The 144,179-nt window shown below is 41.5% G+C and overlaps 1 protein-coding gene across 3 annotated transcripts; it reads left to right on the top strand.

The window, feature by feature from the left end:
- Window positions 1-18,828: 18,828 nt before the first annotated feature.
- Window positions 18,829-81,365, top strand: xpnpep1 (X-prolyl aminopeptidase 1). Of its 3 annotated transcripts, none has more exons than XM_062976272.1 (20): window positions 18,829-18,975; window positions 30,438-30,558; window positions 37,183-37,246; window positions 46,034-46,138; window positions 50,254-50,346; window positions 52,071-52,214; window positions 52,431-52,526; window positions 55,206-55,287; window positions 56,756-56,966; window positions 60,170-60,259; window positions 60,531-60,581; window positions 62,565-62,623; window positions 65,111-65,188; window positions 65,938-66,009; window positions 71,935-71,995; window positions 73,610-73,679; window positions 74,019-74,192; window positions 75,257-75,333; window positions 76,910-77,008; window positions 78,895-81,365. In XM_062976272.1, the coding sequence occupies exons 2-20, from the start codon at window positions 30,442-30,444 to the stop codon at window positions 79,021-79,023; spliced, it is 1,872 nt and encodes a 623-aa protein (XP_062832342.1). In that variant the 5' UTR covers window positions 18,829-18,975; window positions 30,438-30,441; the 3' UTR covers window positions 79,024-81,365. The 3 variants fall into 3 exon arrangements, with proteins under 3 accessions (XP_062832342.1, XP_062832343.1, XP_062832344.1); XM_062976273.1 differs by lacking the exon at window positions 18,829-18,975 and adding an exon at window positions 24,236-24,304; XM_062976274.1 differs by lacking the exons at window positions 18,829-18,975; window positions 37,183-37,246.
- The last annotated feature ends 62,814 nt before the right edge of the window (window positions 81,366-144,179 follow it).

Raw genomic sequence — 144,179 nt, forward strand, 5'->3', positions numbered from 1 at the left:
TGACTGTTCTGATCCAAAACGAGATGGTTGCAGGGCTGAAAGTCTATAAACGCCATTCAGCTACTCCAGATTGTTACATAGATGACAGACTAAATAACGTACCACCTATAAAGGCTTATTGGCTTACAGTTATGTGGATCACTTACAACCTTTCTTCTCTGTGACCACATGAAAATAGCTGACTATAATTCAACTATAAAACAAACCTATTTGAAAAAGGCTGCTAAGAGTTAGAACTACCAAGTCAAAATAAAATGAAATTATTTTTATTGATCAGCCTTATCAAAACACACAATATAAACTCAATATGTAGTATACATCTAGTCTGAGGAAAATATAAATATACAACTACCAAGTGATAAAAGGAGTGAAACGCTAATTTTGTTACTTGTCTTTTGACTTCTTCGAACAAAAATTGGGGCCATTTTAAATTTTGTTCTGAAAATCTAGCTTCCAAGTCACTGAAAACCTGATGTGGCTGATTGTTAAAACAATTCTCCCAAATGCATTCTCTGACTTTCCCCTTTTCATGCCCTTGAGAACTGTTGAAAATGAATGAGGCTTACAAGTCACAAAATTGTAGGGCAGGTGTGAAACCAGTCATAAAATGGAGGCAGATGGAGTTGGAGTTTGGCAGCTGCTAATATTATTTGAAATTGACATGTAATCCATCTTTGGAAGCAGCTAAATTCATTGTCAGAGCAATTTTCTTGGGATAGAGAGTTTCATTGTTCAGCCTCCTTCAAATGAAGCATATAGTACTTTGCCTCTGGATACAACATAATAAGCCAGAATTTGATTACCTGGAGCCTCAAAATCAGTAATTCCCAACCTTTGGAATTCCACATGTTTTTGATATCAACTACCAGAATACCTGACTGGGAATTTTGTGAGTTGAAGCCTAAAACATTTGGGGAATGAAAGGTTCAGAATCATACTTTTAAGTAAAATATTTTTCTTCCTCCACTTCACATATTTTTCAAAGCATCCTCTGCCTCCCATTGCTTTTTTTTTCTCTTTGTCCACACATTTAACTTCTGTGCTACCTCTTACAGCCAGCTTCTTTTATTCTTCTGCCCTGCTGCTTTTATTATAACATTAAAAAAAGGATGGAAGTCCCCCGTCCTCCACAATTCTCTGTTTCCAGGCAACCTTTTTTTCAGTTCCACCTTTCTTCCCAGTTCCCAGCATTTGTACACATATCATACACGTATTGCTTGTAGCAGGCCTGTAGCCAGGATTTTGATTCGGGAGGGGCTGGGATTTTGATTCGGGGGGGGGGGGGCTGAGTCTGGGTGAGGGAGGATCTACCCTAGCAAATCTTTTGTATAGTTATTCCAATACCCTCATGCATATGGGATATATTGAGCATGGTGATCAGATCATGATATGAATAAGCATAATAGTTTAAATAATAAATGTAAGGCCTTCTCGCGGACCACCCTGAGAATTCTTGGGGGGGGGCTGAAGCCCCTCAAGCCCCCCCCCCCCCAGGCTACATGCCTGGCTTGTAGTGCAACTTGGGTAGAGGAGATGGTCAATACTGCAACCAGAAAGTGCAGCAGCAACCAGGTTGCTTCTGTTTTAACTCTGCTTCACTTAGTCCTTTCCTTTTATTTATTTTAAAGTTGCTTCTGGTTTAAATCAAGAAATAGTTTTCTAAGATCTATAGAGATACTCGCAGGAACATCTAAGCAAGCAAGAGTCCAAAAGCGGCAGGCTAAAACCCGGAACCTCAACTCATGGCTGATACCGAATGAGAGACTCCCTCCTGGGCACACAGAAGACTGAGTGACTTGGAAGGCACAGAACAGACTGAGCCCTGGCACTACGAGATGTAGAGCCAACCTTAAGAAATGGGGCTACAAAGTGGAGTCCACGACATGCGAGTGTGGAGAAGAGCAAACCACAGACCACCTACCACAATGCAGTCTGAGCCCTGCCACATGGACAATGGGAGGACCTTCTTATAGCAACACCAGAGGCACTCAAAGTGGCCAGCTACTGGTCAAAGGACATGTAGTATAATGCCAAATTTTAATTTTCATTTGTCTTTTCAAATACGTTACAACTGTACCCTCGGTTCACTTCTGACACAACAAAAGTTTTTATTTTAAACATTTTATATTGTCTTTTGAGATAAACCCATATTGAATTGGTTTGTAATAAAATGTACAGTATATGAACTATACAATACAATGAATTCAGTGTTTCAACTTACTTCTGTTTGTTCTTTCTCTTCCTTTTTGGGGCTGTTCAGGGATCAGTGTGAAATGGGGGGATTATTCCTTCTCACTTACTTGTGGAAATGAGATCTAGAGGATTTAATCTAGTCTACATGCTTCTAACTAGAAGATGAGCGCAGAGCTGGAAGGGAAGGAGGGGGCTAACAAGGTAAATACATAAACTCTTTCCTTCAGGATATTTTCAAATTGTGGCAATAAATCAGCTAAGCCTTGGAAATTGTAGCATTCTTCTGTTCTCCTATTGAAGATTCAGGTTTGCACTTAACAAACTGCCAAAACTGGAGGCTCCTCTCTGTCCTTTGGAGATGAACACTGAAAGCTGGAGATCTGAAATCTGGCAACCCATCATCATTAATTTTCCAAGGGAGCATGAAGTCTGTTGTATTTTGCTCTGTTTGAGAAAGTTTTGAAGAACAAGTTGATTATCCTTATCCAAAATGATTTGGGAACATAATCGTTTTGGGTTTTGAATTTTGTTTTTATTTTGGAATACCTGTATTTGCATATACATACACAATGAGTTAAGGAGCCTCTGGTGGCGCAGTGGGATAAACCGCTGAACTGCTGAACTTGCTGACCGAAAGCTTGTCGGTTTGAATCTGGGGAGGTGGGGGAGCTCCCACTGTTAGCCCCAGCTTCTCCCAACCTAGCAGTTTGAAAACATGCAAATGTGAGTAGATTGATAGGTACCACTCTGGTGGGAAGGTAACAGCGTCCATGCAGTCGTGCCAGCCACATGACCTTGACAACGCTGGCTCTTTGACTTAGAAATGGAGATGAGCACCAATCCCCAGAGTTAGATATGACTAGACTTAATGTCAGGGGAAAATTGTTACCTTTACCTTTTACACAATGAGTTATCTTGAAGAGGAGGCCTATGTCTAAACATGAAATTCATTCTGTTTCATATGCATCTTATAAACAAAACCAGAGGTTAATTTTATGCACAACATTTGTAATAAGTTTGTGTACACTGAACCATAGGAAAGCAAAGGTGTCACTATCCCATCCACCCACATGGACCATTTTGGATTTTGGAATTTCAGATCAGAAATGCTCAACCTGTAATGAATAGAGATGTCTTTTATATTCTTTGGATTCTCTGTCCTCTTAGATTAATTTATTATTTCTATGATGCAGTTAGCCCTCCTATCCATGAGTTCTGCATCCATGGATTCAACCAAGGTGGTTTTAAAATATTTGGGGCAGAGAGGGATCCAATAAGAACCTCTGATTTTGCCCTGCTCTAAGCCACTATGCTGACGTGTAGGCATACTCTGCTGTTACTTCTCATGATTACACAGATCCTTAGGCTATCTCAAACACTTGTTTGAGTTGTTCCCCATTTTATAAAAGGGATGTCATTTTATTACGCCGTTGTATTTAATGAGTCTTGGAACCAAACCCCAGAGGATATTCAGAGCCCACTGTATCTGTAAAATTTTGTTCCATTTTTAAAGAGAATGCACATTTGTATACTGACTGGTATCCCATTAATTCCACCAAAAGCATGTTTCATGAATCTTCCTGCTGTTGTTCTGCATTATTCTAGCTAGTCGAGCCCCCAGCGGCGTGATTGATTAAACCCTTGTGCCAGCTGAATTGCTGATCGAAAGGTCGGTGGGTCAAATTCAGGGAGCAGGGTGAGCTCCTGTCTGTCAGCTCTAGCTCCTCATGTGGGGACATGAGAGAAGCCTCCCACAGGATGGTAAAACATCCAACAATTGGGCATCCCCATGGCAACGTCCTTGCAGATGGCCAATTCTCTCATGCTAGAAGTGACTTGCAGACATGAAAAAAAAATCTAGCTATTCTACCTAACTGGTACTGTCATCAGTAACGTTTTAAAACTGTAACAATAAAAACTCATGTGGATATAATTCCACAGCCCTATAATTTCCCCCCTTTCTTAATATCAAGAAAGTTTGTTTTATTTTTTCTCTTGCTACTTAAATATCAGAAGCAATATTTTCTCGATGTCTGGTCAGTTTCACAATAAGACAGAGATAATGAGGCACTCCGATGTACTTTATTGGCACGAAGGAAGAATCCCAGAAGGAGATTAGAAATGAGCATATATGAAACTGAGTTTATATTAAAAGTTATTTGACTGCAAAAACCAATTTTCTCTTCATCTCTTGTATTTTAATATCCTTACTTTTGCTATGGGACCATGACTGAACGAAATCACCACCTTACTAGTATCTAATTCTCCACCCCAATCCATTCAGCCTTTCTCCCCTACATATCAACAGGTTTTGCCCTTTTTATTTTATTAATTTTGCAATATGATATGGTTTTGCCTCCATAACAGCAATGTATTGGTAGATTGCCCTGTTATTCCCTCCAGTGGTTACCACAGAGATCTGCTACTGTTTTGCACTATAAAGGTACATGTTGCCTGTTGACACTGGAACTAGACATGTGCTTTCAGGGAAAACCTTGTCCCGTTTCATGCATCCGCACTCTCTTTCCAATGCAAGGAGGCAAGTTCGGATGCACATGAGAACAGGCTTCCGTGTCAAGCAGATTTTTGTGTGCGAGGGGGCTTCCTATTTTGTGCTTTCGAAAAAAATGGAAAACATGAAAGAAATGGTAGAAATGGTAGGAACGAATTTCGTACACGTCTAACCCGAGCTAATGTCCATTGAGAGGGGGGGGGGGCTATCCAGATATGCCTATATATATTCGTCACTCATTTGGATATCATAGATTGCTGATGTTTCCTCCTCTGATTTTCACATCTTTGTCTTCTACGTCTAACCCTGCTTTCCATATTATACATTCTACTTATAAATTAAACAGGTGTGTGCATGTGTGTGTGTGTGTGAGGTGTGTGTGTGATAAATTGCAGTTATATGACCTTTTGCTAACTGAAAACATTTTTTTCCCTCTATTATAACATGACAGTGGCCTCTTGTCCAGTGTATAGGTTATGCGGCAGGACAATCAGGTGTTCTAGTACACTTTTCTTTGAATGTGAACTAGTTTTTCATGACCTACATAGTCAAAGGCATTGCAGAAATTTATAAAACCCAGATGGATTTTTTTCTGAAACACTCTAGTATGCTACATACTAGAGGAGGAGGGAGAGATAATCCTTAATTGCAAGGGTGTTAGCAATTAAGACTAGTCAGTTTGGGCTTTCACCTGTTTTTCATAACAAAAGCATTTATACCGGGCAACCTCAAAGTATTAAAGCAGTGGGCTGGTTCTCAGTCCCTCAGATTGTCAAGGCACCAGAATATAGTTTGAAAAAAAATGAATGTGTTCCTATGTACACTGCATATATCTTATTTGCAGAACAAAAAACAAATTGTAAGAACAATACAATACAATACAATGAAGAACAATTTTAACCAACATAAACTCATCAGTATTTCAATGGGAAGTGTGGGCCTGCTTTTGGCTGATGAGAGAGTCAAGTTAATGAGGAGTGTTGTTGTTGTGTGCCTTCAAGTCAGACTTAGGGTGGCAGTAACTCTAGGGCTGGGGCTGGGTAAATGACATTGGAAGGCCACATATGACTCACAGGCTTTAGTTTGGGGACCCCTGATTTATATAAAGGCTCTTACCACACAGCTGATTAAAATCCCACATTATCTGCTTTGAACTGGAATATATGGCAGTGTGGACTCAGCTAACCCAGTTCAAAGCAGATATTATGGTATTTTCTGCCTTGATATTCTGAGTTATATGGCTGTGTGGATGGGTACTAAGAGTGGAAAACATGCAATTTTCCAGATGTTTGACTATCAATCCCAACATTCCTTGCTACTGGCCATGCTGGTGTGCTGGGACTTGTAGGCCAGCAACATCTCGTGGGCTGTGTGATTCCAACTTTTTTCTTAGGTCCCATCTACACTGCCATATAAAATCCATATTATCTACTTTGACCTGGATTATCCAGTTCAAAACAGATAATCTGGATTTTATATGGCAGTGTAGATGGGGCCTTAGATTATTTGCAGGCAAAAACATGGCGTTAAAAGGCAGCAGTTTATGTCCAGAACCACAGTTCCACAGACTCCAACTAGCAGCCAGGAGATAAGGCTCATTTATAAGGTATTGAAGAAGTTTTGCACCTACATGACAAGAAAGGCAGATACCATTAAGGTTCAACTGTAATTCCAACCCATACAAAAGAAGGGTGGTGAGTTTTCCTTCACAATAATGTGGCGTCCAGTTAACTAATGTTTGGAACCCATTTCAAATTCCTATGCACAGTATAGAATTTCTTGGGTGGGAGATCACAGGCCTTTCCAGCCTGCAAGTCCCATCAGCCATAGCCAGCATAGCCAATGGAAAGGAATGTTGGGAGTGATAGTTGAACAACATCTGGAGAACCACACAGGTGCCTCTCCTGCCCAAACTGTTTGTTAAACTGTGTTTTTATTTTAATCATGCAAAGATTCAGTTGAAAAAGGAAAAACTAAAACTAATTTTTTCCTTTTTTGCTGGCATCAGTGAACAAGAAACGTGCAAAACACACAGAAAAGACATATGAATCACATCACCGAGTATCAGTTTATAATTTGAAACTGCCTTGGCGAGAGGAAAACAAATTATTTCATTTTAGAACATTGGATGCACCAGAAACACCCCAGTTTTCCAAACCATGTTGAAGAAGTTACGTAACTTAAAGGAATATATGTAGCTATTTGCTCATTGGCCTGGTTTGCTACAATCATACAACAATTCTGAGGCTTTGATAAAATCTCATTCTTGATTTGCCCAGCTGCTCCTAATATTTTCCTGGAATATGGAGATCCAGAATTTCTCTCACTAAGTCAGGGCCAGGAGCAAAATGTCAAAAGAAGACCAGGAATAATGATGAGCCATAAAGCTGAAGTGTGTGTGAATGTGGGGGTAGGTTGAATTTATTTTAAGTGACAGTCTTAATGCAATGTTGTTATAAAAGGCGGAACTGTACGTCACTTGCATATGCATATAACAAAATCCAGATGGCTGCTTTTCCCAGGATAAAGAAGATTTAGGAGGGAGACAGACAGAGAGGGAAATGGTAGGAGGTAATGGTTTTACTTTCTCCCACTTCCTCTCCATACCACCCCCACCCCCACCCCCATTTGCTTTTTCCTAGACTGTTGTTTATTTGCCTTTTGTTAGGTACATTTGTTTGCAGTATAATAGAAGATGCCAAATGGGAACAAAACCACTCTTGATCTAGGACCTGATGTTCCAGGACGAGCATGCTGACATGGCTTGAATTATAGAAATCTAGCAGGATGAAGTTTGAGGTGTCCTGTCCCGCTGTCTGCTGGGTTTGAACATGTATATAATATGAAAGAGGGTGCCAAAACAGAACAGGGATTCTGTTAGTGTATCCCACCCTTCTTCGTTTAATCCTCTGCTCAACAGTTTTCCTTCCCAAGCTGGCTCGCTTGGCTTTGGCAGTAGTTTTTGAATTCCTGACCTCTCCCAATGTCTTGCACTGAGGAACTTCAACAACTCCAGTGAAATCATTCTTTTGGCTCAGGACTTTATCTACAAGGTCTTTCACCTTTTCCACCAGAGGGTTCTGGTGCCTCCCCAAACTACAGATCCCAGGGGTCCATAGCATCGATCCATGGCAGTTAAAGTGGTGTCAATCTGCAGCGTAGAGCCAGTCTGGGTGTGGTGGAACTTTTCATAGGTCCATTGGTGGAGTTTAGACTCTTTGTTACATGGAGCCTTTGCAGGACTGGTAAGTTCATTAAGATGGTGCACCCTAGTAATCTTATGGATCTAGGTGTATTTCTGATTTATCTCAGGGAGTTTCTTGTTGACTTGGCAGGCGATCCTATTGCTATCCTGTCTGATCTCTGGAATGGAGAAGTAACAGTAGTGGACATGATCACTCCAAAGTATCCTCTCCCTTGGAGTGAAGCCAGTGAGCCCCCGGTTTGCTAGAGATCTGGCAATGATGAAACAATGTATCAGATTAGAGCATCAATAGGAGAAAATTCAAAGTTAGTCTGATTGAACATGGACTAAACTCATTGGGAAGCCTATGCAGTTGTGATGGTAACCGTAAAAGATTATACCTCTTTGCCACCACTGTGTCTGCACAGTAGAGTCCAGAAGCCTTGTCCCAAATCACCAAAGGCCTTCTGTGCTCAGATCCACTTCAAGAGACTGTAGACCATTTAACAGCCCACTATGAAAAATTTACACAACACTTAGCCATTTTTTTAAAAGATCTGTACTAGCTTGGATGCTGTTGTTGATACAGGTCCAGTGGGTGTCACCTTGGCTCCTGTTTGTCCTGCATTTTTGGATATATTTCAGTTTCCACAGCTTGAGGATATGATCAGGATTCTTAGAGATGTGAGAGACACCATGTGGATACTGGACTCATGCATGAAGGCATCCAAAGGGAGGTTGGCCAAGTGGATAAAGGGAGTAGTGGAAAGACTGCATATAAGACACGTTGGTGAGGTCACTACTGAAACAAAAAAAAAACTCTCTGGACCTCACCATACTGGGAAATTGCTATCCTGCATTAATTTCTTGAGCCAAGATAGAAAGCATGCACATTTCCAGCTCTATATGTTCTTCAATGAGATTGATTATTTACATCTACAGTGTTCCCTCACTACTTCGCGGTTCATTTTTCATGGATTTGCTGTTTCGCGGTTTTTCAATAAACTCTAAAAGAATATTATAAATAATAAAAAATTACAATTTATAGCCTAAGGAAGGGAGGAGGGAGAAGCCGTAGGGCGAGAAAAGGAGCCCAAGAAGCAACAGGAGGAGGAGGCAATTTATCAACACATGATTGGTTGATAAAGACTTAAAATAGTGTATAACTACTAAAATAATGTATAAATATTAAAATAAATATAGTGTCCCTACTTCACGGATTTTCACTTATTGTGGGTGGTCCTGGAATATAACCCCTGCGATAAGTGAGGGAACACTGTATTTCAATCTGTTTTTAGGCTTGGTTATGGGATGGAAACAGCCTTGGTCACCATGGTAGATGACCTATGCAGGGAACTGGACAGGGGAAATATAGTCATGGTTATCCTGGACCGTTCAGTGACTTTTAGTACCATTGGCTGTGATATCTTTCTTGCCTAGGGCTGCTCTGCAGTGATTTGAGTCTTGCTTGAAGATGATGCTGGGTGGATTTCTGTTTGATTCCTTGGCCACTGGGATCAACTCAAGACTCTGTTTTGGCCCCCACAGTGTTTAATATCTACATGTATCCATTGGGATAGATTATCCTGCGTTTGAGGGTTCAGTGTCACTAGTATGTTGATGATACCTGACTCTGTCTCTTCTTTCCAACCAACTCCAAGAAAGTTGTTTTAGTGCTAAACCAGTATCTATTTTCAGTAATGGTAATGGACTGGATGAAGCTGAACAAATTGAATTTTAATCCAAATAAAACAGATATATTTCTGGTCAGTCAGAAAGCAGATCAAGGAATAGGGATTCAGCATGTGCTGGAAAAGATGCATATGCTCCTGATATTTCAGTTTTACAGCTGAGACATACTCTTGGACTCAGATCCATGTTTGAATTCTGACAGAAGCTGGTTACAGGACACATGTAATACAATTATGGTAGTTACCAGCCCATTTCTAGATGGAATTCAAAAGGCAAGTGATGACCTTACCTATGTAGCTTGGGATTATATGAAAGACCCCATCTTCTTCTGTAAGCCTATGTGACTTTTAAGATCTTTGGAGAGAAACTTTATCTTTGTCCCACAACTATTGCAGGTGCATTTGGTAAGGACATGGGAAAAAACCCTTCTAAACAGCCAGTAAGACTCAGTTGGTCACTTGCTTACTTTTTATCTGCTGGAAGAAAAAGATCTTTTTATTTTGGCAGGCTTTTGGCAGAGGAATCTTTTTGATGTGGTATATTATGTTTTTATTTTTTTACAATGTCGTCATTTAGTGGTTTTTAATGGAGTTGATTTTTTTAATTAAATCGGCTTTAATATACTTTGTTCTTAACTTGAGGGGAATTGCCTTGGGTCCTGTCCATAGATAAAGGCAGAGTTTTTTAAAAAACAAAGGAATAACAAAGTAATTACTGCTAGTGTTGTTTTATAACACTGTTCTTCTGTGCTGGGCAATTTTTTTTCTTAACATGGTCAGTCAACCCCCTTCGCCAATGTTTTTATTTATTGCAAGAGATAGAAAGAATACTCAAAGTTATCCATTTGCAGATTGAAAAACAGGTTTCTTGACAGTTGGGTTATCCTGCTGAAAAATAATACAGCAGCAAGACCCTTGTGTCATTTTCTCCCAGCATTTGAATGCTCTAGAACAATTAATGTGTAGAGAAAGGGATATGGCTTTTCTGTGGAAAAAAAATCATGTTCTCTGTGAAAAAAGCTGCACAGTAATTCCTGCAGAACAGTTCAAGACATTGGGATATGTGGAAAAGACATGATAAGTATTAATGTCCCTGTATTAGGAACAAAACTACAACAAGGATTTCTTTTTGTACTCAAGAACACAATACAGTAGTAGAGGATTTAAATCTCCACTCTTTGCTGCCTTATTTGTATTCATCTGGAGATATGGTAAAAGTTTTTCCCTGACATTAACTCTAGTCATGTCCGATTCTGGGAGACGGTGCTCATCTCCATTTCTATGCCGAAGAGCCTGTGTTGTCCGTAGACACCTCCAAGGTCATGTGGCTGGCATGACGGCATGGAGCGCCATTACCTTCCCGCCAGAGGACCTATTGATCTACTCACATTTGCATGTTTTCGAACTGTTAGGTTGGCAGAAGCTGAGGCTAATAGCGAGAGCTCACCTCGCTCACCGGATTCGAACCGCCGACCTTTTGGTTAGCAAGTTCAGCAGCTCACCAGTTTAACCCACTGCACCACAGGGGCATCCTCCTTCAATATACATCATGTTTAGTTAGATTCTAAACTTAGAGTAGGCTTTAAATAATGCAAAGTATCTTTTGTATCTTTACATGGTTTTATTGTATGTATGCGTAAGTGTGTACGTATTGTATGTTTTACATGTTTTGATATGGTGAAAAGTGACTAATCAATAAAGAATTGTTGTTGTTGTATAATGCAAAGCAGAGCAAACTTTCCAAGGCTTAATGGAGGATAACTTTCTATTAGAGACCTTAGAGAATGATCACAAGAAAGTGCTTTCATATCTGTCATGCCAGGTCAGTCAGGGAAGAGGTCAAAGCCAAATAAAGATTGTTTGAGCCCCGAAGCAGTTTCAGAACAAACTCTCTTTTGTGCATGTGGATGATTGTGAATTCAAATGGATGGTTGGTTATTAGATCTATAAGAGGTCTCTTTGGAGTTGGATCTAGCTCTTTACAGGACCGGGGAGTGTCCCCCATATGCCTGTATTCTAGCAAAGAGCACATCTAAACTGACCATATAATCCAGTGGCCAAAAAAATACATGCTACCAACTTTGCAACACAAATTAAGGCCTTTAAAGTGTATTAGGCAAAGTCAGGAAAAGGTTTGAGGAATGCTGTTTAATATGTATCAGTGAGTTCCAGGGTGCATCCAGACAGCACTAAACCACAGTTTTAAACAGGGGCAAAAAATCCCAGGACTTCAGAAGAGGTCCACATATAGACCTGCTAGTCCTGGGATTTCTGCCTCCATTATCAAGACTTGCTGTTTTATTCTGAGATTTAGAGGCTCCCAAGATGGTCGCTGCGGGACTTCTGCCAGAAACTTTGGCAGCTTTTTTTTTTTAAACCCAGGAATTGGATATAACGATATGTGAATATACGGATATGTGGATCTTGGCAAAAGTTCCATTCTTTGTCCTGGCCAGAAAAAACTCTGCCATCCAGATGTTTCATGAAGTATCTGCCACACAAACAAACCTAATGGGAAAGGGCCACTTCTGCCCAAGTCAGAACTGCACAAAAACACCCAAAAACGAACACACACTTTCAAGCCAGGAACAGAACTTTGTCATTATTGACACTTTTTAGAGCCTGGCTGCTTGGTCATCTGTCCAGACAGATTTGGTTGTGTACTTGTGGCATAGAACAACAGGGTGTTGTTCCTGGTTTATACATGGCTGTTTCTATTAGCCACCTGCATGACATTGGCTCTCATTATTTACATTTCTCTCCACCACATCCATGTCTCAACAGCCAGTAGTAAGTTTTTTGCCATTTACTAAACTATAGCCATGTTGTCAGCATATACCCAATGAGGAACCAATATGTATACCCTAGCAACACCATCCTGTTGTTCCCTGGCACACGTACACCATGAAACCTGTCTGCACAGATGGCCATACAACAAGGTCTGACTAATTGCAGTAATGATTACATTCTGTTCCTGGTTTAAAAGTACAGTATCTGTTCTTGTATCATTGTGTGCTACATGTTACACCCCAGGAACATCATTTTTCTGCCACAAACTTCATTAAACAGGTGAAGGACAAAGTTCCTCTTCCCAGGATAAAGTTTTTGCCTTCTACTCAAGTGTCACCTTTTTAGGGACTGACCAATCAGGAACATGCATCTAAAACCCAGGAACAAACCCAGATAAAAAATCCCATGATTTCCAATTGCAGGGACATACAGACCTGCGAAGATCCGGATATTCAGCTAAAAACCATGATATTCCCACACCTGGAAATCTCACATTTTTTGTCTTTTGTAGCGATTGCTTCCGGGTTTACAGAGAACAGCATCTGGCCACCCTCCTGATTGCTGCGGGAGCTCCTGGGATAAAGGTACTGTTTGGACGGGTCCCCAGATATGAACCACATTGCATGGTGAAATCAGGTCCAGAGAATGTGAAGTACTTTATAGACACCCACCTGCGCTGGAGTGCTTTGTAAAAGTTGGGATGCAGAGGTAGAAGGTTGCTGAAAAACACCCCAAGAGCACAGATGGGCAGAAAGGGGCTAACTGACCCCCTGGGAGGGATAATTGATTACTGTCACTGTCCCTTCCTTTTTCCCATCTCGTATGCCTCTAGAGCACTGGTGCAAAACTCTCCTGGAAATGGAAAAAAAAAATCCTGCACAGCAGTTTGTGGTCACCTTCCATAGCAAATGTAATCACCAATCTGGCTTCAAATCTGTCCCCACATGTCAGTCTAATCAAGTGCACAGTGAAACCGGTTTCTGCTAAACTAGTTCCAAACTGACCTAAGTAGTCACTCTCATCTCAGTACAGTATATTTCACATGGTGATTCTTTTCACCATTCAAGAATATCTACAGATGCCCAGCTTCCATTGATGCTGCTCTGCCTGAGAGTGTAATTGTAGCCTTGTGTAAATAGCATTTTCATTCATTTAAGCAATTACTTCAGAGCATCCCCAAATGTACTGGATGCCAAACTGGTCATTAGAAAAAAAAGTCCTGTTTGCATTATTTATGGTAATTACATTTCTGCTCGGATCAGGGAGGAATCGGATGCAAGATGTGAACACCATGTTCTCTTTTTTTGGCCTTCAACTGAGAGCCAAATTCCCTAGGTAGACCAAGGAAATGGCTTTCCGTGCTCTCATATTTCCTACACAGGAGCGTTGTTCATGTAGAAAACTAATCATTTTAATCAATCTAGAGATGCTCGAAATGTATTTCTTCACATACACACACAGCACCCTTTTAAAACAGAAGTTAAAATGCAGTCACTGCAAGTAGAGCAATGTCAGAACATAAGTAGTGCCTGTGAGGCCCAGCTCGTGTTTCTCACTTCCAGTTACCATACTTCCTCTGAGAGTAAACATTATTTACTTCCTGATACTGGTCTGGGGCTGTTAAAATTTTTCTCTAACTTTTATCTGGGAGTTTCTGTGATCAGAAAGTATCTTGGCCTGATGCTATTGTGGAGCGTATGACTTTGTCCTTTCTATCCAACACAACCTGCAGCAGACCAATACCTGTATATGCAGTCTAGATTACTTGGGCCCACATTACATGGACTTTGCTTAACTTCCTTGGTCAGCATTGGCTATGACTTTTAGCAGGACACAGATGAGAGATTGGGGAAAGCCCTGCTTTATGCTAGTCTGACCTTAGACTTACCTTGGACTCTTTCTACCTATTCTTCAAATCCTAGTTTAGCTTGAACACAAAACAGGGTATGATTCTGCTTTCCTGGATCTCTACAGTACCAGCTTATGTTCTGGTAACAATGCAGTGGATAGTCCTGCATTAATAAGCATTTACCATAGACATTTCTATTGCAGTAGTCTAGACCTTGTCCGTTTCCTGAGAAATCTGTATAATGACCTAGTAGCAATCGTAACAACAGACGACGGAACAACAGACTGGTTCAAGATTGGGAAAGGAGTATGGCAGGGTCGTATACTCTCACCCTACCTATTCAACTTGTATGTAGAACACATCACGTGACGTGTGGGTCTTGATGAATCCAAGGCTGGAGTTAAAGTTGCTGGAAGGAGCATTAACAACCTCAGATATGCAGATGATACCACTTTAATGGCTGAAAGCAAGGAGGAGCTGAGGAGTCTTATAATAAAGTTGAAAGAAGAAAGTGCAAAAGTTGGGTTGCAATTAAACATCAAAAAGGCCTCACGATTATGGCAACCAGACTGATTAATAACTGGTAAATAGAAGGAGAAAATGCGGAGGTAGTGACAGACTTTATATTTCTAGGCGTGAAGATTACTCCAGATGCACACTGCAGCCAGGAAATCAAAAGATGTTTACTTCTTGGGAGGAGAGCAATGACCAATGTCAATAAAACAGTGAAGAGTAGAGACCTCACACTGGCAACGAAGACCCGCATAGTGAAAGAAATTGTATCCCCTATAGTAACCTATAGATGTGAGAACTGGATCATAAGGAAGGCTGAGCGAAGGAAGACAGATGCTTTTCAACTGTGGTGTTGGAGGAAAATTCTGAGAGCCTTGGACCACAAAAAGATCCAACCAGTCCATACTCCAGGAAATAATGCCTAACTGCTCACTGGAGGGAAGGATATTAGAGGCAAAGATGAAGTACTTTGGCCACACAATGAGAAGACAGGAAAGCTTGGAGATGATAATGATGCTGGGAAATGGAAGGAAAAAGGAAGAGGGGCCGACCAAGGACAAGATGGATGGATGGTATTCTTGAAATGACCAGTTTGACCTTGAAGGAGCTGGGGGTGGCCATGGCTGACAGGAAGCTCTGGCATGGGCTGGTCCATGAAGTCACAAAGAGTTGGAAGCAACTGTACGAATAAACAACAAAGTCTAGAAAAGTATGGTCCATATACTTACATGTATTTGACTTCCTTCTGTAATAATATTTAGTTGTGACTTTAGCGAAAGTCCACATTTAAACGAAAATCCTAGGCAACAATGGATGAAGCATTCCTATCACAGAACTGTGAAATGCACTTGCACTTGCTGCTTACTTGATGGATGAAGGGAAATTCCTCCCAGATTTAGCCTGTTAGCAATAAATGCAGCAGATGCCTTTCCTTGGCAGTTGTAAATGGGGGCTGCTGCATGCCACATGATTGGATTTCTCTACAAACCACATTGCACATCCTGTGGGTAACCCCAAATCCCAGCAAACTTGCTGTAACCTCGAAGTATCTTTATGTTACCCTCCACCCCAACGAAATCTTTTTGCCTTCTCTTTGCAGTTATATAGCTGTGGTCAATCCCCTCTTCCTAAATTGGGGTGGGGTGGGGGAGGAGAGGGTGTAAGTGAAAAGCCACCTGTGAAAATTTGCTCAAGGCTAAATAAACTGACAAGCCGCTATACTTTAGGGAGCAATCAGAGAAAGTATCAGATTCTTCTGTAATTGCCCCTGTCATTTTGAAGCTATGCGGATTTGAGAGGGGGAGAAAAGTGTGTACGTGTGTGGGAGGGATGACAGTGAAAACTATATCTATTTATTTCGAAGAGTTGATTATTATATCTGCTGAGATATAAAGAAAACCAATTTGATTTGGATGGAATATTATTTAAAAAATATTTTAATTGACACCCATACATTTTAATACACATAACATATACAACTACAACAAACAATTAACAATCCAATTAAACTAACATAATAAATTAGACAAAATCATACTTATCTTTAACATACCTAACAAAAGGAAAAATTTGGGACTTCCAGCTTTCTAGCCAATGATTATAAGTGTTGACTGCCTTACTTTGCCTACATCAGTGGTTCCCAAACTGTGGTCCGTGGACCACCAATGTTCCCCAAGAACCAAAATATGGCCCACAGCCTCATCGTTCCTACACCGTTGTAATGAGAGTGACTGGTCTCGCAAAACCCTCTTATAGTGCTGAGGCAATGGGGATGTTGGGAGGGGAGAGGCTGACTACCCACAAAAATGTGTCAACAAGCCTCCTGACTGCTGCTTCTACTCCTCCTCCCTCCCACTGAGCAGAGCCATTCCATGTGGCACTGGAAGTGGGGCACCTTGGTTTCTTTGTTTTTAGGCCTGTTCCTGGGGTTATTTGGGGTGCTGATTCAGAAAATTGAATTGGCTAGACCACATCAACTTTAAATTATTTAATATGCTTTTCTGTGGGTGAGCAGATGGTGACTACTGGATGGCATATCTTTTGTATCAGAAACTAGAGCTGATGTGGTCTATCTAATGAGTTTTCTGAATCATCACCCCAAGTAACCAAACCGAATCCAAAGTTGACCAAAAACTCATTCATAACCCTTTTGGTACTAACGTTGTAGAGTAGTCCCTGATCAAAGTGGTTCCTGGTCAAAAAAAGGTTGGGAACCACTGGTCTACATTAAATGTAAGCTAAACCCTCACATATTATTTACTTGTAGTTTTCTTCAAATCCAAAAGCCAATTTCTTTCCTTTTGTTATATGCAATTCTTCTGTATGGAATTGTACAACAATAAAATCAGGTAGCGTGGTTCAATCCTTGCTAGATATGATAGACATGGAGTCCCTTTTGTTGTTTTGAACTACTGTACCAGCATCATGTTTCAGATACTCTTCCATGCAAATACATTTGTGTTGCTGCGCTAAAGATACGTAAGGTGAAGAACTGCCAAGAGCAACACAGCAAGAAACTATTGATTGGCTTTGGCTTCCTACTGTGTGTTCTGTTGTTTGTATGTTTACCTTCAAGATTTGGCTGGGGTACACAATGATGCTTCTGTCTGGGAGTACCTAATGGTTCACTTCCCTTGTGAAAAGAAATCCACATTTGTATCGTAGTTGGTTTTTGAAACTGGTTTCATGTCTAGCAGAGCAAGCTGAGAAATCAAGTGGGAAACAAGTCTAGGTGTGGGGGCCTAGAATCCGCTTTTATAAACATTTACCACTTTGGTAGGAGACCCTGGTGGAGCAATGGGTTAAACCCTTGTGCTGGCAGGACTGATGACTTGAAGGTTGGGCTGCTGACCCCAAGGCTGTCCGTTCAAATCCAACCCGGGGAGAACGTGGATGAACTGTCAGCTCCAGCTCTATGCAGGGACATCCTCCAAGGATGGTAAAACATCAAATATTCAGGCATCCCCTGAGCAATGTCCTTGTGGATGGCCAATTTTCTCACACCAGAAGCGACTTGCAATTTCTCAAGTTGCTCCTGACATGAAAAAAAAAAAACTTTGGTAGAGTCTCACTTATCCAATGTTCTGTATTATCCAATGCAGTTTGCCTTTTAGTAGTCAATGTTTTGGTAGCCAATGTTTTCAATACATTGTGATGTTTTGGTGCTAAATTAGTAAATACAGTAATTACTACATAACGTTATCGTGTATTGAACTGCTTTTTCTGTTGATTTGTTGTAAAACATGATGCTTTGGTGCTTAATTTGTAAAATCACAACTATAATGTCAGATTACACAGAGAAGTCCACAAACATGTGGACAATTTCAACAGAAAGGGGGAAACCATGAAAATGAACAAAATCTGGCTACTAGTATTAAAAACTCTAAAATAATGAACAACACTCTGAAAACCGAGGAATTCCAGACATGAATCAATTAGGGGCAGCTAACACCTCTGAACCAAAGATTCCCCCAGGCAGGAAGAAGCCAGGAAATGAATCTGGCAAGGCCATTAATGCTAATCAAGGTGATTAATTACAACATTCACACTGGTCTCTAACAGACAAGAGTTCCTTCTCCCACCCTGGACCTTCCACAGATATATAAACCTTTCTTGCTTAGTTTTTCCAATATAACTCACAACCTCTGAGGATGCCTGCCACAGATGTGGGTGAAACGTCAGGAGATAATGCCTCTGGAACATGGCCATACAGCCAGGAAACGCACACAACAACCCTGTGATTCTGGCCATGAAAGCCTTCGGCAACACATAGTGACTGTTGGCGTGGACCAGCAGTTCTGTGTTCTCAGATAATATGCGGTTTCCAGGTTGGTTCATCCAGTGCTCTTCAATGGCTGACTTCTCAGGTTGTTAGTCTGCAGTGCCTTTCATGTTCCTTGATTTGTGTTTGGGCAATGCTGTGTTTGGTGGTTCCTATGTAGACCTGTCCATAGCTGCATGGTGTACGGTAGACTCCTGCAGAGGTGAGAGGATCCCACTTTTCCTTTTCTGGGGATTGTCTACACACGGGCTTCAGTGAGGTGGAGTTAGAAAGGCTGCAAAGAAGCGAGCCGAGTCAGCTTGCTTGCTTGCATGCTTTCTTTCTTTCTGGAGGCTCCTCCTCTCCTCCAGCCTCGGAGGCTCATGGGGACTGCAGACGTCAGCTTTGCATGGCAGCCTCCAGGAAGCAGTGAAGTGGATGCTTTAGGAAAAGGAGCCGGGCAGGAAGCAGGGAAACGACCAGGTGAGCCGCGCAAAAGGTTTGATGGCTGCCCAAAAAAGGGGTGCAAATGAGGGCAACCTCATTTCCCGGGAGGAAGGGGAGGGAGTCAGGAGGCATGGAGGCTTCCCAGGAACAATGGGGCCACATGCTGCACTGAGCAGATCTGTCAAAAAAAGCCTGTCTGCTTTAGAGATCCATTCTGTCAGACATTGCAACGTTTGCATCTCCTTTCTTAAGTGTTCAGGTGCATCTGTATTGTAAGAGTGTCGTTTGACACCACTTTAAGCTGCCAAGGCTCATTGCTAGGGAATCAAACTACAACTCCCGTGATTCCATTGCATACACCTTTGGCCATTAAATTTGTGTCAAACTGAATTAATTCTGCAGTGACTGTAGATGCACTCCTACAATAGGAGAATCCAGGACATTGGCAGCAATTTTATGTATAGTCATAAAATCATAGAGCTGGAAGAGACCTCATGGGCCATCCAGTCCAAGCCCCTGCCAAGAAGCAGGGAAATCACATTCAAAACACCCCGACAGATGGCCATCCAGCCTCCAAAGATGTAGTCTACACTGCTGAACATCTCTCACAGTGAGGAAGTTCTTCCTGATGTTCATGTGGAATCTCCTTTGCTGTAGTTTGAAGCCATTGTTCCTCGGCCTAGTCTCCAGGGCAGCAGAAAACAAGCTTGCTCCCTCTTCCCTATGACTTCCCCTCACATGTTTATACGTGGTCATCATGTCTCCTCTCAGCCTTCTCTTCTGCAGGCTAAGCATGCCCAGCTCTTTAAGCCGCTCCTCATAGGACTTGTTCTCCAGACCCATGTTAATTTTAGTCTCCCTCCTCTGGACACTTTCCAGTTTGCCAACATCTCCTTTCAATTGCGGTGCCCAGAATTGGACACAGTGTGATTCCAGGTGTGGTCTGACCAAGGCAGAGTAGAGGGGTAGCATGACTTCCCTGGATTCAGACACTATACTCCTATTTATGCAGACCAAAATCCCATTGGCTTTTTTAGCTGCTGCATCACATTGTTGGTTCATGTTTAACTTGTTGTCCGCAAGGACTCCAAGATCTTTTTCACACGTACTGCTGTCAAGCCAGGCATCCCCCATTCTGTATCTTTGCATTTCATTTTTTCTGCCTAAGTGGAGTATCTTGCATTAGTCCCTGTTGAACTTCATTTTGTTAGTTTCGGCCCATCTCTCTAATCTGTTAAAATCATTTTGAATTCTGTTGCTGTCTTCTGGAGTATTGGCTATTGCTCCAAATTTGGGGTTGTCTGCAAACTTGATGATCATGCCTTCTAACCCTTCATCTAAATCAGTGATTGTCATCCTGTGGGTCCCCAGATGTTTTGGCCTTCAACTCCCAGTAAAGCGGTTGGTATCTTTGGAAGTTGTGGGCCAAAGCACCTGGGGGTCCCCGGGTTGTGAACCACTGATCCAAGTCATTAGTAAAGATGTTGAACAGAACCGGGCCCAGGACGGAACCCTGCAGCACTCCACTCGTCACTTCTTTCCAGGATGAAGAAGACACATTGGTCAGCACCCTTTGGGTTCGTTCACGTAACCAATTACAGGTCCAGAAACATACACAGTCTGCAGGAATCACCTATGAGAGAGCGATGTATGTGTGAATGTGTAAGGATGCCTCTACACCAGGCATGGGCAAACCTCGGCCCTCCGGGTGTTCTGGACTTCAACTCCCACAATTCCTAACAACCAGTGGGAGTTGAAGTCCAAAACACTTGGAGGGCCGAAGTTTGCCTGCACCTACTCTACACTATAGAATGAATGCAGTTCGGCACCACTTTAATGCCCGTGGCTCAATGCTGTGGAATCATCGGAGTTGTCGTTTGGTGACTGACAATCGCTCTTTAGTGGAAAAAAGCAAAAGACCCTGTGAAACTACAACTCCCAAGTTTCCATGACACTGATTCATAGCAGTTAAAGTAGTGTCAAACTGCACTCATGTTGCTTTACCAGAAGTGTCTAGTAGTCTGATGTGTGCCTGACCCTATAAATCTTAATAAGTGCATGAAAACTATACAGCAAATTCACCTCCTTAATCTCATGGATGGTGTTATTTAGGGGTGCATCTACACTGTAGAATTAATGCAGTTTGACCCTGCTTTAACTGTTGTGGCTCAATTCTATGGAATCATGGCAGCTGTAATTTGTTGAGGCTCCAGTCCTTTTTGGCAGATGAGTATATGGATCTTGTAAAACGAGAATTCCCGAGATTCCATTGCAATTGAGCCATGGCAGTTAAAATGGTGTCAAACTGCATTAATTTTGCAGTAGAGGTGCACCCTAGGAGAACATTATCTAATGACCCTTTCATTTTCACTTAGGAAAAGCTTTAGAAATATATGATGGGCTGAGCAAGAAACAAATATGAGATCATTTTGAAAAGTATGCCTACTAATGAAAGTGAAACCACTTTGTAGGAACTTTTTGAGAACTGAAATAATCAAATATAAAAAGTGAGCAGGTTGAGTATCCCTTATCCGAAATGGTTGGGTTCAGAAGTGTTTTGGATTTTGAAATACTTGTATTTGCATGTATGTGCATAATGAAATGTGAGGGAGACAGGATCCAAGCCTAAGCACAAGATCCATTGATATCCCATATACCTTATATACCATGCACCTTACCCAGTCTACTTTTACAATCTCTCCGTTTTAATCCATGTTTTTATTAGTTCTTGTTTTTTATTGGCTAATGTTTAAATTTTTTTAATTGTGCATGTTTTTATCTATTGCTGTGTTTTATACTGCTACTGTTTTTATTCGGGCTTGGCCCCATGTAAGCCGCCCTGAGTCCCCTTTGGGGAGATAGAGGCGGGGTAGAAAAATAAAGTTATTATTATTATTATTATTATTATTATTATTATTATTATTATTATTATTGTATACACTTTATACAGTTAGCCTGATGGTAATTTTATAAAGTATTTTTAATAATTTTGTTCATAAAATGGTATTTGTGTACATTAAACCATCAAAAAGCAAAGGTGTCAAACCATTTTGTAAGAGTAATACAGTTCAAATAATTAAATAGGCTAAATTAGCTTAGATGCATGCTTTGAACGGAGAAGATTTGAGTTTAATTTATATTTTGGGGAAATTATTTTGCTGAGAGTGACTGTCCTGGATTTCAGTGTGGCCACCACTGAGCTACATAAGGACAAAAAGTTTGAGTAAAGCTTATAAGATGCTTAGATCTCTTTGGAGGAAGGGCATGATAAAAGTGTAACAAGGAAAGGGATGGAGATAGTTGTGTGGCTTTGAGTCAGTTTTGCCTTTCAGCAGTGTTTCTCAACCTGGCGGGGGTCGCAAGTGGTTGTCAGAGAGGTTGCCAAAGACTACTAAAAACACATTTTTCAGAGAAGTTTGGCCCAATTCTATTGTTGGTGGGGTTCAAGGGGCTCTTTGATTGTAAGTGAACTATAAATCCCAGCAACTATAACTCTCAAATGTCAAGGTCTATTTTCCTTAAACTCCACCAGTGTTCAAATTTGGGCATATTGTGTATTCATGCTAAGTTTGGTCCTGATCCATCATTGTTTGGAATCCACAGTGCTCTCTGGATATAGGTGAACTACAACTCTAAAACTCAATGTCAATGCCAGCATACCTTTCCAGTATTTTCTTTTGTTCATGGGAGTTCTGTGTGCCAAAATTGGTTCAATTCCATCGTTGTTGGAGTTCAGAATGCTCTTTGATTGTAGGTTAACCATAAATACCAGCAACTACAACTCCCAAATGACAAAATCAATCCCCCTCAACCCGACCAGGTATCGGGTATTTGCTCTAAATTTGGTCCAGTGAATGAAAATGCATCCTGCATATCAGAGATTTACATTATGATTCATAATACTGTAGTAGCAAAATTACAGTTATGAAGGAGCAATGAAAATAATTTTATGGAAAATAATTTTATGGTTGAGCAGTAGTCACCAAACAACAACTCCCATGATTCCAGAGCGCTGAGCTGCGGGTATTAAAGTGGTGCCGAACCTCATTCATTCTATAGTGTAGAGCAGGTACAGGCAAACTTCAGACCTCCCGGCGTCTTGGACCTCAACTCCCACAATTCACCACAACATGAGGAACTGTCTTCAGGGGTTGTGACATTAGGAAGGTTGAGAACCACTGCTCTATAGTGATCTTATCATCTGGTTTATGTGGCAAGGTTTGTCCAAAGGCTGTTTGCCATTGGTGCCTTCTTAGGCTAAGAGAATGTGACTTGCCCAGGGTCACCCAGTTGGTTTTCATGGCAGAGCAGGGATTTCAACCCTCACCTGCTCGAATCCTAACCCTACACTCAAATCACTACACCATCCTGGATCAATATAGCACAGGAAACAAGAGAATTAAATGACCAAATAGACACATCTTCCTGCAGTTTCTGAACAAATTATGGAGTCTTCTGTGTTTCCCTTTTCAAGCCCCACATAAGTATGTTTTCCAGTTTGTAGGCTTTGGCTCAGCACTGAGGCCCCTTCCACACAGTGGAATAAAATCCCACATTATCTGCTTTGAACTGGGATATATGACAGTGTGGACTGATATTCCAGCTCAAAGCAGATATTGTGGGTTATTCTGCCTTGATATTCTGGGTTATATGGCTGTGTGGAAGGGCCCTAAGATTACTATATTTCATAAATCTAATGCACACCTTGGAGCCCCGGTGGCGAAGTGTGTTAAAGCATTGAGCTGCTGAACGTGCAGACCGAAAAGTCCCAGGTTCAAATCCCGGGAGCGGAGTGAGCACCCGCTGTTAGCTCCAGCTTCTGCCAAGCTAGCAGTTCGAAAACATGCCAATGTGAGTATATCAATAGGTACCGCTCCGGCGGGAAGGTAACGGCGCTCCATGCAGTCATGCCGGCCACATGACCTTGGAGGTGTCTACGGACAATGCCGACTCTTTGGCTTAGAAATGGAGGTGAGCACCAACCCCCAGAGTCAGACATGACTGGACTTAACGTCAGGGGAATCCTTTACCTTTACCTTAATGCACACCCTAATTTTGGGAAGGTAATTTACCCAAGAAAGAAAAAGGTGAGCATTAGATTTGAGTAAATACGGTATGTCACGCTACCTTTGGTTCTGCTATAGTGAATTGGAACAATTCTATCACTGCAACCATCTTTGCTCACAATTAACCATTGTGGAAAGGGAGAGGTTATTGTGGCCAAAGTCTCTGTACCTTTGAAGTTTTGCCCTTTGGTTTGTCAGGCACTAAGTTAATGAAAAGCAAAGAAAAAGAGAGAGGAACAAAAGTTTTGCTATCATAGACTTAGGAAGCTGAGATCGGACGAGAAGACTATTCAAGAAAGGTAATGGGAGAGATATAAATTGCAGTTTTGAAGGCAGTGAGGATCTGTTTGTTACACTGTGGATATACAGCCGGCTTTTGACATTGAGGAACATGTTTTATTTCAGCTTGTTTAACTTTAAATCCTAAGAGAACAAGGCAGATATAAACCATAATGTTTGGTTATATTTAGTATTGCTGAAGTGCAGGGAATAATCTGTACCCTTCAATCTACAGTGAAAATGGAATAAATACCTATCCAAGGAACATAAGAGGGAGAAAAAGAACAGTCCTTTTGTCTGAGGTTGAGGGTCAAAGTCCTTAGAAATATACCATTTGAAGTTCTTGCTGCTCTGATCCTTTCAAGGTAGGAGTCTGGTTTTGTGTGCGTGAATCAGAGAGAAAGACACACAATAAAGAAAGGTGGGGAAAAGTGAAGATTTTTCTCTCTCTCCAAATGAAATACTAACATGAGAAAGATATATGAGAAAAGTGAATCTGTTCTAGCTCAGTTCTTCACATGTTGATTGTGAAATAAGTCCTATCAAACTCACTGAGACATATTTTCTCGTGGAAGGATTCAGGTTTGAAGTGGCAGATGGAAAATATCAGTGAGTACTTGTTGCCTGAAGGGAAAGAAAAGAAAATAATAAGTTGTAGACTTCATAGTATCTGGAACTCTAGCAGAGGCCCATGGATTTAGGTTTTTTTAAATGAAGAAACATCCTTCTGGGTTGCTGTGAGTTTTTTGGGCTGTATGGCTATGTTCCAGAAGCATTCTCTCCTGACATTTCGCTGACATCTATGGCAGGCATCCGTAGATTGGGAGGTCTACTGGAAACTAGGCAAGTGGGATTTATATATCTGTGGAAGGTCCAGGGTGGGAGAAAGAACTCTTGTCCGCTTGAGGCAAGTGTGAATGGTGCAGTTGGCCACCTTGATTAGCATTGAAGGGGATTGCAGCTTCAAAGTCTGGCTCCTTTCTTCCTGGGGGAATTCTTTGTTGGGAGGCATTAGCTGGCCCTGATTGTTTCATGTCTGGACTTCCTCTCTTTTCTGTCCTGATTTTAGAGTTTTTTTAAAAATACTGGTAGCCAGATCTTGTTCATTTTCATTGTTTCCTCCTTTCTGCTGAAATTGTCCATATACTTGTGGATTTCAGTGGCTTCTCTGTGTAGCCTGACATAGTGGCTGTTGGAGTGGTCCAGCTATCAGTATGAAAAAACTCTAAAATGAGGACAGTAAATAAAGAACACCACTCAGAAAACAGAGGAAGTCCAGACATGAAACAATCAGGTCTAGCTAATGCCTCCCAACAAAGAATTCCCCCAGGCAGGAAGAAGTCAGACTTTGAAGCTACAAGGCCATTCAATGGTAATTTTTTGTGTGTGTCAGGAGTGACTTGAGAAATTGCAAGTTGCTTATGTGTGGGAGAATTAGCCATCTGCAAGGACGTTGCCTAAAGGACACCCAGATGTTTTGATGTTTTTACCATCCTTGTGGGAGGCTTCTCTCATGTCCCTTCATGGAGCTGGAGCTGATAGAAGGAGCTCATCTGCGCTCTCCCCGGGTTGAATTCAAACCGGCAACTTTCAGGTCAGCAACCCAACCTCCTGCTGGCACAAGGGTTTAACTCACTGCACCACTGGGGGGCTCCTAATGCTAATCTAGGTGGCCAGTTGAAACATTCACACTTTCCTCAAGCCGACAAGGGTTTTTTCTCCCACCCTGGACTTTCCACAGATATATAAACCCTACTTGCATAGTTTTCCAACAGACCTCACAATCTCTGAGGTTGCCTGCCATAGATATGGACGAAATGTCAGGCATCCATACCTATCTAGAAATGTACAAATTTTAATCAAAACATCAACTCAAAAAACCTTGGGTCAACTTTTCCACGCGTCAATATGAACACTGTACTTTTATCCACAAAGGAACCGTCCCAATCTCTGAGTAGAGTGGCATAAAGCAAAATCTTAATCTGTCCTGGGATAACCTAAAACAGTGGTTCCCAACCTTTGGGCCTCCAGGTGTTTTGGACTGCAGCTCTCACAGTCGTTCATAACACCTGGTAAGCTGGCTGGGGTTTCTGGGATTTGAAGTCCCAAACACGCGGAAGCCCAAAAGTTGGGAACCACTGACCTAAAACTTTCTCTACCATGGCATGCTTCTGGCCTTTTTGAATGTCTGGGTGAGGAAATAGGGTTTTTGAAAGGAAGATTCGTTTTTGCCTCTCTTCCTAACGCAGAGGAAGTGAGTCTTGCCCAAGGTCACCCAGTGGATGTTCATCAAACTGCTACATCATGCTGACTTTTTATCATTTTGAAATCTCTGCTTTATGTTTTAGCCTGGTGCACGACTGGATTGAAGGAAAGTCACGTTACACCATTTTATACTTGCTAAATATGCTAAAAACAGTCCTTTTGGGGTTTTTTTGCCCTCAACAGCAATGTAGTAGATTAAAATATAATATAGTAAATCACTCATTTATTTCATTTATTTATTGTCTGTCTTTATTATTCATTAACAAGGTGAGGATTCTCCATGTTACAATATTTATGATTTCTCTGTGTGGTTCTGATAGCTGGACAGTGGATAGAGCTGGTAGGAAGAGGGTCAACTCATCTGAAATGTGCTGAAGAGGACTTCTATAGATACCATGGACTGCCAAAAAAGACGAATGAGTTCAAGATCAATCAAGTCTGAACTCTCCCTAGATACTGAAATGATTAAACTGGAATCCATTGTAGATTAGGCATGCTATAGAGGATTGACTTTCAAAATATATATATTATAGAGGATTTTTCAAATTGCCAAAACTGCAATTTTGGAGGGTTCAAACTCGCCACCTCTACTAACGCTGCCACCAATGTTATATTCAGGAGTCTCTTCTATGTTAGGATATTGAGAGAGTCACATGAGACACTTTATGTGAGGAAAATAAGTTGTTGTTTATTTGTATTTGACCAGTAAAGAAGTGTAGCAATTGGGTTCTGTGTAAATATGTCCCTTCACCAAGGAAACAGAGACAGGACAATTTAAACTTTTAAATCCACTTCTTCTGGGATTTAACAGCAACACTCTAGACCAGGGGTCCCCAAACTAAGGCCCGGGGGCCGGATGCGGCCCTCCAAGGTCATTTACCTGGCCCCCGCCCTCAGTTTTATAATATAATATTTTACATCAGTTTTAATAATATAATATATTGTATATACATATAATATTGATAAAAATATTATAATGTTATACAATATAATAATAATAATACCATATAATAATATTAATTATATATTATATATTACATATAATATTACAGTATAGTGCGGACCAAAAGGTCCCAGGTTCAAATCCCGGGAGCGGAGTGAGCACCCACTGTTAGCCCCAGCTCCTGCCAACCTAGCAGTTCGAAAACATGCAAATGTGAGTAAATCAATAGGTACTGCTCCGGTGGGAAGGTAACGGTGCTCCATGCAGTCATGCCGGCCACATGACCTTGGAGATGTCTATGGACAACGCCGGCTCTTCGGCTTAGAAATGGAGATGAGCACCAACCCCCAGAGTCAGACATGACTGGACTTAGCTTCAGGGGTCAGTGGTATAGTTCAATATAGTAATATATAATGCTAATATTGTGCTATGCTAATAATATATTGTATTGTTTGTACATACAGCTGCTCTGAGTCCCCTTTGGGCTGAGAAGGGTGGGATATAACTGTAGTAAATAAAGGTAGTAAATAAATAAATAAATAAATAATTTTAGACTTAGGCTCGCCCAAAGTCTGAAATGACTTGAAGGCACACAACAAAAACAATCATAATTAACTTGACTATCTCATTGGCCAATAGCAGGCCCACACTTTCCATTGAAATCCTAATAGGTTTATGTTGGTTAAAATTGTTTTCATTTTTAAATATTGTATTGTTCTTTAATTGTTATTGTTGTATTGCACTATAAATAAGACATATGCAGTGTGCATAGGAATTTGTTCGTTTTTTTTTTTCAAATGATAATTTGGCCCCTGAACAGTCTGAAGGATTGTGGACTGGCCCTCTGCTTTAAAAGTTTGAGGACCCCTGCTCTAGACTATAGAGTCACAGTATAGTCCTCAGCCCTTCCTTTTCTGAAGGCGTTTAATTATATTCTTCAAAGAGGCTTCCTTTTCAAAACACAGTTCCCTAAACTATATCTCTGTCTTCACATTTCAAATTCCAACCCCCTACTGAAAAAGAATTCTTTGGCTGCCTGGCTCTAACTGTCACTTTGGCTCCGCCTATCTCCAGTTGCTAAGCAACCTCATTTGCATCAGCCAATCAGAGTGCACTCACTGTAATGGCTGCCTGATTGCTCCTCCCCCTTGCTCTGCTGAGCTTTTGCAAGCAAGTCCTGCAAATGGCCGCACACTAGCCCTATAAGGTAGAACACTCAACAACCCTGTAAGATAGGCAAGATCCGTTACACATGCCATGATAAAACCTGACTCATTAGAAAATACAATAAAGTTTGGTAAAGTAGAGGGCACTGTGAAAAGACAGAGACCACATTATGAGTGGATAGCCTCAATAAATCAAGCCATGGGCCTGGATGTGCAAGACTTGAGCAGGACTGTTGACTTTCAAAGAATCGCCATAAAAGGAAATCAATTTGATGGCAATTAACAACAAATCCTGCCTTTCCTCTAAAGTGTTCAAAATAGTCTTCTCCATTTTGGCCCCACAACACCACTTTGAGGTAGATTTGGCTGAGATGCAAATAACTGGGAAAGACTGAATGAAGACTTGAGCACAGTTTACTTAGCTTATCACCATACTGTGTTTCCTTGGATCAATACGAAATGGCTAGGAGTTCTCATCCAAACTTTAAATATAAACATGCTCCTGTTCCTTGGGAAACAATAACTCAGAAATCAGGTTTTGTAGGACCAACTGGTTGTTCCTCACAAGTGACTATAATAAGAAAGAAGATAGGAAGTAGTGACTGGCTCTGGGAACATTCTTCATGATGGAAAGCAGCAGCGGCAGCTTGTGAATTGTTTCCTTCCTGTCCTATGCCCTTATCCTTCTTCTCAAATGCCTCAAAGCATCTGTTGCTCCCAGTGCTTCCCATACACAGTGCTTCTTCCAATCTGTCATCTATCAGCCACCTCCTGCCAAACAATCCAAACATACAAACGTCAAGTTGGTAAGGTCCTGTTGCGTAAGCCAGAGTGCTGGCAGCAAAGAACAGATGGAACCAAGAGGCATTATATTAAGATATCTCTGCCCCCATCTATGTAGTTTAAGGGGTAATGACATAGATCAGTGGTTCTCAACCTTCCTAATGCTGCAACCCCTTAATATAGTTCCTCATGTTGTGGTTACCCCAACCATAAAATTATTTTTGTTGCTACTTCATAATTCTAATTTTGCTACTGTTATAAATTGTAATGTAAATATCTGATATGCAGGTTGTATTTTCATTCACTGGAACAAATTTGGCATAAATACCCGATATGCCCAAATTTGAATACTGGTGAGGTTGGGGGGGGGGGGGGGAGAGATTTTTTTGTCATTTGGGAGTTGTAGTTGCTGGGATTCATAGTTCACCTACAATCAAAGAGCATTTTGAACTCAACCAGTGATGGAACTGAGCCAAACTTGGCACACAGAACTCCCGTGACCAACAGAAAATGCTGGAAGGGTTTGGGTTTTGGAGTTGTAGTTCACCTACATCTAGAGAGCACTGTGGACTCAAACAATGATAGATCTGGACCAAATTTGGCACAAATATTCAATATGCCCAAATTTGAACACTGGTGGAATTTGTGGAAAATAGACCTTGACATTTGGGAATTGTTGTTTCTGGGATTTATTGTTCACCTACAATCAAAGATCCCCTTGAACCCCCACCAACGGTAGAATTGGGCAAAACTTCCCACACAGAACCCCCATGACCAGCAGAAAATGCTGTTCTTTGGCGACCCCTCTGTCACCCCCCCTTGCGACCCTCCCAGGGGTCCTGACCCCCAAGTTAAGAAATACTGACATAGATCAAGCAGGGGAATTTTGCTTGCAAAGTCTGTCTGAAGACTTTGGGATTTCATACTGGGTTTTGAAATATTTGGGTTCAAAACCCACAGGATTGTAATCGCATGTTTGTTCTTTTGTGTGTGCAGAAACATGGCTCCAAAGATTACTACAGATCTGCTTCGACAGCTTCGGCAAGCAATGAAAAACTCCAGATATGTCCCAGAGCCGATCCAAGCCTACATTGTACCTTCAGGAGATGCACATCAGGTGTGGGTCTTGGTAGAAATGTCTTCCAGAAATTGAATGAATGTCCCTTTTGAAATGAACTGTGTGAAGATTCTAACCAGAAATGCCCCTTGCGACAGTAGGATCACCTAAAAGAGAATCCAATTCTTTCTTTCCCATGCCAAGCTTTATTGTATTGTTTACTTCTGATACACTGCTGCAACCAAACACCTGAAGCCCATCCTTATCCAATTTTCTTCACTATCCTCCTAATCCAGTCCTGCAAAAAATAAAACTTCAGACTAAACAGAGGACGAGAAAAAATGAGGCTGGGTTGGGCTCTTGCAAAAAGCAGTTTCTTTGTCAGAGGCTTTGTTAACTAATATATACCTGATATCCCTGGGGCAAAACACACAAGACAATCAGTTAGCAAGTACTGTACATGATCTTTTAAAATGATGATATTATTTCATAAACAATACACACTCTGAAAAGAGTGTATGTAGAAAGGAGATCAGAAATACAAAAGTGGAATGGGAATGGGAAAGAAGGCAAAAGACATAGAAAAGTGCATTTACAGTACCACCCTGTATCCATGGGACCACTATCTGTTTTTTTTATCCATGTCTAACAAGTTGACATTTTCTATTTTCCTCCAGTGTTGTTTCTTGACCAGAAGTCCTTCATTTTAATAGGGTTTTCTATTATTTGTGGTTTTACATATCCACATGAAGTCCAAGGACATATCCCCACAGATAAAGTGGTGTGAACGATTTAATTTGTACTTGTAAAATCTTAATAACAGGAAAAAATATAAAAGCCTATGGCCCTCAAGATTTTAATGAATTTCCCATCCTCTTTTCCTTTCAGTTGTCCATACTGGCATGGAAGTCTTGCAACTTCTGGAAGAATTTAGACTGTCCTATATCCTAGCATCTGATCCCAGATTATTTGCTTTGAACTGGATTATTTGAGTCTACACTGCCAGATAATCTGGGTTAAGCAGAAAATCTGGGATTAGATCCCAGGATATAATAATAATAAATAATAAAACTTTATTTATATTCTGCCCTATCTCCCAGAAGGGACTCAAGGCAGATTCCAACAACAAAAGGTAAACATTTGATGCCTGAAATAACAATAAATACAAATACAACAATAAACCTACCAGAACCCAAAATAAAGCAACATATATATACCAGAATAAACCCACATTAAAATTAAAATAAATTTAACTTTAATTATATCAACATAAAAACATGAACCTCAATTCACAGATATAAGGCAGTGTAGATCCAGCAGTTTGGACCAGGGTTTGGCTCATAACTCTTGCATTGGCCTTTACTCACTAAAATTGAATGTAAGGCAGGCCATGTCACGAAAAACTACATCCTGGATGATGGATATGAGGTAGATATATTGAGATACTTACAGCCTTTAGTCTCAATACTCTCCTCCGTTAGGCCACTGAGCGACTGCTGAGCAGCACCAACAAACGAAACTTCATAGCTGTTTTATCTGCCGATCCTGGCGGTTAAATATCTTTATTTACACAGCTATTTACAAAGAAAACAACCAGAGCTGCTGGCACACATCTCGCTCTGGCAGAAAGATTAATGGCGACTCTCTAAAGTCCTTATCAGAGAACTAAGACACATCCCACATTCCAATGTCTGTGACATGCCTTCCTTCTACCTAAACAAAACGGAAGTCTTGATGCTTTGCTCTTCTAGCAGTAAATCAGGTCTCTATGCAATTAACCACCTAACCACTGGAATGCCTACATACATACACTGTAACAATGAGTGAACATTTCACACACTACAAAAACACTGACAGGCCAGGGACTCAACATGAGATGGAGCTGTTTGGCCATGTGAACTACAAGGAATGGTTGTTCGCCAATTTATATGCTTTCTCTGTTTTCAAAGCTGCATCTTGATGTCCCTTAATGCAGTAATGAAGAATACAATAGCAGTGATCTGGGGAAAATGACAGTTTTGAGCTATGATTCTCAGAATCTCAAAACCAGAATCTTTCTAGTTGCAGAGGAAGCTGTAAATTTATATGCTCCCCTCTTTAGCTTCTTCAGAGAGGAGGACTTTGCTAGTTTTCCTTCTACTCTAAACTAACCAGTGTTCTTCACACAACACATAGTTAAGTTGAAATTTGCAACTACGGGATGTAATGATGGCTATCAACATTTACATTCACAAAGGATGAGGCCCCGGTATCTTTCCCAGTAGATATATATTCTGTAGAGTACCAGAGACACTGTTACTGCTGTACTGTATTCTACATATGGGCTTTTGCTAGATGCCCATGCTTTATTAAGATTTCTGATCACATAGAGCTTTCTAACTACATCAGCATAGTTTACCAGCTGTTAGGATTCCTGGGAGCTGAAGGCCAAAACATCTGGGGACCCACAGGTTGAGAACCACTGCTCCAAAGGTTTGGAGGCACGAACATTTAGAGATTGCCCATGTCTGATTATGAAAAGTGGAGTTGGACCTAAATGCTGTAGTGATCCCCTCCCCCAATTAATTTATTTATAATCTCCTTGTCTAGACACCTGTGTGTGTGTGTAAGTATAGAACTGGTTTCCTTAGCATCTCTGTCTATGCAAAGAACATTGCTCCCCTTTGTTGCTACAGTGCATTTATTATCTTAAATATGTATAGCTGCTAATTCCACTCTCAGGTGCTAGAGAGCAGGGTATTTTTTTTTCTTTGATTGTTTTTGCAGCTGATACATGTTGTTCTTCCCCTTGCCTGAGGCATCTGTTTCTCTGCAGCTCTGGTTACACTTGGCAAAGCTTTTTACATGTTTCTGTTAACTCTGGAATAGCACCTGCGAGATTCTTTACTTTATTTAAGGAATGCAGTAATGCAGACACATTACGCTATGCTTTTCCTGCTGGTACAGTTCATCAGGTTATTTTTTAATGTGTAGAGAGCTGAATTAACTTAATAATGGCTTGTGTATCTGCTAAATAACTTCTGGGATTCCATCACATTGAGCCATGGCAGTTAAAGTGGTGTCACACTGCATTAGTTCTACAGTGTAGATGCAGCCTTGATCATGCAGTTCAAGTGGAGGCATCCAGCCAGTCATTACGTCTCAGTTATTTTGGAGACAACCCCCTAAATTCCTTGGATAAAAATGTAATGATGAATAAATTAAATGCATCAATGGTGCGTTTTCTTTACCATTACTTTATCTCCCCGGAGGAACTCAGAGCGGATTACAGTTTACTTATTTATTTATTTTTTAAATTTTATTTTTATTGAAACTTTTTTGTGAGTTACATTGGTGGCCCTATGGGAAGGTTGGGGAGGGGTTGTCCAAGGGAAAGATACTGAGGGGCGGGATATAGATTGGGGGGGGGGAGGGGTGAGGGGATGTAATAGTTCTATAGCAAATGGTGAGGGGGGGGGAAGGAAAGGGGGTTAGGGAAGGGTAATTTCTAATGGGAGAGGGGGGGGGGGGGGAATGGATGACTTCCGATCTTCTTTCTTCCAGTTTTCTGCTTGTCCTTTAAACATAGTTGTCTTTGAGGTAATCTTCTAGGTCTGTCCAGTCCGTTTCTTTCATTTTGTTATCCATATTATTTTTAAGTAGAAAAGTTAATCTGTCCATATCTCTTATCTCAATGATTTTATCTATCCACAGTTCTTTTGTAGGTGGTGTTTCTGATTTCCAATGCTTAGCTATTATAATCCTCGCCGCAGTAATGAAATAAGTGAAGAGTTTATCTTTGTTTGCATCTAAATTTTCTTTTGGATCTGAGAGGCCTAATAAAAAGATTTCTGGTTTCAACTCGAATTTTGATTTTAATATTTTATTACATTCTGTTTGTACTACTTTCCAATAGCTAGTTAGCTTTTTACATTTCCACCACATATGGAAGTAGGACCCTACTTGTTCCTTACACCTCCAACAGTGGTTGTTTACATTTTTCCACATTAATCCTATTTTTTTTGGTGTCAAGTACCACCTGTGAATTACTTTTAACCAATTTTCTTTAAGTTCTATCGCATATGTGTACTTCATTTTTTTTGTCCAAATTGCTTCCCATTCTTCTAATTTTATTGGTCTGCCTATGTTTTGTGCCCATACTTATATAAGGCAAACATTCAATGTCTTTTTACACAGTGAATAATGACAGAGGTGAAGGTCTTCCTGAAGAGGCTCAGATGCGATACCCCTTTTTAAGAAGGCCAACCTTGTAGAACCTCCCAGTCCCGGTTTTCCAATAAAGGAACTAGGAGGCAGAGGAGACAGAAATACATAGATTTATTTGCAAATATTGCTGCGGGTGACCATACTGGAAGGGAGGTAGCACACTGACTGAGATTTCACATAGGGTTTATATAATATTTTTGTAGAGACAATTCACTTCACAAACATTCTTGTTCTCATGCCCCCACCTTCTTTCATCTTGTTTCATCCTGCACATTGCACCATTTGGTCAGACATTTATCAAAACAACAAATGTCCATCTATCAAAATGAAACAAAACACCATCACTGACCCTCACATCTAAGACTGTTATTCCTGAGGTTTTATTGCCCTGTCTGTATGTGTGAGTTCCCATTGTGTCCCTTCATTCCCCTTTCCATTGTCTGGAGGCAATGCTCAACTTCGGCCATGGGGAGGTCCTCTTGTTCCATGCCGAGGAGCCTGTTGTCCATAGACTTTCTCAGATCGTTGCTGGCATGTCTGCATAGGGCACTCTTTTATCTCCCCACCGAGGTGGTCCCTATTGATCTACTCGGATTTCATGCCTTCATACTGCTAGCTAGGGCTGACACCAAGAGCTCACCCTGACTTGCGGCTTCAAACTGCTAAAACTCCGGTCAGCAGATTTCCTGCAGCTTGTGGTTTTAACTGCTGTGCTACTGTGACCTCTATGGACTCACCTCCAGCAAACCCAAATTTTCTTTTACAGCCTCTCTCAAAATGGCAAAGGAATATGGCAAAGCATAATTTCCCATTGCCATTTTGAGAAGGGCTGCACCGGAAAATTCCTAGTGTGCTTGTGGATGTGGAGTATGGGCTATTTTTGCTTGTTTTCGCATGTTTCTGAATGGGTTTTGGGCAGTACTTGCCTGAAATTCTTGCTGAAAGTTTAAGTAATAAATTTTAGAGGTTGGGGGCTTTGAGAGACTAGTGGTGAGCTTTCGTGACCATAACAATGGAATCTCAGGGTCACATGTAGCTGAAAGTATGCTATCCTGTCCAAAGTAAGCATATTTCTCTGTCTCCTTAACTTGCCTAAGTTTTTTATGATGCTGATGATATAATTTTGCTTTACATATCTAAAATTGGTTATGCACAAATACTAACCATGATTAGGTAAAGGTTAATGTTTTCCCCTGACATTAAGTCTAGTCATGTCCAACTCTGGGCATTGGTTCTCATCTCCATTTCTAAGCCAAAGAATCGGCATTGTCTGTAGACACTTCCAAGGTCTTGTGGCTGGCATGACTGCATGGAGTGTCGTTACCTTTCCGCTGGTGCAGTACCTATTTATCTACTCCCATTTGCATGTTTTCGAATTGCTAGGTTGGCGGAAGCTGGGGCTAACATCGGGAGCTCACATTGCTCTCTAGATTCAAATTGCTGACCTTTCAGTCAGCAAGTTCAGCAGATCAGCAGTTTAACCCTCTGTGCCACAAGGGGCTCAAACCATGATTACTGTATAACCATAACCATAATTGATCGTAACCAGGGGTCTTTTCACACTAAATAATTACAGCACTATGATTCTACTTCAGCCAACAAGGCATAATCTTATGGACTTTTGGTGTTTGAAGTTTGATGATGCACAAGACTTCTCTGGCTGAGAATTCTTGACCCTTAAAACGAAAATTCCAGGATTTATTAGGATGTTGCCATGGTAGTTATAGTGGAATCAGAGTGCTATAGTGTCAGTGCGAAAGAACTTTAGAACTCCCACCTGAAATAAGAATTCAGTCTGATTTTTAGGCATTAATTATGAATGAGTTTTCTTGTAATATTCACACAACACACCTATATGCTGTAGCCCACACACTGTGTTGCGATACACGGTTTGGAAAGCTCTGGTTTTGAGCAATGATGATTTCTAGATATGTGTATACATTTTTAGAGTGTAGATGAAAGACTAGAACAGGTAATAAACAGTAACAGAAATGTCTGACTGGGAATCTTTTTGGGTGAGGCATGTTTTTAAATGTTCATGTAAAATCCAGTTAGAGGATGTTGGTAAACCAAGCAAAGTTCACAGATCTAAGGCTCCCATTTTACAACAAGATCAGAGGATAGGAGAGGATTTCTTCCGCTCATGTTGCCACATCAAAGGCTTGACTTGTTTATCCAGCCAGTGGTGTAACCAAAAGTGAAATAAACATGGGAAATGTTGGAGTAAAAGTTAGTGCAGATATGAAATGCATAAATGAAAAATTTATGTGGAAACTTCGAAGTGGAAGAACTCAATTCCTAATGATATTCTGATGAAGAATATGTCAAGATTCTAAAAAAAAATTGTCCCTTAAACAGTCTGAAATAACACAAGTAGAAAAGAACTAATTTTGGTCTGTATGATTTCACTCCCTTTGTTGCTTCTCTGCTGTGGTTCCTCATTATTCTCACTTCTTGCTTCTTTTCAACGTTCCCCAGAGTGAATACATTGCACCTTGTGACTGCAGAAGAGAGTTCATTTGCGGGTTTGACGGCTCAGCAGGTATGTTTCCAGAACTGTATTTGACCCATCAAATTTGGCAGTTCCTTCAGCTGTGAATGCCAAGCCACTCTTCAGGCTGTTTTTTTGCTGTGCCTTATTTTTATTTTTAAATCCATTCTAGATGTTTTAACCATTTTAATGCACTTTTTTTGTGAGAAGGAATTTGCCCAAGTTTATTTCTGTAGAGACAGAAGTTTGTAGATCACTGCTCACAAAACACAATTTAAAGCAGATATACCAGTTTCTCTAGATTACTCCCATTACAGAATTGCAGGTGGAAGATCAAATGTGTGCAGACTCCCCACAGAAAATGCTCCCCACATGCAAGCTATTTGTGTTGCTAGGCATTCAGATATTTGATCCCCTGCCTTCTGTCTGAAATGGCAGAGTCCAACAATAGATACAGCAGGAAAGCTTACTGCTCATCTCGAGACGAGCAACTTCAGGTACTGATTGTAAAATAAATCCCCTGAACTGTATTTCACAAATGTTAACGTGCATACTTTGTTATATATGTATGTGTCAACATGTCATGGAAGTAGCAGCTCTATATTGGTAGATCTGCTCATCACCCTGAATCCTCTTAAGCTGTCACTCTGGTGCTGCTTCCAAAAGAATTCAGTGCTATGTTACATTCCACAGCCCATATTTTCATTGTATCTTGCTTTGTTATGCTGCTACATCTTCTCATATGTCTTAAAAATATGAAAGCCTACATGGATCTTGGCATCTCCAAGCCACTTGGACCTTTTCATATGTGCTCATAGTTCTAATGTCGACATTCCCCACCCCACCCTTACAGTGCAGTTGTTTCACATATTTGTTTATAATTATGTTCAGTGGAACCTAAGATACTGTATATACTTGAGTATAAACTGACCCGAATATAAGCCGAGGTACCTAATTTTACCACAAAAAACTGGGAAAACTTTTTGACTCGAGTATGATGAGAGTGGGAAATGCGGCAGCTACTGGTAAATTTCAAAAGTAAAAATAAAAATAGATACCAATAACTTTACATTAATTGAGGCTTCAGTAGGTTAAATATTAAATATTTACATAAAACTGTAATTTAAGATAATAAGAAGACTTTAATAAGATAAGACTGTCCAATTATAATTACCTATATTGTCGAGACGCAGAGGCCTTAAAGGGCCACACACGCTTTTAGTCCAACAAAAGGTTTATTATAAAGCAACAATAATATGCTCAGAGACACTTAACTTCAGTGTCTTTAGCCAAAAGTCAAAGGGTTGCCCAGCTGGCCTGCAAAAGGTAACCAGAAAATAACCCGGATTAAACAAAGAAAATCCGGATTAAACGGAAAGAAAACCCGGATTTAAACTCAGTCAAAATAAACAGCAAGCGAACAGCGCTGTAACAGAAGGGTTCCACCAGACAGCGCTGCACCCAAAGAGTCAGTTGCAAATAGGAGTTGCCAAATCCAGCAGAAGTCCCAGAGTCTCCGTAAAAGGAGTCCAAACAAACGTTGTTTCCCAGGTGGTCAAACAGAGCCATAGTTGAGATAATCCAAGGGTCCAGGAAGGGAGAGAGCCACACTCACGATAAACCAGTCCAAATGGTTGGTCCAACAGAGCCATAGTCAAATCAATCCAAGAGTCCAGAAAGGGAGAAAGCCACACTCACGATAAGCCAGTTCAAACGTTGAGAATTCTCAGGAACTGAACTCCAAGCTGCAGAACCCAAACCCAGAACCCAACACGAGAACAGGCAGCGACAGAATAGACACGATACGAAACCGACACTTTGCCTTCTGCAAAGATTCCCAATTTCAGAGCCTACTTTTCACTTACACATCATTATCCGATGATGAGCTGGCCTCCACCCCATCATCATCTCTAGCAGCTGTCCTTGTCTCCACACCCGAACCCCTGTTTCCATCTCTCCAGTTCCTCCATCTCCTGTCAAGACTTAGATTTCCCCATGATTTGGATGTTCCTCCCGTTTACCAATCCTCTCATCCTGAAAACCCCACCAACGTGTTGCTAGAAGTTGGCTCTGCACGTATGTTCCCAATCTCTTGTACCCTAGTCCAATCCATTGTGTTCTCCCCATCCTCATCACTCCCAGACCCATCACTACCAGAGAAACCCATAAACAATTCATCATCTGTGGGAGCAGTAAATATATCCCGGATCTTCTTCCTCTCCTGTTCTTCATCTGATTCCTGCTCCCGAGTAACCCTCTTTGTGCCTCTATTCCCATCCACCACATTTCCTTCCCCACTCATCGACTCCCCGCCACTTGAAAACTTTTCGAATGTGTCTTCCTCAGTAGGTGCCATAAGTATATCCCGGATCCGTTCCCTTTGCTGATCTTCATCTGACACCTTCTCGCGGTTATCCCTTCTTCCCCTACCGGTACTGCTACTGCTGCTTGCAACATTACCTACTGACTCAACTACAACATATATGCTCGAGTATAAGCCAACCTGAATATAAGATGGCCAGGACTCTCGCTCGAGTATAAGCCGAGGGGGGCTTTTCAGCCCTAAAAAAGGGCTGAAAAACTTGGCTTATACTTGAGTATATACAGTAAGTGTTCATGGGATTTTGCCTTGTAGGGAAATTCTATACATGTCTCCTTAGGAGTCAACCCAATTAAATTCACTGGCACTTACTTGGGGATTAATGTCAGTACAGATGCATAATTAGACATAATTTCATAGTTTTGTCTCTGTGAATTTGTTTTTCATCTTTGGGATAGATGCTGAAAGTCTGGTTCCTTGTATTTTTATATACTAGGAGCAGGAATTGCTAGTCCAAACAACCTGGTTGCTACTGACTATAATTTTTAAGGGTGTGAAACCAGTCCCTTTTTGTAGAATAGGTAATTTGCTCAGATGCATTTGTTTAATTGTGTGCCCTCGAGTTGTTTCTGACCTATGCTGATCCTAAGATGAAGCCATCGTGGTGTTTTCTTGGCAAGATTTGTTCAGGAAGGGTTTGCTTTTTCATTCCCAGTGTGTTTCCATGGCCAAATGGGAATTTGAATTTTAGTTTCAAGAGTCTGGTTCCAGATTTAGAATTGAGGCTAAATCCAAATCCAACATTACAGTGGTCCTTCCAGTCTGGCGAGTTTCACACTTGCAGTTTTGGTTATTTACAAGATAGTGCCACTGCCACCTCCTGAAGTTAGGACTGACATGCCAACATTCCTCAGGAGTGTTTAGAATTTGGGCATACCATATGTTTTTGTTTCTTCCTTTGCCGGGGCAAAACAGAAACCTGTGGCGCACACTTACCCTATGGGTCCATCTCATCTTCCTCTTCTGTGTTCTGAAATTGTTTGTTTTGCCTGGGAAAAAGGAGGGAGGTAAACAAACACAATATAGTCTATACAAAAGGAGAACTGTAATGACCACATAGCACAGGGTCCCCAAACTTTTTCAACAGGGGGCCCAGTTTACTGTCCTTCAGACCTTGGAGGACCAGACTTCCTCAGCGACAGCAGCAGGAAAGGTGCGTGCGAGGAGAGGGATGTACGCGTCTTCCTTGGCGGTGGCAGTGGCAGGAAAGATACGCGCAGAATGAGGGAGGAGTGAAAGGCGTGTGCCTTTCCCTCTTCTTTCGCATTGCATGTGCTTTCCTCGGAGGAGGAGGAGGGAGCTGCGGTCGCGGGGGCTGGAGCTGTCAAGGACAGAACGCCACAAGGTTCAAGATAACAGAGTTTATTGGATTACAGAACTCAAAAATGCCCGTAAAATACAAGGGCCAGGCAGTATTAGCCTTTAGGAACAAAAAGGGGCAAGGAAAAACGTTCAAAAGATAAACCGGATTAAACCGGAGTTTAATCCGGGTAAAAACAAACTGCTTGCTTCAGCCTGGGGATAAACAATACAAAAGCCGAGGAACAAAAGATACAAAAGAATGCAACTAATTGGCAGCAGATTCCTCTCTGCTGCCAACACTGTGCTTAGAGTAACTTGCGTCGCTCCCACACACACAGCAGACAGGATTTCCAACACGAACAGATCAGCCAAGGATTGTAGCAGTAGAGTAGACCCAGTTCCTTTCCGTAGATCAAAGCCAGAAGCAGACGTTTGTAGATTCCAAGTCCAAGAAGGGGGGAAGACAAGCCGTGGTCAGTTCAGTCCGAGTTTTCAAAACAGGAGATGGCGTCCGTCAAGAAGACGACGGAAGGTCAAGCTAATAAGAGTAAGCACAGGTTTGCACAAACAAATGCCCACACAATTCCTCCCGCCGTCTGACCCTGAATTCCAAAACAACTTACGTCTCAGCACAGGAAAACACACCAGTCTTCAGGAAAGCGTCCCACACAGATCCCAAGCGTTCGTCCAGATTACCTTGCCCAACGCAATTTGCAATTGCTCCCAAGCCCCATTTTATGCCAGTTACAAATCCTCATCACTGTCAGCTGTCCTCCTTAACCCGGGCGTTTCCTCATCACTTTCCTCATCAGAGCTGGAACACCTCTGACTACGCCCCACAGCATCTCCAGCTGTGGATCCCGTCCCATCCCTCCAGCTAAGCCATGGGTCTAATCCTGAAGGTCCCCATTCATCTTCTATCCCATCATGACCAGTGGCACCCAATTCCTCCCTTACCCGAGTCCAATCCATCTCATCCTCCTCCGAGCTAACCAGCCCCTCCTCCATTCTCTCCGTAAACCCCTCAAAAGACTCTTCGTCAGATGGTGCTGCAAAAATGTCTCGCAGTCTTTTTCTTTCTCGCTCCTCGAGAGTATCTGACTCTCGAGGAGTCTTACGCCCACGTCTGTCAGTAACAGAGCCATGAGGCTCAATCATAACAGGAGCTGCTGTCACAAGCACTTCGATGGGCTGTATGTGGCCTGCAGGCCATAGTTTGGGGACCCCTGATATAGCATATAGTGACACCAAAATCCCCAATACAAAGCTCAATATAGTAACATGAAAAATACAATGAAAAAGGAGCAACTGTTCTCATACAGAAAGTATCTCAGTCTGTAAGCTTCAGGGGTCCAAGTTCGATGAGAAGTTCTTCCAAATGAAGTAAAAGTGAACCGACGGTTGATCACGTAGCTATTATGCCAGATAAAGAAGATAATGGAGCACAGCAGAGGTGTCTGGGTTTTTTACCTTGTTTCGAGAAAAACTCCCCTTCTTCAGTTGATAAGGTGGTCAGCAACTAATGATTCACATCTAAAACAAGATATAAAATAACAAGCAATTTACCAGCAATACTACAATAAGTAAACATAGGTAGGATGACCCATATAACTAACAGTACTCACACTGTGCCTGATGGCATCAAGGGAAAATGCCTCTGCTCATAGGGATTCTAACAGCGAGTCATTCTAAAGGTTCAGTGAGTGGTTTAAAGGGATACTTGGTGGCTTAATTTGTGGGGGAGCTGTGCCTGTAACTCTTGTGAAAGTAGAGGGACAACTCTAGTCTTGTTTTGAATAGACCCATTGAAATGAGTGGGATTAGTTGTTAGTCACAACTAACTCAGTGTGTGAGTAAGGTTAGGCTTTGCCTTGGCGCGTTTCATAATATCTTCTCTCCACTCAAGTGTATGGCAGTGTTGCTAAGGATTTTCACTCTGTGTTCTGGGGTTTCTCCGTGAGCATGAGTGTGTGGGTGGCAGCTCACGTCTAACAAATTGCTGGGTAGAAAAAGCAAGGTTTGATTGTCCTTTCCCTTTTGTGCAATCTACACCAGCTGGAATAGTGATGTAATGTCAGTAGAGTAATGAGCTTTTCTCGACCCTCAGATGACCCTCCAGTACAGTAAAAATCTTAACCATTTCATCCAGTGATTACAGCTTTCCTTTCTCCCTCTCTACGAGGCCAATCAAAACAGATTGCTTGCAGCCCTGGCATATCTGGAATTAGCAGTGAACACTGTTGGTTATCCAAAGGCAATCTTCTTTCGAAAGAAAACCCCCAACAGTATTTTATTTTGGCATCTAAAATCTGTTAGATGTCGAATCTCAATTAATAGCGTATGGTAGAAACCTTTGTTTATCTTGTATAGGGACAAGATGTTCTCTTTAGCAACCACACGTCCTATGGTTTCAAGCATAAAACTGCAGCTACAAGATGCAGGCTTCATTTTAAGCTGTGCCACCGATTAATAGAGGCATTGTCAGGTTACCTACTGTGTGAAGTCCTGTTTGTCCCATATGGTAAAATGGAAATTAACAAGTTGTTAAGACCAGGTGTAAACGTGCCTAACTATGAATACAATTATTTGTTAATGGCCTAAAAAACAAGGAGCCAAGCTGATCTATTAGGCCACCTGGCTTAATCATGTGCACCTTTTATGCTGTCCAAACAAATAGCATTTGCTTTGCGTGGTACTTGTGTTTTGATCTTAGTTGACTGTCTTGACCCTTTTGATCAGATCTTCTGCTTTCTGGCTTGTGTACAATGTCAGTTGCTGCTGATGTACGAGATCAGATTTTTATCTCATGTCAGTATATTTTCCATATATCCTGGATCAATTAAGATTCAATAATTTTAAATTCATGTCTTACTTTGAAAAAAAAAATCAGGACTTTTAAATACTTTTTTAAAAAAAGTTTTTTTTGAATGAGGGCAAATTATTTTAAAAACCATTTCGCTGTTGACAACTGTTATCTTACTTTTAATTTCAGGAGTGAAAGAGTTTTTATCCCTGGCCTTTACTGAAATGTAATGTAACTTTTGACACTGTAACAACAAAGTTAGGAAGTTAGTTTTTAGATTATAACTCCCAAAGTCTTCCAGACGGCAAGATTTGTGGCAATTTTCACTGGGAGATAGTGGAAATTGTAGCTCAAAAATTGTAGCAATGCTTGATATTGGTAGTTTGTCTTAGGTTCTCTGTTAATGAGAAACAACTTCAATGCACACAATATCAAGCAGAATGCATCAAAGTCAGTGCAATATGAGCTTGTGGTAAGAACAGGAGAAATTTCTCAGGATGCTCTTGTATGGTGAAAAGGAAAAACATACATTTGTTATTTTCAAAAAGTCCTTCTTGGGATAGGAATGGAGATACACAAAGGAAGATTACATACACTTCAGTATGAAAACCTCTAAGGCTGGTTGTGATTGCGTAAGATGTTGACTAGTGCTCATCCTGAAGTGGGAGCTTCATGGATGTTCCCATCCCAGGCAAAGCGAGACAAAGGATTAACTATGGGCCCTTTCACACAGCCATATAACCCAGAATATCAAGGCAGAAAATCCAACAATATCTGCTTTGAACTGGGTTAGCTGAGTCCACACTGCCATTATTTCCTGGAGGATGGACTGGTTGGATCTTTTTGCAGTCCAAGGCACTCTCAGGATTTTCCTCCAGCACCAAAGTTCAAAAGCATCTATCTTCTTTCGCTCAGCCTTCCTTATGGTCCAGCTCTCGCATCCATAGGTTACTATGGGGAATACCATTGCTTTCACTATGCGGACCTTCATTGCCAGTGTGATGTCTCTGCTCTTCACTATTTTGTCAAGGTTGGCCATTGCTCTCCTCCCAAGAAGTAGACGTCTTCTGATTTCCTGGCTGCAGTCTGCATCTGCAGTGATCTTTGCACCTAGAAATATAAAGTCTGTCACTGCCTCCACGTTTTCTCCCTCTATTTGCCAGTTGTCAATCGGTCTGGTTGCCATGATTTTGGTTTTCTTGATGTTTAACTGCAGTCCGTCTTTTGCACTTTCTTCTTTCACCTTGGCGATAAGGCTCCTCAGCTCATATTCACTTTCAGCCATCAGAGTGGTATCATCTGCATACCTAAGGTTGTTAATGTTTCTTACAGAAATTTTAACTCCAGCCTTGGATTTGTCAAGACCCACACGTCGCATGATGTGTTCTGCATACAAGTTGAATAGGGAGGGTGAAAGTATGCAGCACTGTCGCACTCCTTTCCCAATCTTGAACCAGTCTGTTGTTCCGTGGTCTGTTCTTGCTGTGGCTACTTGGTCTTTATACAGATTCCTCAGGAGACAGACAAGGTGACTTGGTATCCCCATACCATCAAGCACATGCCACAGTTTGTTATGGTCCACACAGTCAAAGGCTTTAGAGTAGTCAATAAAGCAGAAGTAGATGTTTTTCTGAAACTCCCTGGCTTCCTCCATTATTCAGCGGATATTGGCAATTTGGTCTCTTGTTCCTCTGCCTTTTCTAAACCCAGCTTGGACATTTGGCAGCTCTCGCTCCATGTATTGCTGAAGTCTGCTTTGCAGGATCTTGAGCATAACCTTACTGGCATGGGAAATAAGTATACATGTATGTTATCCTGGAGGACATCATACCTAAGCATGGTTCAATACTATTAATGTGGGCTGATGTTCAGGAGGTTGAAAAATGGAATGCTGTGATGTATTTGCTAAAAGATAAGTATATTTTCAGCAGTGTTACATGTGCATGAAATTATATGCTTAATTGGCATTATGTATTTATCATACTTCCAAACCAACTGATAACCTGAGTTCTCTGGGCAGTATAAAAAACATTAAAAATATAAGCTACAAGTAGTTACTAGAGTTGGCACAATAATGGTGTTTTGCCAAGGGAAAAGTGAAGAGTTACCAAAAAGCCTGATAAGAATTATTTTCCTGCATTATGTAATAGTTGATGAGTGACTAAGGGAGAGGGAAGGTCTTTGCAAGGGGAACTCCAGTGGTTTATCCTGAGTTCAACATGTTCTGGAGGAATCTTATTACAATTCGGTTAATCTTTTCTTGATCAGCAATTTATGACAATGACAATAATGACCATTTCTATATATTTTTGTTATGATTTAAATCTCCCGTTTTACTTGTGCTTCTTGACAGGAACTGCCATTATTACAGAGCAACATGCAGCCATGTGGACTGATGGACGCTACTTTCTGCAAGGTGCCCAGCAAATGGATAGTAATTGGACGCTCATGAAGATGGGTGCGTGGCAAGTCCATACTAGTGGTTTACTTTACCTCACTCATATAGTGACTTAAATAAGCAATCAGGGTCCTTAACTCATTAATATATGTGTTCTCTCTCCTGTTATAAAATGGAGGATATTGCTTTTTAAAAAGGAGGCCCTGATGGTGCAGCGGATTAAACCGCTGAACTGCTGAATATCTTAACCAAAAGGTCAGTGGTTCAAATCCAGTGGACCAGGGTGAGTTCCCATTGTAACCCCCAGCTTCTGCCAACCTAGCAGTTCGAAAACATGCAAATGTGAGTAGATCAATAGGTACTGCTCTGGCAGGAAGGTAACAGCGCTTCATTCAGTCATGCCGGCCACATGACCTTGGAGGTGTCTACGGACAACGCCGGCTCTTCGGCTTTGAAATGGAGATAAGCACCAACGCCCAGAGTCGAACACGACTAGACTTAATATCAGGGGAAAACCTTTACTTTTACTACTGCTTTTTAAAGAGGTTTTTCAATGATCCTTCATGTGAACATGGATAGGCATAGGGTCTACATTTTATATTGTTTTTAGCATTGTTAGCTGCTTCGAGTCTCTTTTACAAAAGAAAAAGCAGCTTAGAAATAAATATCATTGTCATCATTATTCTTTCCCAGCATGTTTTCACCCATCAATGGGAAAGCAGTAATTTTTAATCTAAGATGCAAAAAATGGCATTCAGTAAACGTTTTTCATCTAGGAAGCAAAAAATGACATTCAGTAAACTTGACTCAAAAAGGTACATCTGTAGAAAATTATACTAATGTGGTAACTTATTGCCCTCCATATTATGAGGTATATTAGTGCCCATCATCACCCACCAGTGACGGTGTTGTCTAGGCCTGACGCAACATCTGGAAAACCTTAATTATTTATTTAATTTATACCACACTTTCCTCCCAAAATGGGACCCAAAGCAGTCAATATGGTTCCCCCCTCCCCCCGAAACACTGACATACAGTCTAGCTTTCTACATTTTCAGGTTAAGCATTTGTTTATTTGATTATCCACAAATTACTGCATTTGTTCCCATCTCTGCTGCGGGCTTACAGAATTTTAAACAGAGAGGGGTAGAGTGTGAGATGAGAGTAGAGAACATGTGTGTGTTTCTTTGCACAGGTGAGAGGGGGGATGGGATGGGTATCCCCATTCTCCCTTGTCCCCCATTCCATCCCCTTCCCTCCTCCCACCCAGGTGAGTGAGTAAGCAAATCCAGTGTTAAGGTCAGCATGTTAAGGTGAGTGGTGCTTAGGCCTCTTCCACACAGCTGAATAAAATCCCACATTTTCTGCTTTGAACGGGAATATATGGCAGTGTGGACTCAGATAACCCAGTTCAAAGCAGATATTGTGGGATTTGCTACCTTAATATTCTGAATTATATGACTTTGTGGAAGGGCCCTTAGAGATATTTGCAGTTTTCCCACTTTTATTGAGGGTACTACACCTCTAATATCTGTGAAAGCAGAGGTTCAACTGTACTTACATTTCTGTGAATGGTAGAAAATCAATACATACCTTCAACCAGAAATATCTACCCATGTTCAATGGATTGCAGCTGGCTGACAGACAGCCTCTCCTTAATGATGTTGTAGAAATTCTCTTGCTCTCCTTTGTAGTGATTTGTTAAAAGGCAAAGATATTTTGCATTAGGATGGAAAGATCCATGTCTAACATTGTCTACAGTGCAGATCCAGAGGATCATCCAAAATGCAATAATAACCAGAGCCACATTGGAAGCCTAGAGCGGCAGTTCACAAAATGTGTTCTGTGGAACCCTAAGATTCTCCGAAAGCATCATAGGGGTTCTGCGAAAAACCTTTAAAATCTTTAAAACATCTTTAAATAAAAAAAACTTGTGCCAGAATGAAGATCTTACTGAAATTCAGTGTACCTCTACTTTAAAAATGAAATTTTAATTTCTTTATTTTCAAACGTACTATATTATACAAGGATGGTATCCTTGAAGTGACTGGCTTGACCTTGAAGGAGCTGGGGGTAGCGATGGCTGACAGGAAGCTCTGGCATTGGACTGGTCCATGAGGTCACGAAGAGTCAGAAGTGACTTGAACGAATAAACAACAACATATTATACAAAACACCCAAGCAATAGGAGTAGATGAAAGAAGGAAGGATTTGAGAGTTTGCAATGCTTAGGGACAGAGTTAGGGTTCTGCAGGAAAATCAGGAACAGAGTTAGTATTCCATGGGTAAAAAAAATCTTCCATGACTGAAAAAGTACTCTAGAACAGTGCTACCCAGAGTGGTGGCCCCCGGACCAATGCTGTTTCCTAAGTCATTGGCGGCTGGTCCCTGATGAGTTCCAGAAAAGTAATGGTAGTGAATGAGCACACGTACTCTACTGGTCCTTGATACAGTTATTTATTTATTTATTTATTTACTATATTTATATACCACTTTTCTCACCCCAGGGGGTTCAAAACGGTTTACAACATAAACATTGCAAAATTCAGTGCCTAACACACATATAAAACCAAATCATAAAATCTGAGCAGGAAACATATAGCTATAATACAATTAAATATACATAAGATAAAACAATATTTAGACATAAGGACATAGAATTAAAAGTTGCCCTAAGGTGAAGTTTTGAAGGCACATAACAAGAGCAACACAAATATAGGTAAAGACCGAGGTCCTGAATGGAATGAAATATAAAAGCCTTATATTGTTTCCCTCTTCTTACTCTGAATTAGAAATCATCTGAGCCACCAAAAGCTGGCACTGCAGCAAAACTAAAACTTAGGAAATGTATGGCTGGGTTCCCAGATTTGCATCATGTTTTCACTTTCCTAATTTTGATTCTACTTCACAGTTAGTTTCCTTGAGTCATCTTTCAGAAGGAAAATCTACCTTTCAGAAGGAAAATTCACTCCTGAAAGAGTTTTCATGGGGAAAAGGTGCCTTAGCTGAGGCTTTATTACCAATCCTTGTTTTCACAATAAGCCTTTTTTTTTCCAAAATCTAATTATCATGGGGACAGAAAGTGAGGTGAAATTTTCTGAACAGGGGCACAGGCAGCAAATAAATGCCACAGGGGTGTTAACCCTTCCCTTTACTATCCAAAGCTTTATGTAATGTGTGTGTGAGTGTGTACCTAAAAATGTACCTGTTTCACCTAACTAAAAAACTTAAGAACAAACTTGCAGAACCTATCTTGTTTGTAACTTAGGGATTGCCTGTAAATAATTTGTTCACTCTTTCTCTTTTTTCACTGTATAGTTGGACCTTCACATTCTTCCATTAGAGTACAGGATCCCCACAAAAATGAAAAAAACTATCTGAGGGAGCACCTTTCTAGGAATCTTTAGACTTTCTAGTCCATCTCTATGGTCAATTGCCACCATAAATTGACTGTAGAATTTCAGTAGAGGACTAGAGATTCCTAATGAGACACTGTTCATAAAAGGCATGAATGATCAAATCTACAGATATTTAACCCAGAAATGTAGAGGGCAAGGAATCAGTGTAGACAAGGAAAGCAAATTCATTGGCTAATTCCCAGATCTTATGCTCTTGGAGATAGGAGTAACCATAGCTCAGGGCTGGAAAACCTGTGTTCCATTCAGGATAGTTCTAGGGACACTATTAAGCAAAGCTGGCAATGTCCTGAGACTTTGAGTGATGCTTCTTAGCCAGCTTTGGTTGACCTAGATACGATATTCCCATCCTTTTCCAAGGCATGATGGTAGAGAATGGAGAGGGTTGTTTGGAGTTGTACTATTTATGCACCACTGTATCAAGCTTAGTAATTAATTTAGCTAAAAACTGGGAGTGCTTACATGGATCAAGAAAAGGAGATATGCTAAAAGGCATTTAATTTTGCTGTAAGGGGAGCCAATCCAGTTGTCTGCTTTCATGGTGAAGGGATACACCAGTGAGGAGTAATAGTTTTTAGATCATCTTTTTGTAGTGGTCTATTTAGTTTCCCTTGGACCTGACAGCATATTTTCTTCACTTTATGTTGGCTATTACAGCGGTTCCCTATCCTTTCCGTTTCACCTCACTGTCACGGCCTCCATGTGTGCATTCCTTTCTTCAATCTATGAGGCATTTACCACATTCCTTTCCATCTTCAGGTCTGAAGGACACTCCCACACAGGAGGACTGGCTTGTGAGTGTGCTTCCCGAAGGCTCCAGAGTTGGAGTAGACCCATTCATTATTCCAGCAGGTTAGTTTGCTAATATTCTTATTTGCGTGAATGAATCAGCTCTTCAGTTTTATATTATCTGGTGCTGGGCAATTCTCTGGGGGGTCAGGGGAACTTTTCTCTGACTCCTAGGCTGCATCCTTCCACAGTTAGCCCAAATATCTCTGATTTTCTCTGTACTGTAGTTTAGTCTGAAAACACAATTTCCCTTTCAGAAAATGATGTTATAATAACTTTATTTTTTTATCCTGCCACCATCTCCTCAAAGGGACTCGGGGAGGCTTACATGGGGACCAAGCCCAGCATAAACAAGGATTACAGAGTAACACAATTACAAATATATAACAGACAAGCAATATAATTAAAACAATTAAAACCTTACAAGTAAGAATAAAAATACATCAACCTATATCAGCAACCAGTGGCTGGAAAAGTGGGCGTGATCAGATTTGAGGGGCAGGGTAAAATGCAGACTATAGGGTCAAGAATAGAAATAAAGTGCTGGAAAAACCGAAGCAATAAATTAGGGCTGTGCAGATCTGATCGGGAGCTAAACCATTATTCAAAGGGACATTGGAACATCCAAGTTTTCAAGTCTTTACGGAAGGTGGACAAAGCTGTGGCGCAAGCTGGTGAGCAGCCAGCTGCAGCCAGCTGAGACCAATCACTCTGACCAAGAGGTCATGAGTTCGAGGCCAGCTCGGAGCCTGCGTTTGTCTTTGTTCTATGTCAAGGCGTTGAATGTTTGCCTTATATGTGTAATGTGATCCGCCCTGAGTCCCCTTTGGGGTGAGAAGGGCGGAATATAAATACTGTAAATAAATAAATAAATAAATAAATCTAATCTCCCTGGGGAGTGAGTTCCAGAGCCGGAGGGGCCACCACCGAGAAGGCCCTCTCACTCATCCCCACCAACCGTGCTTGTGATGGAGGCGGGAGCGAGAGAAGGGCCTCATCAGCAGATCTTAGAGCTTGTGCCGGTTTGTGGAGGGAGATACGATCATGAAGATAAGCAGGACCCGAACCATTTAGAGCTTTATAGGTAATAACCTGCACTTTGAATTGGTACGGAAACTTACCAACAGTCAGTGGTTCTGCTTCAGGAAAGGCTCTTCTGCTCTCTGTAACTAGCTCCAGTTAACAACCTGGCTCCCAACCTTTGTACCAGTTGCAGTTTCCGGGCCGTCTTCAAAGGCAGCTCCACATAGAGTGTGTTGCAGTATTTCAATCTAGATGTAACCAAGGCGTGGACCACCGTGGCCAAGTCAGGCTTCTTTAGGTACGGTCGCAGCTGGCGCAAAAGTTTTAACTGTGCAAAGGCCCTCCTGGCCACTACCGACACTTGAACATCAAGTGTCAGCACTGAGTCCAGGAGGACCTTCAGACTGTGGACCTTTGTACTCAGGGGGAGTGTAATCCCATCAAGCAGAATTTGCCATCCTATACCCTGATTGACTTCACGACTGACCAGGAGGACCTCTATCTTGTCTGGATTAAGCTTTAGCTTGTTAGCCCTCATCCAGATCATCACTGAGGCCAGGCACTGGTCCAAGATCTGGGGGCTTCCTTGGAATTTGGTGGAAAAGAGTAATAGAGTTGAATGTCATCTGCATAGAGATGGCACTGAAGCATCTGGAGGGACCCAGCTAATAAAAGATGACTTTATTCACACAGTTAATACAGAATCATGATCAGTTTGGGGGGCTCAGCAACATTATTTTGATGTATCTGCTTGTTTATCTCAGATCAATGGAAGAGGATGTCCAAAGTTTTGAAAAGTGCTGGGCATGCTCTATTGCCAGTGAAGGACAACCTCATTGATGCCATCTGGACAGATCGACCCCCACGACCTTGCAAACCTCTGATAACCCTGAATTTGAACTACACAGGTAAACAGGATGACAAAATGATGTTGTCCTTCAAGATGATGAGGACACATGAGAAATAATGAAAACAGAGTGATCTCTTGATATCTGCACAAAGGTATAACATCTGTTGGGTATGTTGTGTTCTGCAAAGGTGAATGGCCCTTTTGTGTAGCAGTAGCTGCTCTGGGACACTCACTTTAATTGAGCTCCAGTTTTCATTATATTTTGCATTTGCAGGAATGAGCTGGAAGGACAAGATCACATCTCTACGGGTGAAAATGGCTGAGAGGAAAGCTCTCTGGTTTGTGGTGACAGCCTTGGATGAAGTGGCTTGTGAGTATACATATCAGTCTGGTTTCTGTGGCATTGTCTGTTTTAGGTTGTTGATCTCTGTGTGGTTGGAAATGAGCCTGCATAAAACCCTGTTAAAATGGCAAGGCATAAGAGTATGAGAACACAAGGACAACTATAATGGATGAGGGTAAAGGCCTACCTAGTCCAGTGTTCTTATTTCTATAGTCACCAATCAGCCTGTTCTCTCTCCCATTCAACCCTCAAACTCTTATCAAGAGGAATGCTGCTTCTGGTGCTGCGGAGACAATATATTGTCATCATGAATAGTAGTCATTGATAGCCTTATCTTGCACGATACTGTTCTTTCAGTGAAGGTTTGCATTTACTACTTTCTTTGAAATATGAAGTCTTAGAGGAGTTGGCTGTTCATGTCTAACCTGGATCATTTCAGTGAAAGTTAGACAGTTGGCTGCCCTCCTTGTAACTTAACTGTTAACTATTCTTCATGCAGGATGGGTGGATAAGCCAGCTGCTATCCTGTGTTGTGGGCAGAGCCAGCAACATTTATTTTTTGAACTGACAGTGTTTGCTGGAAGATTCTGGGAGTTACGGTCCAAAAAAGTAACTTTTCCAAATACTTTTTGTGTGTAATGACAAATAGCACCCATATTTCTAATGGTTATATGGAAGAGGGAATTTGAGATGGTGTTGCTTCTACCTGGTTGTATGACAAGCAACACCTGCTGAATATATACATACACATACTGTATGTATAAAAGAAATCTTTATTTCAATGCATAATAGAACAACACAAGGTATGAGACATCATTTGAAATGTGTTAGTCCTGCACCATTTCCTAAGGCAACAGCTAGTAACTATAAAAGTAGTTGAATGTTATAAACACAGTGGGCCTTCTGTCTGTGCAGGGATTTGGTTATGTGACGAAAAAGCGCATGATTATGTATATTATTGAATGGCAGTGATGTGTGTGCAGAAGCTTCAGTATGTTCATGTTCAAGCTGCTGCCACTTTATGAATAGGTTGTGATGATCCAAGGTTGGTGGAAATCATGGACCCAGCACCCATTTTTGTGTGTGTCAGGAGCAATTTAAGAAACTGCAGGTCGCTTCTGATGTGAAATAATTGGCCGTTTGCAAGGACATTGCCCAGGGGACCCCTGGATGTTTTACCATCCTGTGGGAGGCTTCTCACATGTCCCTGCATGGGGAGTTAGAGCTGACAGATGGAAGCTCACCCCGTTCCCTGGATTCGAACCACTGACTTTTAATCAGCAGTCCTGCTGGCACAAGGGCTTAACCCATTGCGGGGGCTCCCCAGCACCCATGAATCTACTGTATATACACTGTATATACTGTATATTTTATTCAGTGCTACTTAAAGCAGTATAGGAAACAGTTACAGTGCAACATACCTGTATATTGTGCAATTGGACATAAGTGTTAATTTAAATTTTGTTTCCAAACTCTGCAAATTACTTCCTCCCTTTTATCCAGAATCCTCACTTCATTATTATTCTTATTAGATGAAGTCACCCAGGGAGTTTTTAACCTTGAAAGGAGCTGAATTCTTGCCCAGATAAGGAAGTTGCTCTATCTGTTGTCTATTTTCCTGTTTCGGGGCTAGAAGAAAATGCCTCTCATTGGTTACAAAGTCCACAGTTCTGCCTAAACTGGGAGACGAAAGCTAATCTCTGTTGTGTAGAAAACACATTCACAAAGTAGCCCTTAGAACTAAGCCCAGTTTAAAACCGGGTCCCCAAATATCAAACTTTTCCTTTTAATTGTCCCTTATTTGTCAGAAAGGATGTTGCATTATGTTTTTTTTAAATCAGTGTTTGTTTTGTTTGTCTTCATGTTGTTTCCGACTTACGGCAACCCTAAGGTGAACCTATAACGGTATTGTTTTTGGTAAGATTTGTTCATGGAGGTTAGCTTTTCTTCGTCTTCTGAGGATTAGGCCTCATCTACACTGATTTAATACAGTTTCAAATTGGTATTGAAGAAACTGGTTCCATAGAAAATCCTGGAACCAGTTTCGGGTCCAAATGGTAATTGCACAAAATATAGAGCACTGATGCACACTAAGTGCTTTCTTTCATATGCTTTTGTGGGAGATTTTTTTATCTAGCTGAAACTAGTTTCGAATTGCATCAAATAGTCAATGTAGATTTGCCTAAGGACACCTACTGGGTTTCCATTGCTGAGTGGCGATTCAAACCCTGGTCTTTCAGGGTGTAGTCCAAAATCCAGACCCATCTATGTACCACAATTCGTGATTTCACCAATGCTTGGATTTGTGTGAAAAGAGATAACATGTGAACTGTTGTTTCACAGCCATTACTCATACATTTGGCAAAAGTACTTCTGCTGGCTTTGAGGAGTTGCTGCAATTCCGTTTGCCAGTTATATGTTTACAAAGAAAATATACACACTGTTACATGTTACCTCATTCTTGGTGACCATGGTCATGAGCACATGTTTTGTAGTCAATGTTTGGAAAAACAAATTTGAACAAATCTTTATGAGCCAACCCTGATAAACAAGATTTTCAACTGGGTTTCTAGTGCCATCTTGTGGCTCAGACTATTTATTAAGTGCTAGAACTGGCAATTTTCCCAATTTTTCCTTTCCTTTTACTTTAAACAAAATACTGAATTTTATTTGGGATTTTAATACCAGGTTCTTCATTCTTTTTAGGGCTCTTTAATCTCAGAGGCTCTGATGTTGAATACAACCCGGTGTTTTTTGCTTATGCCATCATAGGGATCAATACGATCAGGTAATGAAGTACTGTTGCTTTCAGGTTTGTTTCACATTGATTTCGTTCTGTGTTAGCTGCAAATCAGGGCCGGCCGGAGATATTTTTAAATGTTAAGCGGGGGTGCTAAAAAGCGCCCCCGCCACCGGCCCCGCCTCCCACGCCCTGGCCCCGCCCAGCATGCCCTGGCCCCGCCTCCCACGCTGCGTGGGAGGCGGGGCCAGGGCGAATAGTGCTGGGGGCGGGGCCAGAGTTGGCCCCGCCCCCCGTCCAGCGTGCCCTGGCCGCGACCAGGAAGTAAGGGCAAAATGGCCTATCTGTGCTGTGCGCATGCGCACAGCCAGATAGGCCTTTTTGCCCTTACTTCCTGGTCGCGGCCGCCGATCGACCGGGCGATCGGCGGCCACGACCAGGAAGTAAGGCCCAAATGGCCTATCTGTGCTGTGCGTATGCGCACAGCACAGATAGGCCATTTGGCCCTTAGTCTACAAACTAAGGGCAAAAAGGCCTATCTGGCAGTGCGCATGTGCACAGCCAGATAGGCCATTTTGCCCTTAGTTTGTCAACTAAGGGCAAAATGGGCTATCTGTGCTGTGCACATGCGCACAGCACAGATAGGCCATTTGGGCCTTACTTCCTGGTCGCGGCCGCCGGGCGATCGGGCGATCGGTGGCCGCGACCAGGAAGTAAGGGCCAAATGGGCTATCTGTGCTGTGCGCACGGGCACAGCACAGATAGCCCATTTGGCCCTTACTTCCTGGTCGTGGCCGCCGATCGCCCGGCGGCCGCGACCAGGAAGTAAGGGCCAAATGGCCTATCTGTGCTGTGCGCATGTGCACTGCCAGATAGGCCATTTTGCCCTTAGTTTGTTGACTAAGGGCGAAATGGCCTAGCTGTGCTGTGCGCACGGGCACAGCGCAGATAGCCCATTTGGCCCTTACTTCCTGGTCGCGGCCGCCGGGCGATCGGGCGATCGGTGGCCGCGACCAGGAAGTAAGGGCCAAATGGGCTATCTGTGCTGTGCGCACGGGCGTGCGCACAGCACAGATAGGCCATTTTGCCCTCAGTCAACAAACTAAGGGCAAAATGGCTTATCTGGCTGTGCGCATGCGCACAGCACAGATAGGCCATTTTGCCCTTAGTTTGTAGACTAAGGGCAAAATGGCCTATCTGCTTGTAGCGGTTTGGCGTGGGCGCGGGGATTGAAGCCCCGCGCCAACACCGGAGGCGTCGGTGGCGCTACGGGCCGCTGTCGACGCCTCGACAGCGCCCCTAGCGGCCAGCGCCCGAGGCGGCCGCGTCAGCGGCCTCGTAGAAACAACCGGCCCTGCTGCAAATACATTTGTATTCATGACATCTATTAATCAGCACTTAAAAAAATAGTATTTAGAACCTATTTTGTCACAGAAATGCATTAATGGATACTTTTAATTCTGAAAACATCCTTTTAGTATGGATTTATATTTTCTTTCACCATATTTTTTTCCAGATTGTTTATTGATGGTGACCGCATGGGAGACCCAGCTGTGAGAGAACATCTTCTGCAGAATTCTCCTCAAGATGCTGAATTTAGTATCCAAGTGTTGCCATACGACTCCATCCTCTCAGTTCTGAAGTCCATCTGTGAGAGCCTAAATCCTCATGAGAAAGTTTGGCTCAGTGACAAATCCAGCTATGCTCTGACCCAGGCCATCCCTAAGGTCAGTATGTTTTGGTGAGAGATGAAACTTCTTAGAATTATAGAGTTGGAAGAGACCCCATTGCCATCCAGTTCAACCTCACTCTGCCATGCAGGAACCCCCTATCAAAGCACTTCCAACAGATGGCCATCCAGCCTCTGCTTAGAAACATGCAGAGAAGGAGACTCCACCCTGCAGCACATCCCACTGCAGAACAACTCCTTCTTCCTAACGTTCATGTGGAATCTCTTTTCCTGCAATTTGAATGCAGCTCACTTCTCCTTATAACCATTTATGTTTAGTCCTCGTGCTCTCAGGTTTTCTTCTTTGTAAAATTGTGAAGTCCTTAATCTTTGCGGGGAAAACAAAGCTGTCCATAGTCTTGTTTAAGATTACTACAATGGGAAAAAGTGGGCCAACACATCATAACAATATTATTTATTTTCTGTCCCACCTTTCTCTCTTAATATGGGACCCAAGGCTTACAGTTTTAAGATCCCATTGTGGGAGAAAGGAGTATAAAACACACAACAAAAGATTAAAGCACAGTGTAGTTTAAAAATTCTTTAATGCAAAAATAAAATAAAATAAATATTAACAGACAATTGTGTTAAATATGTAAAATGGTTACCCAATATGCTGTCAAATTGGATACAGCAAGAATTTGGTCTCTCCAGTCGAAACAGGGAAAATGTGACTGCAGCATAATATATCAAGGTCTGGACTGTTATCTTCACATGAAGATTTTTTTTAAATTGCTGCTTCTGTAGCAGAGGTGGAAAAAAATGCTGCCCTAAGAGCTCAGGAGAGGTTGCAGTGGTGCAGCGGGTTAAACCGCAAAGGTGCAGAACTTGCTGATTGAAAGGTCGGTGGTTTGAATCCACAGGATGAGGTGGGTTCCCATTGATAGCCCCAGCTTTTGCCAACCTAGCAGTTCGAAAACATGCAATTGTGAGTAGATCAATAGGTACTGCTTCGGCGGGCCACATGATCTTGGAGGCATCTATGGACAACACTGGCTTTTCGGCTTAGAAATAGAGATGATCACCAACCCCCCAGAGTTGGACACAACTAGATTTAATGTCAAGGGAAAATCTTTACCTTTACCTTTACCTTTAAGAGCTCAGGAGATCACAAAGACCCATTTTTCATCCTTTACCTCTTTCAAAGTCCCCAAACTCCTTTTTTTGGTCATGGGATGACAGATCACCATTTAAATAGTTGCAGGGCTTACCTGCTCTCTTTGGTCTGTTTCTAGTCTGTGCTTGGTGACACCTGGCACTGTTTGGGGACTAGATTGTTTTACTGGTTAGAGGCCTGTTAACCTGGTTAGGTTTTGTGGTCAGCAGAACAGAGAAAAATCAGTCTGAAAAAAAGATTTGCTCGGAAAGCTGTGTGGAAGCAGTAACCTTAGAAATAAAACTAGTCAGGTCTGAGCAGCAAAAAGTAACATCAAAGCTCATTTTTTTCAGAAGCATCAGCATTAATATAAAACTTCATTTTATTAATATAAAATTTTAGTTACAATACTAGGTGAGCTTGGCTGGGTTATACTCTCTTAGTAAGAGAATGGTTTTCCCCTGACCTTAAGTCTAGTCGTGTCCGACTCTAGGTGTTGGTGCTCATCTCCATATCTAAGCCGAAGAGCCAGTCTTGTCTGTAGACGCCTCAAAGTTCATGTAGCCGGCATGACTACATGGAGCGCCGTTACTTTTTTGCCAAAGTGGTACCTATTGATCTACTCATATTTGCATGTTTTTGAACTGCTAGGTTGGCAGAAGGTGGGGCTAACTGCAGGAGCTCACCCCACTCCCTGGATTCGAATTGCCTTTTGGTCAGCAAATTCAGCAGCTCAGCAGTTTAACCCACTGCGCCACCGGGGGCTCTTAGAGGAGGACTTTGTTCCCTTCCATACAGCTATATAATATAGAATATCAAGGCAGATAATCTGCAATATCTGTTTTGAACTAGATTATCTCAGACCACAATGTCATATAATCCAGTTCAATATAGATTTTATACAGCTGTGTGGAAGGGGCTTTAAAGATTCCTATACAAAACTATATCATAAAAGCATGGAAAAAGTTTATGAAACTGCAAAAACTTTATTTTTGTGGGTCATCCTGCAGCACATTTTGCTATCTTTTTTTTCATGAATATCTCATAGAGTCTTAACCAATTTCAACATACCGTATTTTTCGCTTTATAGGACGCACCTGATGACAAGACGCAGATCGCCAGGAAGGGAGAATGGGGCGATCTGTGCTGTCCGCGCGTGCGAACGGCACAGATCGCCCCATTCTCCCTTCCTGGACGCAGGGAGAATGGGGTGATCTGTGCTGTCCACGCGTGCGAACGGCACAGATCGCCCCATTCTCCCTTCCTAGACGCAGATTGCGTTTATAAGATGCACTGACTTTTTCCCTCTATTTTGGAGGGGGAAAAAGTGCGTCTTATAAAGCAAAAAATACGGTAGTTTGTGGTGGCCACAAAAATGAAGTTTCTGGAGTATAACAATTACTTTCAGAGTAAGTACCATACAATTATACAGGAAATAACACTTTCAAACCAGGCACAAAACATTTTTTCTAATTTTGTTACAATGTGTAATGTGTAGTGTGAAATGTTTCCCAGCCCTCCAGAGCTATCTTTGGGGGCATAAGAGGTGACAGTGTTTCTTTCTGCAGAATGTAAACTTCACAATCACAACTGCAACTTTTAAACACTGTTGTAAACTTGGAAATAGTACTGTTAAAAGGTTAAAAATATGTTGGATTTGCATTGGTACTGAATATGAAGAAAGGCACACTCAAATCCCAGCATGTTGTTAAATATCTTGGGTCACATCAACCTAATCAGCCTCCTATGGTTATTCAGCAGACTTTTGAATTTTAGATTTATTTTGTGCTAGGTTAGTGGCATTTCGGCCAAAAGGGAAATAAAGAAATACATAAAATCATGATTAAAATTGGATAGTGTCAATAATTTGCCTTGAACTTTTTTTTTTTTAGAATGGCGAGACATAAATGTGACAAAGGGGGATAATCTGGGGACAGATAAACCACCAAATGATAAAGCACTTGTGTGGTGTACATCTTTTCTATCTGACTCAAGAGATTTGGAAGGATTCAAAATAGTTGTAACATAGTTGCCAGACAACCCCAGCCCAATCGATCATTGGACTTTTTTGACAAAATGTGTGCATTTGTGTTCCTTTTCTTCAGGATCATCGGTATCTCACTCCCTACACTCCCATATGCATTGCAAAGGCTGTGAAGAATGCATCTGAGGCTGAAGGCATGAGGAAGGCTCATGTAAGTGACTTCCTGAATATAATAAAGTGATTTCTGCTAAAAGAACGGCAGGCTATAGATTTTATTTGATCCATGCAATGATGATCCACAGATACCCCGCTGGTGAAGTGGCAGGGAACATAAATACATATTTTCAGTAATGTTTGGTAATGCTGATTGATAAATATCTGCCTTAAATGTTTGTGGCCAGATTTTAAAGAGTGCTAATGGTGTGTATTCTCAGTGTATATATTCCATTGCCTTGTTTTTTCTGTTTTGATGTTAATAACAGATCAAGGATGCTGTTGCTCTTTGTGAGCTATTTAATTGGCTGGAGAAGGAGGTAAGACTTTTCAGGATTTTATTAAAAGAGAAAGTAGGGTTATCATATAGAAAATATGTACGTAAATATGAGCTTAATTAATGCTATGAATATTTGTTCTAAAATTATGTTTTAGAGTGGGTGTCAATAGGTGTCCAAGTTCTGGATGCCATTTAGATTACTATTATTTTTTAAGATGAAATAATTCTTTTGGGGATGTTTTCACCTGTCAGGTGTAAATGAAGGAGAAATGCAACTATTGTGTTGTTGAAGGCTTTCATGGCTGTAATCACTGGGTTGCTGTGAGTTTTTCAGACTGTATAACCATGTTCCAGAAGCATTCTCTCCTGATGCTTCACAGCCTCATAACCTCTGAGGATGCCTGCCATAGACGTGGGTGAAATGTCGGGAGAGAATGCTTCTGGAACTTGGCCATACAGCCTGGAAAACTCACAGCAACCCATTGTTTGGTATATGGAGGAAGGAGAGCTGCAGAACACTGTAGGGATCATTACAGTGGAGCATTATCTGGGCAACACTAACTTTTACTCTGTTTTTATTTTTCATGTTAAAGTTCTCACTGATCTCATTCATACAGAACACTGACTGGTTGACTCACTCAAACTGTCTATTTCTCTTTCTGCCTTGGCTAGGAAGAGGGAATCAGAACCATTCACTTCCATTTTCAACAAACCACAGTTTAGTGTTATATCCATAACATGACAAACTGAATTTACTAAAATGGCCAACTCCAAAAAATGATGTATAAAGCAGCATTGTTTTGGTAAAACATAATCAGAAACTTGGGTTTCTGGTGCAGATATATGATACTGAATCACTACTAAGTGAAGAAGAAAGGAAAAGCTGCACAAGATGAGAAAGAAGGTGGTACTCGAGATTCACTTTGGTTATTCTCATTTTTAAATTATCATTTGACCCAATTTCGATGTAGTACCCAGAATATTCCCATTACAGACTTTCTAGTTACAAACGGGTTGAGACAACAGAAAGTGGGATCTACCCCTAGGAAGGGAAACTCATTCCTGCATGAGTTTTCATGGGAAACAGTTGTCTCCACTGCAGTGTTATCAATCCTTTATCAATCCTTGTTTACTTTCCACAACAATAAAAATTTTCAAAATTTAATTTTTACAGAAACAGAAAGCGAGGCAAAATCTTTTGAACAGGCAGCAAAACAAACTTCTCTATGCTATTGAAAATTGTTTTAAAAAGCTTTTTGGGTGGAGTTACTTTTAAAAATGTACATGTTCCGACTTCCATACAGATTCAACTTAAGAGTGACCTAGAGAACCTATTTTGTTCATAACCCAGGGATTGTCTGTGTCACATTTTGTGGAAAAAAACACCACCACAGTGACTCTTTTCACTGGTAAAAGCAAGATACAACTATAATTATTGACAAGTAACATTGAAAAGGGGCACAACCTGAATTGTAGGAGCAATTAAAATTAATTTAGCCATTCCCCTAAAGCTTCAGCATTGTGTTTTGCTCCTCATCACAATTACTTAGGATCATTACCACCATTCCCTATTTATTTATTTTTATTTATTTGCAAGAGAGGGATTGTCTTGTTAGGGATTGATGGTCTGTCCTTAATAAAATCCTGACCCACTCTGCAGAATTTTCCTTTTATTTTTATTGGATCTGTACAGAGATAAGGGATGCTTAATGATGTATATCTTGATCAGCAGATGTTTATGGGTTCCAGGCATGACCTTGGAATTTTGCATGATTTTCTCACTGACTAGCAAGAACACTTCTTGTTAGGCAAAAGCGTTATGAAAATATCTAAAGATAGGATTGTTTTGTCATTGCAGATGTCAAAATGTATGCAGATCAATGGCTCTCATATCAATATGTTGGGATAGCATGGCAAAGGTGGCTTGAAAGGCAAAGGGTAGGATTAGAGCCATAAAACAAAACTGATTAAAAATACCATCCAATGTAATTTTTTTCCTTTCTTTCCTTACTTTGTCTGTTAGGTTCCTAAAGGAAATATTACTGAAATCAGAGCAGCAGATAAAGCAGAGGAATTCCGTAGGTAAGGAAAAAGCAAAGAGTGTGTTGGTCCTTGTAGTTGTTACGTTTCTCAACAAGCCGGAAAGCTTATTGAAAAACAGAAAGGAGGGTTGTGTCTTTGAAGCCATGCAACTTAGAGAAAAGAAGAGACAGAGGGGTAGAGGTGGGAGTGTGTGAAGTTGTGTCACTCCCCTAAAGCATAACGGTGCTCCGCAAAGTCATGCTGGCCACATGACCTTGGAGGTGTCTACGGATAACGCCGGCTCTTTGGCTTAGAAATGGAAATGAGCACCAACTCCTAGAATCAGAGACGACTAGACTTAATGTCAGTGGCAGGACCGGCCCAAGGGAATCTTCAGGGGTACGCAAAAAAAATTTTGCGCCCCCCCCACCGCGCCGCAGGAGGGGAGGTCAGATCTGGCCCCGCCTCCCACACCACGCGCGGGTGCCCTGATCCCGCCCCCACGGCGTGGGGCAGCGCGGGAGGCGGGGCCAGACCTGGCCCCGCCTCCTACGCTGCGTGCGGGCGCCCTGACCCCGCCCCCCACAGCGGGAAGCGGGGCTGGCCACACCTCCCTCGGCGGGCACCCTGTCCCAGCCAAGCTGCAGCGGGCGTGCGCTGCGGCTTGGCTGGGACAGGGTGCCCGCCGAGGGAAGCGGGGCTGGCCACGCCTCCCTCGGCAGGCACCCTGTCCCAGCCAAGCTGCAGCGGGCGTGCGCTGCGGCTTGGCTGGGACAGGGTGCCCGCCGAGGGAAGCGGGGCTGGCCACGCCTCCCGCGGCGGGCACCCTCTCCCAGCCAAGCTGCAGTGGGCGTGCGCTGCAGCTTGGCTGGGACAAGGTGCCTGCCGCGGGAGGCGTGGCCAGCCCCGCTTCCCGCGGCGGGCACCCTGTCCCTACGGCAGGCGCCGCAGGAGGCGGGGCCAGACTTGACCACGCCTCCCGCGTTGCACGGCCATGCCTCCCACAGAGCGGGAGGCAGGGCCAGGGCGCCGGAGGCAGGGCCAAGTGTAGCCACGCCTCCCAGGGGCTCGATAGCGCCCCTGGGAACATGGCGCCCAACGCGGGGGCGTGGCTAGCGTCCCGTGTTGGGCCGGGCCTGGTCAGTGGAAAACCTTTATCTCCTACTTAGTATCTTAATGTATCCATGGTCCACTTTTCCAATCTGTGCAAATCCTTCCCTGCTCCAATAGATTATTGCTTGATTTGGCACAGTGTGTTAAAGCGCTGAGCTGCTGAACTTGCGGACCAAAAGGTGCCAGGTTCAAATCCCGGGAGCGGAATGAGCTCCCACTGTTAGCCCCAGCTCCTGCCAACCTAGCAGTTCGAAAACATGCCAATGTGAGTAGATCAATAGGTACCGCTCCGGCGGGAAGGTAACGGGGCTCCATGCAGTCATGCCGGCCACATGACCTTGGAGGTGTCTACGGACAACGCCGGCTCTTTGGCTTAGAAATGGAGATGAGCACCAACCCCCAGAGTCGGTCACGACTGGACAATGTCAGGGGAAAACCTTTACCTTTAACCTTGGCTAGATAATTTTTCTATGTTTTTATGGATTTAATCTGAATTGTTTTCATACTAATGATGTTTAATGCTGTTTTAATATTTGTATATTTGAAATTGTATACTGATGTTTTATGTTAAGCTGTTTTGAGTCTCCTGTGGAAAGATAAAGCAGGGTATAAATAAATATAGTAGGTAAAGGTTTTTCCCTTACATTAAGTCTAGTTGAGTCCGACTCTAGGTGTTGATGCTCATCTCCATTTCAAATCCAAGGAGCTGGTGTTGTCCATAGATGCCTCCTAGATCATGTGGCCGGCATGATTGCATGGAGCACTGTTACCTTCCCGCCAGAGCGGTATCTATTGATTTGTATGTTTTCGAACAGCTAAATTGGTAGAAGCTGGGGCTAGCAGCGGAAGCTCACCCCACTCCCTGGATTCAAACCACTGATCTTTTGGTCAGCAAGTTCAGCAGCTCAGTGGTTTAACCCATTGCACCACCGGAAGCTCCTAAATAAATATAATAATCATAATACTAATAAGTGCTGGGAAAGTATGCAAACTTAGGATATTTTGGCACACCAACAAATTTTCTACGTTAAGATGGATTAGGCGTTGCATATAGGTCACTGTTGAGGTAGGTTAAATTCTGTTTTGCAGTTATCACTGCATTGGTCCACAACCTTGATTGATTCTGTACCATTTCTCTGACAAGGTCAAGGCAAGAAAGTCCAAGCACTAATGGCTCATTTAGACAGATCACAAAACCAGCAGATTAGTCACATCAGATATGCTGTACCCTCCTTGCACAGAAGTTGGCCTTCATTAGCTTCATCTCTTCTTTCAGAAAGCAAAATGCCTTCTTGTTAGTAAGTTCAGCTGAGAGATCTGCATCCTAGACCGAGAGTTAGCAGACAAAAGTCCAGTTTAGGAGACGATTGTAGGATAATTTTGTCTCTTTTGAGCAACCTGAGTTGTCTTGTTCATGAAACCTCTCTTTTTCAGCCAGCAAGAGGACTTTGTCGATCTGAGTTTTGCTACCATTTCAAGTACGGGCCCAAATGGTGCCATCATTCACTACAAGTAAGGGCAATCAAGAGTCTCTGCACTTAGTTGCTGGCTCTGAATCATTGAACCTAGCTGAGAGCACATGTTTCAGTATGGTGTTCTGAAAACTATGTCAATCATGCATTCTTAAAACGATGGTGAAATATTAAAGAAGCAGGATGCCTGTGTCCAGGAAGCCGATTTCATATTTATAGATTTTGTTGAGTTGTTGAGGGTTTTCCTGAGGATCACAGAATTACACTTTCCCCCAGGCAAGAAAAAAAAACCCTGGGAAGATTTGTATCTAGCTGTGCACATCCTATTTTGACCACTCTACTTTTGCTTGTGTATGATTGAAAGAAACACAAATGTCTAATGTCAGGTTTGTATGCATGCTGGGATTCAACCATAAATGCCTACATCAGACCCTACTTTGTCTGGGGGAACAAACCTCAAGAACCTAATTCCTGACAACTTAACCAATGCATGTCAAACATGAGTATACTGATGTAGAAATTACATAGTCCCTGTGTTTTAAAATGTGCTTTCATTCTCCTTCTATGGGGTGCCATATAAAGACCCATGAACTTTAAAATAGTAAGTGCATTGTCTGAACATGCCCTCAGGTACTCTGTACTGATCTAATATGGGAGCCAATTTGATGTACAGAACCTTTGCTAAAAATAAATATAATAGATGTATTATATAATTTAAGAAGAAATGTGTAACTACACCTAAAAAAGTGACCCAGATGTTGACACAAATTCTTTTGTTTTATTGAATAGGCCTACCCCTGAGACAAATAGGACTTTATCTATGAATGAGATCTATCTCCTAGATTCTGGTGCTCAGTACAAGTAAGTGGGCAAATTTACTCAGTTAAACCTCATCTTTATTCTAGGTACAGATAAAAATATAGGTTAATTTTTATTTCTTCTGGAGAAAAATGGAGAAAATTTTGATTGATAGCAATGCTGTAATGGTAAAGACAGAGGAGCCACTTCTCCCTTGAACAAACAATTTTTATTTCACATTCATTACCATTTTGATATCTTGGTAGGAATGTTGGACTCAAGGCAAATGGTTAGCTTAGGAGATTAGTGGATATTTTTACAGGGGTTTGGCAATGAGTACAGTAAGTCTAGGGCTTGGAAAAGTTACATAAATCCAAACGGTTCAAGTCCAACTTACTTACCTGACTGCATCTCTTCATACCAACCTGCCTAAACCCGAAGATCATCAGGAGAGGCCCTACTCTAGCTTCTACCACCATTCCGAATACGGTTGGCGGTGACGAGAGAGAGGGCCTTCTTGGTGGTTTCTCCGTGGCTCTGGAATACCTTCCTCAGTGAGATTAAAATGGCACCCTCCCTTTCATCCTTTAAATAAAAGCTGAAAACCTTTCTATTCAGACAAGCTTTCAGTGAAGAAACAATATGCTGAAGAGATAAGAAGGTTCAACCTTCACTGGGCGGAGCAATAGTGCACATGTGCAATATGACATGACAGGGCAGTACAATAATGTATAATGTATATCATTTTTAATTGTTTATTTATATTTTGCTTGACTTATAGTGCTTTATTTTTATATGTTGACTGCTGTTTGACCTTGTACTGTATTGTAACATGTTGCAAGCCACTTTGGATCCCCATTGTGGGAGAAAAGTAGCATATAAATAAAGATGATGATGATGATTATTATTATTACATCTCCATGAATCTCCCCAGTCATTTCTTGCATTTCCAGTCCAACTAATCGGGAGGTGCTAAGTTGGGCCAAAAACAATATACTAGTAGCATTGGTGGGAATACTTCTGGGAGCTGTAGTCCCTCCATGTCCAAAAAAGAAATATTCTGATGATAACTAAATTAGCAACAGTATCCTGCTTTTTTCTGTACTGTATACCCTCAGCAAACAAGCTGCAGTAAAATACGTCAACAGTCCATATAAGGTAAAGCAACTGAATGACATCATTATTTGTATCATTCATTTGCTAATTTGGTATAGTAGAATGAAGTTCACAATAACAGATGCATCTGTCATACTGACATTGTTTAGCTGGGATTTTCTTTCATTGAAATCTGCAACAATTCCATATACCTTATATACTCGAGTATAAGTCAACCCAAATATAAGCCGAGGCAGCCAATTTTACCATAAAAAACTGGGAAAACTTTTTGACTCAAGTATAAGATGAGGATGGGAAATGGTAAATTTCAAAAATAAAAATAGATACCAATACAATTACATTCATTGGGGCATCAGTAGGTTAAATGTTTTTGAATATTTACATAAAACTGTAATTTAAGATAATAAGACCAGCACTGATTACCTATATAAGCCAACCCGAATATAAGCTGGCCAGGACCCTCAGTTGAGTATAAGCTGAGGGGGGCTTTTTCAGCCCTAAAAAGGGGCTGAAAAACTCGGCATATACTTTAGTATATACGGTGCTTCAAAAGAATGCAGGTGTTCGTCCTCCTCCTCACTCTATATCTTTTTCTAAGTGCTATGAATGATTTATGTAGAGTCAAGATTCTTCAGGAAGTTAGCATTGTATTTAAAGTATCAAACTACTGTAACTGTACACAGAGTATACATTCACTAAACTCTTTATTACTTGAGTAGCTTTGACAGGGGTTAGTGCGAAATCCCATAGCTGCATTGTTAAAAAGATAGTCTTTGGTCCAATTTTCACAGTCTTACTGCTCTCCACAACCCTTGGATGCCAGTTCTCTATTGGCTATGCTGACTAGAAATTATGGGGGTTATAGTCCAACAAGTCTGGAAGTGCAAGATTGACTTAGACTGGCACGTAGGAAATAAAATGTAGCACTTATGTAGCATTTTCAACCAGTCTGAGCACTTGTGAATTAACTGTAAGATAAGATAATTATCTAATTGTATTCATAACAAAAAATTCATCAAGTACCTTCAGTAGTACTATGTCCCTTCTCTCTTTGAGACGGGGCAGATAATTGCAGCTTAAAAAATAACTCATTTGAAGTACTGAGTGAGTTAATTGCAGGGTCAAGATTCAAACTTGGGACTTTCAGGGCTGTAGCTCAGTCTTACAGCAAATATATGCTCCACTAGAGAGTAAAAAAACATTGTGTTGAGCAAGGAATGCAGCAGCCCTGATATGCCCTCTGAAGGGAATTGCTTCTAGAGAGATTTGGCATTTTCGTTTCCCAGCGCTTGTAATGGGCCCTTTCAGCGGGAGCTGTGTGAATGCTCTTTGATAAAGCTTGTACAATGAGATCCTTCATCCCAGACAGCCTAATGATCGGCTCCCTCCGTGTCACAGTGAGAAGCAGCCACTTGAGTATAATGAGTTAGCCATCCGTGATATTTTTCCGGACTCTGAGGACAGTGGGTTTGAATGGGATGAAGCTGCAACCTCAATTTGACTGCTTCCAATGTCATGTGCTAGGGCAGAATATCTGGACCCTACAGGAAAGTATTTGTGCGTATTTTGCTTATGAGATTCTGTTGCTCTTCCCCAAATCCATTAATATTGATGCAGCTTATGGGAGAGAACATTCAAGTGGATTGTGTTATTAATTTTCAGGGGATAATTTGGAGATTTATAGGATGTCCATTTCAGATGCAACATGACACTAACTTGGATATCTGAAGAAACATTTTGTGGTCTTTAGAGCTGGAAGAGGTTCCTTGGCCAAGAAGCCAATGCCACAGAATTACAGATTCTAGACTGTAATCCTAAACACTCTTACCTGGGTAATTCCCATTGAGTTCAGTGAGTCTTATATCTAAAAAGACACACTTACACGGTCTTTTAACTTTGCATACTGGTACCTCAGTGGTTCTCAAAACTGTGGGTCCCCAGATGTTTTGGCCTTCAACCTTCAGAAATCCCAACAACTGGTAAACTGGCAGGGACTTCTGGGAGTTGTAGGCCAAAACACCTGGGGACCCACAGGTTGAGAACCACTGTGCTATCTGAACTACTTCTTGCAAATGTGGAGGAGTTCCTTTTTGAATTCAGATTCCTTCTTACTCAATTCCTTAACATTTTCTCTCTTGATAGTCACCCTGGAAAAAAATCTAGATAATATTCTTGCTTGCTTGACATGGTAGTAGAAGCTACCCAGGAGCACCTTGGATCAGTGGAAATCCTACTTGCCTATTATCTGCCTTTAGAGACTTCACAATGAGTTCCCTGTGTGTTTTCAAATCAGCTGTCACTACTGTCATTCTTCGAATGCTGAATTCTATACTTGTCCTGTGTAATGGATCTTGCCTACCTTACAAGGTTGCTAAGTGGCCCACCTCGCAGGACTGGTGTGCAGCCATTTTGTAGGCAGGGCTGATGAGTGCCCATTTTGCAGGCCTTACTTACAGAGGCTCAGCAGAGCAAGGGGGAGGAATAGTCAAGCTTCCATTACAATAGGTGCAGTCTGATTGGCTGAATGCATATGAGAAGTTGCCTAGCAACTGGAGATGGGCCGAGCCAAAGTGACAGTTGGATCCAGAGCATTCTTTTTCAGTTGGGGGTTTGGAATCCGGTCAGTGAGCAGTTTGACTTTTTGAAAGTCAGTAAGTTAGGAGTTGGTCTTTGGGGAAATTCAGTCAGTTGGGAACTGTGTTTTGAAAAGGAAGCCTCTTTGAGGAAATATAGGTAAAGACTCCAAGAAAGAAAGGAGTGAGACCTATATTTGTGACCTCTATAGTCTAGAGCACTACTATTTAAATCCCAGGAGAATCCTCTACATTTTGGTGGCAGCAGAAATAGAGACCTCTACAATTCTGGCAAACTTGAAAAATCCTCTTTATTATATATTGTTGATACCCTCGATCCTCCATATCCTGCATATAGAAAACAGCAGAATTCACATTGCTGCATTAGATTTTGTAAATTCTGAATTGATAGAATTTGTTTCCCCATTTTTTGTTCATATGACATAAGGAAAATCGTTTACTCTTGCTTTTCTTGTTCTCTAAAAATGCTTCTGAGTACTATGTAGCTAGACTCGGATTAAGCTCTTCGTTTTGGCCATTCTGCTCAGAGAAAAGGATGATTCTTTTTAAAATAAGAGTTAAGGTACAGTGCTCACATTGGCCAGTGGATAAGTCTGCACAGGCTTTTTAGCTTGATTTTTGACTAAAATGTCTAAACGTACACATGAGTATATAGCAGGCATGGGCAAACTTTGGCCTTACCAGCTGTTAGGAATTTTGGGAGTTGAAGTACAAAATACCTGGAGGGCCAAAGTTTGCCCATGCCTGCTATATAGAATGCTTCTGTCTTGAGTCTTAAATACAGAGAGAAAAGCTAGCAGGGAGTTGAAGGTCACTTAGCAAAGTATCTTGTGATGAATCCAAATCTTTTGCACCCAAACTTTTCAAACAGCTTGGCTTGTGCCAAAACAGAATGCAGACAGTTATCCAGATTGGAATGTTCCACAAGCAGAGAGCAAAAGCAGCCAAGAGACCTCAATGCCAGAAAAGCCAGAAGGACACAGAAGAGTTCTGCTACAGCAAAGTTCATTTCCTCTTAAGGGCTGCTTCCGACACTGCTTCCTATCATTCTTGGAGACCTTATGGTCTTGCATGAACATGCAAACCTTCAATAGGTTTGGGTATCGTTTGGAAAGTGATAACATTGAAGAGCTAAACTTCCAAACAAGTACAATTATTTTACAAAGAACATAATTGTATTCCAATTTGTGGCCAGAGACTGATCTGTCTTCTTTGGAATGCTGTTTAAGAGAGCATTTGGTTCCACTGACAGGAAAGACTAAGGGTGGAAAAACAAGATACATTTGTATTTATCGACAACTTGCTTTGTGGACTACAACTCTCAGAATCCTGCAGATATTTCAGCTATCTGTAGTTTAGACATAGTTTGATGCCATGTGTGGAAAGGTCATGGCTATCTAGCTAAATTACTTTTTCATGCTACTCTGCCCTCTCTGTGTAGGTTTTTATTTAATTTTGTTTTTGCTATTCTGTACTCTGGTCACCAGCAATTATGATTAATTTACAAAAGTTAATCACTGGTCTCAAGAAAATCAGATCATTTATTAAAATTGTATAAATGCTGCGAATATAAAAGCATCAGAATTTAATATTTAATCAACACAGAACCTGGTGGATATTGTTGCACTTTAAATTGCAAGTGCAGTACTTCAAATGTCTATAGATGCAATATTTTGTCAGCTGTTGAAGGGGTAAAGGACAATCTTATCACATTTTAATGTCCGAAGCCAATCCACTGACTCAGAAACAAAACAGTTCCAAAAGTTTCAGAGTCTCATTTTGTATGCTCTTTGTCTATATCAGTGGTTCCCAATCTTTTTTTGACCAGGGACCACCTGACTAGGGACCACTTTGACCAGGGACCACGCTCCAACATTAGTACCAAAAGGGTTACGAATCAGTTTTTGGTCAACTTTAGATTCGGTTTGGTTATTTGGTGTGCTGATTCAGAAAATTGCATTGGATAGACCACATAAGTTCTAGATACTGATACAGAACATATGCCATCCAGTAGACACCACCTGCTCACCCACAGAAAACCATATTTAATAATCTAGAGCTGATTTCCCCCGCATGTCTCACAGAACTTATTTTATTTCTCATGGTCCACAGTGGACCGTGGCCCTAAGGTTGGGAACCACTGGTCTATATGAAGAAATTGGTGTATTTTCCCATGATCCTGCTCTAACATAAATATAGCTTAAACATATTTCTCTCCTTTATTGATGCTTCCATCTGCTCTTTTGTAAATGTGTGGGTTTTTTGTTTCATTTGGAAGGGACGGTACCACTGATGTGACAAGAACTATGCATTTTGGTGTTCCGTCGGCTTATGAAAAGGTATGGACGAACTCGATTTCCCTTTGCTTATTTACTCTTCTCAGAGGACAGTCTTTGAAGTAAGAAGCACAACCATAGGCAGGTTTCTAGAACCAATGAGATTAAGACACCAAATTGCTCTTAAAAGTTACCAAGAGCTTGGCCCACTCTAAGCACTTCTGCTTTGGAAAAAAAGACTGCTCACTTAAAACAGTGCTACTCAAAATGCTGGTCCTTGGACTAGCGCTGGTCAATAAATCATTGGCTGCCTATCCACAAGGAGTTCTAGGGAGTGAAAGAAATACTTGTAGCCAGTGGGCATAAGTACGGTATTGTAGAAGAAGAAAATTATTACTGGACCTTCACAACAAATAGCCTGAGGAGCACTGGTTTATTTTTTGAAATTTGATTTATATTCTGATTTACTCATACTGCAGAGGCCAATGTGGCTTACCATGTAAGTGAAAACACAATAGCTAAAATGCTATGTGGCACACACACAAAAAGTCAAACAATTTAATCAATTAAAAACAATAACTTGACATTAAAAGCATATTACATATAAAAAGTACACATTTCTACCCTTCAGCCAATAAAGGATGCAGATCCATTTGGATAATGCAAACTTTGCCTATTGGCAAAAGGAGAGCAAGGAGAGGAACTAACTGAGCCTTTGGCACAGTGTTAGCTTATGGAAATTTATGGGGAAATCTATCCAAAAGCTTCAGGGAGTGCTTTGATTGTATATTCCACATGGCAGGGGGTTGGATTGGATGGCCTTTGTGCTTTCTCCAACTCCGTGTTTCTATTATTCCCTCACAGCCCCAAAGGGCATGAAGGGACTTTTCTGAATAAATGATTTTAGATTTTCTTTTTTGAGGAAGTTATGTAAGGCTTAAAAGAGGCTGAAGAAACAGACTTTTAATGCCCCCTGATCACAAAGGGTAACGGAATAGAAAACCATGCTTGTGAATTGTCCTGTTAGTACAGTGAGCGGTAGTTCTTACATTTTCAGCAGTCTTTTGAAAGTTTATTTGGTCTATTTTTTCTTGAATTGGAGGCCTTAAAATGGAACTGAACATTAAAAAAGCAACCCCAACCATCATACATTTTGATTCCTTTGATAGGTATTTTTGGCTATGAACAAAAGGTCTGTATTTTGAAATAAAGCTCAGCCCAGATTGACAGGCTTCCTTTTCCATTTGGCAATAACTATCCACCTGTTTTAGCAGTTAACTTTGAGCAGGTGGGATTGTACTGCTTTGGACCGTGGTTTGTCTTTTATTTTTATCCACAAAACTCTGCTCATATTTCTTTGATGATACAGCTGCACCATTTTTTTCCAGCAAGCTCAAAATGCAAATGTTTCCTGAGGCCAGTGGAGGCATCTGTGGTACAGTCCATATGGAGACTGAATGCAAAAGCCTTGATGCTGCCAAAAATGGCTCTTTATTATCAACCCTTCACCTTTGGGGTTTGATTTGATACACCAATCACAGTCTCTTACAATCAAAATAAACCACAATTTCCAACCCCGGCCCAGAAAGCCTGAATTTATTCTTAGATGTAGATAATCTGTGGAATGGACCTTTCCTGTCTTTGCTCTTTTTATTCATCCTGCTCCATTATTTGTAGGAGTGCTTTACCTACGTGTTAAAGGGCCATATAGCTGTCAGTGCAGCCATATTTCCCAATGGAACCAAAGGTTAGTTGCTTTTGCTTTCCTCCTCATTACAAAATGATTATATTTGCAGGCTATGGTTTTATTTGCAGGCTGTGATAGTCTGGGGAATGCAGGGTTTCAGAGGAGAGAGGTGTTTGTATCTGGGGACTGTTTGAGTCTAATGAGCAGAGCTTTTTAGAAGAGAGAGGTGATTGCCCTTTCAAACCTACCATTTCAGAACCTTAAGTAAAGTAAACAGTCTGTTCCTTATTGTTCCTCTTTCCAGCCTGTGGTGTAGAAAAAGCACCAGTGTGTCATGTTTGATCTCTGTTTATATTATTAGGGCATCGTGCATTGACATTTTTCTACTGTGACTTGTAGGTCATCTCCTGGACTCTTTTGCCCGGTCTGCTCTCTGGGATCAAGGTTTAGACTACCTGCACGGCACAGGGCATGGAGTTGGCGCTTTCTTAAATGTGCATGAAGGCCCATGTGGCATCAGTTACAAAACATTTGCAGATGAACCTTTGGAAGCCGGGATGGTTGTTTCTGATGGTAATATTTTCATCACTGTTGGCTGTTTTGTGACTACCATGGACTTCTGCCTCTTTTAAGTTCAGGAACATTTGATATGGGCATTTGTGATTATTTTGGTTCCCTGTGTTTTATAGGTGAGGCCATGAAGCTCAATATTACTTCCATAATCATTAAACATAATAAAATGATTATATAAATATGTAGCATGTATATCAGTGTTTCTCAGCCTGGGAGTCGGGACCCCTGGGGGGTGGTCGCGAGGGGGGTTGTTGAGCAATCGCCAAAGACCATCAGAAAACGCATATTTCTGATGGTCTTAGGAACCCCTTTGGCAGAGAAGACCTCTCCATCTGTCCTTCTCTTCCTTTTTGGAAACAGATGGCGAACTATAAATCCCAGTAACTACAACTCCCAAATGACAAAATCAATCTCCCCAACCCCACCAGTTTTCAAATTTGGGTGTATCAGGTATTTGTCCCAAATTTGGTCCAGTGAATGAAAATACATCCTGCATATCAGATATTTACATAGCGATTCATAGCAATAGCAAAATTATAGTTATGAAGTAGCAACAAAATAATTTTTAAGGTTGGGGTCAGCACAATATGAGGAACTGTATTAGGGGGTCATAGCATTAGGAAGGTTGAGAACCACTGATTTATATCATGCTTACAAGTGTTCAGAGTACAAGAGACAGCGCTGCAGTTAGTGCTGTACTACCATTATGTTGTGGCCGAGAGATGCGGGCTGAGGTTACGTAGGCAATTTGTGGTGGATTACATGTAAACTATGTTCCTGGCAAGATTCTGGGACTTGTAACCCCAAGAAAAAGATTTCTGAACTGTTACTTGGAGTTCCTTATGCTTCTCCAAAATGATTTCTGCGGTTATGCTGCAATAGCAGTGTTTGCTGCTATTCTCTGTGAAATGTGGTATGTGTCTGAGTGGATTTTTCCTTATCCCATTGTCCTTTAAAATCTTCAGGTTGTTAAACAGTAAATCTAAACTTACAACACATTAATTAAAGTTGTTAGGAAATTTGTCCGTGATGGGATTTGTTTTCTGATAAATTTGTCTCCACAGAACCTGGCTATTATGAAGATGGTTCTTTTGGGATCCGAATAGAAAACGTGGTCATAGTCATTCCAGTTAAAACTAAGGTGAGTTATTCCTTAGTATGCTCGAAAAAAACTGTGCCACCTTGCCATGTTTTGGAAGTTTTTAAAATGTAAAAAGGAATGCCAATACCAACAAAAAAAGAGTCAGAGCAGAACATGACAAAGTACGGAGTTCACACGCCTTGTTTTAGGATAGGATTGGATGTTTTCTATTGGAGAGCTCTCATTTGGCCATAGATTCTGTGGACTGAGCCTGTGAATGTTACACTTGCACTGAAACTGTGCTTCCCCATGGCACAAAATAATTAACTTGTGCAGCTGCTGTGAGATATTGTTGCCGTCATAGCACACAAGAGCTGAGCAGCAAGTATCTCTTAGCCTTCTTTTCACCCTTGCCTGGAATATGGCAGTCACTGTGTCAGAATGGGATTATCTGCTCTCAAGAGGGGCTTTTAGCTATAGGATACAGATGAAATGAGACTTCCTGCTTTGCCAGATCTATTAGTTCTTCTTTTATTAGCACATTGAATGAAGCCATTAAGGCCTTCCTGCTAGAATGAAACCTTTTACTTGTTTCATCGGCTTAGCATGTAGGCATGTTTCCTTTTGAGCCATTCCTCTACTCTCTTGGTATATGGTTGTTGCTATTTACTGAAAGATATAAATCTAACTTTGGAAAGAGTCTTTCAATCTTCATACTGTTTTGTTGGCAAAAGTAAAATTTACATATAAATGGAATGGGAGCTATGAAACTGTAACATGGACCTTAAAATCTGTTTCTTGTCCCAGTTGTATATAGACCCACTAAAGCAGTGGTTCTCAACCCGTGGGCCGCGAAAACAAAAATCTGGTCCGTGAACCTCCTTTGTCTTCATTTGTTTTATTTTATTTTATTCATTTTATTTCTGCTCCTTTCTGCAGACCACATCAACTCTAGATTATTAAATATGGTTTTCTGTGGGCAAGCAGATGGCGACTACTGGATGTTCTGTATCAGAAACTAGAGCTGATATGGTCTACCCAATACAATTTTCTGAATCAGCACCCCAAATAACCAAACCAAATCTAAAGTTGACCAAAAATTGATTCTTAACCCTTTTGGTACTAATGTTGGAGATTGGTCCCTGGTCAAAATAGTCCTCGGTCAAGTGGTCCCTTCACTAAAGCAGTGGATTTATGTAAGTGTTGACTTGCTCATATCAGGATATTTTGGATGCCCCATTCTGTGTCCTTGTCTGGCTGAAGCGCATTGAAGAACGAACCCTGGTTTAAGAATTTAATTACCATCCAGAATATCTTTTAGTGGGGATAGCAGTTGGATTTAGGCTCCCCCAACATTGCTGAATGTGTTGCACCCTGATAGGCTTATCTATCTAGTTGCCTCCCGTTTCCTCAGTGCAAATGGATTTACAGAGCTAGGGAAGGCAATTCTAAATTCTTTTCTGTGTTCCAGGAGGAACTTTTCAGAGAGACAGATGACATGTCCAGATTGGTATAGTAACCAAACTCCCCTTAACTATATATATTCTCTATGTGAAGTCTACAGGAGGAAAAAGCAACAGCACTATAATTCAGCTAGCAGCTTTCTCCAATAACCATTATTCTTTTCCTTTAACAGTATAACTTCAGTAATAGAGGGAGTTTGACTTTCGAACCTCTGACCCTGGTTCCAATCCAGACCAAAATGATAAATGTTCACTTGCTGACCCAAAAGGAGGTAAGAGAAGAATAAATTGCCCTTTTCAAAAATAAATATTCAGGCTTTTGCTATCAGGTTGGCTCCCCTCATTCCCAGATAGGACATATTAAAATGGCAATATCCACAATAGCACTTATTTCGAGGCAAATCTGTCATAGCCATATTTCTTATCAAACTTAACTGAAAGATAGTGGGAGATAATTTAATGGTTGCTTGGGAGAAAATTGCAGCTTGGATTGACAGGAGGACTTCCAGATTTACAAACAGTTCCAAAAATGACTTCAGTATCTTGCAGATGATAGTGATTGATATTTTCCAATCGTCTTATCTAGGCTATAAAATGCAACTCATTCAGAATGACACTGCTTCAGTCGCTTTCTTTTTTTTATTACACAATATTACATACCATACCAAAAAATATCTTAGTGGCTAGCAGTAGTGAACTCAGTTCTCCAACTGTAGTACCTTATGTAGCCAAAATGACATCAGCTATGCTCAAGGGGGAGAGCCAGTGTGATGTAGTGATTTCAGCATTAGACTGATACACTGGAGGCCAGGGTTCAAATCCCTCCTCAACCATGAAAACTCACTGGATGATGACCTTGGGCAAATGATCTTTCAGCCTCAGAGGGAGCCAAAGAAAATCATGTGATAGGCTTACCTTAAGGTTGTTGTAAGTGAAAAGGCATAGAACAACAACAAAAAATAGATATTCAAGAGAGAAGTATTAGTAGATTTGGGAGAACACCATGTTTGTGGAAATATAGCCACTTTACAAAATGAAGCAAAATGTTCCTATTCAGGTTAAGGCCAAACAGTCATCCCCCCAAAACCCTTTATGCTTCATTTCAGGTATGGGCAAACTTCAGCCCTCCAGATGTTTTGAACATCAACTCCCACAATTCCTAACAGTCGGTAGGCTGTTAGGAATTGTGGGAGTTGAAGTCCAAAACGTCTGGAGGGCTGGTTTGCCCATACCTGAAATGAAGTATAAAGGGTTTTGGGGTGGATGACTGTCTGGCCTTAACCTGAATAGGAACATTCCCCACTGCAGTGTTTTGTTACAAATCGCTTTCATTCACAACAGACATAACACTGATAGGTCTGACATTCAGAACTAAGAAAAATAGAAATTGATATTAGAAAGAAACATTGTCAGCCAATCATATTGTAAATGCAGTCCTTTTAGAAAATGTGTGCCCATCTAGATGCTATTGAACTGCAAATTCCAGCAGTCTTAGCCAACATAGCCTGTAACTTAAAAATATTTGGAGAACCACGTGCTTTCCATCTGACTTCAAGTCAACAGTGAAAACGAAACATATCTGTATGTAATACAGCAAGTCAACTAGCAGAATCCAACATTTCTCAGAGGCTTTCCTCTGAGTTACATAAATGCCCAAAGGCTATAAGCCAAGTGCCAAGTCTTATAGATAGCTCCAGTCATTTGCAGTTAGTTGCAAGTGGAAGAGCAGGGTGGTTTTCTGCTGAGAAGCACATACTCTCACGGAACCTCCTTAGCATTAAATGAGTGCTGACATTCTTATTTTTCTAGTAACTGATGCTGTTTTTTTAGAAATGCCAGCATCAACTGTTGAAGTGAAAGCAACAACAGCACACAACTCTGGAAACATGACATAAAATATTTCCTGAGTATTGTAAAAGAAGGAATAGTAAAGACAGCGAGCAAGGAGCACTGTATGCTGCAAGTGAGTGCCTCTTGACAGACAAGGGCTATGAGTTTTTGCCTTCAACTTTAGCTATTTGAGTTTTTTAGAATATAGTCTGAAAGTGTCCTTCACACCCCTTTCTCCTTCCAAGTGATAGTCATGATGGTCAGAAATTAAGATGCAATTCCCCTTTCTTCTTGGCTGATAATTCTTTTATGTTTTCTCACTTTTTAGTGTGACTGGGTGAATGACTACCATAGAAAATGCAGAGAGGTGGTTGGGGCCGAACTTGAACGACAAGGACGACACGAAGCTCTCCAGTGGCTCATTAGGGAAACAGAGCCAATCTCCAAAATGCATTAATGTACTTTTTAAAAACAAAATATTCTAATTCCTTTTGAAAATGGCAAAAACAGGACAGGTTCAACTTCACAAAATTATACTTGGTGCCAATATGCCTGATGATACTGGTAGAAGGGAGATGCAAAAAAAAATCCTTTCCTATAATGATCAGGACTTACAGAAAAATGGGAGTAGGTTGGAATTTGTTTAGAAGCACTTCCTTTCAAAATATTGTTAATTCCCATTTATGATAATGAAAAAATAAATCCAGAGCTATGAAATCTTTTACCTATAGAGAGGGGCTCGGACAGTTGTGATGAATGTGTGATCATGGTGTAAACCCAAGGGGTTTAAATGACTGCATTGTTTATTATGCTAATTCCAAGCTTGACCAAATTACTTGAGAGATAGAGAGACCCTGCCATGATATAAGTTGTTCGCCTCTGACAATCTTGCCAAGTGGTAATGGAGAATGTTAATTTGTAAAAGGTTCTTGTAGCAGTAAGACTAATAGAGAGAAAGAAATGGGTAGCATAAGCTTTTGTAGACTCAAAAGCCTACACTAAAGTCTACTGTGCCTCATCACACTAGAACATGAATCCAGTTTCTGCCTCCTACAGAATTCTGGGGTTTGTAGTTTGATGAGGCTCAGGACCTGTCTGGTTGAGCTATTTAAAGATCCTTCACTGAAGTGGATTTAAAGTGGATCCAAACTCTAGTGTGTTGAGGTCGTTAGTCTGCCAAAATATTCTAGAGCAGTGGTTCTCAACCTGGGGTCCCCGGATGTTTTTGGCCTCCAACTCCCAGAAATCCCAGCCTGTTTACCAGCTGTTAGGATTTCTGAGAGTTGAATGCCAAAAACAGCAGCGGACCCCAGATTGAGAACCACTGATGTAGAGTACTGTGCTCCAGAGCAGCTCTAAATGTGGCAAAGGAACAGAGCTGGACCCATTGGTGGCCAGCAAGGCCACGAGTGCATTGGGGCTGCTGCTGCTATTTTGCCATCCAAAAGCCATCTTGCTGGCAATTTTGTTCTGATGAGGCCTCCAGCTATAAGATCAGCAGAAGCAATGCTGCCAGCAAGGCATTGACAGGTAACTGTTTCCAGCTGTTTGACTTGGAGACACTGAATCTTGTCGGATGCAGCTGTCCACACCTCAGAAACACTGGCATCACTCTGAAGCTTTCAGAAAGCTTCGAAGTAAATTGTAGTTTTTCTTGCACCCGACTAATAGCTGGAAACTACATTTCTGCTGTGGAACCAGCTGTAAGCAGTGTGGACTCCTCGCAGCAGTTGCAAAGTTAATTTGCTTTATTGGGCCTATGTAGACACAGCCTTAGTCTATGAAAGCTTATACTACTAATATCTTTTCTTTACCTTTATATTCTATCACCATAGAGAATGTTATAGCATTTGTGGTGCAGCAGAGTAGTTATAAAATAGACCTCTTGTGGGTCCTTGAGACTAGTAATCTTAGCATGGCTGTGTATTGAAAGATTTTTAAATCTAGCTTTTCTTCTCTATTTTATAACTAACTAATTCATGAATTTGCGTACACTTGTTTTTTACTTGGTGACTTCAACATCAAGTAATGCTTTGCTGTCATAAATCAGATGCCACCTAGTGAGTGGTTGTTGACCTGTGGGTCCCCAGTGTTTTGGCCTACAACTCCCAGAAATCCCAGCCAGTTAACCAGCTGTTAGGATTTCCAGGAGTTGAAGGCCAAAACTTCTGGGGACCCACAGGTTGAGAACCACTGACCTAGTGCAATCTGGTGCATGCCTACTCTGAAGCAACCCTCATTTAGTTCAGTGGGTCATACTCCCAGGTACATTTGTGGGGTTTTTTTTGCCACTAATAGGACCATTTGGATTCAATAGGCCTTACTCCCAGATATACAAGCTGGTAACGTCTGCCAAGAGCATTCAGATAAGCTCCCATGATCCCAGTTCACTTTGAACAAAATCATTTTTAATAGATGCAGTTCACAATGTCTGTCAGATATCTGTCAATGAGCTGTGAGCCTTGAAAAGGGGTTGCTCTCCACTCCTGTCTTTTGAGAACACTATGTAAATTGCTTGTTGTGAAACTGTTTTGGACACCATCTTGTGAAAGCTTGCAGTGTTACACAACAGGAGCTCCTCCAGCTTCTCTGCCTATGTCTCTCCCAGCTCTTCAAACTGTTGAGAGTATGGACTTTTGGATACATGCGTTAAGAAAGCTAATGTTAGAAAACAATGCTGTGTGTAAAGGACATTAAATGCTCAAATGGATCTTTTATACTCTTTGGATCAATTCTCCTCCTGTTTTTACATTGCCCAAACACAGGAGCACCAAGTGCCAATAAAATCACTTTACTTTATTGCTGTGTTCAATTCTTCAAAGTCTACAATTTGGGGGCAGGGACACAGATAAATTCCTACTATTAGTTGGAGGCTGTGGAATCTCAGCCAAATGTTCTCAGTGTGAGTATGTTATAACTGTAAAATTTGAAGGCTTCAGTAGGCAGGGAAATAACATTTTTTAAAGGATGTGCCTGATATAATGTGCATTAGGTGTGAAAATGAAAAAGGAACATGGAATAGTTCAGAATAGGCTGTGTGTGTTTATCAGCTTTGAGGTGGCACAAAATGTTTGAAAGCAGTTGAGCATAAACAAAAGAGAAAGAAGACACGTGTGATTGGAGGTGATTGGACCCAATAGGCATCCTTTAATTAAACTTAATAGTCTTTTCAGTTGTGAAAGGCAAAGTTCCCATGATAGTTTGTAGTAGAAATGCGAGCTTCCTTGGGTTGTCTATCCTGCGTAAAAATAAAAACCAAAACCAGAAGTAAGCAGATGTCTACTTCTTTTAAAAAATTACAGAGGGACACTTCTATTACCCTTCCTAGAAGGCTCCAATAGTGGCAGGGCCATAGCCAGAAAAAATTTTTGGGATGGGTTTTGAAAATTTGGGGGGGGGGTGAACCCCTGACCCCCCCCCCCCCCCCCCCCCCGGTTTCAGACCTGTCAATATCTGCTTGAGATAGTGCCTGGAGGGACTCTTAATGTTTTACGTCTCATAGACTTAGCATGGGGTTTTGGTTAACCAGTTAAAATTCATGAGTAAACCAGGTTTTTTTTCTGCTCATTATTTTTTATTTTGTAAAGAAACATAATACATCGAAAGTGGTGGAACAATATATTGATAGGAAAGTGAGGGAGGTGAAAGGGTTCTGAAAGTAGGTGAAGAGAAAAACGGAGGGGGCGAGGGAAAAAGAGTAAACCAGGTTTTTTTTTTTAACCTGAAAAAATTGGGGGGGGGGGGTTGAACCCCTAACCCCCCCCCCCTCGCTACAGGCCTGAATAGTGGCATTTGGGCAGAAAATACATGGTTTGGAGTTGCTGGAGGCTGCAATAACCGCTCTGGAGTTTGCATGTGACCTTAGGGTTCACCTTTGCCCACTCTCCAACTAAGAATGTTCTGACAAATGAGAAAATCTCTGTCCATGGGACCATGCATCTCCAAAGCCTAATTCCTTTTTGCCATATTAACATAGGAAGCTGTTTTCTTTGGGTCTCTTTCACACTACATAGTTGGAACATAATTACAATAATGATTCCATATTACACAATCATGGGATTTATGTGCATTTCTCGTTCTCGGCCAAATTGCTGAGGTATCTCACCAAATTATAAAGCCCAGGATTTAACCATGATAGTTAAAGCAGAATCATGGTGCTATACCAACATTTCACAGATGAAAACTGGACCAAGCAACATTATAGTGTGGTCAAGATGACAAATTTCATTGAGGCAGAAGTCACAATCTAGGAGAGGCTGAAGCAGCTTATTTTTGCCTACATCTAGTGGAGAAGGGTGATAGTTTTGCCGTTCTAGTTTACATAAATATAAATTGCATTTTTATAGGCAAGAGACTGGCAGAAGAATGTACAATGGGTTTGGGGATATGGAAGGCAGTGGTTCTCAACCTGTAGGCCCCCAGATGTTTTGGCCTTCAGCTGGTAAACTGGCTGGGATTTCTGGGAGTTGTAGGCCAAAACACCTGGGGACTTACAGGTTGAGAATCACTGATATACTGTTTGAATACCCTTTATGGGACCAGAGGTATTTGAGATTTCAGACACCCCCCCCCCCCCCCGATTTTGGAATACCTGTGTATATATTACCTAAGTCCAAACATGAAATTCATTTATGCTTCATATACACTTTGTAGCCAGAAGTTAATCTTATACAAACTTTTAACACTTTTGTGCAAGAAACACAATTGGTGTACAGTGTTCCCTCACTACTTCGCGGTTCACTTTTCTCAGATTCGCTGTTTCGCAGTTTTTCAATAAACTCTAAAAGACTATTATAAATCATAAAAAATTACAATTTACAGCCTAAGGAAGGGAGGAAGGAGAAGCCAAAGGGTTAGAAAAGGAGCCCAAGCGGCAACAGGAGGAGAAGGAGGAGATTTATCAACACACAATTAGTTGATAAAGACTTAAAATAGTGTATAACTACTAAAATAATGTATAAATATTAAAATAAATATAGTGTCCCTACTTCACGGATTTTCACTTATTGCGGGTGGTCCTGGAACCTAACCCCCGCAATAAGTGAGGGAACACTGTACATTGAACCATCAGAAAGCAAAGGTATTGCTATCTCAGCCACCCATGTGGATGATTTTGGATTTTGAAATTTCAGATACGTGATGTTCAACATCTGCTTCTTTCTTCCAAAAGTGATTCACTTCGATTTAAGAATTGTCGTGACTTCCTTCCAAGTGAGGCATGTTTTCCTTCCCCCTCAGTGGAGTTACAAGTTGCAACTCTTTCACGTTGTCCCACAAAACCAGTGAAATCCATTCACTTTTATGGGTGAAAATTAGCTTTATATAAAGAGTATTGTAAATATATTTAGGAGAGACTTCTGGGTCTAACCGTTGGGTAGGAATAAGAAGAAAATATAACAGAAACCTTCATAGAGTATGAGAGGAACTGTGCTGGCATTCTAATTAACTTGCCTTTCTAGTGGTGTGTACTAGCTTGGAAGAATTTTAATACAATAATTAAAACTAGAGCCTATCTCTTCACTATTTTGTGTCCTTTGGGGATTTCCAGAGGCACTGAAAGCAGCTCAGACTGAAAAAAAAATGCTTTCTTTGTTTCTCTCATTAAAAGTTTTCCAAATTTGGATTGTTGCAGTTGATGCATACTGATATAATTGGGGTGGGGGGAAGCTCCGAAAGTGAAAAAGTTCTATTTGCCAATTTATTGTATTCACATATAAAGTAACAATTATTATGAAAGTATTAATACACCACAGAACAGGAAATGGCACTCTCGCTCTTCATCCTAAGATGCACAGATATAAGAGCCAGCCAAGATATTTTGGCATTCGAGGAAGAACATTCCAGAAGTAATTCTCCCATTCTCATCAATAAAAGCACAACAACACATTAAACAGTCAAAAGTTGGGTGCTCTTTCATCACCGTCAAAATCTGCCATTTAAAATTGCCTCAATCTGTCTATGGTGGGGTTGGCCCCAATGAATATTAGCGTGCCTGGTTTACAATTTTCAGAATAAATGTGTCACTCAGGTATGAAAGGGCATTCTGGAACCACCTGGACGTTTTTCGTCACTGCCTTTTCTTTATCCATGTTTTCTGATAGATGAATGAACCCAGAGAGTGCTCACCAACGCTTCCTCTTCATCCTGGAAAGAAATGACAAGTTCAGTGCCGCAGGGTTATATTCTAGGCCCAGTTCTGTTCAATATCTTTATTAATGATCTAGATGGAGGGTTAGAAGGCATGATGATCAAGTTTGCAGACGACACCAAATGGAGAGGGATACTTAATACTCCAGAAGACAAGAGCAGCATTTAAAACAATCTTAATGGATTAGAGAGATGGGCCTAAACTAACAAAATGAACTTCAACAGGGACAAATGCAAGATACTCCACTTAGGCAGAAAAAATGAAATGCAAAGATACAGAATGGGGCATGCCTGTCTCAACTGCAGTACGTGTGATAAAGATCTTGGAGTCCTTGTGGACAAGAAGTTAAACAATAGCCAACAATGTCTTTTGGCAGCTAAAAAATCCAATGGGATTTTGGCCTGCATAAATAGGAGTATAGTGTCTAGATCCAGGGAAGTAATGCCACCCCTCTATTCTGCCTTGGTCAGACCACACCTGGAATCACACTGTGTCCAATTCTGGGCACCGCAATTGAAGGGAGATGTTGATAAGCCAGAATGTGTCCAGAGGAGAGCAACTAAAATGATAAAGGGTCGAGAGAACAAGCCCTATGAGGAGTGGCTGATAGAGCTGTGCATTTTTAGCTTGCAGAAGAGTAGGCTGAGAGGGGACATGATAGCCATGTATAAATGCGGGGAAGTCATAGGGAGGAGGGAGCAAGCTTGTTTTCTGCTGCCCTGGAGACTAGAACGCGGAACAATGGCTTCAAACTACAGGAAAGGAGATTCCACATGAACATTAGGAAGAACTTCCCCACTGTGAGAGCTGTTTGACAGTGGAACTCTCTCCCCCAGACTGTGGTGGAGGCTCCTTCTTTGGAAGCTTTTAAACAGAGGCTGGATGGCCATCTGTCAGGGGTGCTTTGAATGTAATTTCCTGCTTCTTGGCAGGGGGTTGGACTGGATAGCGTACGAGGACTCTTCGAACTCTATAATTCTATGAAATACCGGGCGGGGGGGGGGGGGGGGGGGGGAGAACATTCGCACAAGTTTCTGATTTCCAATAAAAGCAGTAGCAGGACAAGACATCCTTGTCATTAAAGCCCACGGAATACTCCTTAATAATGACACTTTTGATGTTATCTGTTTTCCATTTATATAATCAATATAGAAAATAAAAGTTCTGTTCAAGTGTACATTAAATGCAAATGTGAAATAACGCACCTAGCCATTATCTCTCTTCTCGAGTTATAATGATTTTGTGCAAAATCCTTTTTTTGGTTTTATGAATTCACATTATAATCTTAGAGATAGACACAATCCCTTTAAAACTTTAAATCTTTCTTATTGTCTCCTTGCTGTTTTCAAAATCTCTAATAAAAAACCCAATGATGTGACAAAAACAACTCCAGGCCAACTAACATAGAATCATATGTTGGAAGAGACCTTGCCATCCAGTCCAACCCCCTGCCAAGAAACAGGAAACCGCATTCAAAGCACCCCTGACAGATGGCCATCCAGCCTCTGCTTAAAAGCTTCCAAAGAAGGAGCCTCCACCACAGTCTGGGGGAGAGAGTTCCACTGCTGAACAGCTCTCACAGTGAGGAAGTTCTTCCTAATGTTCATGGGGAATCTCCTTTCCTGTAGTTTAAAGCCGTTGTTCCACGACTTAGTCTCCAGGGCAGCAGAAAACAAGCTTGCCAAAATCCCATTGGCTTTTTAAGCCACTGCATCACATTTTTGGCTCATGTTTAACTTTTTGTCCAAGAGGACTCCAAGATCCTTTTCACATGTACTGCTGTTGAGCCAGATGTCCCCCATTCTGTATCTTTGCATTTCATTTTTTTCTGCCTAAGTGGAGTATCTTGCATTTGTCCCTGTTGAACTTCATTTTGTTTGTTTTGGCCCATCTCTCTAATCTGTTAAGATTGTTTTGAATTTTGCTCCTGTTTTCTGGAGTATTGGCTATAGAATCATAGAATCACAGAATCATAGAATAGTAGAGTTGGAAGAGACCACATGGGCCATCCAGTCCAACCCCCTGCTAAGAAGCAGGAAATCGCATTCAAAGCACCCCCGACAGATGGCCATCCAGCCTCTGCTTAAAAGCCTCCAAAGAAGGAGCCTCCACCACGGCCCCGGGGAGAGAGTTCCACTGTTGAACAGCTCTCACAGTGAGGAAGTTCTTCCTGATGTTCAGGTGGAATCTCCTTTCCTGTAGTTTGAAGCCATTGTTCCGTGTCCTAGTCTGTAGGGCAGCAGAAAACAAGCTTGCTCCCTCCTCCCTATGACTTCCCTTCACGTATTTGTACATGGCTATCATGTCTCCTCTCAGCCTTTTCTTCTGCAGGCTAAACATGCCCAGCTCTTTAAGCCGCTCCTCATAGGGCTTGTTCTCCAGACCCTTAATCATTTTAGTCGCCCTCCTCTGGACGCTTTCCAGATTGTCAACCTCTCCCTTCAACTGTGGTGCCCAAAATTGGACACAGTATTCCAGGTGTGGTCTGACCAAGGCAGAATAGAGGGGGAGCAGGACTTCCCTGGATCTAGACGCTATTCCCCTATTGATGCAGGCCAGAATCCCATTGGCTTTTTAAGCAGCCGCATCACATTGTTGGCTCATGTTTAACTTGTTGTCCACAAGGACTCCAAGGTCTTTTTCGCACACACTGCTGTCAAGCCAGGCGTCCCCCATTCTGTATCTTTGATTTCCATTTTTTCTGCCGAAGTGAAGTATCTTGCATTTGTCCCTGTTGAACTTCATTTTGTTAGTTTTGGCCCATCTCTCTAGTCTGTCAAGATCGTTTTGAATTCTGCTCCTGTCTTCTGGAGTGTTGGCTATCTCTCCCAGTTTTGTGTCGTCTGCAAACTTGATGATCGTGCCTTCTAACCCTTCGTCTAAGTCGTTAATAAAGATGTTGAACAGAACTGGGCCCAGGACGGAGCCCTGCGGCACTCCACTTGTCACTTCTTTCCATGATGAAGACGACGCATTGGTGAGCACCCTTTGGGTTCGTTCGCTTAGCCAATTACAGATCCACCTAACCGTAGTTTTGTCTAGCCCACATTTTACTAGTTTGTTTGCCAGAAGGTCGTGGGGGACTTTGTCGAAGGCCTTACTGAAATCCAGGTACGCTACATCCACAGCATTCCCTGTATCGACCCAACTCGTAACTCTATCGAAAAAAGAGATCAGATTAGTCTGGCATGACTTGTTTTTGGTAAATCCGTGTTGACTATTAGCAATGACCGCATTTGTTTCTAAGTGTTCGCAGACCACTTCCTTAATGATCTTTTCCAGAATTTTGCCTGGTATTGATGTGAGGCTGACCGGACGGTAATTGTTTGGGTCGTTCTTTTTTCCCTTCTTGAAGATAGGGACCACATTCGCCCTCCTCCAATCTGCTGGGACTTCTCCCGTTCTCCAAGAACTCTCGAAGATAATTGCCAGTAGTTCTGAAATAACTTCCGCTAGTTCCTTCAGTACTCTTGGATGTAGCTGATCTGGCCCTGGGGACTTGAATTCGTTTAGAGTGGCCAGGTGTTCCTGGACAACTTGTTTCCCTATTTGGGGTTGGATTTCCCCCAATCCTTCGTCCATTCCATGTTGCTGAGGTTGAAGATGGCTTTCTTTTTGTGAGAAGACCGAGGCAAAGAAGGCATTAAGTAGTTCTGCCTTTTCCCTGTCCCCTGTCGCCATCACCCCATCTTCTCCTTGCAATGGCCCTATCGCCTCCTTTTTCTTCCTTTTTCTACCAACGTAAGCAAAAAAGCCTTTTTTTGTTGTTTTTTATGTCCCTGGCAAGCCTGAGCTCATTTTGCGCTTTAGCCTTGCGAACCTTTTCCCTACAGGTGTTGGCTATACGTTTGAATTCTTCTTTGGTGATTTCTCCCCTTTTCCACTTCTTGTGCATGTCACTTTTGAGCTTTAGCTCAGTTAGAAGTTCTTTGGACATCCATTCTGGCTTCTTTGCACTTGTCTTATTTTTCTTCTTTGTTGGCACTGTTTGCATTTGCGCCTTGAGTATTTCACTTTTAAAAAACTCCCATCCATCCTTAACTCCCTTGTTTTTTAATATCGGCGTCCATGGAATGCCGCTCAGTAATTCCTTCATTTTTTGGAAGTCAGCTCTCTTAAAGTCCAGAATGCGTGTTTGACTTGTCTTAGTTTCAGCATTCCTTTGTATTGCAAACTGCAGGAGCACATGGTCACTTGCCCCTAAGGATCCAACCACTTCAACTGTATTGATCAGGTCTTCCACATTTCTTAAGATTAGATCAAGAGTTGCTGATCCCCTTGTTGCCTCTTCTACCTTCTGGACCATAAAATTATCTGCAAGGCAAGTGAGGAATTTGTTGGACTTTGTACTCTTGGCTGAGTTTGTTTTCCAGCAGATATCGGGATAATTGAAATCGCCCATGACTACTATAACTCTTCTTTGTGCCTGTTTGGTCAGCTGTTGACAGAAGGCTTCATCAAGTCCTTCATCCTGACTCGGAGGTCTGTAGTAGACACCCACGACAAGATCTTTTTGAGTCCCGGTTCCCTTGATTCTTATCCAGATGCTTTCAAGCTGGTTTCCCGGATTACAGTCTTGCATTTCTTCTGCAACGTAACTGTTTTTGACATATAAAGCTACTCCCCCTCCTCTCCCCTTTGATCTATTTCTGTGAAAGAGGTTATAGCCCCCAATGGTTAAATTCCAGTGATGGGAGTCATCCCACCAGGTTTCAGTGATGCCTATGACATTGTATGTGTGGTGCTGTGCTAGGAGTTGGAGTTCGTCTTGCTTATTTCCCATGCTCTGAGCATGAGTGTAAAGACATGTAAGCCCCTGTGACCTCCCCTTGAGCTGTTTATTTGGGATTATTGTGCTCTCTGTACTTGGTCCTTGCTGTGTTTGTGCAGCCCTCCGTTTAGCCTTTCGGTGGTTCCCTGTGGTCGTGGGTAATATAGTGTTCGCCAGGCTGTTGTTCCCCTCCCCCAGTGGATCTAGTTTAAAGTGCGCCTGATGAGGTTTGTGAGTCTGTGTGCAAAAAGATGTTTTCCTACTTGTGTGAGATGCACCCCATCGCTTGCCAGTAGTCCATCCTCTTGGAAGAGTAGACCATGGTCAAGGAAGCCAAAATGCTCCTCTTGACACCATTTTCTGAGCCAGTTATTGACCTGTACTATTTTTCCGGCCCTTGTAGAGCCGTGTCCTACAACGGGGAGGAGGGATGAAAAGATCACATGTACATTATACAGTTTTAGCTTTGTTCCCAGAGCTCGAAAATCATTTGTGATCTTTTGAAAAGTATGCCTAGCGGTGTCATTGGTACCTACATGAATCAACATAAGGTGGGGAGGGTGATGGGGCTTTAGGAGCCTGCTGAGCCTCTGAGTGATATGGTGTATTTTTGCCCCCGGGAGGCAGCATGTTTCTCGAGCCATCCCATCCGGTCTGGAAATGATGGCTTCCGTTCCTCTAAGGAGGGAGTCACCTACTACCAAGACCTGTTTCCTTTGAGGATTGACAGGGTCCCTTTTGTGCAAGACAGTGTGTATGTCCCCTGAAGAGTGTTCCTGTTGAAGTGAATCATGTAGGTGTAAAGTGTTGTCCTCCTCCTCAACATCCCCAGTGCATTCATCAATGACAATCCATTGAGATACATCCGAGAGCCCATTACTCTCCCAAGGATGTTCCTGTTACTCCTGGTCTATGATCGGGGATGGAGCATTTGCATGATTACATAAGTATGACTGTGGTGATGCACTGTCCCTGTCAGGGCTATCCCTCCCAATTGGTGTTGTCTGCAAACTTGATGATCATGCCTTCTAATCCTTCATCTAATTCATCTAAAGATGTTGAACATGGTCAAAAGACATCAACAGGTCCACCTTATGAGAAAAAAGGAGGCTGGAAAACAGTATTATTGGCATGGGCTATTTTGGGAGAAAAGGGGATTACAAATCAAATAATCAGATGAATAAAAGGGACCATGGAAATTGAATTTGTGTCAAATTGCATCTGATAGTGATATAAATGTCAAAAGCAGGCCTTTTGCAGTTATTTTGGATTTCTTTCGGCCCTTCTTCATGTAGGGCCTTCAGCTGTCCCCGAGGGACCGGGAGTCCAATCTGAACTGAAATTTTGATACTATAATCTCGCTAAGTCTAAAGCACTGCTTCTTCCTTTCTGATTTGAATAAATAATCTACACCACATTTGGAAAGATCCCAATTTCTTCATTGCAAAGAACTGGCTCTTGATTGGCTTTGAACGGTTCATCCAGCAGGCAAGATGTGTTTCTTCTCCAGTTTGAACATTTGGGCTAAGTGCAAAGTTGAATGAAGTACCCTCTTTTCTTGTATCTTATTAATATTTAGGGATTGGTATCAATGATTCATTTCTCCTGGGTCTGTTTTTCTTCATTTCAAGTGCCATCAGCTTCACTTACTTAACTTCCCCAGACGTTGAGATAAGAATTTCATTTCCTGTGTTTGCCAAGTTTTAGCTCCAAGAGAACTTCTAAACAACATTGTATGAACGCAGGGAATATCAGGAGAATAGCTTCACTTGGACTTCTTAAAGTAAATTTCTTACTCTGAGACTCAGGTTAATGGGCTGAATACAGATTGAAGGGTGTTTCAGACAAAGGGCTCCCAACATTATTCAACTATTGATTTACCAATATATGCTGCAGTTAGAATTGTAATGGACACGCTTATGTTGTTCTGGCATTATTGTTTTGCAAAGTTCTGTTTATACTTGTAAGAGTGGATATAGTTGTATAGGTAAAGTAAGGGCACTTTCTTTCCATTCCTCTTTTCCTTAGGTTCTTCGGAAGGTCTTGGCCGGTTTTTAAATTAATATTTTTGAAAGTACTCAATCTGATCTCAAATCTACACTCCTGCCACCCCTACCCCATCATTCACATAGTTTTCTTTACAACTCAGTCCTGTCAGTTTTATACTACTACTTATTCTGGTTTCATTGATTACATATATTTATTGTAATGTATTTTCTAATTGTTCATCCATGGTCTTTCTTGATTATTTGGCTGTTTTTAAAAACGAATAAAAAGAAAACACAGTAAAGTCTCCTCATTTACTAGAGTTAGGTGTGCTTACTTACTTACGTACTTAGGCGATCCCTCGTTGTCCAAGGATGATTGTCTTCCAGGTGTAGTGTTCTGGCAGTGGGTACGTAGGTGACTGTGGAGCCCTATTCTTGACCCGCAGGTTCTTCCACAGTGAAGACATTGGTTTCCAGATAGAAGGCGGTTCCAGTCAGGGTTGGCTTGACGCACCTTCCTCTTGGCACATTTCCCCCTTTTGCCCTCCATTCGAGCCTTTTCAAATTCCACAGCACTGCTGGTCACAGCTGACCTCCAGTTAGAGCTCTCAAGAGCCAGGGCTTCCCAGTTCTCGGTGTCTATGCCACAGTTTTTAAGGCTGGCTTTCAGCCCATCTTTAGATCTCTTTTCCTGTCCACCAACATTCCATTTCCCGTTATTGAGTTGGGAGTATAGCAACTCTTTAGGAAATGATGATCGGGCATTTGGACAACGTGGCTAGTCCAGTGGAGTTGATGGCGTAGCAGCATCGCTTCAATGATAACGGGCTTTGCTTTTCCAGCATGCTGACATTTGTCCGCCTGTCTTCCCAAGAGATTTGCAGGATTCTTCAGAGGCAACACTGATGGAATTGTTCCAGGAGTTGAGTGTGATGTTTGTAGACTGTAGACAGTCCACGTTTTGCAGACGTATAACAGGGTTGGGAGGACAATAGCTTCATAATAAACACCTTGGTATCCCTACGGATGTCCCAATCCTCAAACACTCTCTGCTTCATTCGGAAAAATGCTGCACTCGCAGAGCTCAGGCGGTGTTGTATTTCAGCGTCAATGTTGACTTTTATGGAGAGGTGGCTGCCAAGGTAGTGGAAATGGTCAACATTTTCTAATGTTACACCATTAAGATGTATTCCTGGCACTGCGGAGGGTTTGGCTAGTGCCTGCTGGAAGAGCACTTTGGTTTTCTCAATGTTCAGTGAGAGACTGAGTGTTTTGTATGCTTCTGCAAAGGTGTTTAGAGTGGCTTGTAGGTCTTCTTCTGAATGCGCACAGAACCCCACAAAGTGAGGAAAAAGTGAATAAACCATCCACTTTTTTTAAACCCAAGGAAACATTTCTGTAGGAATCTCTAGGTCCTTCAGTATGAGTCTGTGGTCACGCTGGAAGAGCAAGAGATCACTAGAGATATCATATTAGTCAAATCCATGAATAATCATGTCTGCAAAAGTCAGTCCCGAAGTGTGGAGGTCTGGCTGTATCATTCATATAGCAGGGATTGTGCTGGACCGGCATGAGTTCCAGTTTCCCTTTGTTTGGCTTCCTTGCCTATAGGTTTGGAGCAGTTACTTTTATGTTAGTTTATAAGGGTGGAGTTTTGGAAAGCCTTTCCTGTTTTGTGTCAGCCATTTTGTTTGCCTTTTTGTCTGAGGAAAATGGAGCCATTTTGTGTCGGTTAGTTGGCCAAGCCCCCTTCTTCCTGAGGTAGAAAGAGCCGTTATAGATCATAGACCACCAGGGAATTCTAGAGGCAAAACCTGTCTTCAGTTGGTCCCAGAGTTCCAGGCTTTGACAAGTCATCTCAAGTCAATACTTTATAACCAGCTTGCCTTACCAGTTACATAGCAACCAGTTTCCCTTTTACTATAGTTACTTATAACCAGTTTTACCATCAACCAGTTTTATAGTCAATACTGCCTTCTATGGGACATGATGTTTGCTACACGTGAGAGCTTCTATCATCCACAATCCCCAACAGTCCTGACCAAACAATGAGATCTCATTTGCAGTTTCGAAACCATAACTGAATTGGTCCTTCAGTTAAGTGGTATAAGAACCGAGTTCTTTTGGATCTGTTACCTAAAGTGCCCCTCTCTCGACACAATTATGTACTTTGTGTGGCCTGATGTGTTAAAGTGGTTGTGTTGGCATTCTGATGTTATCGGTCAAGCAACAATAGACAGGAAACCATGTTAAGTATCATATTCCCTTTGTGTTCTGTACTGCTTTCAGTAAAAACTCTATAAGACCTTGAAGTACTAATGTATGAAGTATATTCCTTCCTGCTATGTGTCTCTCAGGAAATAGGTTGCCAGTTTTTAAAAGAAGACATCTTATGCAGTTGGTATGGGAACCATGGTACTGTTCAAGAAGTTGTTCAGCCTTTCTTGAGAACTGTATTCTTCTTAATCTTCAGTCTTTATTCTCTGCTATCAAATGGAAGAAATAGATGTAACAACTCACTTTGATGAAGTACTGTATTTCATATAAAGCCTCAAACATACGTTATGAGCATTGTCTCCCTGTAATTCAAAATACGAGAGGACCAGCTACTGAAAAAATGGGAGCAATCAAATGCATGATTTTATTATATCTAATACCTAGACATAATGTCTAGATATGTTTGAGTGTAATACTTGTAGTCCTGCTTGCCATTAGTTGTTGATGGACTGCACAGCATAAAAATGAAAGCCTAGTCATTGTGGCCAATAGTAATACAATTGGTACAGGAAATTAGATTTCTGGCATTTATTTATTTATTTAACACTATCAATATACATTTCTAGTAGTTAAAACCCCCAGTGACGTTCCTATAATGGTGAGATGTGTTAGAATTTTACATTATTTCCAAATATGTTATGTACATCTGTGTCCCTTTGTGCTTATTTTATGGTGTTGCATGTCCTCTATTTTGGTGGCATGTAAGAGTCCACCCAAACCAAGAGTACATTTCATGAGAACATATGTGTGTGTCCACGTGCCATTGAGTCGTCTGTCGACTTATGGCAATCTCATGGATTTCATTGGGAATACTCAGAAGTGGGCTTGCTAGTTTTTTACTCTGATATATTGCCTACAGCGCCTAGTATTTCTTCATGGTCTTCCAACCAAGTACCAACCAGGGCTGGCCCTGCTGAGTTTCCAAGATCAGCAAGGATCTGGTGCCTAAGATATTGGAAATAAACATGTTTTTGATAAATGGTGATGGTGGTGGTAGGAAAACTGTGCCACAACAGATATTGATGACCTTCTACTCCCATCTCCCCTCACAAATGGTCAAGCTGGTTAGGAATAGCAATCCAACATCTCGAGGAGCATATATTCCCCAACCTTCTATTAAACAGACTTATTCTGTGTTCTGATTGTTAAAGGAAAAAGAAGGATGAACTGTCTCTAAGGAAGTGCTAGGGATAGTTCATTGTAATTTTCCTCTGATATAAAAGTTGTGTGGAGACACATATCTCAGACTATCAACAGCATCACAATATGTGAAAGCTTGTTATGGATATGTTCTCTAAGAACAACCAGAATTCATGTAAGTGATAGCGATTTGCACATGCCAAGTCAGTAATATATGTGAGATGCTGAATATTGCCAACTTAGCTGTTCACAAACATGCCAATGTGAGTAGATCAATAGGTACTGATCCGGCGGGAAGGTAACGGCACTCCATGCAGTCATGCCGGCCAAATAACCTTGGAGGCATTTATGGATAACGCTGGCTCTTCGGCTTAGAAATGGAGATGCGCACCACCCCCCAGAGTCGGACATGACTGGACTTCATGTCAAGGGGAAACCTTTACCTTTTTACAATGCTTAATTCCTACAGGAATATGGGATCCCATGTGGAATCATAGGAACCATCTTATCTCACTCTCTTGCAAACAGTTGGGGTCCTTACATTTCCCAAGCAGAACATCTTGATTTTCAAGAAACAGAGCTGGCGGGTGTAAATCTAACGGTTCATATGAAATGACAACAATTCAGTCCCAGGAGTAAGCCATGGTTCATAGAGGCTGTTAAAAGTAATGCAGGAGTTTTTTTTTTCATGTCAGGAGCAACTGGTGTGAGAGAACTGGCCGTCTGCAAGGACGTTGCCCCAGGGGACGCCCGGATGTTTTTGATGTTTTTACCATCCTTGTGGGAGGCTTCTCTCATGTCTCCGCATGGAGCTAGAGCTGATAGAGGGAGCTCATCCGCGCTCTCCCGGGGTGGGATTCGAACCTGGCAGCCTTCAGGTCAGTAACCCAACCTTCAAGTCACAAGGCTTTAACCCACTACTCCACAGGAGTTGATGAAATTTTCATGAAAAGGAAGTATACTAAATAATAGTCTGCTTTCTCACTTTTTATGTCCTTTTTCTTTTCCTTTTCCTAATATTACAAAGAAATGAACATGTCTGAAATGTAAAATCAGCTAACAGACCTCTCCATATAAAGGTAAAGGTTCCCCCTGACATTAAGTATAGCCGTGTCTGACTCTGGGGAGTTGGTGCTCATCTCCATTTCTAAGCCGAAGAGCCGGGGTTGTCCGTGGACACCTCCATGGTCATGTGGCCGGCATGACTGCATGGAGCGCTGTTGCCTTCCCACTGGAGTGGTACCTATTGATCTACTCACATTTGCATGTTTTTGAACTGCTAGGTTGGCAGAAGCTGGGGCTAACAGCGGGAGCTCACCCTGCTCCCTGGATTCGAACCACCAACCTTTCGGTCAGCAAGTTCAGCAGCTCAGTGGTTTAATCCGCTGTGCCACTGGGGGCTCTGCATATATAGTTTATGTATATATACAAAATCCAGTAGGAAGGGGGAAAACACTACAAGGTAGTGTTTATGAACTGTCAATATGGAGGAAAGTAAGATAGGGGAGAGAGAAAGGGGGATGTGAACAGAGTAAACACGAGCAAGGAAAGCTTGGCTTTAACCATAGAAGGGAAGATACTGTGAAAAAAGGGAAATAAATATATAGTACACACTGAGGAATCAGGGAAAATACATGCCTCCCTAATAGCATGGAACAAACACTGCTCAGCCCTGTTTTTCTGAACATGCTGGTATAATTTCATTAGGGCAGAGAGTAGAAGAGATGGATATATGCATTCATTCCAACCAGCAAGCCAGCACTGACATGCATCAAAATGGACTGGCATGCATCAAGATGCTACATTGAACTTGATGGATAGTTCATTAATTGCACACAAGAAACTGTGCCTGTAGTGTGACAGGTTGCTGATGGTCTTTATTCACAGGGCTCAGTAACAAGATCTACTATACCACCCAAGTTGGTGCCAAGGTAGCCTTCTATGCCATGTGATAGACAGCATCATGGAGGCACCTGAAAAACACTTGATTATTCAGAGGCTGCAACAGCAGAAGTTGCTTGGCATTATAGTAAAAAGAAAAGACTGTTGTCTCAGCAATCTCATCAAAATGTACTCCTAGTCTTTTGGGAGATATTTGCATGAGATAACATAAAGCCTGTGACTGGATGGGAGCACTTCAAGGTCTTATTATTTAGATCCATCTTTTGATTTATTATCACTTGTAGAAGATAATGTATCTTCCTATATTTCAGTTGTTAGCAAATAAGACTTCAGCTTTTGGACAATATGGATGGCTTTATCGATATCTGGAACATGTTATGGGATATTAATCAGTTGTGGTCAGATAATACAGTTTAACTTTCATGAGCTTGCGCATGCCTTGCTCCACATACAAATAGTCTTTCTCCCTCTGACTCCCACTCCATTCTTGATGAGAGATCATCCAAATTACAATTAATTAAACATTCATTAAATAGATCTGAGATTTAGATTGAATAAAACAGTGAGCCCCTCTTCTTAACGTCTCATGCAGGAGAGCAATATGAAGCAAGTACAATACAGTGAAACTTTATCAATCTATAGTCTTATTACACATATACAATTCAAGGCAGTAAGAATAGGGGCTTATCCCTTAGTTACAGTACATTGTGCTATTAGTCCTCTCCAACATAACCTTCAAGTAAGCAATGGACAGTGAGGTTTTCCTGTTATTCCTCTGAAAAATTGACCTTCAAAAATTGATCTGAATAGAACAGAACCTGCTTCCTAGCATACATTCGTTCAGCTCCTTTCCAAATAACCACAAGGGGTCCTTCTTCAACCAGCGTCTGACTTGCGGTTTCAGTCCATCAGTATTCCGTAGGAGTATTTTAACCACAGCAGATGTGAACTATGCTTAGAAGGGATGCATGTTATTTATTTATTTCAATTTATATTTTGCCCTGTCCCACAGGATGAGAGTGGCTTGTATTTTCATACCGTCTTCCATTTCACACAAACTTCCAGCTTCATGTACATATTTTCTCTACTGTCTGCAATCACATTGCTCCTTGAGCCTCAAGGAGATACACAAGTACAGGCACAAATACCCAGACATATAGCTGGGAGAAAATTGAGAATTTTAAACATGCTTTAAGTATTCTGCTATGAAGGAGGGAGATTTATTAAACTGAAAGTATGTTTGTGACTATGGCTCAAACTATACACCGTGGAGATTTGTAGCTGAACCACCTAGGTTTTTTTTTTAACCTAAAAGGAAGGTTGTAGGTCTCCAAAATTCAATTGCAGCAGCATTCATATTTCATTGTCTCCCATTCCCATGCCATTTTCCTAATATAAAACAACCCTTCCGAGATGGGGGAAAGACTACAAAAGTTCCATATAATCAAAATTATATTACACAGTCTACAACTGAGTCATGGACAAGCTTGTCAAGACTATGTTGTATGGTTTATAAAGAGGAGTCATCACTCAGTGGAAGAGAATATGCTCTACATGCAAACAAAAAATCCCAGGTTTAATTCCTGGCAACTCCAGGGATGTATGGAGAAAATTTGTTTGAAATACTGGAGAATCACCTCACTCTGTCCCCGGCTTAGTCTGTGAGAATACGAGTAGTCACCAGTGTTCTCAGGGCAGCCTCTCAACATGTTGCCAAGATGCAGATGGGACGGAGCCCTGCTGGGAGTAGCCCTGCATCATGTGATTCGTTCTTGGAGACTCCTTCCTGGCTGCATCTCAGCAGCGTCCTACAATGGGAAAAAACCCTGTCTAATGAGGTCCTAGGAATATGTATTTTTTTAAAACATTCAAATTGTTGGTTGAGTCAAGTGCTGGACCAAAAAAGAAATTATGTTTACTAATTTTCAAGGTTATGCTTCTTTCAGTCTTACCATCACCACTAGGAATACTTTAGCAACAAATAAAACAACAACTTCTGAATTCTTACTCAACTAGCCCTGTGGATCAAATTGGGAGTAACAGAATTGCCTGCCACTGACTGTGAGACACTTTTACTACAATACATAGAAGGCATGGGCAGAAGTCAATGGTCCTTATTACTTTAAAGCAACAGTGAAAATTAGGCAGCCCCCTAGATCAGTGGTTCTCAACCTGTGGGGGTCCCCAGGTGTTTTGGCCTACAACTCCCAGAAATCCAATCCAGTTTACCAGCTATTAGGATTTCTGGGAGTTGAAGGCCAAAACATTTGCGGACCCACAGGTTGAAAACCACTGTCCTAGATATTGTTGCACCACAACCACCAGCATTTTCCACCATAGAGTATGCAGGCTAGCTTTTGGTGAAGAATGTTGAGACTTGCAATCCAGCAACATCTGGAAGATCATACAATGACCATCCCCACTTTAAAGCCATAACCAGTAGTGATATATTTTATTCTAGAAGAAGATGTATCCCATTGGCTGCACGTGGCCCATGGGGCTCAAAGAACGTTTGGTGAAAACAATCCCAACCTCTCCAAACATCTCCTAAGTTGGCAGTAATTTTCACATGTTTTGGACCATGCAGGAGAAACTGCATGACCCAAAATCCTGAAAAGTTGGTCATTTTATTCATTTTAAAATCCCAATACATTGTAGCCTGTGTATGCTCTTAGGTCTTCTTCAGGGGATATTTAGAATTTAACTTCAATAGGTTTCTGTACCAGGTATTTTCAGAACAATTACTTGACTTTTTAAACTGACAAAACAATTACTTTTGCAACATCTTGAGATTTCCAGCATCTGATACAGATTTCATTGGATACACCCCAGATTTTTGCTTCCTATATTTTGCACTCTCTTGGGCTGTTTTAGGCTCAGGAGAAACCTTTTCTCACTCAGGAAGTGGCACACAATGCCTAAAATAGTCAAGAAATGGACAATACCCATGAAGAAATCTGTTGGCTACGCATTGTGTGTTTGGAGGCCAAAAATTCAAAGTCTTTAGCAATTCACTAAGATCTACTGCATGCCATTACAGCTGCCAAACAGTCTAGAGTAAAATCAGGAATGTGGCCACTTCTAATTCCTCCAAGAAGTTTGTGATAATCTGCAAATTATGCAGATAGGAAAGTGAGAATTTGTCTTCAATACTAAATGTGAACTCACTTCTCTTTCTCCCATAAACCAACTCCTGGGCCCTGCCCTTGCCCCATCCATCATTTCAGCAGGTTGACTAGTGATAAAAAAGTTACTCACATTTCCTGGTATTGTTGGGGGGGGGGGATGAGTCAGAAACCCTTTTCAATTGATTGGAAATCACCCCAGAGATCTACTTGCTGTTCTCTCCTGCTGTAAATTATTCCTTTTTTACTTCTCCCTGCCATACACATAAACATGCTATACCAGTTGGGATCACTGTATTTTCCCACTTCAAGGTGCCCAGGCAAATGATCCTCAGTTCATGCTGCTGCATTAAATGGTCTGGACAACCAAGGTTTCTTGCTGGTTCAGAAATAAAAACAAAACCCACAACCAAGATATCAATAATGCGCCTGTTCTTCAGAACTCTCCATCAGAACCTCCAGTCACAAAAGTAGGGAATGGGGAAAGAAACAGAAAAGTTAGGGCACATATTTTGGCCATGAGGTATCCAGTTAAGCTTTGTGGCAAGATGGATGTTTGTTGTTATTTGCCGGTTCATGCCAAAGCTAAATAGACACCTTGAATATCAGTAAGATTGTCGTTTTGACATTTCCTTCTTAAAGCTTCCTCCTGAGAAGAAGAAAGAACATGTAACAGCTGAAGGCGTTTCAGCAGCAAGAGAGATGCTGGGAATTGGTAGGATTTGAGTTCAGCTTCTCCCTAGTTTTTGATAGATCTTATCATGTTAATTGTTTACGGATGCTTCTGTAACAAATCTTTTGCTAAATGAGGCTCCCGTGAAAGTGTTTTAATCAAAGATAGTGTTTGGGGAATAAACAACCAGTATAATCATCCCTCTCGCTTTAGCTCTTTTCTTTAAAGTAGGAGCACAGATAAAATTCACGTTTGTTACATCATGTTACTTTAAACTCAGTGCTTGCCCCTACCGTACTTACATGCTGGAGTCCCTGTTCAATATGTTTGAAAATGTGTTCGCTTGCTCAGCAGGTGGGGGAGTGTATTCAAATGCTCTCCCCAGCTGTGGGACAAGCTGCATCATCCGAAAAGTAATGGCTGCTTTTACTTTCCAGAGCCTCAATTCCCCTCCTCCCGTCCTTATCCTTTCAATGCATACAGGCACTCTTGCTCACTTTAAAACAGCTCTTTAGCTTGCCCCCTGCTGTGGATCTTGTGAGGATTAGAAATATACCCATAAGCACGAAGTAAAGAAACCCCAGGGAATTTACCTGGAAACAGGAACAACAAATTTTACTAGATGGCAAAGAAAGGAAATAACTCTACCAAGCAAATAGAGGCCAGAATTACTAAATTGCTTGGCCCTTGGCTGCTTTTAAAGATGTTATTGTTAACCAGAAACAATAGCATTCAGCTCAAACATTTTTGATGCTTGGAAGATGGGAAAGCAAGGTTATAAAATGTTTTAATGTGCCTCAAACTCAAAAAATGAGAGGAGCAACATTGTCGTAACTGACCTTCCTGAGAGCAGAAGTTTCCAAATGCAATTCCACAATGCAATTACATTTGTATTTGAGATCATCAACATGTCAGATTTAAGTCTCTTACACAGGTCCCTTCCAGACATAGCAGAAACCCAGGAAGAAGTGGGTTAAAATAACCCGCGTTCTCCTATGTTTCTGTCTCCACCCTCAACTCAAACCCCGGGCTTTCCCTTGAGGGGTGGGCTAGATGCCAAAGGTTGATCTGGGATGGCATACAGCTTCCCTCCAGCCCCCCATTTCCTCTAAAAAAAACCTACCAGAGGGGCCTGCTGGCAGTGCAGACCCTTCTGCAGAGCATTCCTGATGCACAAAAATGACGTTAAGAAGTGAGAGGGAAATTCCTCCTCCCCTCCCCACCTCCTGACGCACCATTTTTGCACGTCAGGAGTACTGTGCAGTGGGACCTGTGCTGCAGGCAGACTCCTCCGGTAACTTATTTTGGGGGAAATAGGAGGCTGGAGGGGAGGGGAGGGGCACCCTCTCACTCCTTCAAGCTCCAGGAGCTCAAAGAACTGGGATGGCTGTGGGGATTGACTTCCAGGACTGCGGAAGCAGTCCTGGGAGTCAATCCCCACAGGTCCAGCATATGGAAAGATTCGGACCTTAACTTAAGGTCTGGATCTTTCCAGGTGTCAAATTAAAGCTGAGCAAACTGTGAAAACCCCATTACCTCACCATTAATTACCTGAGGTGTTGTTTGGATGTCTCAGGTAAAAGTGAGACAGGTCCTGCATTTCGGGCCTGTCTGGAAGAGCCCACAAATGGGATAATATTTCACAAAAAGGGTGACCCGTCTTCTAAAAAGTAGCGGACAATTATGTCTTTAACAGTTGTGCTATAATAGGGGGGATTCTGGTAGCTTTGGATTTTTTCAGCCAAGCTGTTTTGCTGACATCCTGCCTTGATATAATTATTAAGGCTAGGGAAAGTTGGTCCCTTTTGTTCTCAGTCCTGAGCTGAATATAGTATCAGAGAGGCATCACTGCCAGAAGGCAGTTTATTGGTAAATCTAGCAAACAGTTGGGAAGCTCAGAAACCCACAAAGACTTTTTGATCAGAAATGACAGTGGGATGAAAGAAAGTGAAGAAGGGAACTGTGTGCATGTGTATAAACTCAGGACAACAAAGCCTCTCTCATATCATTTTAGACTCTGTTAAAACATATCTATACTAAATGTTTGTAGTATTGGTTTACTGGCCATAGCTGGCCTCAAAGAGCCCTGTGGAGTGTTGCTTGTTAAGGCTGCCAATAATATTACAGGGAAGGGAAATGTGGAAATCTCCTGATGTCACTGGCTTGTAAATGTGATCATGCTTTGCTACTCCTACTTTGGACAAAGTTAATAGAAATTTTAGTCCAACAATATCTAGAAAGTTTCATAGGTTGGGATTTCTTATAGAAATCCCAAGCCTGCCTCATAGCACTACTGTTCCCAGGGCTACTGGGGAAAGTAAATGACCAGCAAAACAATAGTCCACTCTTATAGTAAAAAAAGTTATTCTCAACCTGTGGATCCCCAGGTGTTTTGGCCTACAACTCCTCGAAATCCCAGCCAGTTTACCAGCATTTAGGATTTCTGGGAGTTGAATGCCAAAAGGTTGAGAATCACTGGCATAGAGGTTCTCCACAGAACGAAAACTCATGCAGAGAACCTCCACATCTAGAAGACACTCTCCTCTTTTGACTACTTCCCGTATGAAGAGTAGCAAGGCTAGCATGCTTCTCTCCTTGAGGTAGGATACTTTACACACGAATAAGAGAGCTTATGTGTTCATTAAATTGCATATGTTCACTTTGTTCAGAAATGGGCCACATCTTGGGAGTCCTAACTATAATGCATGAACAGAGCACAAAACTTGCAACACATAAATGTAAAAACAATAACACAGCTCCAAAACAAAACACCCTTCATGTCAAAATCTTTAAAAAGATAGTAAGCTCTCCATACTAACATTGCCTGCTAGCTGTGTTTTGAACTATTTCCATCAGCTACAAAACATTATTTAAGTCTGATCTGTCAACACAGCTTGAACTTCCCACCAGGATTTTTACCTCAATGGAAATTGCAGCCTGTCAGAAGATCAGCTTCTATGCCACTCTGCGCATCTGCTTAAGAAAACATGAGCAACTGAGCCAAGAATAACCTAAATTTGGACATCCCCTTTCCTTGAATTGTGTTAAAACTTCATAACAAGACATTTTTTTGCATGTGGCATGAATATGTATGATTTAGCAGCAAATAACAGCTCTTTCACTTGATGATGACTGAGACTAAGACAACTTTTCTGGGATGACCCTGAGGCTTTATCAAGGTGAGGTAGGGAGAAAGAAATAGAAAACCATATTTTTAATCTTAGAACATGCATATGCTGAGAAAGTCTAAATGAGTACAGCTGTTTTATATTACATTTAATAAGAGGATTTGTGGATGCTGTTAAGCTTTATGGGAGAAAGAAAAACAGCAGCATGAAGGGATATTGTTGAAGTTAGTGGACAAAATTATATGTTAACACTTAAGTTTCCAGAGATCATGGCTGGTTCTAGGAAATGTAGCACATAAAAATGTCAACATCCCACAATTTTCTACATTCTTGGATATATATATTGGGGGGAAAGCAGGGATGCGTCTATTATGCGGTGGCAACTATTATGCAATGGATAAAGCCCCTTTGAGGGTTTTTTCTCCCTTCATAATAGTCCCTTTGAATGCACAGCGGTGGAGGGGAGGTGTGTGTGTGTGGGGGGGGGGGGGATGAGTTCACTGATGGTTAATACGGTTTACTCTGCCTGAATGTAGTAGACTCTCCTTCTTTGAATTTTTTTAAAAAGAGGTTGGATCATGCTCCATCTTAGCAGCATACCTTTAACCCCCCCTCAAATTTCAGAATCCAGCATTGGATCATGGTAACTCTACAGGAAAATGGCTAATCTACTAGAACAGTATTTCTAAACCTGGGAGGTTGGGACCCCTGGGTCGGTCGTGAGGAGGTTTCAGAAAGGATTCCAAAGACCATCAGAAAACATATTAATTCACAATGGTTTCCGGATGTAGATGAACTACATCTCCCCTAAATCACTGTCAATTCCTCCTGAATCCCTCCAGTATTTTCAGTTGATAATGGGGGTTCTGTGTGGGAAGTTTGACCCAATTCTATCGTTGGTGGGCTTCAAGGGGCTCTTTGATTTTAGGTGAACTATAAATCCCAGCAAGCACAACTCCCAAATGTCAAGGTCTATTTCCCCCAAACTCCACCAATATTCACATTTGGGCATATTGAGTATTTGTGCCAAGTTTGGTCCAGATCCATCATTGTTTGAGTCCACACAGTGCTCTCTGGATGTAGACAAACTACAACTCCTAAACTTAAGGTCAATGTGCACCAACCCCTCCCAGTATTTTCTGTTGGTCATGGGAGTTCTGTGTGTCAAGTTTGGATCAATTCCATCGTTGTTGGAGTTCAGAATGCCCTTTGATTGTAGGTTAACTATACATCCCAGCAATTACTACCCCCAAATGACAAAATCAATCCCTTTCCCAACCCCACCAGTATTCAAATTTGGGCATATTGGGTATTTGTGCCAAATTTGGTCCAGTAAATGAAAATACATCCTGCATATCAGATATTTACATTGTGATTCATAACAGTAGCAAAATTACAGTTATGAAGTAGCAACAATTTTTTTTGGTTGGGGGTCAGCACAACATGAGGAACTGTATTAAGGGGTCGTGGCATTAGGAAGATTGAGAACCACTGTACTAGAAACATTACTCAATATGGAGTATTGAAAGGATTTTAGTTCTGGGTCTGGTATTTCAACAAGAATTATATTCTGGCTTGATTTGCTCACTCCTGCATTTGTCATCCTGAAAGTCCAAGCTCTCATCCAGTACCATAATTCAAACAATAATAATAATAACTTTATTCTTGTATCCCGCAACCATCTCCCCAAAGGGACTCGGGGCGGCTTACGCACAGCACAAAGTGCCAAAAACAGAACATAAAATAAAACATAGGTTTGCTGTGAGTTTTCTGGATTGTATGGCCATTTCCCAGAAGCAGTCTCTCCTGAGGTTTCACCCACATCTATGGCAAGCATCCTCAGAAGTTGAGGGGTCTGTTGGAAACTAGGCAAGTGTGATTTATATATTTGTGGAAAGTCCAGGAGAGAATACTTCTGGAACATGGTCATACAGCCTGGAAAAATCACAGCAACCCAGTGATTTCGGTCATGAAGCCTTCAACAACACAAATTTAAAATGCAGTTGAATAAGACATTTAGGCATATTAAACAACAAAACTCAATGAGCTTATTTCTTCACTTTTCAACTTTCACAGCCATAAAAAGAAATTAGAAATACTATGGCAAGGGTAACCGTGATTTTGATATTCAATGTTCATCTTTTTCTTTCAGGCCCTTCTCTAGTTCTTCCATGCTCAAATTATCTGTATTTCTATATTATCATTTTGGTTGTAGTGCCTCCATTTGCTTTAAACAAGGATTAGAATATGGATCGATTTATGGTGGCCCTAAGGTGAACCTTTCACAATGGTTACTGCGGCTGAGTATGTCCTCGGGAGGTTTGCAGAGCTTGATTCTAACAGATAATCGAGCCTTGGATGCCAGAGTTGTAGTCCAACACTCAAAGCAACTTGGAAAATTGGCAATTTCTTATTTCAGGAATGGCTTGTAATAATGACAGCCCTGAGGCCTGGTAATTGTATGAGTTAGGGTTAAAAAAACATGCAATTTTATAGAAATCTGTGTCCCAACACAATTAAGATGACATTTCAAGCTGATACACACATGCATGTTTATTATGCTTTGATTTATCTAGACTTTACGTGAAGCAGTTAAACACCTGAATTGATTCTACAGAAAAGCAGAGTTTGAGGTATTTTAGGTGATAGGTATGCCTTACATGTTTTCTGTGTAACAGTTATCAGTTAATGTCCCTTAAACAACTATTTGTTGCAGTAAGTCCAACTAACCTAGCCTTTAGGATATTTAGGCTCAATATGTTTATGTGCATTCAAGTCACCTGTCAAAATATGGTAACCACATACATTTCACAGAGTTTTCTTAAGCAAGGAATAATCAGAAGTGGTTTTGCCAGTTTCTTCCTCTGAAATATAGCCTACAGCACCTGGTATTTGTTGGTAGTCTCTCATCCAAATCCTACGCAGGGCTTCCAACAGGTTAGATTGGAGGTCTTTAAACCTTTTTGCGAGCCTATTTCCCTCCAATTTTGAGAGCCATCAATTCCAAAGACATCTAGATTACCCTTATCAATTAATGCGTTATCCCTTGAAAAGACAACCAAGAAACACTGTAGGTGCCTGTCAATACTACTGCGTGACAGCCGTACCATTTGGTCTGGACTCTCCTGTTTTCTTTTGGAAACCTCTTGGGTGATTATGGTTTTTATAGCTGAGCAAACCTTTGATGCCGCATTGGCGTTTGGTGTCCTTTCATCTTCTATGACCTCAGCTGCAGAGTTGTCACTGCTCTGCATTGGCTTTTAATAGCTTCATTACAGCCTTTTGCTGACTGAAGGCAGGTACACACTGATGGAGATAAGTGTGGAGAAATGTGGTTTTTAAGAGATAACCACAGCTGTCTGAAGGATAAAAGATGATTGGACTGAAAGGATAGGAGAATTGATTCATCTGCTGTTGGAACACCGAATGGCAATCTGTATGTTTTTAAGGACATAAATTGCATGACATAGGACAGGGGCAAGGAGAGTAAAGAAATAAAACCTCAGCCATAAAACTAAGGAAGATTTCAAGATTTATGGCTTAAAAGGTAATCATTGTAATGATGCAATGGAAAGATAATTCAGGAATGTGCTTTTGGGAGAAATCCAGGGATATTCTATGGAGATTTAATGAGATATCATGTAATAATAATTCATAACGTGTCATCGTAAAATAATCTTCTGTTAAAGATCAGCTTTGTGCTTGTCCAGTATTAGAATCCCTAATTAATGTTCTAGTATAAAATTTGCATTATTATCAACGAGACCAGCACTTTCCTCATCTTCCCTGTGTTCTAATCCTACATTGTTCATATTGAAACTAGGCTTGCACATTTGTATGGAATTACTAACAATTTCTGTTTGTTCCATTAGTATGGCCCCGTTTCCATTTTTGTCCCTTGCTTATGGAAACGGGTGTCTATACAAATGGGCTTTTCCATCCAAGGTCTGAAAAAGCCAAAAAAAAAATATTCAGGTCTCTAACGGCAAAGTGCCAGGCCCTGCAAGCCAGGCCTATGAGCCATTGCTTGCTTGGTGGCTCGTAGGCCTGGTTTTCAGGGCCTACAATTGAACATTTGGTGCTTGACTGTAGGCCCTGTGAGCTGGGCCTATGAGATGCTCGTAGGCCCGGCAGGCAGGGCTTATGAGCATTGGGCGCCCAGCGTTTGGCTGAAGGCCTGTGAGCCAGGGCGTAGAGCCAAGCGCCAAAAATCAGCCAACCAAGCACCTACCGTTCCCTCTGTCTTTTGTTTCACCGTTTCTTTTGTTCCCATGGGGTTATACCATTCCATGCAATCCAAATGGACAAAACGGTACAAACCATGAAAGAAACAGATGAAACAGATTTTGGGCCCTATTCTAATTGCAGCTGTAGAAGATGCTGAGCATTTTGGTGGGATACTTTGTTACCTGAAGATTCTCTTGGATATGTTTTCTTGGCACCAGGATTGCACCATGATGCTAATGTTCACACTTGCTTGTAAATGGCATTCACTACTTGTATATTTGAACATCAGCCTCCCCTCCTCTCAAATTGCTATGTCACTACTGAACCTAGAAAACAAGCATAAAGCATAATGACAAAATAGTAAGTTATTCCTCCAGATTAGAATCAGGGTCAGCACAAAACATTTTGCTTTCTGAGGAAGACCAGCAAATGAAATCCTCTCACCAGTTCAGTCACTATCCAAATTCAGCCATGTTCTTTGGGCATTTGAAGCTTTTTTCTGTTTTTTTAATTAAAAGCTGAAAATTATACAAAAATAATTGCCTTAACAATGGACAGAAGCATTACTGAGGGCCATGAGTAAATCTCAGATCCATTGAACCTGAAACAAATAGATCAATATCCTTTATTGTGTATGGTGAAGCATAATGTTTGTCTATGCAATTCTGCCCAGCCACCAGGTTTTCAGGCATGTTAGCCTGCTTGACAAGGCAGTTGGAGGTTCCTTTGGGCATTTTGCGGTCTGGAAAGGAAGGACATAGGAACCATCTGGCTGCAGTTAGAAGTTACACAAAAAGATACCGGGAAGTTCCTTTGCAGAATGGACATAAAAGGACATTTGCTTGCAGAACGTGTCTGTGTGTCATCAGCAGGATTATGGAAATGAAAAAGTGACTGTTACAATGGATGTTGAAATCTCTTCATTGATCATGTGCTAAATTTTGCACAACTGTTCATTAGTTAATACCAATTCTGCTTCAAGAGATCTGAAAAAAATGTAGTTTGAAGTGTGAAAGAATAATGGTAACACCTTCTGGAAGCTGCAGAGCTAGGAATAGCAAATGGCAATTGCCACCCTGTCAATTCATTAGCCAGTGGAGAGAGGGGAGATTGGGAGGAAGCATTGAGCTGTATTTCTAAAGCTGGATGCACAACACTAATGCCATCATCCAGGAATTCTGGAGGATCTCCAAGAATTCCTGGAGGATGCCTTCTTGCTGTGCATTCAGCTTTAGGACATGTCTTGACAATTCTCTGCAGCTCTGTTGTTTTGGACCAGCCAGTATATTAGTAAGTTTTTTTGGAGGAGAGGATATGCTAAAGCAGTGAAAAAAGTAGGTTTGTGATGGAAGAGGTGAGAGGTCATAATTCTACGTGTGAGAAACATTGTATCGCTGATTCCAGAATCGTGGCCAGTATTCAGTCTAAATCAGAGCTTGGGGAAGTTACCAGTTTGGACTCCAGTTTCTAGGATCCTTACCAGCATGGCTAGTGACTGGAAGTTACAGTCCAAAAATGTAACATTTCCAAGCTTTGATCCTAAGGAAGGAGTACAGAATAAATTAACATGGTGATTTCAAAAACCCTCTTGATATCACAAGTTTTGTTTGTTTATTTAGCTGATAAGGAAACATTTCTACACCTAACATATCTAAAAGAGGGTTGAGTGGTGTAATCTATGGGCCACGTACAATCTAATGAGGCCTTCTTTCCATTTTAGGTAAAGGTAAAGGTTTTCCCTTGACATTAAGTCTAGTCGTGTTCGACTCTGGAGGTTGGTGCTCATCTCCATTTCTAAGCTAAAGAGCCAGCATTGTCCGTAGACACCTCCAAGGTCATGTGGCTGGCTTAACTGCATGGAGTGCTGTTATCTTCCTGCCGGAGCAGTACCTATTAATCTACTCACATTTGCATGTTTTCAAACTGCTAGGTTGGCCGAAGCTGCGGCTGACATCAGGAGCTCTCTCTGCTCCCCGGATTTGAACTGCCGACCTTTTGGCCAGCAAGTTCAACAGCTCAGTGGTTTAATCTGCTACATCACCGGGGAGTCCATTTTCCATTTTAGAATTTTCCATCTTTCCACTTTAGAAGGACACAAAAAAAGACCTCATTAGGTTGTATGTGAACCATAGATCACACCATTCTCAACTTTCTTTTAAAGCCATGTTAGCTGTAGAAAGGTTTCCTTATCAGATAAATAAACAAATGAAACTTATGACATCAAGAGGCATACAATTAAGAACTTCTCCTACAGAAGCCTCCAAGGGGTATGTTTCTCCTGTTAAAGGACATCCCTGTCCAATTTTGTTTTTAGAACTTTTGGGATATAAAATAGGGTAACTGTGCTCCACAATCCTTTCCCCTTGTTCACCACAGATCCACAATATACAGGTCATCAACATGAGAATAATGCACAAAAGTTGCTTTCTTCACACTATTTATGTAAGGATTTGGGTCCAAGGGCACTTGGAGTCATCTTGCAGATCCTTGTTTAGTCCATTCCTTGGCATGAAGGGGAAAACCATATCCCTGCATTGAAGCTTTTCTGAAAAATATTCTGCTTCAATCTCTCAAGGGGTCAATTAAAGCTTCTCCATCATTTCCTACGGCACAGGCAGAAAATGTGCCTGGGCTCTTCTGGTTTTGATTTACTATATTGCTGTAAACAGATGATGCAGCACAAGAGAGAGAATCTAATCTGCTTTCTTCCCATCGTCATCTTCGAGGCCCTTGTAAATGAGTCAATTAATTTGAACCAGTGCACCCTTTTGCATGAAAAGGTGCAAAGCCGGCAGATATCCAGAATCTCTCTGAGTTCTCAGGGGAAATGTGGAAAACATAGTTCAATGTGGCAACTCAATCTCGCTCAGTCACTCTCTCTTTCTCTCACACAGCTTGTGAAGACTTTAAGTGCCCTACAGATACCTTTTTTCAGTTTAAGAGATTTCCCAAGCCTCTCCCCATGCATGTAAAGGATGCCGTGAAGCAGGCATTTAAATTTTTATGAAGTGCCTCCTTTATTGCCTTAATAAATCTTAGTTTGGTTTGCCGAACGCAACCCCATTGATGTTAAAGAGTTTATATGAAAATTAAGCTGCCAATCTATCTCCTTAATTAGACAAACGCCTAGATTAAAAATAAAACAAATGTCAGCTGGAAATGAAGGGTTAGCTTAGCTTGCCTGAGAGAGAGATTTCTCCCCTCTAAAATTGTTTGCAAAGGTTAATAGACTCATATCTTATCGTTAGGATGAGCAAGGGGACAGCTACCCCACTCCCGCGTTGTGCCTTTCATCTGTGCTGAATTATTTACACGTGAAAATGAGTTACATAATTATGAAAGCCATAAAAGTTAAGCTGGGTTCATTTTTCAGGAGGATACAGCTGAGTTTGGGCCTGCCACATCTTTGATCTGCTCCGGCCTTTAAGGGATATGCCGGCTGGCAGGCTTAGCGAGGAGAGAAATTTTGTAAATTGACAAGGCAATGTTGATTAATGAATTTTTTATCCAGAACATCTTTTCATTCTCCAAAAGCGAGATGTTTCTTGACTGGTTTTATTCTATTCTATATTTCCACTTTTGATAAAGATCATAGCTTCAAAGCTAGGCGGACTTTTTTGATATGTTCTGCAAGAGTGTTAGGTAATTATTGGAAAGGTCAGAAAGCAATGTTCCACCAAGGCTCTTGTAGTGGTTGAGAGATAGAATGGGCAAGGAGGATAAAGCAATAATCTGGGAACTGGGGAAACCTGCCTCCTCCTTTTTCTGCATGGTTTACTCTTCCAGCCTTTGCCTCTCTAGATATTGCATATAACTCTAATAAATGCTGTGTGATCCAATCCTTTATAACAACAGATTTTTACTCGCTGCGAGGCCATTATTTTCCTCTGCTATAAGTTCCTCTGGCCTTCGTAATTGTTTTCATTTGATTGTGCTAGTTTGCATCCAGAAATGAAAATGACCTTGATTCCTACCAGAAAGAATATTTGCATTTTTGTGATTCCTGGGTGAAAATGGGGTTTCTAGTACTTGACAAATACAGTCAGGAAGAAGTTTGCTCACTTTTTTTGTCCAGTTTACAGACATGAGGCTTTAACTAAAGAAAAGAAAAAGGGGTTTTCTGTAAAATCCATTTTTTGCACTCTTTCCCCAGAATCATAGAATCATAGAATAGTAGAGTTGGAAGAGACCTCATGGGCCATCTAGTCCAACCCCCTCTAAGAAGCAGGAAATCTCATTCAAAGCACCCCCGACATATGGCCATCCAGCCTCTGCCTAAAAGCCTCCAAAGAAGGAGCCTCCACCACAGTCCAGGGGAGAGAGTTCCACTGCCGAACAGCCCTCACAGTGAGGAAGTTCTTCCTGATGTTCAGGTGGAATCTCTTTTCCTGTAGTTTGAAGCCATTGTTCAGTGTCCTAGCCCCCAGGGCAGCAGAAACACACATTTTGTACAAAAAGAAAAATACCTCATTTTTTGCAGAAAAAGACACGTGTGTTTCTTCAGGATATACAAATTTAAAGTAAAAACTCCACTGAAAAAATCATTCATTCTGCAGCAGAGAGAAATCTACATAAATTAACCACCCTTGCATACAAAAATGTACACCCCTAAATTCCATCCCAGAAGTATACAGTCAGTCTTTTCTATCCAGACCCTCCTAGAAAATTGCAGCTTCTATGTGGAGTTTCAGGGCAGGAAAAGTAGATGGAGAAGGCAAAAGAATGGTCTACCTCAAGGCAGCATTCTTGCAGCAATACCTTTACTAATGATTAACCACAACCACCACTCACAAAGAGCTTTATATATGCTGATGACCTCAGCCTAACAACACAAGCAAAAAGACTTTGTAACAGTTGAAAACTAACTTACTAATGCCCTGAAAGATCTCTCCAGCTACTATAGAGATAACTACCTGAAGCCTAACCCTGCCAAGACACAAGTGTGTGCTTTCCATCTATGTAATCGTGAAGCCAACAGAAAACTGAAGGTTAACTGGGAGGCCAAGAACTTGAACACTGTTCCAACCCTAAATATCCAGTGTTACCTTTGACCAAATGTTAACATTTAGGAAACATTGTGCAAACACCAAGCACAAGGTAGCTACATGCAATAACATCCTGCAGAAACTTCCTAATAGCGCATGGGGTGCAGACCTAAAATTAAGAAGAACATCAGCCCTGGCCTTGTCTTACTCAACTGCTGAGTATGCTGTGAAGCAGGTGAATAGAGCATTGAATGAGACATGTAGAATAATCACGGGATGTCTTAAACCTACACCTGTTGATAGACTTTATAATCTAGTTGGTATTGCCTCCCCCCAAAATGCGCAATGGGAAGCTGCTGACAATTGTGAGAGAAAAAAGGTTGAACACTGTGAAAGCCACCCGCTGTATGGCTACCAGCCTCCTCCCAGTAGATTTAAATTAAGGATAAGTTTTATGAGAACCACCACGCCTCTAAATGTTCCTCCAGCAACAGCACAAATATCCCTGTGGCAGCAAAATAAAGTTGAGGCCTTTTTTCCTCCAAATTATTGTGTATTTACGGTTTTTTGTTGATATACTGAGTGCATCTTATACCTAAAGGATCCCCCAGGGGCGCAGTGGGTTAAACCCTTGTGCCAACAGGACTGCTAATTCGAAGGTTGAGTTGCTGATCTGAAGGTTGCCAGTTCAAATCTAACCCAGGCAGGGCACGGATGAGCTCCTTTTATCAGGTCCAGCTCCATGCGGGGACATGAGAGAAGACTCCCACAAAGATGGTAAACAACTGGGCTTCCCCTGGGCAATGTTCTTGGAGATGGCCAATTCTCTCACACCAGAAGTGACTTGCAGTTTCTCAAGTAGCTCCTGACACACACACAAAAATCTTACACCTGAGCATATAATGAGACATGAGCATCCATGGAGTTTGATAGCCATCGAGGGTACTAGAACTATACTCCAGCAGATACAAAGGGTCCACTGTAAAATGCAAAATGCTAAAGAGAACAGTGTAAATTGTTTTGTTCTCCTGAAACTTCAATAGTGCAAGGTCATTGAACTAGATCTACTACCTCCTGATCCAGTGGCATTTATACATATCTGGACATTGTCTTTGGGAGAATGCAGGGTGAGATGAAAGGATAACATTTCTTGTAGTACCTGTTTATTAACAAATATACATGCAGAAGATAGGTGTAAAGGAGGAAAAAACTGAACTCCTACATGCAGAGCTATTTGGCCAGGCCACTTGGACCATATTTTCCCATTCCAGCTACATGTTTCCAATTTCTCTTACTCTTTGCCCATTCCAATTTCTATTTGCAGTTTCTTACACCAAACCTAGTCTCACTTTCACCACTATAAGCACAGCTGCATTCATTTCAGGGAAACATCCCACAGTCATTATGAAACACTCTAAGATAATATTTCATTTGTCAAAGGTTGTGACCTTTCATTAACTCTGTTATTAGGCCAATGGAATGTGCAATGTTATTATACAATGATAAATCCCAACTGGCCTTCTACAACCTTAGAATGAAGTCCCAGGACACTCCATCCAAATTACCTTCATAACACATTTGCTAAGGTTTTCTTCAGGCTACAGGGCTAGGAAAAATGGTTTATTTTGTTGAGGGTTTTTTTTTTAAGAAAGTAAATTGCAACTCACCATTTTAGGATTTTGTCAACTCAACTATCTGTCAAATCTGATCCATTGCTCATCTTCAGGCACCTTTGGATACATTTCAGCAAATATATATACATATATTACATATACAGAGAAGGATTTGTTCTCTCCAGCTATGTAAACTAGCACTTAAGACTAGATATTAGTGGAATCTGTCATTGTTCCCTGTATTGCCTTTGGTATGGATAGTAATAGCCTGGTTTATTACTTGGCTTGTTTTAACTGTCAACGGATTAATGAAATCAGTAATTCTGTTGCATGAAATGACAGAATCCTGGAATTGACTGATAACTTAATTGGAAATTTTGTGAAAATCTTAACTTTTGCTACCAACCTTCAGGCACAAATTTGTGTGTAAGCAGTAAGTATCCACTGAAGAATGAAGATCTTGGGAGGCACTTGCTTCTCTTTTTATTTTGCGGATGCCTTCTTGTTATATAGATATGGTGTTACTTATCTGCATTTTTACTATTCTGTCATTGTATTACTCATGCAATAGCTTGCTTGTGAGAATATTGTTCCTATTAGGGGAATTTTATGTACTGACATAAAAGTTTGCTCCCAGGACTGTAATTTAAGATGGTTTTTGTAACTCTGATCAAATCATTATCATAACATTTATTCTTCAATAGAAATGTATTTACTTAGCCTTCAAATAATCATCTTAGTTACTATTAACTGTCCTGTTCCGGGGGGTTATTTGGGGTGCTGATTCAGAAAATTGCATTGAATAGACCGCATCAGCTCTAGTTTCTTAGAAATGGTTATCATTATTTTCTATGGGTGAGCAGATGAAGACTAGTATATGGTACAGGTTCTGTGTCTCAAAAGCTAGGGCTGTTACGGAAAGACTGATTTATTATTTATTTATTTATTTAATTTATATACCGCTCTTCTCCCCCAGGGGGACCCAGAGCGGTCTTACATAATGGCAAGATTAATGCCCCATATAATACAAAATATAGTAAAACAAACGATCGTAAAAACACACTTAAAAACCAATATTATACCCCATTTAAAACAGTAAGCACTGTGTGGCCATTACAACAGGGCCAGTAGCATTGGGCCAAAAGTCAGAGCCAGTCTGTATTCAATTACACATTAATCCAGCGAATACATCAGATTATATCGACCGTATCTTAGGATGGGCCAAAAGCTTGGTCCCACATCCAGGTCTTCAGCTGCTTCCTAAAAGACATGAGTGAGGGGGCTTCCCTAATCTCCCTTGGCAAGGAGTTCCACAGCCGCGGAGCCACCACCGAAAAAGCCCTGTCCCTCGTTCCAGCCAAATGCACCTGTGACGGCGATGGGACCGAGAGCAGGGCCTCACTGGAAGATCTTAATCTGCGGGGCGGCTCATAGGGGGAGATACGTTCGGAGAGGTAAGTTGGACCAGAGCCGTTTAAGGTTTTGTAGGCCAAAGCCAGCACTTTAAATTGTGCCCGGAAGCTAACAGGCAGCCAGTGGAGCTGCTTCAACAGAGGAGTTGTATGCTCCCTGTACAGCGCTCCAGTTAATAACCTGGCTGCGGAACGTTGGACTAGTTCCAGCTTCCGAACAGTCTTTGAAGGCAACCCCACGTAGAGCGCATTGCAATAGTCCAAACGAGATGTAACCAGAGCGTGGACCACCGTGGCCATGTCAGGCTTCCTAAGGTATGGGCGCAGTTGGCGCACAAGTTTGAGTTGTGCGAAGGCCCCCCTGGCCACTGCCGAAACCTGGGGTTCCAGGCTCAGCGATGAGTCCAGGAGGACACCCAAACTGCGAACCTGTGTCTTCAGGGGGAGTGCGACCCCATCCAGCACAGGCTGTAACCCTATACCCTGTTCGGCCTTACGACTGACCAGGAGGACCTCTGTCTTGTCTGGATTTAACTTCAATTTGTTCGCCCTCATCCAGTCCGACACAGCAGCCAGGCACCGGTTCAGGATCTGGACGGCCTCCTTGGAAGCTGGAGAAAAGGAGTGATAGAGTTGGACATCATCTGCGTACAGATGACACCGAACTCCAAAACTCCGGATGATCTCACCCAGCGGCTTCATGTAGATGTTAAACAACAAAGGGGACAGTACTGAACCCTGTGGGACTCCACAAGACAACGGTTGTGGAGCCGAACAGCTGTCCCCTATCAACACCTTCTGGGTACGGTCCTCAAGGAAGGACTGGAGCCACCGCAATGCAGTACCCCCAAGGCCCATTCCCACGAGGCGACCCAGAAGGATACCGTGGTCTACGGTATCGAAGGCCGCTGAGAGATCCAGGAGAACCAGCAGGGACACACTCCCCCTGTCGAGCTCTCTGTGGAGATCATCCACCAAGGAGACCAAGGCCGTCTCAGTTCCATGCCCCGGTCTGAAGCCAGACTGTGCCGGATCCAGATAATCAGTTGCTTCCAAGAATCCCTGGAGTTGCGAGGCAACCACGCGTTCCACGACCTTGCCCAAAAAGGGGAGATTGGAAACAGGCCGAAAGTTATTCCAATTAGTGGGGTCAAGTGATGGCTTCTTCAACAGCGGTTTTATTACGGCTTGTTTGAGGCCAGCTGGAAGTCTGCCTTCCCGGAGGGAGGCGTTCACCACCACTCTTACCCACTCGACCAACCCCCCTCTGGCTTCTTTAACCAGCCAGGATGGGCAGGGGTCTAGGATGCATGTGGTCGCTCTCGCTTCTCCAAGGACCTTGTCCACATCCTCGGGTTGCACAGATTGAAATGAATCCATCAAAATAGGACAAGCAGGTGCTCTTGCTACATCTTCGGAGATTGCATCAACTGTGGCGTCAAGCTCGGAACGAATCAAAGCGATTTTCTTTGAAAAGAACTGGGAAAAAGCTTCACATTTCTCTGCCACATCATCTGTGGGCGCAGTTTGAGGGGTGTTGTTAAGCAGCCCTCTGACAGTTCTAAAAAGCTCGGCAGGACGGTTTTTGGCTGCCTCAATTCTAGAACTATAATAGGTTTTTTTTACAGCAGCCATTGCTTTGCAATATGTTTTCCTTTGGGCTTTAACCCATGCTAAATTTGATTCGCTCCGTCGCTTTCGCCACACACGCTCTAGACGCCTCGTCTCGCGCTTCATCGCTGCCAACTCCCCGGAGTACCAGGGCGCTAGTTTAGCTCTGCGCATTGCGAGGGGCCGCTCTGGAGCGATCGTGTCTATTGCCCTGGCCATCTCCCCATTGTAGAGAGTGACCAGAGCATCAACAGAATCACCTACCGAGGAGGCGGGAACATCCCCAAGAGCCATCAGGAATCCATTTGGATCCATAAGCCTCCTGGGGCGGACCATCTTAATGGGTCCACCACCCCCGCGGAGGTTAGGGGTTGCAGTAATTCTAAACTTGACCAAGTGGTGGTCAGTCCATGACAGTGGGACTAACGAGAGCTCTTCCACACCACCACCATTCTCCCATCCCTGGCAAAATACCAAGTCCAATGTATGTCCAGCACAGTGGGTAGGGCCAGAAATCACTTGGGACAGTCCCATGGTTGCCATGGTATCCATGAAAACCTGAGCCGCTCCCAACAGGGTGGTCTCTGCGTGTATGTTGAAGTCTCCCAGCACAAGAAGCCGCTGAGACTCCAACACCAAGCTCGAGATCACCCTGGCTAGCTCAGTCAGGGAGTTTGTAGTGTTGCGGGGTGGACGGTACACTACAAATATCCCTATACTGTCCCGGTCTCCTACCCGCAGGTGGACGCTTTCAAATGAGGTAGATTGCGGGATGAGGCATCTGGTCACGGGGATAGAATCCCTATAGATTATTGCAACCCCACCTCCCCTCCCTCCGGATCTTGGCTGGTGCTGAACAGAGTAACCTGGAGGACAGAGCTGAGTGAGGTTAGGCCCACCCGACTCATCCAACCAGGTTTCTGTTATACAAGCCAGGTCTGCTCGCTCTTCTAATATCAGATCACTTATAGTGGTTGTTTTCCCATTAACTGATCTGGCATTCAACAGCACCAGCTTTAATCCATCAGGTCCGCCATCCCGGATACCCAGACTCACCTTGTCAGGAGACCCTTTTGGAATACGTTTTGGAACTAATAATGATCTCTGAAGGTCCCTAGGCCCAATTAACACATTTGGTCTCCTTTTCCCGTACCTCCCTTTTCCTATAACCGTCCCAATGGTGACTCCATGGCTGGCAGAACTCCCCCCATCCTCTGCACATCCCCCACTCTCCTCCCCTGACCATTGTTTAGCTGGGTCAGCCTGACTGCGCCAATTGAACAAGCCAGATGGTGGCACTTCCCACCCTCTTCCCACCCCCCTTACATAGTCTCCAAAACCCTCCAACACTCCCCCCTCCCCTTTTACATTCACATCCACGTTCCAATTACTGAAAGTGACCTGTGCAGAGGAATGGGAGATATTGTAAAAGCAGAATCCTAGTAACAGTTGGAGGCTATAAAGTGCACAGTACATAAGTAACAATAAAACTAAGGGGCTGGAGGAGCCAATCCTATATCTAAAGTGCCTATCTGTTAAATACATTGAATAAATTTCTATTGCCAAAAAACCAATCTGGTTCCGGGGGGCAGTCCCGATCAGTGATTACAACACCACCACATTTTAACATTAGGTTAGCAGCCACACAGGATTTTTAGCAGCTATACAGTACTTCTCTCAACTTCCCAGTCACAAGAGGATTGACGGCTCAGTTTAACAAAGACAAATTAACCCCCCGTCTTCCCAGGTCCAACCAAATTTAGATTAAATTCTGGCAATGGGTCCAACCCCAGAAGTCAGCCAGTGGTGGTAATAGCGATGGTATGGGCCCAGCCCAGAAATTCCCAAAGTCTCAACCCCTTGAAAGGCTGCCAGATGCAAAAAGATGTGATAAGATGTGAACAGCTGAAGATGAGCCCAAGGACAAACCAGTAGGCCACGCTTCATAGCAGGCCGAGGGGCAGAGGGAACGGTAGGACTGAGAACGCGAATGTTTTAAAGCCAGCTGCTCTGCCTTCTTCTCCAGAATGTTTATGGAGTTTTTAAAGTTTTCCCCTCTCTCTTTCCTCCTTACACCAGCAGAAGCAGGGCTGGGGGTGTGCTGGCAAGCAGCGATGGTAACAGCAAGAAGTGAGCAGCAGGCAGGTGTTTTAAGGCCTCCTCCTCCGCCACCCTCTTCTTTTCCTCCTTTCCTTCTCACACGAGCAGAAGCAGGGCTGGGGGTGTGGCAGCAGGACTCACTTCTTGTGTGCTGGTAGCAGCGATGGTAACAACAAGAAGTGAGCAGCAGGCAGGTGTTTTAAGGCCTCCTCCTCCACCACCCTCTTCTTTTCCTCCTTTCCTCCTCACACGAGTAGAAGCAGGGCTGGGGGTGTGGCAGCAGGACTCACTTCTTGTGTGCTGGTAGCAGCGATGGTAACTGATGCCATTTTTGGAACAATAGAATCATAGAATCATGGAATAGTAGAGTTGGAAGAGACCTCATAGGCCATCCAGTCCAACCCCCCGCTAAGAAGCAGAAAATCGCATTCAAAGTATCCCCGAAGGATGTCCATCCAGCCTCTGCTTAAAAGCCTCCAAAGAAGGAGCCTCCACCACAGTCCGGGGGAGAGAGTTCCACTGCTGAACAGCCCTCAAAGTGAGGAAATTCTTCCTGATGTTCAGGTGGAATCTCCTTTCCTGTAGTTTTAAGCCATTGTTCTGCATCCTAGTCTGCAGGGCAGCAGATAACAAGCTTGCTCCCTCCTCCCTATGACTTCCCTTCATGTATTTGTACATGGCTATCATGTCTCCTCTCAGCCTTCTCTTCTGCAGGCTAAACATGCCTAGTTCTTTAAGCCGCTCCTCATAGGGCTTGTTCTCCAGACCCTTGTTCATTTTAGTTGCCCTTCTCTGGATGCTTTCCAGCTTGTCAACATCTTCCTTCAATTGCGGTGCCCAGAATTGGACACAGTATTCCAGGTGTGGCCTGACCAAGGCAGATTAGAGGGGGAGCATAACTTCCCTGGATATAGATGCTATACCCCTATTTATGCAGGCCAGAATCCCATTGGCTTTTTTAGCAGCCACATCACATTGTAGGCTCATATTTAACTTGTTGTCCACGAGGACTCCAAGATCTTTTTCACACGTACTGCTGTTGAGCCAGGAGTCCCCCATTCTGTACCTTTGCATTCCATTTTTTCTTTCCAGCAGGCCAAATATACCCAGAAACAGGGCTAACATCTAAAACTATGCCTGTGTGTTGGCCAGTGTTATATATTTGGGACACCCTGTATGTTTTTATTATAGCTCTCTAATTTCTGTTTATGTTTTAAATACATTATTCTATTCATATAATCATATTTATTTTTGGTTTTGACACCTCTGGTGCTTTCTCTATTGGCTTCTTATCATTACCTGTTTTTGTTGTTGTTTCTTTTACATTATGAAGCCATATCTTCCATCCCCCCTCATTTATTTTGTACAAACTGGTAAACATGAGAAATTATCTGTTTGGAATTTGCAAGGAAAATGTCAGTTCTGAAAACATTGACCCAAGGATGACAAGTGAGTCCTTGTAGAGCTCCTTTCACGAAGTCTAAAATTGGAGGAGCAAATGAGGGGAAAGAAAGATTGGATAAATATATATAAACCCATGGCTGTTTTTGCCTCTCAAGGCTGAACAACCTTCACAGAATGCTTTCCATTTTCTATATAGCTTAAAATACCATTGAAAGCAAAGGCTATCTAAAGATGTTTCAGATGTGGACTCTATTTGTCTTTTAGACTTGTTTGTTCATTGGTGGGGAGAGGGGCTGGTGTGTCTTGATCTCTAAAATAAACATATCACCATCTGTAGAGCTTGTAGAAGTTACATTTGAATGTCTAAATCCAATTGTCAGCCTTAACTAGATGAGAACTAATGAAACAACAGGATTTCCATCACTGTTGACTACTTATTCTGCAATAGATTCATCCTAGACTGACTAACCTTTACCAGGATGGAAGCAATGATCCTCCACCATCAGCGTCATTGGACAGGCTACATTATCTGAATGCACAATCAGTTACTTTATTCTCAGCTCAAGACAAGAAAGCTAATCTAAAAAATGTGTAATAAAAACAGATCTGGGAAGCCCTGGCACTTGAGCACTCTAACTTGAGGATAGCTATTACCAACAATACTGTGGATGTTGAAGAGGCACGAATAGAGGACAAAAGGGAGAAGGTGCATCAAGCAAACACCTTCTTCCTGGAAATGTATATCCTCATTGTGAAAGACCATGCGGATCCAGAATAGGTCTCTACAGTCACTTACGAACCCACCACCATGACTCTACCATTGGAAAACAATCATACTTGACTCCAAATGATAGCCAATGATGATGATGTCTCTAGACATGGCACTAAGAATTAGATCTAAGAATTGAACTACAACCCCCATAATCCTCCCGCTAGCATGATCATGATGAATTATAGTCCCAAAGAGTAACTGAAGCTGAGTGAGCTAGATGGGAATTTTATCAAAAACATGAGTCCCCTCATGGTTTGTCTTGTTGACATCCTTGCTTGAAGCGGGCTTTGGTAGACGATTGGCAGTTTCTATAGGATGATGTCTTGCAATAGACTTGGAACTGTTTGCACGGGTTAAAAGTTTCAAAGAAGCCATTGAATTCCCAGAATGCCACAAGTACGAACCTTTCATTAGGTAGCTGCCTGAGACTCATTCCATTCAAAGTTACTGTGGGAAGAGAAGAGGGAACAATCATTCAGCTTCTGTTTTAATGATAGGATAAGAAAACAAGAGGCCTTGGTCAGGGCTGGACCAAAACAAAACATTTTTCTTCTTGCGGTGGAGCCTTGAAAAAGGCAGTGCCCTTGCTTCCCTCTACAGAAGCCAAGTGGAATGACAGTAGCATATTATTTCAACAATGTCAACAGGACAATGCTATCTGCTGAAGGGCATGAAAGGCTTGGAAAGTTACTTCTACAATGTGTCTCGTATAATGACAGATTGAAACCATCCATAACCAAATAGTGAAATCACTGTTCTGTTAGGCATGATATATTCTCCAATTGTTCTGATTTGACAGGGACAGTCCCGATTAATCTTATCTTGGCCCCCTTTTTAAAATCTTTCAGTTTTCTTTTCCCACTTTCCTCCTCTGATCTCAATGTATCCCAACTGTTGCAAACTGAGATTAAAGAATAAAAGTAGTTTGTACTGAACTAATTCAGTAAAGGCAGAGGATGGCAGAATATTGTGCTTCCCAGTAGGCTCAGGCAAAAATAAAATGCTGTAGCTTTTCCTATCTTGTGTGGTTTCCATCCCTAATTTTTTTTTTTTTTGCAATCTTGATCATATTGATATTGCTTGTCATGCAGGTCAATTTTCATTTGTGAAATGTTGAAGGGTATGGGAAGAGTTCATTTCATGATATTTATTTGTCTCAAAATAAATGTCCCACACTCTGCCAGCAAGACAGGTTGCATGGCACATGCTGCTGTGTTCTCTAATAATTTGATTTGGCTCCCCAACTCCACCTCCCATCATCATCTGGTATCTTAAGCAATAGCTTCATCTTGTCTGAAGCTGTGGCAGTATGCTTTGTTAGCAAACCTGGAAGATTCAGTGCTGGGTATCTCCAAGTAGGGCTGTGATAAACTTCAGCTTGAAACTCAGAAAGTGAACATTGTTGGTCAATGTAGATCAGGAATAACAAACTGTGGTCCATCAAATGTTGTTGCTTTTCAATTTTCACCATCCCTCATTATTGCCCATCTTAAGTGTAGACAATAGTGAGCTAAATGAATAGTCCGACTTACTGTAAAGCAGCTTGAAATTGCAAGCAACAAAATTACACTGTGGGGAAGACAATTTAGTCAATATTAGCCCACCAAATATGAGTTTTCAGTACGCATTCCATTTATTACAAAGTAATCCTATTGAAATCAGTTGGAGTGTGCTGGAGGGTTACAACAGATTAAGCCGCTGCTACCTGCAGTTCATGGATTCTGCCATCACTGCAAAGCCTTATATGATATGATGGAAATGTCATCTTTTGGAAACAGAGATTAGGAAAAAGTGTTGGTAAAGACAAAGATTGTTTTCAATAGTGGATGCTCTTTTTAATCATTAAGTAAATATTTGATTTATCAAAATACTCCTCTATTTACTATCACTGGGGCTCAAACCCTGAATAAAATAAAGAAGAGGGTCCTCTAGAAAGGCTATATCAGTAAGAATTACATGCGTAAGTATGAGAGGAAAATGAGTGTAATATTTGTACGTGTTAATTCTGATTGTCCACCAGAGACTTCTAGGTATTTTACACCCTTAGTAATAGAAACAGAGGCAAGAAAACATAATTCTAAATATTCATGGTCTGTACAGACAACTGGAATCTCCCTGAAAACAGTGACGCCTCAGGCAGTGAAAGACCATTATCACTGAGAAAACAGTGTCACACTGAGCAAAGAGAGAATTTGAAATAGCAGCACTGAAGGAGACAAATCAGAGCTGGGTTAGCTTATGGCTGAAAAAAGATAAAGGAGGGAGAGAGGATGGGAGAGAGGATTCTGAAAGAAAACTGGGGGCAGAGTAAAGAAGAGTAATCTGAAGCTAACAGCACTATTGCATTGATCAGAATTAAGCATGGTTGCCTTATATGTGCCTTGCACTTTGACTTGTCGCCTCAAAAGGCATAACAAGCTCAAACCAGTCTTTTACTTGGGCTAAAAATCAATTAAATAATGCTTTGTTAAGGGAAAAAGTTAAAATACAACTGTAGGTTTTCATAAAATTCACATGCATTTACATTTATTCATATAGCTGCTATATGAATAAATGTAAATGCATGTGGATTTTATGAAAACCTACAGATTCTATTTTATATTCTAAAGAGAGTGTATGGAACAGCTGTTAAGTCGCTGACCAAAAGTTACCACTTGTTTTTTTAAAGAGCCACTTTAAAATGTGTCATTACAAAAGCACAATGGCCCAAATAGAACAGAATAGAATAACCTTGTTCTCATTGTGCATTGTACAACAAAATTGAAATGCTGGTTAAAAAGTGCCCTTAAATCTCTATCTGGATTACATTTAACAGGTTTATTGAGCAAAATATCAATAAACTGTTTGATCAATCCTAACCCGAATCATAACCCTAAGACAAACTCTAACCCTAACCTAAAGACAAACCCTAACTCTAAGCCAAATGCAAACCCTAACCCTAACCCTAAGTCAAACATGAACTCTAACAAAGCCAAACCCTAACAGTAACCCTAACCCTTACCCTAACTCTAACTCTAACCCTAACCCTAAAATAAACTCTAATCCTAACTCTAAGTCAAACTCTAACCCTAACCGTACCTCAAACCCTACCAAAAACCTAATGCTAATACTACCGCTAACCCTAAGCCAAACCCAAACCCTAATCCTAAAACAACTGCTAACCCTAACAGTAACCCCAACACTAACCCTAAGCCAAACCCTAACCCTAAGCCAAACCCAAACCCTAATCCTAAAACAACTGCTAACCCTAACAGTAACCCCAACACTAACCCTAAGCCAAACCCTAACCCTAAGCCAAACCCAAACCCTAATCCTAAAACAACCGCTAAACCTAACAGTAACCCCAACACTAACCCTAAGCCAAACCCTAACCCTAAGCCAAACCCAAACCCTAATCCTAAAACAACTGCTAACCCTAACAGTAACCCCAACACTAACCCTAAGCCAAACCCTAACCCTAACCCTAAGCCAAACCCTAACCCTAAAACTAACCAAAACACTAACCATAACCCTAAACCAAAACCTCACCCTAACCCCTTACCCTAACCCTAATCCTAATACAAATACTAACCCTAATCCTAACCCTGAGCCAAACCTTAACTCTAAACCTAACTAAAAGCAAAAACCCTGACCCAGACCCAGATCCTGACCCCCAAACCTCAACCCCAACCAATAAAAATTACTTATACCTAAAAAAATTACTTATACCTAACTCTAACCCTAACCCTAACCGTAAGACAAATGCTAACCCTAACCCTAACCGTAAGCCAAACGCTAACCCTAATGCTAACCCTAAGCATAAGCCAAACACTAATCCTAACCGTAAGCCAAACGCTAACCCTAACACTAACACTAAACCAACCCTAAACCCTAACACTAACCCAAACCGGAAATCTAACCCAAACCCTAAACTTAACCTTAAGGCAGACCCTAACCCTAAGGCAAACCCTAATCAAACAGTAAGCCTAACCCTAACCTTAACCCTAACCCTAACCCTAACCCTAAACCTAAAAAAAAGCCTAACCCTAATCCTAACAATAACTCTAAGCCAAACACTAGCCCTAATCCTAACTCTAACACTAACCCTAACCCTATCCATAACCATAAGGGAAACCCTACCCTTTCCCTAACTCTAACTTTAACTGTAACCCTAACCTAAACCTAAGCCTAGATCTAAACCTATCCCCTAACCTCAAACCCCTAACCATAACCCTAAACCAAACACTAAAGCTAACCCACCAATCATTTAATGCAGTTTCAAAACAGAATAGGAAAAAGTGGTTTCGCTGTGCAGATGACTTCAAACCGTATTAAATTGTCAATGTCAATTAGACCTTAGTTGCCATTTCATCATTATATAGAACCCGGAGGTTTGTAAGTTGCTGGGTACACAAGAACTGGCTGAGAATTCCAAATATCAGCTCCTGAAACTGAATTCTGTAGGAGGCAACTCTGACAGTGAAAGTATAACCATAACTCTATAATTGTGTAGTATGAAAGGGCCCAACTGTTGCAATATATTAAGAAGAAAAATAAATGCTTGGGACACCTATGGTTCCTCCTGGATCGTCTTGCACACAAGTGGTCCTGGGAGCACAGTGGCACTGCTGGGATGATGAAAGGGGAACAGAAACTATTCTTGCCCCTTATGAGGGCTGTGAAATATTTGACCCTACATTGTTGCTGGAATGCAGTTCTTACCAGGGCTAACCAGCTGTTGGGCTGGATACTTGGCTTAAATTGCAAGAAGAAAGGAAGACTCTAGAATTTAGATCTTGCTTAGCAGCACTCATGTCTTAGAATCCCATCCGTTCTTTCTATTAGGTTTCTGATCTGCTGTTCCTACTGCCATATTTGCAGATATCAGATGGGAACCTTTTTACCACTGTGAGGATATTTCAACAAAAAAGCATTTTGTGTGTATCTTGGAAGAACATTATGTAGGGTGGCCAAATCTGGACAAGCCCAGACCCTTAAAGATTAGTGTCAAAATCTGAGACCAAGGGACAAACTCTTGTGTGTCACAAGGAGGGTGTCTTGGTGATGTAGGAGGGGTAGCTCCTGACAATGTCATAAAGCATGATACCTTTAGCAACAACCACAGCATCATTCAAATAAAAGAACACTAGAGTAACATATGAGAGAAATATACATACAGACACTTTCCAGGGCAATAAAGATAAAGGTAAATGTTTTCCCCTGACATTAAGTCTAGACATGTCCGATTCTGGGGGTTGGTGCTCATCTCCATATCTAAGCCGAAGAGCCGGCATTGTCTGTAGACACTTTTAAGATCATGTAGCCGGCATGACTGCATGGAGCGCCGTTAACTTCCCACCAGAGTTCCCACCTATTGATCTACTCACATTTGCATGTTTTTGAACTACTAGGTTGGCAGAAGCTGGGGCTAAGTACAAGAGCTCACCCCGCTCCCTGGATTTGAACTGCTGACCTTTCAGTCAGCAAGTTCAGCAACTGATCGGTTTAATCTACTGCACCACTGGGGGCTTAATTCCAGGGTAGTACTGTTCTGTTATTCTTCCAAAGAAGAGGGGTCAGGACCCTAAAAGCAAGTTATATTGATTTACAGAGTTCATGATCCCAGAGAGGGCATGATGTCATGGCTATTGCAAGAGTTATAATTCAACACATGGAGCATTCCCCTTCATATAAAACTTCCGTAAACATTCAGGTGGGAGCTCTGAAGACCAAATTTAATGGGGCATTCTCCAAAATGAAGCCTAAAATTACACTCTTTAGGTTGAGTTTGTGATATTATTATAAAATTGACATGGACTTTAATTCTTATTCTCATAACAAATACCTTCCCTGTAACAACATAAATAGGATTCCAAAGACGGGTAGACATGTTAATCCTTGTATATGAGATGCCCATCATCTTTGATTGCTTCCAAACCCTTTTATGGCATTGTCAACCACCTAAGGCTTTAATGGTGCTGCTTATATCTCCAGCACCCATATAGACACGTTGAATTAGGATGGATTCATCAACCAGCCCTATTTGCCACATGTAACCTTTTGAAGAGTTTCTATAGCTAGCAATTATCACACTTTCATCCTGCACAAAAAAAAACAAAACAACGGAAAGAAAGAAAAGCCGGTTAAAAAAGACAAGAAACTTAATTCTATAGCACAGCCAAAAGGCACTCTGATCTCATCGTACTGTTTAAGTTCTTGATTTTCACATTGTCAGAGATATTTGGCACTGAAAGCCTTCATTTGCCTGTGAGCTGCAAAATATTTCATGTCATTATTTTCACTTTTTACTTTCATTATTATTCTCTCAGAGAATACCAGCTCCTTTTCTCCTCCCAGTGAACTGTGATTTTGTGAAGAATTGAAGACAGTGAGCACTTTGAACAGAAAAAGGCATACTATAGTGTTGAGTGCAATTACTGAAAGGAATGGACAAAGAAAAACAGGAATCATGGCATTTGCCTTTTTCACAAGATGGCTTTGTCTTGTTCAGAGCAGAGGGAAGAACAGGGGTGTAGCTAGGGGGGCTGGGGGCAAAATGAGGGCATTGCCCTTTTCAATGAAAAATACTGCTCCTCACTGAAATTTTATTTCAGCCCCTAAATTTCTAGCATTATGGTAACCTAAAACATCAGTTGAACATTTAGAAATACAGTTTAAACATCTAAAGTGAAAGGGTAAGCACATTTCCCAAGGGAATGAAAACAGAGCAAATATAAGAATTTCTGTTTTGATTTTTTAAAAATATCAGACCCTCTGCAATGTTAGAAATCTGGTGACTGGAGGAAAGTTGTGTTGGGTGGACAGAATTCTTGCTGAAGGAAGGTGCTCTTATCCCCTCCTACCCAGGCCTGTAGCGAGGGGGGGGGGGTTAGGGGTTCACCCCCACCCCCGAAATTTTTCAGGTTATAAAAAAAACCTGGTTTACTCATGAATTTTAACTGGTTAACCAAATCCCCATGCTAAATCTATGAGACACAAAACATTAAGAGTCCCTCCAGGCACTATCTCAAGCAGATATTGACAGGTTTGTAGAGGGTGTGGGGGGTGTTAGGGTTCAACCCCCCCAAAATTTTCAACCCCCTCCCCCCATTTTTTTTCTGGCGACGGCCCTGTTCCTACCCATAGCTATAACAGAAGATGGCCCATAGGTAGGACTTTTACTGAAATTTGGGGTCTAGTGAATCACCATAATTGCTATCAAGAATGAATATAACCTTTAAAACTTTGGCATAGACACTGAGAACTGGGAAGCCCTGGCCCTTGAGCGTTCTAGCTGGATGTCAGCTGTGACTAGCAGTGTGGTGGAATTTGAAGAGGCACAAATGGAGGGCGAAAGGGAGAAACGTGCCAAGAGGAAGGCGCGTCAAGCCAACCCAGACCAGGACCACCTTCCTTCTGGAAGCGGATGTCCTCACTGTGGAAGAACATGTGGGTCCACCGCCAAGACACTACACTTGGAGGGCCATCATACTCGGACAACAAGGGATCATTTAAATTGAAATTGAAAAAAAAATCCTGATACCAGATTATACATGCCTTTTCATGCCAAATTTACTGATAAATTTTCAGATTTATCCCATGAGCCAGTGTAGTCTCTGCTCACTCCACTTCTGAAAGAAAAAACCTTGGGAAACAAGCTAATGGAATTTCCCCTTAGAACCCACTACTCTACAGTAGACCCAAGCAGCTGGTCTTAAACCAGACGCCGCTCAAGGGAAAACCTGACTTTCCTTTGGATCCAGCAACTCTATAGTAGGCCCAAGTACCTGATCTTACACAAGACACAACTTGAGGGGAAGCCTGACTTTAAAAAATTAACATGCCAGGTTCATGAAGCAGGATTTTGGGAGAGAAATGTAATGCTTGGCAGCAGACTGCCCATAGTTACACCCTTTACTCAACATCAAACTGAAGCGATTCGATCCAGGCAAATTTGATAGCTCCTATCCCACATGTTTTTGGGTGTTTCCCCCAGTTATATCCTAGTTTCTGAGTCCAGAAGCTGATCTCTAACTGTTTTCTCCTCATCCCATTTTTTGGACTGTTTCAAATGTTTCCCCAATGAAGCATGACAGAGGTGATAGGAAATTCCCCTACACCATGGGAAGGGCTCAGTCATAAATCGTACTCTCAATAGATTCTAAGTGTTTTGAAATGGTGTGTGTGTGTGTGTGGGGGGGGGGGGGGATAAAGTCCTAAAAGTGGTAAAGCACCTGGGCTGGGTAGTCTATCTGCTGTCTATTATTAATGTTTTGAGGAAGAGCTTTTACTACCTTTATAGTAACCATGAATTTGATTGGAAAGATTTCTGTGACATGGAAGAAAGTGACCAGGGTCATGGCATGAAAAAGAATAATAGACCTATTACATTATTGAGTAATTACTACAAGTTTCTCATAATGATTTGAGGAGAAGAATTGAAGATTATTTTACTATGGTCTCTTACATAAATTTACATGAAGTATTTATATTTTTTAAATGCTGAAAAAAAGATAATTAGAAATGTTTTTTTAATTCCGAATTTTAGAAAAAGTGAGTTTGGTTATACTTTCATTACTAATATCAAAGGGATTATGAGACACAGAAGGCACACATTTTGGTTAATGGTGGGTTAACAAAGCCATGTGATATATAATATACCATAAGCTGAAGTTGGCTTGATGGCAGTTAAGAACAAGCCATTCATATGGTATATGTGTAACAGGAAGAAGGGAACCACAATGTTCAATGGCTGGAGAAAAGCCTTAACTAATAATAAATCAATTTATGTATGAAAAGAAAAACAATGCCAGTTTGATTTTCATTTTGCTAGTGTGTGCTAATTAATCTAGGAGGTTAAAATGAACAGAAATCATATTTTGTTTTTTATCTTTCTTTTTTCCTGTATGTTAGCAAGATATGTTGTTTATACACTTGATATTCAGTGAAAAATCTCCAGTATGTCTCTGTGTGTAAAGACAGATAGTACAGGCATATTTCCTGACAAATATTTCCTATTTTGAATAAAATTCTGTTTTCTGCCCCTTTTCCATTGTTATTCTGTGGAGAAGGGGGAGAAAGTGAGGGAGAGATCCTCTACTGTGACAAATTTTTATCAGTTTACAAACTTTATGCCTCCTAGTATTTCTACTTGTCCTGCCCAATCCAAGGACTTCATGTAGCCTATTGAACATCTAATATTCCAAAGTGTTATTGTCTCACACATTTGAAGAAGAGGGCTCTGAGTAAGGCCTGCATAAAATCCGTCTCATTTGCACATCAGCTGAGTTTGCAAAAAATTACTTTTTTACCCAATAGATTTCAGAATTCCCTGAACCCACACGTCTATGTGTCTATGCTGGCTGGAGGATTATGGGAAGTTCAGTCCAAAAATGTTTCCAAGCTGTGCTCATTAGTGTAGGGCCACAAAGTTAGTTATTGAAGCCACAGTTTCTTTGGTGGAGATTGTAAATTATCTTTGTGTGATCTTTGGAGCAAGAAGCTTGGCTATAGCTCTAAAGTACTTTAACAAAACAATTGTGTGCATCCTTTAGCGTCTAGGTACAGGATAATGGTCTTTTATTGATATTGGCTGAACATTACTGCTTTTGTTTCGGTGGTAACTGTCTTGCTCTTGACTCTGTAGAAAATCTTGAGTTGAAGCTTTAACTGATAGGTGACCGTGGGGATTATTATAGTTACCACAGATGAAAGGAGTTCACATAATAATGAAGCTGGAGTTCAGAATTGCCTTTTTACAGCTGTTAGGGCCCTTTTCATTTCCCCAAGCAAGTTAAGTATATCTGAAATGCTTTCCCTAAATTGCAAAAAACAACAATACGAGCTTTAACAAAGACTGCCCCCCTCTCCCCCACACTTCCAGTTCAGTATCTGTTTCAGCGTATTGATCCTATGAAGTCATTTCTTTGGACGGTTCTGTACTACAGCATAATATAAGCGGTTGCTGTCTCTTCAGAAATCAATGTCTTGGGATGCTTTGTTTCATCCGTTGAAAGCAATATGCTATTTGCCCTGTGGTGGTAAGAATATGGGATGCAAGCCCATCAGATTTAAATCAACCAAGAAGAACTGAACTATGTAGGGACTAATTCAGGGTGAGAAAGAAAAGGAACAGAGGAGATAACTGTGCTCAATACCACTCTTCAGATATAACTCCAATGTGCAGGGGGAGTTATCTTTGAAACAGCAGCACATTCAAAAGTAAAACAATTTTACAGTGTATTGACATGATAGACATGATGGTGAAAACCACACATAATGATAATACCTTGAATATATTGATAGTCACGGTCTATGTTTTTCTTTCTTGTGATGGTGGTTTTGCTCTATCTCTTGCCCTGCTCAGGCCTGATTCCGCTGTGGCGGTTACGCTTTTGGATTTGGGATTTTTGTAAACCTCATGGAGCAGTTTTGAAAAACTCCACCCTCTTTGATTTTTTTAGAGGGTTGGCACACAGGCTCTCGTGCTTAGCCTCTCAATGGTGCATGTCTGTCTTATTGCCTTTGATGAGCTGTTCTTTGTGTGTGCTTTTCTCCTTAGAGCACTGAAAAGCTCCCCCTAGCCAATGGCAACGTTGACCTTGACACCAGGATCATATCTGTCTGTAGAAGAGCCAGTGTTCATAGAATCATAGAATTGTAGAGTTGGAAGAGACCTCACGGGCCATCCGGTCCAACCCCTGCAAAAAGAGCTACAACTCTTTGTCCATAAGTCACAGCACCAACTGAATACATCAACAAACAGTTTATTGAAGAATATACATAAAAGCCAAGCAATAAAAAGTATTAAAAATTAAAGTCTCAATTTTTTTTCAAAACATCAGCAATAGTCTGCCATTTCCAAGGTACAGGAATAAATCACAAGGTACAAGATTGTAAAATCCAAAAACACAAGGCAGAGTCAATCCCAAATGACAAGGCATGAACTTGGTAAATTGGAACCAGAACCGACCCGAGGAAATTTTCGGGAGTAGGCGACCAGAAATCCCACCCCCCCGAATTTTTACTCCCCCCACCCCCCAAACAAATTGTTGAAAAATACTTGCGGCAGCAGTGGCGATGGTGGTGGCAGTGGCAGCCCCCTGGAGAGCATCACCTGTCCATGCGGTCGATGGAAGGCCTGCGCACGTGCACAGGCCCATCGCTCAAAAAGCATGGTCGATGAGCCTGTGCGTGTGCACAGGCCTTCCAATCAACCATGCCGCCATGGGCATGGAGGTGAGAGCAGGCCGCAGGGCTTCCAGGACAGGCGGCATCAGGCCTGCGAGCAGAGGCAGAGCCCAGGCAGAGGGGCTGCACGGGGTGAGGCGGAGGAGGAAGGAGACCCCTCGGTGCCAAAGGCTGGGATCCTGAGGGAGGGGGGAGGGGGGAAAGGAGGGCCCAACACACACACACACACACAGACACGCTGAGGTGGAGGAGGGCCGAGGTGGAGGAGGAAGGAGACCCCAACGTTGACCCCAATGAAGTAACAGGCTTTTCCCTTTGTCTTAATAAACCTCCTCCCCCTGAGAAGAGAAACACATTTGGCTTCACTTTCTCAGCAAATAATTTATCTGCTCTTTTTTCTCAATGATGAATGACCGACGAAGGAGCTGGGAATTCTCTCTATATTTGCAAAGGTCTTGCCTCGTATCTGCCAGCTCATTACTCTCTGCATCTGTTTCTGCATCTGAAGAGTATCCCTTGAGGCTTCAATCTCTGTTTTGCAGAAGCCTCTGGCTCTAAGGCAAGTCTGTCAAGACAATCATCCCCATTGCAATCAGACACAGACCCAGAATCAGACACAGGCCCAGAAACCTCATTGACATCAGGCACTAACACAGGAAACACAGGCTGAACTACAACAGCCAGCACTGTTAGCCATGGAACTACCTACTACTGTTGTAGCTGCTGTTACTGCCACCCGTCGTTTGCTCCCAGAATGCAGCATTGGTCAGATCAAAAGCTGAAATAACAGCAGTGAGCAGACCTATGGATCTATGTGTAAAACTGTCCTCTCCAGCATTGGGCGTTCTTTGTTCTGCAGCAACCATGGCTGATACCTTCAAAGCAAGTGGTATTATTGGTAACACTGTAGTTGATAGAGTGGGTTTCTCTCCTTCTGCTTGGTTGCCTTTGAAGTGTTTACAGTAGCCCTTTGGTGTAACCCTTTTGATGGTGTCACCTGATGTGATGCCACTGGATTGTCTTATAAAATGAGATAATGTGTCAGAGAAATTATAGGACAACTCAAACCTATACATATAATTTCCTTATGCAGTAATTTTTATAAATCCCTACTTGGAATGGAACTATCGTCAGCTCCATATGATTTGTGGCTCACATACCCTTTCTGGATCCACAAAACCCAGTGCAAAACAGATAGGTTTCATAACTTTCTATAGTCCTCTCTTTTCTACTACCTTAGAAACCTTACTAGGTTGGGTTTATTTTCACATTAACCTCTTATTCAGTAATGTAGAAATTGTGTATAGCTACAAGCATGCATGTCAGGACAACCTGGGAAGCCTATTCATGTATGGCTGTAGTCTGTGTAGTCTGTGTTTTGGGAATTGAAAATGTCATCTGGGGGAATACAAACCAGCCCGGGGGGGGGGGGTAGGGATTCGTTTCTTGATATATACCATGGGAAGGGGAGGGGGCAGTTAGAAATGACTTTCTTGGATACTGACAAGAAGGAAAATAAAGACTTTGTTTCCAGTGATCTTCATTGTGAGCGCTTCTCAATTCCAAGAGCTTTGAAGTTCTGACATGTAAAGATCATCTATGTTTCTTGCACTCGGAGATCATCCATGCTTCCTCTGACCTGTTAATATTTTGCTTTGCAGCTCAACACATAGAAAAGAACACCATTACCAAAGATAGCTCACACATCATTTGTTATAGCAATGTGCCTTAGTTAAAGAAATAGACTGGAAAATGATTTCCCTTACTTATTTTCCTCACTCTTCCCCCTTGTGACTTTATACTCCCATTTCCATACTAGGAATGTAAATCTTTGTAAATGTAATTCTTGCGGGTAGGAATGAATCATTTTGTGCAGCCTCCCTCCCCCATAAGAATAAATTATCAGCCATGAAGATTCTTGTCCCTCCAGATTTGTCAAAGGATTTCTAATATTCAGAAAAGCCATCATTCAAAGGCCTTAAATATTCTTTTCACCTCTATTTCAGATACTTGGCTTTTCATCTTTGATTAGAATTCAACTGATTTTCACCAAATACATAAAATACAGAGGAAGTATGCTTTCTTAAAATCCTCTTCCTATCCAAGCCCTTTCTGAGTACCAAAGAGAGCAGATCATGGACATTCAAATTTGTTCTTAAAAGCAGGAGAGACAGCATGCTGTTATGATGCTACTGTTTTCACTGTTTTGGCAATGATATGCGGGCTGAGAAATGTGTACAATTAAATCTTGGTAAACATGACATTAGAGATGACTGAAGGGAAGGAATGATTCTACAAAGGTGTTTTCAATGTACATTTCTATATATTTTTCTAACCTTTATTGAAGTGAATCAAATGTTTAGTTACAGTATCCTAAAAATGACTTATTTATCTTTATATGATGTTTGCACCTTATAGGTAAGGTTTGCACATCTGGAAGATTTCTAGATTTGCAAAATAGCTATCAGCAGTGTTCTGCATGAACATAGGACTTCAGAGACACACAGAAAATATTGCAGTATGTCTTAGACTTAGGCAGGTTCATGCCCTCTGGATATTTCAGACAGGAGCATTCATCACCCGCCCCCCCCCCCCCCCAAAAAAAACTCTTGTTACCTCCAGCCTCTTTGACTGGAGGTAATGGGAAACAGTTGGAGGGCACCAAATTGCCTGCTCTGGTTTGCAGATATGCCTTCCTATAGTTCAGAGAAAGGACGTTTTTACTCTAACTCTACAAGGCTTCTTTCACATTACAAAATTACAGTGCTGTGATTCCACTTTGCCATGGCTATGTGCTATGGAATCAGAAGTTTAGAGAGGGATATTCAGAGTTCTCAGTGACAGAGCTACTTTGATGCCTCACTAGACTTCTAATCCCAAGATCACATAGGGTATTGTCATGATATGTAAAGTGGAACTATAGTGTTATAGCTGTGCAGTGTAAAAGAGTTGGGTCTCTTTTGTCGATACTGGGAACTTTATCCCATTGGATAAGTAAAGTGTTTGAGATTGATGTTTTCCTTTAAGCTTTGCAACGCCCCACACTTTAGAAACGGCAAAATACCTGGAATCCATAGTACGAACTTGTGTCATGTGATGGGCTCAGTTGGTAGCTATTTTGTAAATGTGTAGAAATGCTGATTTAATTGCATGTGATGCTCCTAGCAGGACTGGAGTGTTTTGGGAGAGGCTTGGCACATCTGCAGCTTGGTGCAGTATCAGATATTTGCACTGAACAATCCTCTTTTAACCTCAAACCACAATGGCAGCCCAGCTCCACTTTGCATTGTTTGGCTTCTTGGGCTAAGAGTTCAGTAATTATAAAATTATTTGCTAAAACCAAGGTAAGGTGGATCCATAATGGCACAATCCAGATTTTCTGTGGTGCAGGTATGTTAAATGTTTGGATCTCACAAGCCATGTTGCATGAAGCTCTTAGGCCAAGTATTTTACAGAATCTTGAAGGAGTTGTTAGAGTGGATATACTTAACTCAGTTACTTCACTTCCATCTTGCCAAGTTTCTATAGTGTTCTCAAAATGTTCTAGTACACTGGAGCAAAACAAAATAATCTGCAAGGGATTCTAATTTTATTATATGCTTAATACCTGCAACACAATGAAAAGGAATGATGTCTTATTGAGACCCTTACCTTGGAGAAAAGGTTTGCAGAAGGTTCTGTTTTTTACACCTTGACACTTTGCCAGATCTGAGATCTTGCCTTTTCCATCTTCTGAAAAATAGTCTTGTAACAGCCCCAAACAAACAAAAACATCTTCATTTAACAAACTCAATGTTCCAAAGTGTGATTTTCACTTGCATACAATCTCTCTTGGTACTTTAGAAAGCTTATCCTATATCCTTCCCTTCATCCACTTAGCTGTAATATTTCCCATGCCTTTTGAATGTCACAAAGAAGCCAGGCATTTTATTAAGCCTCTTTCTATAGTCAAAATACCTTCCAAGTGCTGAGATCCACTCTGTTTTCCATTAAGTTACCCTTCCTCACTTTACTTCTTAGGGTGTTCAACCTTTGCAATTTTGGGGGGAAAAGAATCAGTATAAATCCATTAATTTTCTCCTCTTTTGTCTTTTAAAATTTATAACAGCAACTGGTGTAAGTGAAAAATGCTAATGACTGGCCTAATCTACAGATACTAGAACCTTGGAGAATTTTCTTGTATCCAAAGTAACAAAATAGTACTTTACTCCCACCAGAGACCCAGTGGGTTTTTTCACATTTGGAGAGAATCTCTGTCTGCTCTAGAGGATTGGAGAGTTTTAAGTTTTTTCTTGTTAAAAAGACGATTCAAACATTTTTAGCGCACAGAAATGGCTTACTTTCATTGCCTGTCAATTTGATCAAAACAAGGCATCACAAACCTCAGCACAATGTGTGAACAAGACTCTGGAGACCTTTCTTCTTCTCTTGCTTTTTCCTCCCACCTGTCTTATTTCTGAGATGTCAGATGGAAAACTGATGCTAAAATGACAATCACACAATTTTCTCCTGGGATAGGAGATTGCTGGGCAGGTTTCACTTGCATCCTAAATATAGATCCTTCGAGTCAGATTAGCTGCTTTCTGCCTTCTTCATTTTGTTCCTCAACAGTAATGTGACAACATTTTCTTGCTTGAATTATTTTTGGTGTGCTTTAAGTAAAACCTAATTGTTGCCCTAGAACAGTGGTTTCCAACCTTTTTTTGACCAGGGACCACTCTCCAACATCAGTACCAAAAGGGTTACAAATCAGTTTTTGGTCAACTTTAGATTCAGTTTGGTTATTTGGGGTGCTGATTCAGAAAACTGCATTGGATAGACCACATCAGCTCTAGTTTCTGATACAGAACATATGCCATTCAGTAGTTGCCATCTGCTCACCCACAGAAAACCATATTGAATAATCTAGAGCTGAAAACTATTCACAACCCCAACTAGAGTAGGTCCATTAATACAATTGTTGGATGATGAGTAACATCACTGTAAATCCCATTAATCAAAAGGGTCTAGTTTGAGCTTCCAATAGGATTCATCCCAATATCTGACTGAAAACCTCTGAGTGAAAGAAACTAATCTTTGTCTGCTAGTTGTGGAAGAAATAAAGAGAAATTTACCATCAGTATTTGCAGCTTTGGAAAGTCAAGGGTTATGGAATGCATATTGTCGGAGTCATATAAATGGACTTATGCATCAGTTTGCTAACATTCTCAGCAATCTGCTATTTATAATACTTTATATGCTTTTCATCTCAGAAGAACCAAGTAGGTATTCTGTGCCTTACTCTTAGATAATCACTTCTACAAAACATTTAACTTTAATTCAGTTCATTTAATTTAGAGCTCCTTTGCAATCATCCAATTTGTCTATATCCTCAGATAACATTTTATGACTTTCTTCTTCACCTGTGTGAATTTATTTTTAAAAACGTATTCAAGCAAAGCAGATGACTGTATTACCAGGTCATGGTGAAGGTTATGTTGACCACCATAGTTTTACAGCGCTTTAATAGCGAATAAGCTATTTATCATGAGCTTTGGCGGACTCTAATCCATTTCATCAAATGTCTGTGATGTCATTTCAGTTGGCAGATATCTATGCACATTCTTGGAGAGGACTGAAGGTGAAAGAATGTAAATACAGTAGAGTCTCACTTATCCAAGCTTCACTTATCCAAGCTTCTGGATTAGCCAAGCCATTTTTGTAGTCAATGTTTTCAATATATCGTGATATTTTGGTGCTAAATTCATAAATACAGTAATAATTACAACATAACATTACTGCGTATTGAACTACTTTTTATGTCAAATTTGTTGTATAACATGTTGTTTTGGTGCTTAATTTGTAAAATCATAACCTAATTTGATGTTTAATAAGCTTTTCTTAACCCCTCCTTATTATCCAAGATATTTGCTTATCCAAGCTTCTGCCGGGCCGTTTAGCTTGGATAAGTAAGACTCTACTGCATTCACTCGAATCTAGTGCACCATCAAATCTAATGCAGACCTCAGTTTTCAAGACCCTGAAACCAAAAAAGGATTTGTTGGCAAATGTAATGCACAGCAAAAAGAGAATGGAAAGAAGGTAGAAGAAAGAAGGTGAGAGAGGAACCTTGAAAAAAAAAAGGCAGAGAGGGGATAAAGAGAACAGAAAGAACGTGCAAGAAGGAAGGAGAGAAAGGAACCTTGAAAGAATGGACAGAGAGAGGGAAAGAGAATAGAAAGGAGGTGCAAGAAGGAAGGGGGGAAAGAACAGACAGAGAGAAGGAAGGATGGAAGGAAGAGAGAGAGAAATGAAAGGAGCTCTGCAGAGTCGGAGCTAAGTCTGGCTACGCTGAGGGGAAGGTCCCAGCAGGCCAGGGTGAAGGAGCCTGCCTCCTCCTCCTCCTCCTCCTCCTCCTCCTCCTCCTCCTCCTCCTCCTCCTCAGTTTGGGGGTGAGCAGCTGGTGAGGTAGCCAGCTCTAGTGAGGCGATGGCTTTGGCAAGCCAAGGAGGAAGATACTCCAGGTCCCAGGCACCTTTGCTGGCCACTTGCAGCAGGAGCTAAGGAGGCAACTCCTCCACTAGCATGGCCACTGTTGCCTCTTCCTCCTTGGTTCCTGGGGACAGCTGGAAGCCCTGCCCCTAGCCCGTCACTTGCAGGCATCCAAAGAGCCATTCTAACAGGAAGGGGGGGGGGTCAATGCTGCTGACCTCCTGGATGTGGCTCCACCTCGTGAGACCCAGCAGGCTGTGTGCATACTTTGGCTCCTTCCCCGTCCCTTTATGGCTGGCTTGATGGAGGAGTGGCCTCCTTGGTTCCTGAGACCTGCAGCAAGAGCAGTGAGCAGCTAGCAAAGGCACCTGAAGCCTGCGTGGCTCTGCATGCTCTGATGAATAGGAGGAACCTGAGCTTGTTGTGGTGGTAGTGCATGAAGCCTGGGCATTTAGCAAGAACGAGGAGAGGAGTGCCTAGATTTAGAGGGATGCTGGGAAGGGGGACAGATTTAGGTTCAATTCTAATGCACCATTGAATGTAATGCGCACCCCAATTTTTGCTAAGCAGTTAAAAAAATATGTGTGCATAATAATTGATTAAATATGGTACTAAAGGTGGTAGCACAATGAAATTCTTCTAATTGTTTAACAGTTGTTGGGAGCTAACAAGAGCATTCTAGTGGTATCAGTATATAACAGTGGGTCTCTGTTATATACTGATGGGCTACCAGAATGAAAATCCAATTTGCAAATTTCCTTCCTATTTATTTATTTTATTTTATTAATTTTTATTTCCTCTCCTTTCTGCAGAGCTGACCATTGCATTGGATAGACTACATCAGCTCTTAATTATTAAATATGGTTTTCTGTGGGTGAGCAGATGGCGACTACTGGAAGGCATATGTTCTGTATCAGAAACAAGAGCTGATGTGGTCTATCCAATCCAATTTTCTGAATCAGCACCCCAAATAACCAAACCGAAACTAAAGTTGACCAAAAATTGTAAGACAAGCCACAAAGACGACTTTATCTCATTTTTAAACCAGTCATGTTTCTGAAGATAGTGGGACACATACCTATCACAATGTATTATCTATCAAAACATTTTTACTATATGGATTTCCCCCCAGATTTTCAGAATGTTGGTGATAGCAGCTTGGCTTTGATTCTGAAATGATTCAAGACCCCATAAACATTTTTATAATTTAGCCCACTTATAGCAACCAGCAGCCAGACAATCTGTCAAAATTAACCTAAGAAATGTAAAAACATCTTAACTCCGAACATTTGTGGTTTATTAGCTATTTCTGTGATGTTCCCATTTCTTGCAAGAAGTCTGCCTCAGAATTGGCTAAGAAACAAATACATAGCTTGTTTTCTGGGTAAGAAATTATAAGAGTTAACACTGATATATCAATGTTTATCACAGATGTATTTAATTTTTTCTTTTGTTTACATTTCTCCATCTGCTGTGCTGCCTCCTCCACAGTTTGCAGAACCAGATGCATCAGAATCTATGACCAAAAACATTTAAGTGATTAAACCATGAAATTAGAGGAGGCATTCCTAAAATAAAGATTTACAAATACCCCATGTCCCTTTCAGCACTTATATATGTATGTATACAGTATATGGTTATATGCTTCATTTTAATGAATGCATAGAATCATTTACAAGTAAATATAAACATTCAACATGCAGTACTAATAAAATAGTTACATCACGACCAGACAATAATGCGTACTACAAACTGCTTACACCAAAAGTATATAACCGTTTTGGCCATGAGGACTACGTCTGGGGTCACAAAGCCACAGTTAGCAATGACTATGTTTTCTTTCCAAGTTCAATTATTTGCACATCTACCCAGAAACAAGCCTTAGTGTTATAGTTTTCAGACATGAGAAGCACAGCTGTGTTCTTGTTGGATCTAAACACCTTGCTCGTAGAAAATCTTTACAATGTAAAGTGCAAGGTATTTAAAGTTCAAATGTCTTCAACTGCTTTTCTAGCTGATTGCATCTGGAAGATGAGAACTTGTCTCTACTTAGCTCTGAAGAAAATCTCACCATATCAACATCAATCTAGTTACAGAGAACATATGTATTTACAATTGCTCAACCATTCTGTAGAAGCAGATGTTTCTGAAGTATCTTCAAGTCATCTCTACATACATGGAATTACAGTGGTTCATATCTGATTCTAATAAGAGATGGATTAATGTGAATAAACTATTTTAGTCTGGAGTGAAGCTGGCAACTATAGCTGGAGATTATTCCTAGCCAATATACATACACTTCGGCCTCCAGTAACGAAGATGGATGCCAAAAAAAGTGCCTGGCTGGAAATACAATACTGTTCAGAATAGACCACCTCTCTACTTTCTGAACTTGGAGCTGGCCATCAACATTGTCTCTGGCTTGCATTAGAATTCAGTTTCTTATCTTGTTAAGAACACACAATTAGAAGCATGGTTTCCATGTCCATATGCCTAGTAAATGAATTACTACCCAACTAATAATTACAAACAACCCAGATTTCCCCTCTTCCTTTGGCAGAGGCATGGTATAAGCTTTGGAATACATGATTAAAAATCTTTTCCTTTGCCATGAGTAAAATAAATACAAGATAATAGCCCTCAAGTAGAAGCCGACAAGCTGTTCAAGTACTTATTAAAAGAACTATTTTAAAGTAAAATAGTCCTGGACTTTTCACAGATATATAAACTCTACTTGCCAACAGACTTCACAACCTTCGAGGATGCCTGCCATATATGTGGGTGAAACATCAGGAGAGAATACTTCTGGAACATGGCGATATAACTCGGAAAATTCACAGCAACCCTAGTCCTTCATTGTTGCATCACAGTCACATCCAACTGACTTTCTCCTTTTATTGGTGGGGCTCTTGGTGGTGCAGCAGATTAAACTGCTGAGCTGCTGAACTTGTGGACTGAAAGGTCGGTGGTTTGGATCCAGGGAGCAAGGTGAGTTCCCGCTGTTAGCCCCAGCATCTGCCGACCTAGCTGTTCAAAAACATGAATGTGAATATATCAATAGGTACCATTCTGGCGGGAAGGTAACAGTGCTCCATGCAGCCATGCCAGCCCCATGACCTTGGAGGTGTTTATGGACAATGCTGGCTCTTCAGCTTAGAAATGGAAATGAGCACCAATTTATTTTATTTATTTATTTCCAGAATTTATACCCCGCCCTTCTCACCCGGGGGGACTCAGGGCGGCTTACACAGTTGGCAACATTCAATGCCAAGAACACAACAATAAAACAAAAACAGTACACACAATCAATTAAAACTATAAAAATACATCATTAAAATACATTATAAAAATTAAAACATATGTAAATTAGCTCAATTTGTCTAAAAACCTCATGCTTCAGCCTTCAATCGGACCATGTCGACGTTATCATATTACTCATTAAAAGCTTGTGCACACAGCCATGTTTTCACAGCCTTTTTGAAACCCAGAAGAGTTGGGGCTTGTCGGATATTTGTGGGGAGGGTGTTCCACAGCCGGGGAGCCACCACCGAGAAGGCCCTGTCCCTCGTTCCCACCAGCTGCACCTGTGAGGCAGGTGGGACCAAGAGCAGGGCCTCTCCAGATGATCTTAGGGATCTAGCTAGCTCATATGAGGAGATACGTTCGGATAAGTAAATTGGGCCAGAACCGTTTAGGGCTCAGAGTCGGATACGACTAGACTTAATGTCAGGGGAAAAAAACCACATTGCTGAAACTAAAATAGTATGTGGTTCAGCACTTTAGGAGATGTCTGGATTTAGCCATCAGCCTACTTCAGCTGTAGAACTACTCAATGTTATAATGAATTATCTGACTATAGCTGCTTGTATATGTAGCTGGATTTGAGTCTGGATGTTTGAGCTCTACTGAGGATCATAAATCTTCCATGAGAATTTATCTAGTTCCTCATTCTTGTAAAACAGTGGTCAATCAGTGTGAAGCTCACAAGTAGAGCACAAGTGTCATAGAACCAACTGACCCACGGTCTTCAGAAACTGGAAAAGAAAGGTATGGTGTATTTGAAACTACATAAAATATAGCCATCATGACTTAAGACCATCAATAACCTTACTCACAATAAATAAGAACGACAAATGGAACATATTCAAAGGTTGATCTGCACACCCACAGTACCTAGCCATTATATAGTTTTGCAACTCATCAAACAATGTATCAAGGCTGTTTTATATAATATAGCATTGCTCTTGTGAGAGCCTCACTTGATGACATAAAGAATTGCACAGTTACTTGTAAGCATAAATTGTTGTGTATTATTTCTCATTTAAGGATGTGGTGAAAATTTACATATAGATTAAACTCCTAAATATACAAAATGCCAGAGCGTTGGGGTGTTTGTGTCTCTATGTGTTCTTTTTGACATTTATCCAAACCCCTTTTACCCCTTAATTATAAATTATGCTCAAAGGTGTCCACACTTATTCTTTTGGTCTTTGAGGGAATGGGGATTAAAATGAAAGCTTGCAGATTAAAGGGCGACAAGCCGCGTGTGTTTACTTTCTGAATTAAAGTAATTGAATTGAATAGGATGGATCAGGCGACAAAGGCAAGGATGTGAAAGCCTGCTATGACTTAAGAGGTGCATTGCTTTTGTTGTTTCAAGCAGACTCTAAACTTACTGTGACTGTGCTCTTGGCAAG

The sequence above is a fragment of the Anolis carolinensis genome, chromosome 3, assembly GCF_035594765.1.
Source record: "Anolis carolinensis isolate JA03-04 chromosome 3, rAnoCar3.1.pri, whole genome shotgun sequence".
Taxonomy (NCBI): Eukaryota; Metazoa; Chordata; class Lepidosauria; order Squamata; family Dactyloidae; genus Anolis; species Anolis carolinensis.

What these genes read in the sequence shown, in the direction of transcription:
- xpnpep1 (XM_062976272.1), top strand. Translation starts at nt 30,442, where the DNA reads ATGGCTCCAAAGATTACTACAGATCTGCTTCGACAGCTTCGGCAAGCA. An exon ending in CCCATTCATTATTCCAGCAG is followed by an intron (nt 50,347 to 52,070) that starts GTTAGTTTGCTA and finishes TGTTTATCTCAG; the next exon opens with ATCAATGGAAGAGGATGTCC. An exon ending in GATTCTGGTGCTCAGTACAA is followed by an intron (nt 66,010 to 71,934) that starts GTAAGTGGGCAA and finishes TTCATTTGGAAG; the next exon opens with GGACGGTACCACTGATGTGA.